Here is a 127,328-nt window from a genome sequence, read left to right on the forward strand (position 1 = left end):
ATATATATATATATATATATATATATATATGTGTGTGTGTGTGTGTGTGTGTGTGTGTGTGTGTATGTATATGTGTGTGTGTGTGTGTGTGTGTGTATGTGTGTATGCGGACCTCAGCTTCAGTTTGCACATGAAATTAGTTTGAATCATTGATGTGCTCTGATTTGGTGTGAATTGTGCATGACCCAATTAAAGTAAGAAAGTGCAGAGCAAGGGTGGGTCACACAATCATCACATAAGAATGTTTTGTGAGCATGGCCACATTAACATTTAAGACTGTCTCCATCAAGACTTAACTGCATGGGGGAATAAAACACAACAAATGCATAGTAATAATGAAGATGGTAACACTCCTGTTTCCTTTAGGCTATAAATCATCTATCCAATATTACTCGTGGCATATTAATTTAGTCAGTCAGTAGTATAATCTAACACTCAATCCAGTCCTAAAGGCCTACATTTTTTCCCGCCCTATACTAGCACACATAATATAAATGTCCTTGATAACTGAGAAATAATAATTAGTAGATAATTAGCTGATCAGTTGAATATGGTGTGTTTATGCAGAGCTACAATAGAAATGTGCAGGACCAGCGGGGCCTTCAGGAATGAATAGAGAAACACAGAAAATATATTTGATAAGATGTTTGACAAAAGAATGTGATAGTCTTCTTCAATATTTCTCCAGGAGGTGGGGATGTTGTCCTTGTCAGTTCAGATTTTCAGCACCATCAAGTCAAAAATTCTGTAATATATCAACACAGTTTATTCACAATGCATTCCGCTCTCTGTATTTTAAACTTTTCCAACGGGAAGTAAATTTCCTACGGTGGGTTTAAGTGTAAATAAATTTACAGAATATTTTCAGAAAATTCTCAAAGTTATCCCAATTGTAAAAGAAAATGAAAACACATTGAAATTAACAAATTTACGTAAGAAATTTGCAGAAAAAGCAAATGCTTCTGGAATAATAATTATAATAATAAACAACTAACAAGCAGTATTTTGTGAAAATGAATAAAATCCAAACTAACGCAATGCAGAAAAAAAAAACCCCAACAAAAAACAGGCTATTCACTATATCATTTAGACTTTTTCTTTTCATTCCCTGGGTTTGTGAATGACATGCTCAGTGTGTTAGTTTATTTGTGTGGTCTCTCCTCACCTCTCTTTAATGGCTCTGACTGAGTCTGCTAAGGGAAGGATTGCGGCAGACTGGAGTTTGGTGGTCAGAGGTGCAGTATAACCACTCTCTGTGTGAAGTGCTTCTGAAGCACGTCTCAAGGGCTAATTTACTAGCAGAGGAAAAACGTCAGTGCAAATAGATGCATAGATTTCAGCTTGTCTGAACAAACTTCCTCCTCTGTCATCCCTCGGCAGATTTAGCTCTTTTAAGCATGTAAATCACCTCTAACACACACTCCTGATTTGAATATCTGAAAATAATGTGCTTGTTTTAATGGCTCTTCAATATGTTCACAATATATCATAGGTCTGGAATTGAAGAAATAAATATATATATATTTTATTTTTTTTTAATATTTTTTGTCTGAAAATGTCTTGTATTGTGTAGAATAGACGGATGCAATTTATTTGCAGGATGTTACAGATCCAAAATGAATAAAACATTACTGATAAAAAGCAAACTTTTGAAAATGTATATTTGCTCTGATGAAATATGCTGTGTGGACTTGGTTTGAACTCTGAATGAGAGTATTTAGGAAATATATGAATGCAGTTTCTGTTCAAGTCATCATCATTGTACTCACTGGTGTGACCAGCCATTTGTAATCACTCAAAGATGTGGTTTCACTGTAATGATATGAACTGCAAAACAAAATTATTAACACAGCTGGGAAAAAAAAAAAACATAGTGTTATTCCGTCGCCTATTGGTTCCCCTGAGAATTTTCAATTTTCTCATTTGGCTTTGGTAATAGATTTTGAGGCTCCAGCCTGAGTAAATAGGTAGATATAAACAAGATAGTCTCTGACCACTGCAGTAGCGCGACATCACCATAGACTATTTAGAAATGTGGTGTGTGATTTATTGTTTCATATACTAAATTCTGCAGACATTGCTGCTCTTATAACACTTTATTCACACACTCACTGGTTGTATTTTGCGTGTTGTTTAGTAAAGTAAATAGTAAAGTAAATATGGATCACTAATTCAGCAGTACAGATGCTACGCATTCTTTACATGCAAACTATATTTTGTATAAACAGGACACTTTGTCTAACAAATACCCAAAATGATTTTAGCCTTCCAGTTCATTTTTTGTACTCTGCCATTTGTTTTTAATTCTTCAATATGTCATGATTGGGGGTGGTAATGATTTCAAAGAAGCTTCTGGAAATAACCAAACTAAGACACAGTGAGGGATCATCTGAGATCATCTTCAGCTAACGCCCTTGGAGATGCTGTGAACTGGGGATTGGCGAGGGTGTATTTTCTCCACTGGAGTGAATCACTCATACCAGAGCAAGCAGCCCTTTAATCTAAAGACCACTGAGGGGTCAAAATCCTTCATACTTTGCAGTACAGCCTGTTCAGATGAGAACCACTAAATCACTAAAATCTTATTTGAGCCCCCAGACATTCTACCTACAAACCGTCCACAAGCAAGAACATAAGTGTCATTTTCAGAAATTGGTGGTACTCGACCGGTGAACAGCCTTTTTGGAGTTGTTGTTGTTTTTGTGACTGTCTGTTATGTTCTCTCTGCTATGCTGAGTACAGTTTGGAAAGAACACCATCTGCCGTAAATTTACACTAATCACAATACACAAAACACAGGCCTTCTGCAACTCTGATGAACAAAATAGTGTTAACATATGTCATTCATTTCAGAAATTTGGGGGAACGATTGACAGGGCTCAGTCAGGCTGTATTGTTCAAAGCCCACCACCAAAATGCAATACAACTTAAAGATAAGTAAAACAGAGAGAGAGAAGAGAGAAAGAGAGAAAGAGAGAGAAGAGAGAGAGAGAGAGAGAGAGAGAGAGAGAGAGAGAGAGAGAGAGAGACATGTAAGCTCAGTCAGGTTAAACTTAACTCTAACACCTTAGCCTAAGATTCTTCCACACTGATCAAACAAATGTCAATAGTCATCAACAAATAGGAACATTACATTGACATGAACAGTCAGTTTGTGATGTTTGACATTTGTGTCTGTATGCTTTCCCTCACTTAACATGTTCGTTCACTGTGGAGTTCTCACTTTTCTAAACATCCAGAAGCCAACTGCCAACATTTCAGTATTGGAATTTATGCTTGTCCATATGGAAAGTCCTTTTACATGTCAATAGCTCCTCAATGCTAATCATAGCCAACTTTTAAAGACAGGGTTAGATCCATTCATGTCTCCCTGACATACTATGGCTGTGTGTTTGGGTGTGGCTGAGCTGTTCATTGTTATACTCCTTATCTTTACATGTGAAAACAGCTCTGTTGACCAATCAGTCTACCTATTTTAGCAGAAGGCTTCACAACATTAGTATAATTACTGCTAGCTTCAGGACCACCTGTTAAAAGAAACAGGGCTGTTGATTTTTTTTCTTTTTATTTAAAAAAGTGTGGCCTGTTTCTTGTCAAGTATCAAGACACCCAGGTGCTCACTGGTATATTTGTGCTCCTAGTCGTGGAAACCAGCTTCAGTTCTGTTTGCCAAACTACTTCGAAGAGGTGTCAAATATCGAGAAGCAGTTTCAAATGCCAAGCTAAGCAAAAAATATGTTTCCCCGTTTCTCTTGTGAAGAAAAGGTATGCTGTTCCATCTTGGCTGTTATTTTCATATAATTAGTGTGGCTGTGAATGATATCTTTTCGTAATACTCAGATGGATTGTTTTTTTTTTTAGAGAATGCTGTATGTTCATTAGACTGAGGAATGTAATCTATGTGTGTTCTACATTTGTTCTCTCCCTAATTAACCGTTTACTCATGTTTTACATATGAAGAGTCCATGTTCCTGTTCAAATCGCACTTTCGGGAGAAAAAAAAATATACCATATTCAAAACAGCAAGAGTCTATTTACTCTGAGGCCCGTGTGTTATAGGCCTAAAAGATGAAAAACTACGGTAAAAATATAAAGCATTTGTTTTGTTCTCAAAATCTTAAATTGGAAATATTTATTTTTACATGAAATTCGCCATATTATTATCTTGCCTTGTGCACAATTGTTTCATTACAAAGACAGGGGTTTGATTTATTTCACAGCAACTTTTATGAAAACATTTCATAAAAATGAAAAAAAAAGAAGAAAAAACCCTTTTGATCCACAATATCACAGCAGTAGAAGACTACACAAAACTGAGGTACACCAGAAGGGGAAAAAAACATGATTCATTTATTTTACTTCACACTGTTATACTCTCAATGAACACTCACTGAGATATGAACCTAATAACCATATCTAATGTAGGCTTTTTTTTCTATATGAGAAATGTCTGAATGCATCAAAATATTCCATGGAATTTCAGCTCTTCCAAAGACATACATAATGGGCAAGTGAAAATTTTTCTGATTGGAACCTAAAGCCAAGTATTTAAACAGACTTTTCTATGTTTTTTTACTCAGTGTTTATAACCTCTCTGTCAGCCCCTCTCCAAAATTTCTTATCAAAATCTATCAGACCTCTGTGAAAGTCTGACTTTATTCAATAACTTCTGTGTAAATTACTCCACTATCAGGCCCATCACTCCAAACAGAGAGAAAGCATTTTAAAACCCTGCTCTCATCTGGGATCCATTCAGTCTGCTGGACATGTTTATTAGACAGGTTATTTAGGCCTCACTCTCCCCCAACGTTAGTTCTGCCTGAAGAGTCCTCCAGAGAATCTCTCCCTCCCCGAGTTTCTCTCCCTCCACTGAGAAAGCCGAACCTTATTTTAACCGCACTCATGGGCTGATGTATTCTGGCAGTGGCTCCTTATCTAATGGCAAGTCATTTACAATTTAAAGAACGCAGCCTGCTCTAGTATGTCAAAAACATTACAAGCCTCTCACAGTATATTGCCAAATAGAACTTGATTCGATATACGACGAGGGTAGAGGACCTTGACTTGACTCATATCCTCCTAAAAAAAAGGACTGTTCACTCACTAGTGAACCCATTTGTAAAGCGATATTCATCACACAGTGTGTAAAATACGGAGCGAGTAGATGAATCATGTGTATTTTGTGTTACCACTGAAACATCCACAAGCCACTAGAAATTATACACACATGTATGTATATTTACATATACATTTGGGGATTTAAAACACAATTCACATTATCACGGTATGTCAAAGTTTACAAGAGAACTAGTTTTTACATTGTACCTTTTTTATCTGGCAAATCTGAAGGTGAAGTACATCTACTCGTTTAGCACACCCCCATGACACAATGACAAGTGTGTATGAGGGATGTGTGACAGCGTTATGTGCGATGACTGTCATGCTGCAGTGGAGTGCGCAGATTACAGGGCCAGCGGGGCACGGCATGCTAGACTTGTGAAAACACAGGCACCTGCTCAGCCGTTTTCTCCCTCCCTCAGGAGGCCAGACCCCACTGCCTGCCAGTCACACAAGCTGGATGATTTAGCCACTGAGGTGTGAAGCTCTGGCTGTCTCCGTCATTCAGAGGATTGCTATGTTCTTCTCTGTGACTCACTCATGGGAACTCACACCCACGATGGGAAAGGTGGCAGTCAGAAGCGTTTATACAGAGCAATGTGAGGGCAGAGGGGGGAAAAAAAGCCACCCCACGGTTCAACGAGTCGCACATTTTATGTGTTCATAATTAATGTCTCCACAGCTTTTCCCATGCTGCCTTTTCCGCCCCCTCTGAGACCGTATTAGTCAACGATTCCTCATGATTTATGGGTCTGCTGTAACAATTTCCTTTGTGCTTCAGAAATTAGTGTGAGAGAGCTTACTGTATGATGGCGTCATCTAGAGATGGGATAACAGTAGGAGATAAACTTCATTTCAGGGTCCAATGGAAATACTGGAGGCCAGAGTATCATTATTTCAGGGTAAAATATCCTGATGTATGAATATGCATTGTCGAATCCCGTCATCAATTTATATGAGTCAAGTTTTCCTAGCCGTCTCTCCATCACGTTAAAAACCTTACAACTATAGAGAAGAGAACGGTAATAGTGGCACAGAAGTAAATACACCTGAGTACACATATGTAATAAAATTATATATATGTAATTTTATTACATAGTAAAAATTACTATTGCATTGTCTATGCAACAACAACAACAGCAAAAATTCTCCAGTAATCCTTTTTGCGGCCTATGCTGGAATCACTCATACCCTTACTTGAAAAACCTATGATGTTATGCCAAACTGAGAACCATTAAGTCTGATTGTGCTCATTTTAAAGGACAAATCTCTCACAGCAAGGCAGTGGAGAGACCTGGTGTACTTCAGCAGACCCTAATAAAAGTTCTGAACAGGAAGTCCTACACTCATTACTCACTGCCTTTACTGGCTCCCAGGTGGATATCATCCAAAACTAGGATTTAAGCTTTTATCCCAACTCTGGAACCAACGATGATGGTTGGTTAAATACAAATATATATGTATCATGTACTTATCCATTATTTCCATTTTGGAAGTCCACACATTGTAAGTATTACAGAAATACAACAATTTTCTCTAGTTAATATTTTGAGTTAATATGCCGGATTAAACTGTTATTAGGCAAGAAACACTTTGTTAAAATTGCGCATTATGTATTATGTAGATCAAAGAAACAAACACAAGAAACTTCCCCAATCATAATGTTTCTCAGCAACAGGATGTTTATTTAAAAACAGGGATTAGACTGTCTCACTGGATGGCTGACTTGTGTCAATTAGAAGTGTTTGTGTAGGAATGCTAAAGGACACTGAAATATACACTGTCTGTCAGTGTGCGTGTGTGTGTGTGTGCGTGTGTGTTTGTGTGCGTTTGTGTTTGTGTTTGTGTGAGTTTGTGTTTGTGTTTGTGTGTGTGCATGTGTGTGTGTGTGCGTGTTGATGTTGCTGCAGGACACAGGGAACATTCCTCATTTTCCAATGACGGCTTGTAAATCATACGCCCAAATAGATGCAAACACCCCCATTCCTGTCCAAAAGAGAGACACTGTGCTGTGTTTGAGTCTCATCAAACTCTGGGCCCATTCTATGCCCTGAGATGACTGTCTCCATTTTTATTACTTGTGCTGTCTGAATTTGAAATACTGACGCTCAAAGATGGAGAGCTAGCTCCCCATACACAGTGTACTGTTCATTACAGGCCAGAAAACATCTCTAGGGCACTGCAAGACATTTAAGCTATGACAGGAATTCTATTACAAAATATCTGAAAGCTATCACTAAAATGTGATGATGCTGCAGCGAAGGGTTTGCTCAACACAAGGGAGAATTGACTCACGAGCTGGATCAGATCCCTGTACCATTCTCAGGAAAAAGAAAAATAAATAAATAAATAAATACATACATAAATAAATAAATGAGATGAAATCATCAGTAATGACAGATTTCTGCTAGCGCCCGGGATTCATTATAGCGATGTAATTAAAGCCAATAGAGTACACAGTTAAAAAAAAAAAAAAAGAAACTCAAATTAAAAATACAAATCCAAACCGTTACATGGTCCTTTTAAGATTAATCAGTTAAGGGGCAGGATTTCTTCTTAAGTGAAACCATGGTGAACATTGTGCTGCCTTTTTTTTTATAACAGGGTTAGGAACTAATTACAAGAAAAGAGAGAGAGAGAGAGAGAGAGAGAGAGAGAGAGAGACAGAGACCTTTTCATAGTGTCACAGCCCAACCACCATGAGAGTTAAAATTCTTAAACACTGGAAATTAAAGAAAATTGAGGGATGAAAAATTTTTAAAAAATAGAAAATTAGTGGAATCATCAATGAAAAATCAATTGCAATGTACTCAAAATCATGTTTCGCCTTCCAAGTCTATCTCTGTTTGCATATGGATCCATCAGACCACAAAACCCCTATTCTCTTATATCACATTCAATCGGTCCTGTGTTGGGCTTCTCCAGAAAGCTTACCACTGAATTTAATGTGTAAGCTAACACGCTTGACAAATTAGCCAGATATTCCTCCAAATTCAGACAGATCTTTGTTTAAGAATTTCAGAACACTTTCCTGCTAAAACCCAGACATGACCTTAATAGGATTAAAATCCTTCAGATCTACCTGAGGTTCTGCCAGCCTCGTAGGCCTTTACCTCTCTCAGTTTCAGCTGTTTATTTTCACAGTTCTACTGTGACACTCTCTCTCTGTCGTGCTTGCTCACAACTGTCAGCTCCCATTAGCGCTGAGCGTCAGACTCCAGACCACGGGGAGTCGATCGTGCTCAGCTCCTGCACTCTTGCTCACGTATGAAGACATGGAAAGGAAAGAGTAGTGTATGGAAATGAATGATTCTGAAAAGAGAGATTTTGTAAAAAAATGCCTTATTTTGTTTGTGTTTCTACACAACAACAACAACAACAACAACAACAACGATGACAACAACAACATGCATGCATAAATATAAGGAATCAGAGCTCAGATGTAGTAACACAAGTTGGAGACTAAAGGAAAAAAAGAGTAAAAGGAAAAGACATTGAACTCTTCCATGGTAAAAGAGCAGTCGTCCTCCAAAAGCAGTCATCTTCTTGGTGGTAATGTAAAATAATGTTATTTACAATAAACTTCTAACATTTGAGGAAGAACTGGGGCTATTTAGACGGTCATTTTACAGAAAGGTTAAAAATATTTGTACAGTTTGAAGAGGTGCACAGACATAAACTGTAGGAAGCAGTTTCCCTGAATGTCTCTGTGAATGAAAAATAATGTATCCTCTGGCAGAAAAAAAGAATAATAAACATTTGTTTAATTCACTCCACATTTGTAAATACACAGTAATTCTGAAGGCACAGGGCACCATGCTTTGCTGAGTTTAAATAAAGGGTATTACTTAATTTCACTTGCGGTTGATTTGTTAATGTTTCAGGTTTGGGATAAAAACAGTTGTGTTACTAGTTGGCACTAGATGGCTGAAAGGTTTAAAGACACGAAAAATAAAAAATAACTCGGGCATGAAAAAATGTTTTAATAAAACAGGTGTGGATGATTTAATTTCCATAAGCAATCATTATGCCACGTTTTCCTGCATATGATAACTTCAGCACAGTGAACTTTACTCAGGAGTAGAATAATGAAAATATAAAGCATCTCATTATGAAGAGGTTACTAATTAACTTTAGAAGATGAACCAGGCTTCAGGCATAGCTATTCCGTGTCTCACTGTTATTTTCTTCTTATTTTCAATTGTCATCCGATATCAGCCATCTTATCCATGCATCAGTTACACCGACATATATTTGTACCCTCGGTGCGTTAAAAAGTAATAGCTTCGATACTCAAATGATCTACCCAATTCCGCACTGGACGTAGTGGAAGATAAAATCGATAGGCAGCGATTCTAGAAAGGCGCTATCATGTTGTCTCCTCTGTAATCTGGAATGAGAATCAGCACAGAGCCACATTGCTTTTACAGATAACCAGAGGTACTTTTTTCCCTGCCAAACAGTGGTGGGCTATAACTCAGAACAGTGATGACCTGACAAGCTCAGCATCCTGGCTATGAAAGCACATAGGCTGTGACAAGGTGTGCTTGTGTAATGCCTCCCCTGACTGTTGCAAGGGAAGCCCAGGCAGTGTGTGGCCAATGAGCTGAAGCCAAGCCTCACATACACTGGATCTCTGCTCTGCCTCTCTCTGGGAGCAAGAGAGGAAAAGAGAGAACCTAGGCTGTCACACAATCATAGCATTTAAGTTTGACATCAATTCTATATAGAGCAGAAGCGATCGCATTGAAGATCAATTCAACGTCTAAGGTAGAGAGGTAAAGTTACTGCTACATATACGGATATCTGAGCAGATTTGTACAGAGCGTAAATTAATGAACACATATATTTTAGTGTATGCAAAGCCATACGCTCCACCCTGAGGTTTTTGGGGGTTTTTTGACACAGAAGGGAAGACAGTTTAGTTTCTGTTGACTAAATCTTCATAAATTAGTTTTTTCCATGAATCTGTTTCTCATGTCTGAAAACATGCTGTTGGTATGAAGACAAAATACTCTTTCCTACTCTTTTCTTGTTTGTTTTCAGAGAGCAGCACAACCTTCTGTGCAAAATGACACAAACAGCTTGTCATCTGGTGAAGTGGGCGGACTGAGTGCAACGACCCTAGAGAGCAAACAACAATGCCACAATTTTGAAATAATATATAACATATAATTTTACAGACAGCCCACGCTAGGGGGAAATTCTCAGCATGACGACATCCTGCTGAGGGCACTTTAAACAAACACATTAATATGTGTCATTAAATTCATCCCTGATTTTAAATGTCTTTTTCTAAACAGATCATGGCAATGTAGCATAATGGCCTTGGTCACGATGCTATGACATTTACTACACTTTCTGGGTCCCCACTGCATGACTTGGTTGAAGTGAAGAGTAACGATAACCCAGAGCGCAGGTTTGAGGGTGGAAATGGATGAGTGAAGACATGGCTTGAGCTATGAAAAGAACTAAAAGGCGGTATGTGAAATCTCTTTTAGTCTCATGCATCTTAATCTCAAAGAAATCAAAGATTCCTTGTGAAATTAGATATGTATTTATAATGATATGACAAAGTCACCGTATAAAATGATCAGGCCTGGTTTGTACAAAAAAAAACCTTCTGAGAGCTTTAGTGTGGGGATGAAAAGAAGTAACTATATTAGATTTTGCAATGGTTTGTATTACATAGTAATCAAACCACATTCGAAAGCCAGATTCTTCAGGTAAAGTAAAATTATCCACAGGTAACAGGCCCTCTGGGAAAATGAAATACTACTGTCAGCTGCAAATTTTCTATGTCATTTCCTCTGCAATAAGCCAGAGAGACATGTTTCTCTAACAGAAACCACACTTTCGTACACTGTGGTGGTACATAGGAACTATATCAAATCAGCCTTAAGAGAAGTTGACAATGCTGAGATAGGCAAGCCGCTCCCAATTGCTTGCATAATGCTTAGAGTAACACTCACTGCCATATGCAGCCTCAGGCATGACAGCACTAATCTCCCAGAGGGCATAACGATCAAACACGTGAGCAAGAGAAAACAGAATTATTTGATGTAAGTCCACACCTCAACATTTGACACGCCATTCATTTTCAAAACTCCTTGGTTGAATCTGACAAGAGCGGTTCGTGAAAACCTAAGACTAACCTGGAATACCAAACTAACCTTAATACCCCAATACCGACATTAAAGCAAGAACGCAGTCAAGACATACAGAGATATGACATTAAATGGAAATGCATGTTTGAATACAGTATTCCGAGTGTTTATTTGATACCTAAGCTTGGTAAACCTCAAAAAGTCACTGTGCCATACTTGAGGAGTTGAGAGCAAAAACGTAATTGTGGAAAATGAGGTAATGTTCTACTCACAATTTCACGGTTTATTTATACTGTGGTCCTCCTCTTAAGCTGAGTAAAGAACTCTGGAGCTGAAATGTTTTCTTAACCTGCATTGTTTTCATTATACAGTAAAAGGACGCATGTCAGTCTGATCAGAGGCGACTCGACTAAAATTCCTGTACCCAAACGGCACCTACTGAAGTTTGTGAAATATGAACATCAGCGCGTTTTAAATGAATGTTTAGAGGGTCATATTTTGTATATGAAGGAAAATTGCTGCTGTAATAGTGCCCTGAGGTGAGATTGACGAGGTCGCTATATTAAAGGGGGTGCAGACACATAATGGAGCCTCTAAATGCTGTCACTTCATTATCAGTGGGTAAGACAGGCCTCACAGAGAGGCATATGGTAATGTGGGTTTTATTGAAGCCAGACTTCAGCACTGCTATAGCGTGATATCTACTAATAAACAGCCTGGCTGGCTCCTAACTCTGTGTTAATGTGATGTGCACAGTTAAATTGGTATGCACACAGATTTCTCTCACTACTTTTTCTTCAGAGAGAACTTCAGACTTTATTTCTTTTCCAGTGTAGCTGCAAAATATCCATGTTAAAAACACAGAAAATAGAAAGTAATAAAAAAAAAAAAGAATATTACATTTTTGGTCATTTTGCAACAACATAGTTGGATGGTAGAACCTCTACTTAACAATAAAACTAAAACTAAAACGAAGAAAACTGACCTGGAAATGTTTTTGTAATTTGTGCATTTCAATCAAGAAATTGAAAATGTTGCTGGATGTTCATACGACCAACAGAATTGTTTACTGTTTAAAAAAAAAAACAAAACGCATTATTATTTACAATTTTGAGAAAAGCACTAACAAATTCAAGTGGAGTTAAACCATAAGAATTATTCATATAAGTTCTGCAGTTTTTAAGCACAGTCTGATTTTATTTTTTTAAAAAAAATACTGCTGGCTGCAAACAAAGCAAACTTGGAGGGAACACTTGAGCAGTCTCTGGAGCTACATCACTGTTTCCTGACCACTCCTCCTGCAGCAGTGGACATTACAGCCAAAGGACAGGGCACCCAGCCTTACAGATGACTTTCTGCCCTCCTCTGCCATATTACTCCGTTTTCTTCTCTTTCTGCTTCAGCAGGCCAGGAAAGTCATTCCGTTTCTGCGGTAGGCACTCTGAAGGAGAGAGAGAGGGAGAGAGAAAGGGGGGAGAGAGAGAGAGAGAGAGAGAGAGAGAGAGAGAGAGAGAGAGAGAGAGAGAGGAGGGAAGGAAATCTGTTAAGAATTAGCACTCCAGTTCCACAGAGGCAAGAGGCAGGCTCTTGTTTTCCGGTTTTGTAGACAACACTGGCTGGAATGTCAGTCCTTTTTCTTTCATGTTTAATTTAAGCATTTCTGGTTGTGTGGGATATAAGACACCGTCCTAGTCCACTGGAAACTGAGATTACAAAAAAAGTCCATTACAATGTGGTTAACAAGTGGTTTATGAATCTATTTAAGGAAACCTATGACCTATATGGAAATACAAGGTTTCCTAATTTCATTGAAAAAACATGTATCAAAAGCAAAGGTAAATGAAACATTACAAGTCATTGTAACCCAAGTATATATTTTTTTTAACTTGGTACATTAACACATCTCAAATGCAACCTTGAATAAACCCATATCAGAGATCCAGAATACTGCAATATATAATTACATAAAGCTGACTAAACACTGTTGAGTGAACACAAACAAATCTTACAGCATACGACAGGTTAAAACATCATTTTAAAACTTGTGAGATTTGTTTACGAACTTTTGACAGCCCAGTACTTGCTATCTCTGCCAGCCGTAGCAGGGTATGATAACAGCATGGCAGACTAAGTGTAGCTGAAATCAGACACAATTATACAATAGCAGCAATAGCATAATATTTTCACTCTGAAGCCTAAGAGACGGGGAAAGCATTATGTGGAATATTCAAGCTTCATTTTCATCACTTGATCCGATATTAATAAGTCGCCATGATATTTTCCAGTAGAGGAACTACTGGATTGCTCACTTCTGCCAGTTTAATATCTGGGACTCAGACTCAAATTAATCAAGCTACGAGTGTACTTTTGTCACCACAATCAACCATTTGAGTGATTTACAATGAGTGAAATAAAACACAAAAACAGTGTGAGAGACTGCTTGACAGCCTGTTATGGTGGTAACGTAGCACCCCCTAACAGTGCTTATTCAGCCAAAGGCAAATCTCTACCCCAAGGTTACACAGATTTTATTCTCTATCTATTCCATATTACATATAAATGAGGAGATTCTTATGCATGAATGAACAGAAAAAGAGGAGAATAGCTGCATAATCCATGTCCAAGTCCTCATGGGGTGGTAGATTGTTATATATGTCATTTAATTTCCTTGTCATAAAAGAATTTGAGAACTCAAACCATATGTGTTCTCCTTGGCAAGGTTCGCCAGGCGATACAATTTGTTTTTGATGCAAAGGGTTTTTTTTTTCCCTTCCTTTTTTTCACCCTCATTATGGCGTCTTCTCCCAGTTTGTCTGGCATTTTTGAGAATAAATAGAAAAATGGAGACAGGTCCCAGACAGTGAGGAGTTTGATTTAGGAAAACAGACGACTCAGGCTCCTTAAACAAGACACAGGCCCAGAAACATGAACTGGCTGGTACACTGGAAAACCAGAGAAGGAGAATGAGAGAGAGAGAGAGAGAGAGAGACAGAGAGAGAGAAAGAGGGAGGGAGAGAGAGATTGTGAAATTTCTTGTTCCACTGCAGTCAACCTGGAACTTATAAAGCAAAGATTGCCGCATTTGAATTCTCTGGGCTTGACTTCTTGATTTGTGAGAGACTTCTGTTTCACACTGTCATTATCTGTGAGCCAAATGATGGGATCAGCACACTGCACTAATCAGAAGGAGAGAGATCATATAGATCAGTAGAGCACGCTCTCTAAGATGTCTCATATCTCATCTCTCCATATTCTACCTGTATCCATGTCAGCTCAGGGCCACACAGCAGTAACTTGTTTTATTTTTTTATATCCCTTTTGTATCTAATTAAAATCTGTAAATAAATATTGTGTCTCGGTGCATACTGAGCTTTTGTGAAAAACAGTATAAAACAATGTCCTTTTAATATATTGTTCATATACAGTTTTCAACAAGACAATGGGGAAGATTAGATTACATAGGGTGAGCTGTGTATAGTGATTCAATTAATTTATGTCATTCAATCTGAAAAGGCAATTTTGTTTAAAATGAATTATCTAACTAACTAACAAATGGGTTTTTTTGTCCCTTTGCATATTCAAAAGACATTTTTTTTTTCTCTTTTGAATCCCCGTTTATGCACAGCTGATGTAAGTCAGGAGATAATTTTGAGAGAGCAAATAAAATGTTTAGGTGAAGGTTAAGTACATTAAAGCGATTTAAACGATGAATGAGATTTAATGCACAAATGTATAAAATATGAATATAATGGCTACTGCAATTAAAAAAACCATCAAGCCACAGCTCTCTAATCCTAATTCCTAAAGTTTCTGGTACATTTTGTTTTTTTTATGACTTAAGACCTGTTCTTGCAAAAATACACACGATAAAGGAAGTTATGAAAGGGCAGCTCTCAGCAGAACAAGAAAAATAAGCAGGCGAGACATTTGCCCTGATACATGTGTGTAACCTAGATATCCAATGGGAAGTCATTGAGATATATCTGAAGAAAGAGTTCCTTCCTGCACGGAATATATTTTAACTCCGACGGGCTCAGAGGAACACTTTTGGGACTCTCTAGAACATCCCCTCTCCTGATCCTTGTAGAACTAATTATTTATATTTTGTGAGAGGAAATGAATGAATGAAAAAAAAAAAAGTTCATTTTTTTTCTCTCTTTTTCAAAGTGGGCAGAAAATGTCTCTCAAAACTCTCTGTTGTGGAGCGCAGTTTCATACATCTGCTGTGATATGGCACTGTGCTAAAGAGAATGCCAAAAGCACAAGACACAGACCAGAGGAGATCCATCCTGCTGTGGACTAACACATATTGGTTCGGTTTCGACAGACTTTGACACACAGGAAAAATAAATAGCTATATGTGGTTTCCAAGCTGCAGAGAGTACGGATTAAAGCAGTTTGGCAATTTCAAAAACGCCAAAAAAAAAAAAAAAAAAAAAAGCTGAATGTAAATAAGAAGAGAAATGAAAAGGAGGCTAAAATAGAAGCACATTCCAATTCCTTTGAACTTTTCTTTGGTTTGCGTCGCCTTTCCTTAACGTGCATTAATAGCATAGTCAGAATGCATAAACAAAAGGCAAAATATGGGCATGGACCTCAAAAGATGAAAAATGACTTTCAGTGCTTAAAAGCAGCTAAGCAAGCTCTTCTGGGTGAAACCTTCACTTGGTCATTCATAAATCTCTGGGTTGCAGTTAAAAAGTGCAAAGTAAGGCCTTCTCTCTTGCCCTTATGGAAACACTCCATGGAGGTCCACAGGTTCAGTGCCTGCCAACCCCACACACACGCCCCAATCGTCCAGGCTGCTGGCCTTGGCAGTGGGTGGCAGGCCGCTGCCGCCATCCACAGCTATGCCGGGGCAAATTGTGTTGACAAGGTCCAAGAAAAACCATTGGAAAAAAAAAAAAAGTGCATTGCGAAGGGAAGCAGGCAGCTTGCGCATGGAGAGCGGCCGGAGAGCAGCTCTCTCTCTCTCTCTCGCTCTCTCTCTCTCTCTCTCTCTGATGAAATACCGCCTGCTGACAGGACAAGAATGAGGAGACCGTGTGGGTTCTTTTTTTTTTTTTTTTTTTTTTTTTTTTTTTTTTTTTTAGAGCCCCTCCACAGAAGCCTTGCTGTAAAAAAGAGAGCATTCCAGTAGCCCAGTTACTGACCCTTGCTGAGTTTATGACCCGTACATGTTACGAGCTTCGCTGAAATCCAGAGTGTATGGATCAGGAATTTGGGACGAGAGGATACACAATGACAGTAAAGTCCGGCAGTTCTGTGCCGTGCATGCGTTCCCATCTCCTACACCCACTGAGCATGGTCACCACATGCTAGACCTTATCTCTACCAGCTGCTGAATATGCTTCATTCATCAGATCTGAACACATATTCCAGTTTCACTCTGAAATATCATGCACAAGGCATATATTGATATGAAGTATTGTCACATGCTGAGCGACGGGTACAATTCGATTCTATAGGAAGTGAAGTTTAATGTTGCTAGAAAACACATTACCGAACAGATTTAAAAAAAAAAAAGAAAAAGAAAAAAAAAGCCTTATGACTTACGGCGATGAAGATTGATGACAGACGGAGTTTCTAAAGTAAAAATGATTCCGGTTGCATTCTGAGCTTTCAGAACCCTGAAGACCATATTCCAAAAATAAATCATGTAAAACCTGCCAATCTAATAAAACAGTCTGGCTTGGTAGTGCCCATACACCCCGCTAAGTCCTTGTCACAGGGCAGTAATTAAACCTCAATAGATCGTATTTCTCATCTCTTGCTGCAAGACTCCAGCCCCTGGCTTGAGAATGATACGTCTATTACTACTACTCCTAATAAAAGTAATAATTACAGTCTTCTGTAAAATATGGGATGTATGTTTATCCTTCACTATGCTTGTTAAAGATGTATCCATCAGTCACTCTTTGAAGCCCTATTTTGTTTTTCATAGCTTCCCGCTAAAGCAGACCATGTTTGGGTGGAATAAAGAACAAAATGTTGGAACAGTTTTTCAGATATTTTGTCTTATTTTGTCATCAACAGACACACACACACACACACACACACTCACACTCACACACACACACACACACACACACACACACACAGAGTAAAAGAAGAAAGGTTTAAAAGAGCTTTTTTTTTTTTTTTTTCTTCAAATGCTTGTGCTCTCCTCAGTTTGCACTCTTCTAGCTCGTTTGATTGCATCACTGCCAGGACGGGGTGAAAATGAAAGCCACCGAGGAGATGAATGACCCCCGCTAAGAAAAGCTTTATCTTTGATCAGCGCTGCCGTGTCCTCTCTCTGGCTGCTGAGGCCCAGGCAGCCGGTTGAACATCACAGACAAACTGTCTCCTCCGAACACAGAGATGACACTTCAATTACTCCAGTCTCATGCTGGAGGGAAACTCACACATGCAAAGCATTAACATACATATCCCTCCGTCCTCTTCCTCTGTTTCTCCTGCCTGGTAAACAATGGCTGTTTGCCACTGTTCATCTGGCAGGGTAAACAATGTGCCATGTATCGTCTGAGTTAAGATTTCTCGCTGTGTGTCCAGTCTATGGATAAGCTTTCTTCCGTGTCATTGTTTCATTACTTTTAACTGTATCTAGCCTTAGACCAGAGAGTATAATACTTTGTTGATGGCGATAAGCAGAGCAAAAAGTTATTCATGTGCTCTATAAAATGGAGCAGCTTTAATTTTTTCAAGACTGGCAACTGTAGTTGTCCTAACTTAAACACAAAGAGTCCAGGCCAGTAACACATTACACAAAGGGGTCAGATGCACAGCTAAACTCCTGAACTAAAAAAGAACATACAATACAGCCAGCGGGGGGAGGGGGTAAGCAGTAAACCGACTTCGGGCAAGAACACCATCTAAGAAAACAAAATAGAATAAATAAGTGGAGAGAGGGTGAGAGAAAGATTAAAAGCCTAGAAATACGCAGATGACAAGCATGAATACCAAATCGAGACAAGATAGTGGAAACTGGCGTGCACACGCAGTTCCCCAGCCATAATGAGCGCCTGCCGCAAGTACGGCCCCTGCTTGTGCATATTCATGATAGCAGACCAGCACATGTGTGTGCGAATGGGGGTGTGTAAGGCCATGTGTGTGTCGGCGCCCTGCAGCTCACCACGCAATGAAGAGGAGGAGGAGGAGGAGCAGAGGACAAAGATGAGAGGAAAAATGAAGAGACATCAACGGCCTGCCTGGAGCCTGCTGGAATGAATCAAAGCTATACCACACACAAGCTCTGACCAGGGACTTCCCCACTGACTGACTGCCAGTCTGCAAATCTACCTCCAAGTTCAGCTATATCAATACAACCATCACTGCTTCTGTTACTTCTCAGACACCTTGAACTATGAACTTAAAGGACTTAAAAGTGTAGTGCGGAGCAAATGCGGGTTCAGGTTTATTTGTAATAAAAATTACCGGCCAGCTGTATCAGTGTCTCTCTACTCATTCGGCACGGATTTACTGGATCATATTGGTGTACCAGAATATGACAAGCTGAAAGCTTTCACACCCACAGTGCAGCCTGTAAAAAGCACTCTGTGGTTTTCAAAAGGCTGTCAAATGAAAAGCACAGTCTCTCTTCTATCAGTTCAAAATCACACATGATCTCAAAAAACGCCAGTTACAACACAACCCCATAAATCCAAATGTTAAGAGTGCAATTTCGTACAGGAGGGAAACCCCCCCCCCCCCCCAAAAACGAAAGAACAGCAACAGTAAATTAAACAGGAATCAGATAAAACATATATTTATGTTATTAACGGGTTGCTTTCATATCAAAACGAGGTATCCACCAACTGAAACCACTGTACCTATAAGCGTGTACTGGAGACAAACTGCTGAAGTGCCATAACACCGGGGTGATTTACAACGAAGCAGCACCTCAGAGATTTCTGTGCAAAGGATTAGAGTTGTTATTGTGCTGTAGAGCTCCGTCTTCTGGGGAGGTGAAACCCAGCCAGGTCCAGCGGGCTCCAGCAGGGAAGTGCATCCCCAGAATCCCCAGCTTAATGGGCCGTATTGTACACCACCTCGCTATGAAGTGGGATTTGGGGGTCAGCTTTAGGAAAAACCCACCGTAAATCAGGAGCATCTTGTAGGTCGAGCGTGCGAGATGAGCAGCGCACAGCACACTCTTCTCTGTTAAGCTCTTACGATGAATCTTCATTTAAAAATAATAGCCAGTCTGTTTACTGCACCAGGAGATGGCTTTCATGGCACTGGAATAAATGCTTCCAGATGCAGCTCGGCAGAAATTATGCTGGAAAAAAAAAAAAGGTTCCATAAATCTAGAAGGAGAAATAGCATCGACTTTTTTTGGCTATAGACTTTTGGCTTCATCCATTCAGTGGCATAGTATTTTCATATCAATGTTTCAACAAATGAGAAAAGACTTGGACCGTCTCTGCCAACTTTTCTGGTTCAAAATAAAAACAAACACAGGAAGACCATCCAAAGACTGATCCAGTGAGAAGGAGACTGAAAGTACTACTATAATCTTACTTGTCTGAACTTATTTCATAATAAATATTACGCTTCATGGCAATGGCTCCAGCACTTACTGTTATAGTTCAGTCATGGACAACCACAGTATTACATGTATTTCCAAAAAAATATTTTGAGATTAATGCCTTACATCCTTACAGCAAGGCCTCTGGGGAGTCTTCAGTATTTACAGTTTATATTTAAAGAGATATAAAGTTAAGAGATCTCAGTGATAAAACTGTACTTTTGTCTACGACTGCATCCTTTTATTTTCAAAATGGCCCTTACACACACGTTTTTTGCCTGGTCAGCCTTTCACTTCATATCCAAAAGGGACAGTTATGTGGTTTAATAACCAAGTATTCAAACTCCAGATAGGAATGGCTCCGCTTGTAAAGGTGAAATTGTTTGGGATGAGTCTGAATAGCTATGGAGATGCCTAGCACAGAAGCCACTGCTTGGTGCCAGGGGCCAATGACTAATGGACCAAAGTAAAAAGGAAGAGACAGGAATGCAGAGGCATAAAAGCAGTCCAGTGAGGCATTCAGTGGGGCCTTTATGAGGCAGAGAGAAGGGCACAGCTTTGCAGAAACAGCGCGTTCTGTGGGTGTCAGCAGCCCAGCACGAGATGTCTGTCCTCATGCCGAGATACAGAGACGATGGGGCAATAAACACATGCCGGGACTGATCACTCCTCCGCCTGTTGTCTTTGGCACAGAGCAGCTTAGAGAGTGAGACTGGGAGAAACCACAGGTCATGTACAAAATACTGCAGCCACGGCAACTTCTAAACACACACGAAGGCCAACAAAGGTTAAACAGCTACATGAAGTATATTAACTGGATGATCCGATTTTTTTTTTTTTTTACATTTTCTATGTCAACTTCTTTGCATATATACTTGTTCCAGTAATTATTTCTCAGTGTTTTACTGGCAACACTCGACCTTTTGTGTTGAGCAACTCATCTTTAACGACACTTGTTAACATACCAAAGGCACAAACTACTGAACTGCCCTTTATTCAGTCTTTATTCATATTAAATGAACAGTTAACCGCTGTATTTAATCAATGACAAATATTATTTCTTTTCACTAGCTGTTCCTTTGGGTAAATTTGACACTTGCTATATTTACTATGTTTACTGACACCTTATGTTAGAATTCCTCATAAGGCGCCATATAAAACGAAACAGATAATGTAACAGAAGGTGTCATATTCACCGAAAGGAACACAGAATATTATTTTTTTCATTGATTAAGTGCGATTTTAATGTTGCTCATGTACAATATAGAGGTGTTATTTTACTTTAGGTACTCAACACAATTGTCTTTTAGAATTTACCTGACAAATGCTCTGGAGAATTGAATCGTGCTGCTTCAGAGTTTGAAAAATCTGGGATGGTCAGATTAATTGAAACTTTAGTTACTCTGTGCTTGTGTGACTTTTGCCTGGCCTCATCAAAAAGGAAGTCTGCCCACCAGGCCAGATGCAAGAAAAACAAACTATGATGACCACAAATCATGGAAAATTACAAAAGGAAAACTTAACACTCCAGAAAAAGATGGCTATTAAGATTTCATGCTTGCTTTCTGCCCCTGATACAGCCCCATGAAAACATACTAGAAAGCAGGGACTTGCTTCCTTCACTGATGTTGTGTGTGAACGTACGTGCACACGTGTGCACATGTATATGTGTGTGTGCCTGTGCCTGTGCATGTGCATGTGTATGTGTGTGTGCGTGTGCGTGTGCGTGTGCGTGTGCGTGTGCGTGTGCGTGCGCATGTGTGTGTGCGCACGCGCGTGTGCGTACAAGTCTGTGTTTTGGAGCGTAATCAAATGATTCTTGGATTACTTTACTTCTTGCATTGCCTCCTCAATTCAATTTCAAAAGTTAATAATCTTACAAAGACTTGATTGTGGTAATCTGAGGCCGATTAAGCCGCCAACATCGTCCAATCAGAGAGATGGACATTTAAATTACATACTACCGTAAGTCATGACGGTAGAATGCCCTTTGTAACCCGAGTTTCAAAAACTTTGCACTGAAGTATTTCCAGATTGGAAGTTTTTTTTTTTTTTTGTGCAGTCTACAGGAACACAACTGAAAATCTTACATTTATTATATAAAGCTATGCTCAGTTTTGGCCCTCATCTTCAAACATTACCACACAGAGAAAAGCGAAGGTCGTGTTTATGAAACAGTAGAAAATTAGTCCAGCTCTGTCACTAATCCACTGAAGACTTGGCAGAGACCATTGAACAAGCTCTTAATTTGATCTTCAAGGTTCCTCTAGCTAACCATGTGGTAAAAGGCCAGCGCACAAATGACTTATTGGTACAATTAATCATGGTTTGAAACTGGCTCCAGTTGTAATAAAACCAAACCAATTACATGACACATACATACTCGCACACAAGACACACACTCACACACATCCCAGTCTAATTATATCTGTGCCATTGCTGGTCAGGGACTGTTAGCTTCTCATCAAAAGCAAAAGTCAGCGCCACTCAAGAACATCTGGAAGTCTTCACTCATCGTCATAGATCATATAAAACCATATACTACCTGTTTTTATATTAAACATCACAGTGTATCCCAATTTACCTCAAAGTTTCCTACATTTAAACATGCCAACCTCATGTTTACTACGTAGCAATCAGTGAAATGGTTTACAGAGAACTGAAAGAGTGGATCTTTTTCAAATTCATTCAAAGATGCCACAGTCAGCAAGACGTTAGGTCCCGTAAATGATTCCTGGAAACAACTGGCCTTCATTGGACCACAGATCAATCCACATCATAGTACTCTTTGGCCACTTGCATACACAGCCGTGTTTGTGATTACATAGGTGAACTCAGTGTGTCGTTCCCTGAATCAGGCCAGTATACCAATACCCTGCACTGAATTTATTTTCCCTACACTTAACAGGCTTGACAATAAGAAAAACATAAAGATACAAAACAGAAGCCTATATGCTCATGCAAACACACCCATGCTCTTTCCCTCACATACACACAAATAATATCTATGCAAAAACAGTTCTCATAGGTTTAATGGGTTACATCATAATGAAAAGTACATGGCCCATGTAAAAAAAAAAACAAAAAAAACCCTTTAAACTGTTTATAAAGCCGTTAAATGGAGCTCTTGAGAAACTCCTCTTGTATAATGTACAGTGAGATTTTCAGCCCTTCTTGTGGTTGTTGGCTCAAAACCTATCAAGTAGCCTTGAATCTCTAGTAAATTGCTCATTACCTGTGAATTACTGATCGACCACAATAGCATAAGCCTCAGGATTGGCTGCAAAAACTCATAACACACTCCAAAAGCCATTCCTCAAACACAAGCTAGCACTTACGACACCCACAGTACTGCGCCCTATGGAAAATTATAACTTGCAGAAAAAAGTTGTGCTGCATCATACATACATGTGGACGATAAAAAGATATTTCTCAACAATAAACTAAACTAACAGAAATTAAAAAAAAATAAATAAAAAATAAACTGAAATGTCCTTTGTATTTCCAAAAAGGATTGAGATTACACTTATTTAATTCTCCAGTAGAATTATGCGATTTTTATGAGGAAAATTACACTAACCACAAATTGCTCTCAACAATTCCAATACTTCAGAGCTTCACCACTTTAAAATGGGGCTGTGCAGCGATTATAAATATAACTCTTTTACGGCTCTGTTATTACGTACTGAGAAGGGGGAGAGTGGGCCAATCTTGTGGCTGTAGCGTCTGATGGCTTCTCTGATGTGGGCGGGCTGGATGGCATTGCTTTGAGCCTCCACTCCACAGGCAGCAGCACTCTGCAATGGAGAGAGCGAGGGAGTGAGAGGGAAAAGGAGAAAAAAAAAAACACAGCCAATATTATTACTAAATCAAAAACACAGAGGGGAAACAGACCCTTTAAAGGCACAAACATAGACAGCCTGGGGATATCGTCAACCCAGACACGACACACACAGAATCTAAACCAAAAACCTGAATGAAAACCGGCAAAGGATAATATTAATGACCTTGTTTACTACCTGCAGGGTAATACAGAGTAAATTACCTAGACGATTGCTATATATTCAGTATAGATTGTGTGTCAGAGGGGCCCTCCTGATGGTAAATGTTGGTTAAAGACAAAGTGCGATGAGAGATTTTTTGTGATGGTGCACTGTCTCCAAAAATATTTGGCTCGCAACAGAGGGGAACGACCTGTCCCAATATCTCTCAGAGCAAGGAATAAAAGCGAGAAGAAGCCTCCCTTTTTCCCTTGTTTTGGATTTTGCAGTAAATTGGCTGTGGTACATAGTCATGGCAGATCTTATGAGATAGCGTAGTCCATATTCCTTGCTGATATTTCCACTGACACAGTGCAGGAACAGCAATCTATGATGACTTTGAAAAGATGACCACTGGCCTTTGTCATTTATCACAATTCATTCTGCCATATTTTTTGCCCAGGGAAAAACAACAAAGCAGCATTATTAATACAAACTGCCACCTGCAATAAGAGAAATTTGGCACAGATACATGTAAAAACCAAGCATAATGTAGGCACTATGTATTTGAATGAAATATCTAAAAACAAAATATTCTTCTAGTTTCCAACATATAAAGAATATTGCATCATCTTCAGTGATGGCTACAACTGCTTGACCACATTATGCAATTATTAGCTAATTAGGGTGTTTTTTTATTTTCTGAAAGTACTTAAGACAATGAAAACTAACATATAACAACTAACCGCCAAGACATTTCACACATGTTCACATTCTCTGTGGTTCAAAGTAGTCAAACTGTCTTGCTCATGATGATCTGTGACTATTATTTGTGTTTTATAATCGGTTAAAAAAATGATCAACTTCAGTAATAAGGTAAGTACAACTGGATATTGCTCAACAAGTTATAGCAACCTCTTGATGTCACAGCACACAATTATAGATCTAGAAAGACACCAAAAACTGGAGTATTGATGGGTCAGTGTTTTTCTCTTAACCTCTTGGATTTGTTCAGCTAATACCCGTAACTATTATAATGTAAATTCTCAAGTAAAAGCTGGGTCTAAAATAATGACCAAATTATAGCCGGGGGGGGGGGCCGCCTGTTTGGGCAAATAAAGGCCGGTTCCAAATACATGTTGGGTAAAAAATAAATAAATAAAACATAAATTACAGAAAGTCTCAAGTCGTAAATTCATATTTCCACAGCATTATTTACATCAGTGCAACAACGGTAATTATGCTCATCACTCTGTTGCTATTAGTTTAACTTTTTAACAGAAATACCATACCGATAGTGTTCTAACTCACATGGATTGTGGTCGCTGTAGGACTATGTGTGGTAATGGCCCATTATTAGTATTCAGGGACATCACTGCCAAAACTCTCTCCTTCCTATTTCCTATGTGTTATTTCTTTATTTCTATGAGTTATTTCATACAACAACACATCTTAACGGTGCTTGGAAAAAGTCACAGTAGGGAAAAAATGTCTGATTTTAGATGGCGCTGGTATGGTAGGGACATGTTGACCGGTGAGCTGGAAACAGAGGAACGGATTTTACCTTTAAACCTGTCATTATTTCAACCTGTTCCCATTTATCCTCCCTGAATAACAGTAAAACAAATAATTCACAGAATAGTCAACACTAATTGACGTAAATATGGTAAACAATTACCAGTTTCATTTTGTGATAGAATTACTGTTCTTTGCAAACTATTGCATCATTTGCTATATCCACAGATAGTTTTAATCTGTCGATAATTGTGCTCTTTGTTCTCTCTCATTATTCAGGTAATATTGGTGCATTAAAATGATCTGCGAAAATTATGCAGTTTGAATGCTCAAGAAACATGCTCATGCGGTCTGTGTTCTAAACTTTATTGTGCATTGTTATTATCAGCACCATATCATTGTAATCTGACACAAACTGCCTGCAGTATACCTAATATGTTTATTCTTTAAATGCAGTAAAGGTTATATTCAAGTAGTATGTATACCCATAAATCCTTATGGGATAAATTGGAAATTAAGCATTACTACAATATTACAAAATACACTACTAACAAAGGACAAATAATAAATAATGGATCTAATAATAGCCTGTCTCAAATAAAGGTCTGGTTCTTTCCTCAGCTGAGGTAAATAAAGACCTCGGCCACTATTTGAGAATTTACGATATCTGGACTTAAGTAACTGAACTGGAATTGCTGTGTCCTTGGAACTATCTGATGTAAGACTTGATATTTATCACAAACTGCAGTTCCTCAAAATATCTCCACTAACGTGATATAAAAATATTTTTGCAGCTTTTCAAATTGCAGGCTCAACAGTTTCACAAGGGCACTAGACCTGGCAACACATAACTGGTGACAGCAATAACACTGTAGGGTAAATAAAGTAGTTTTTTAGCTAAGGAAAATAAAGTCCAGATTTTTCCAGAAATCAATAGTCTTTCAAGTGGGCTGTTGTTATATTCAACCTCCCTGTGAGATCTTTAATTGGATGCAGTAAAGACCTTAATTGGAAAAATACTATAAGCGATGAAAATTTTGCTATACACACTAAAATGGATATCAAAGTCAGTCAACACAATAATAGAGGAAACACATTTAAGTAACATATCCTTCAACATAAGCAGTTTTGATGTTAACAAACAACATTAGCAATCAAACCCAGAAAAAAACAAAAAACAAAAACACTTGCCATTGCATTTGTTTATGCTCCCCAGTTTTCTCTATTAGTACAAAAGCTGTTTCAGTTTACAGCAGAATAACACAGATATTTCTGACAGGAGCTATTGTGCCATTTGAGAATGAAGGTTGTTATTGTTGTTTTTTTTACTCTTTAGGAGTTTTCAGTCCTTGGGTCCTGAACTCCAGGCCAGGATGCCTGATGTCCAGGTGGTTTTTGTCCACAACTCATAATTTAAAACTTATTTTTTTTTAAAACCATAAAACAGGTGTGTACACTCTTCATTTTATCAGAGAAAACAGAATTTGGTTGATACACCAGGACTCTGGGGCCCCAGGGCTAGTTTTCAGAATGTCTTCCCAAGTCCAAATATATGTAAGTATTATTAATACATCCAACTATGTCAGAACAAGCTACTGCAGTACACTGGGGTAATACATGAGATATATGGACATTCCGTGCTTTCTTCATCTGTGATCAAGTCATTATGCGATTCTGCCACAGATCTATGTAGAGATTTGAGTTGCACACCTTTTTGCGTTTCCTTTGCTTAACCTTGCTGCTACCATCCTGGGTAAGTCCCCCGTTGCCCTGGACCATGGAGTGAAGTTTGCTTTGGTGAGCAGCTGACCCAGGAGCACTGGGAGTGGATGGGGGAGTGTTCTCTGGAGACTCGACCTCTCTTTTAACAGATTGTCCCTGATGAAATACCAGATAAAATATCAACCTGCTAGAGTTACTGTAAATTGTGATCTACATAAACTTCTCTGCAGTCCACTGGGACATTCTGTCACAGGATCAGCTCCTTCACTGTCACTTTTAGGATTGCGCCTTGAGTGAAATTAGCTCAAGCATCATCTACACACCTCCAACCTGGAGCCATTGCTGACCTCCAGGGTTCAGGTGATCAATACAAAGTGAACCTTGGTTCAAACACCGCATGTCATTACAGGCTCAGAGTGGCCTTGGCTGGGTCCAAATGGTTGAAAAGGAAAGCAGAAGGGGAGGTTTCTGTGGTTTCAGTGACAGAAAAGCCCCTAAGTGGAACAGAGATCCTGCAGTACAAAACCACCTTGCACAAACTTGGCTGGTCTACTTGGCTGTAGGTCAAGCTCCAGTAGCAGGATAGCTTGTGTTTGACTTGAGTACATTGCCATTCTATATGGACAACCTCTCGAAGAAACATGAAAAAACATACATACAGATTCTGCACCACATAAATTCATCAGAGATCAGCTCTCTACTGGTTAAAAGAAAATGTACAGTATGGCCTTTGAGGATTCACACTTTTAAAGTACATTCAGTGACAAGTGATTATTAATATATGGTTAATGAAATAAACAGAAATGTAAGACAATCTGTCAGTATGGTTACAGGGTCTGTTTTTGTTTACCATTTCTAAGCAGCTTCATCTTATAAAAATCCTAGTGAGGGCTGCAGACAGTAGTCTATTTTGACTCCTTTCTTCCCACCAAGCAGCTAAAAATTCTTTATCTAAGAATTCTTTATCTAGGAACAACACAAATTACCTCCCGACCCCCTATACTACTGTGTTTTGCTTCAAGAGAAAGCATTTGCTTTGATTACTTCAGCAGAGGAGTTGTGGTACTGGATGAAGGTTGCTGATATGGCATGGCTGAAAGGGTCACCAGTTTTGGGGGTCATGTCTTGTTTTACTAGCAGGGCAAGGTCAACAATCTGGAACAGACAAACAAACCTGATTAATAACATTTCAATTTATATTTTAAGTTTTACTGCTAGAGTAAGGCTGTACTTTTAAACTGGAAGGCAATTCAACTTAATATTAACTTAAAGCATTGCATAGAAATACTTCTAAGAGTGCAGCTGTTTCAAAAAGGCTATTTTCAGAAGCTATTACAAGGTCTAATTTCATGTTGGTTTCTGGGTTTATTACAACGAAAAAGGAGATGCCCGGAAAGTAAGTGCCAATTTAGAACATGTCAAAATGATTTCCTGGAAATGAGACAGTTTGTCGTTTTTTGGTTTATCTGCGAAATACGAGTGGTCCTTGGTGATGTAATTTCATGCTCAAGGTTTCAGCGCAAGTGGGTGAAATAGGAGGAAAAATCTGGCTGTTCAGCTTTGCTCTGATTGGTTTATGACAGAAGAGCAATCAGTCTGTGGCTTACCTGGGCCACAGTCTCATAGGCCAAGTATGACAAGATCTCCATGGAAACAGCATTAGGCTTCACATCCAGACTGCTACAATCCAGCCACTCACGGAATTTGGAAGCCTTTTTAGCTAAATAGCAGACGATAGACACATTGGTTCAAATCTCATGTGAGCTGTAACATAGAACTGAGAATATGCCCACTTACAAGATCAAGTATACACCTTATTTTCATTTTTACACCAAATACATTCATAAGTTTCATCGTAAATATGCTACTTTACCCTTTTTTGAGGGTAAAAAAAAAATAGAGAAGAAAGAGGGAGATCAACAGAAAATCATAGGATCACCTCCTAAGCTATCCTTGAAACATAAATCCCCGCACTGAAAGAAGCGGCATTGCTGAATGCCAGTTTTATGAGCTTAATACCATGAAACAAAAGAAACAAAATAAAACTCTGAGTTACTGAAATGAAACGCCTGCCATTCCGCTATGTGATTTTAATAGAGGCTGTTTTATAAATATGTATTTTTCAACAAGCGAAATCAATGACTTGATCCCAGTGCATGTTTGTTCCCACTTAGCAGCTGGTGCGGTTGAGTGGTGCAGCAAGGACTACACTGGTGTATTTACAACGAATTGTCATCAGACGCCCCAGAGCCCCCCGGATAAGTGTCAGTGAGTGAACAAGCTTGTTGGTTAAACCTAATGCCTCAAGCCCGTCAACATGTTATTAGTGTAGGAATGTGGCCTTCATAAACCAGTGGTGTGTGTTTGGGGGGTGTGTTCACATCCCCAAAGCTGGCCACTTAGACCCTCTCTATGGCTGAAATGTTGATCTTAACAGTCAGTTGCACTCGTCATGTAAATGGTTCTTAGAGTGTACAATTACTGTAAACTTGAGACGTACCAAATTAACCAACCAGTAATGCTGCTATTCACAATCTGATTTTTGGGGGGATTTACTTGCAACTCCCCCCAATCAAAAGCCTATTCTAATGAAAACAGACTTCTGAATTTCATATAAGAACATATTCATGCATGTGTATACATAATTACATTTTTATACACAAATTAATGAATGAGGATGGGTCTAAAGCTTGAAAATTGACTGGGTAGTACATACAGAAGCTGAGCTGGCGGCTCTCACAGAATTCGCTGTACTGTGCTGCATCCATAGTTCTTGTTTGTCTTTCAAGTCTCTGAAAAAGTCAAAAAGTATCAAAGAATTATCACAGTTTTAAACAAAACAAACAGAAAGTACATATGATTAGAGTTTTTGCTCATTTCCTTAATACTACAATTGTTCTATGTTTATCCAGGCCCGCAAGCACCCAGAGACCGATGAGACCACCCGCTGGCCTCATTTCCAGATGAGGCATCCATTTGCAACATTACAACACCAGTTGCTAAACTTTTTTCATGTTGCTCTTGGGTTAAAAAATGCCATAATGAACTACATTTAATTATTTATAGAATTTTGACAAAAATAATTCAAAACTGCCTAAAGTGTGTGCATGCACATAATATTTACTATATGTACGACATTAAGTAACACTGATTCCAGACAATAAGGAGCAAATTTTGGTAAATTAGACAAATTCATATGTATAATAGACAGTTAACATACAGTTTTCATGAGCCTCATTCTGACTGCTATGGCTCATTTGATACTGAATCTTCATTTGACTTAAAGAGACTGGGGGATTATTTCTGTGCTTTGATGATTCTGGTATTTGGCCATTTCTCTAGCATAGTTTACATGCAAGTTTGGCTATGGAACCCTCTTATTGTCTTCTTTTTTGAGGATTTTTTTTGTCTGTGTTAACTGCAGTCAAGTCAAGGATATTGTAAAATACTGCAACACGTCAGAAATTATTACAAAATACACCTCCCTTGAATCATAACAGCTTTATATAAGTAATAGACTGTCCACTATCCCTCTGTCATGTCAATTTTGCACTATTCAGTTTCAAATAAGTTTGAAACAAGAGGGACATGATATCAAGTTGCCCCTAAATAAGAGTTTTGATGGGTCTCAAGGAGAAAAAGATCACGGTTCTTGACCAGGTACCAACCATGGCAATAAGGATTATTTCGTGTGAAAAATGTTTTTTTTCCCCTTACTGTTCCTTTTACATTGCAGACTGCGAAAACATTGACAACACATAAACACAGAAAAAGTTATCGAGGGCAAGAACGTAGCTTATACAGGGACATTTATAATTAATTCAAAATCACAATGCTATCAGGCATAAGCTCATAGCTATTCTAGAATTAAAACAAATTTATACAGCTTGACTGAGTATGAACAACAATGAAGTACTTCTAAAACACAAAAGCATCAAGCACATCAAGCATGAAATCCAAACTAATCAAAAAGCACTTTAAGCAAAGTGAAAATGACCTCATTCGCTTCAAAGGTACTAATACCAGTCTAGTGACATAATGTCCCATTGTTAAGCCAAATGTACCGCTCCTACCTCCAGTCTATCACACAATATACAGCTGCATTGGTTGCTATGAAATTTTGAAAAGTCAGATTCCGCTCTCAATTAGCCAAACTGTGTAAAAGTATGTCTACAGCTATCAAAGCTGCCTAAACTACAGCTCATCTCAATTAGAAACACTTATTCTCTACTGCGCTGGAAGATTACAAAGAAAACAGACAGTTACAGAATTTACCTTGTTAGGTAATAAAAACATAGCACACTCCAAACTTCAAACGAATTTATAATGAGTACTTGAGCAGACTAATGGCGCATCTCTGACATGCTGAGACATCTCCGTGACATGAAGGTTCTCTATCAGATTAAATGAAAGACTTCATTACCAGAAAGAGACAGTCTGCATTTATACAATCAGTATTCAAATTGTTTAACAATAATTTGGCCTTTCTGATGTATGTCTGTTTGAAGAACATACTCAAACAATTGTTTAAAGTGTGCTGTTCTACAAGAATGTCTTTCGTTATGTCAAGTCTGGCAAGAGGCCCTGGTGCGAAATTGAGAATTTGCACTGTAACAATAGATCAAAGTGAAAATACAATGCCCAAGCAGCGTAGAATACAGAGTAGTTCATTGGTCCACTGTCCTCTATACCCTGACAAGAAGAGTACTATTGGGAGGTGGGCATTGAGTTGAAATGCAACTGAATGGGTTCCATTCAGATTTATTGCTGAAAGTGTTAAGTTGCAGGTCAGAACCTGTAATTAGACATTTCCTAGTGCTGGCCTAAACTTCATACCTTTGTAGACTTCAGAAAACAGTAAATTTGCTCCCTCTATGAGGTTGTGTGTCGTAAAAAACAGCCTCCCGGTTTATGACTTTTCAAACCTGCATGCTGCTTATGTTTTTAATAGCCCAGAGAGTGCTATGTCTCGGCTGCTCTGAGGTTTGGTAACCGGGTTCGCTGGAGGGAGGCATCACACTCTATCTCCACCTCCGGCCCAGGGACAGTCTGACAAGCGAAGCAGGGCATGGTGCCCAGTGCTAGGCTGGCTGGATCACTTTCAGCCCACCCAAACCAACCGGAGCCTTTTTATTTAGTTAGCTGGCAGTCGTTGGAAATTCCATCTTTGAAAATACATATTAATGATGCCGAGTGCTGGCTCCCCTGGCTCTCTGCTACACGGCGCTGGAACTGTGATTTCTATTAGTGTCGTTAAAGAGCTGAGGGGGGAGGTTTCGTTTGCTGTGCAGAGGGGGAATTCGCAGCAGCCTTGGTGTCTGGGTTTGCCTCCAAATTGGGTTGAGAGTGATACGAGGCTGGAGCCGCCACTGAACTTAAATAACTCTCATCAACCGGAGAGCCAGAGACAGGAGAAATGTTTTGACTGTGGCTTATTGACTGAAAAAGAGAGGCAGGGGGATTTTTACATTTGAATACTATATTTGGGCATTGATTAAATCAAAACTTTGACCCACCTGCTAATGGCAAAATTTTGCCCACAACTGAAGCAAGGGCTATATAGGGGGACACTGGCAAATATTTGATTTGGCCTTAAAGAACTTTCATTACTTGCCAGTGTGGTCTGAATCTCAATTTGTACTACTGGTAGCTTCAAGAATTCCATCTTAGGCCACAAGCAGAAAATTCAAATATATTCTGAATATCTATTTGAATTACGCTAGGTGGCCTTAAAACCAGTTCAATATATTTTCAGATATTTATAATTAAAATTGCAAGCCAGACCACCATTATTTCAGTAGTACCTTGAAATGTAATCTTCCAATTTTGACAACTTCTAAAAAAACAAAAAAAAAAACAAAAACTGAATAACATTAAAAACATAACGAAAACCATGACAGAATATCATAAAATTATCTTTATGTCTTTCTGACAGTTAGAAATGATGTTTGGTTGAACTGGAGGAGGAGCTGCGATGCTGGGATTGCCGGCCACTTGGTCTGTTTCCAATGAAGCTTATCTAAACACTTCTGAAGAGAAAAGAACTGCATAAGACACTTAGTGCTACTGACAGCTTGGACGAGATCACAAAATAATATCATAAACTTTCCAGTAATAAGCTTAAAGCTTTCAGAGGGAACAAAAGAAACAGTTCCAATAATCTTCCTAAACCAATTATTTTAAGATATTAACTGTTGCTCTGAGATGAAAGCAATTTCTACCACGAGAGGTAATTTTACTATGTAAACAAAGACAAGTTAAAGCGGGTTACATCTCCCTGCTTCTATTTATAACTGTTCTGATGTTGGTTGAGGGTGAGACATAGAGAGGTGTTCTTTCTGAATCATTCACAGAGCTCTTATACTCACTGCTCTTGATGTGTGAAATTGTAAAATGAGTGTTTGGGATCAAGGGACTAAATGTGTTTTAAATTTTTTGACCTCTTCTTTCCACACAAGTTTATACAATGAAGAAAAATGAAATCATTTGGAGAGATTCTGGGGGGTGGAAAGGCACTTCTGGTGTACTTGCATAAAATAATTTCATCTGAGAAGCATGGACAGACATCTCTCCCTGTCCACATTTATGATTTTTGAGAGAATTTGCAATTTCAGTGTACCAGAATAGCATTCTCAGGAGACTGCTGTCATTGCGATATTACGGAAAAGTTATGTGGATCCCACACAACTTGACAAAGATACTTTTAAACTTTACCATCTGAATGTGGTAAAGAAAATAACACATTGTCAAGAGATCTTAGAGTGTCTGGGACAAGACTGATGGTCTGCCTAGGGAAATACAATTCACAAAGCTGACAAAAGAAAAGCTTTCCCCATCTGATCAAGAAAAATAAAAAAGAGCAGCAAAATTATAACTCACTGACCTGGAAACATAGCCATGCTGGCTGTTCAACCTTGCATTTAGCCAGTTGGACACTGACCAACATTTGTTGACCAATGTAGAAATCCAGTCATGTATTATTTTTGAGTACATGTCAGATTTATAATCGGTTTTAAAAACTAGATTGCCAGTAGAACACAGAACAATGACACTGCAGTGGTAAAAATGAATAACAATTGAACAAAGTGGTGAATTTCATACTGAACTGAAAAACGAACTTACATAAACGCAGATCATGCAAGTATATTATTCTTCCGTGACAGATAATATTTTATAGGTATTTTTAAATGAGTCAAGTGATTTCTACAGTGTGTCACTATGGTGCAATGTACCACACCAGTGCTGAGCAAGGAATATTCGGTTTTCATGAATGTGATCCTTACAAGCTCAACGCGAAGGTGAACTAAAATCCAAAGCTGTGTTCATGGCAATCTGTTGAAAAGCTGGTTCATTTACAGTGAAGGCAGAAAGGGCACTAGATAAAGTAGCGATGCAATGTGGGTAAGCCATAAAACCCCTCCAGAGGGCTTCCCAAGCAGAGCAAAGTGGGAGGCCCACAAGGATATAGTTCCTTATCCCCAAAAGATTGTCCTGATAGCTAAAACATACCCATTAAAATACTCAGTAGGAACAAAGTTTGGGGGAAACCACAGGCTTTCTGGGCCACAGCCAGATTGACTGAGGCTTGGTTTTAATTGAAACGAGACATATAAAGACTCATAGCGAAATGGTTTTTTCGAACATGTCCACGGTTCTTGCTTGCCTTAATTACATCTTTCAGCTACGAGTCTTTATTTCAGTTGGCAGAGAGAGGACAAAAGGATGTTATAGAACACTTTCATACATATTCCTCGGAGACCAAGTGCATATTGCTGGGCCAAGGGTGGAGTGAAGAGTGGGGAAATATAAAGGTTGAATACTGGTCACCAATCCCTATCACCATAATCCAGTTTTGCTAACTTTTTTTTTGTGGATTATCAGTGTGAGGTTTGCAATAAGTGATTCATCATTATGAAGGGCTGAAAACGTGTTATACTTCTTTATAATAATTTCCAACAATTCATGGCTGAAAATGTTCCTATTAAGCTTTATTTAAGTGCTTCATTTACGTGTCTGGTTTCTGTTTTAGAGAAAAACAGACATAACTAGCAGCATGCTGGAAGACATTTTAAGTTAGATCTACTTCACGCTTTCCCTGACAAGGGCTGTCAGGTCTAGCCATTGATCTACTGAAGGACTTGACTACATTTGCTATTCCAGGCAGGCTATCAGGTGCTACTGTGGCTAGCAAATGGATTTGAAGTGTTTAAACACCTTATTGAAGGCAAATTGTATTCCCAATGGACAACAGAGCGGAGAAACAGAGTCTAATCATGTAGGGTCAGTACAGAGTGCACACACACATACGCACATACACACTCAGACACATGCCTGCACACTCATTCTCTCTCTCTCTCTCTGCCTCACTGACCACATAAGCAAAGGGTAATGTCCATCTGTGCAGTAGCTGTGAGTAAGTGAAAACCATGCGGGTTTGGAGCGTAGGTTTGAGGGCTGTCAGCGCTCCACCTCCCACCTACCTCCATCCTCTCCTGTTTGACTTCATCCACCTCCTCCTCATCCAGCAGGGCCATGAATTCCCCCGTCTGGTCGATAGAGCTCAGGAAGTCTTGTGCCAGCCTCTGTCTTTTGTTGACACTGCTGCTGCTGCTGTATTTGTCTGTGAGTGGGTGGACACATGAGAGAGGGAACGAGACAAACATTTTTCTGACTCTCCTCTAAGCACATCTGCACGCCAGCTGGCCTTGTTTACACCTGGGTCGTGATGGGGTGTGCAGTAAGCAAAATCCACGGCTCCGTTCAATCTCCTTCCTCTACGTTCAGTCATTTTAGTTAACACCAACCTCTGGCCCAACAGTAGCTGCAGTCTTTACAGGCCTCTGTCATTATATCTGTTATTTGTTTGTTTGTTTGAATTTACTGCAATTTGCTTCTTTTCAATTACAGCTAAATGTTCTTAATGACTTTTAATTAGAGAGAGAGAGTAAGCAGGAAAGAGAGGAGAGATTGCAAAAACCACTGCAAAGCATCATTTAAACAATTCATACAGCTTTAGACAACTGAAACAAAATATTTGACTGAAAAAATAATCACATCTTAAATTTTTATCATTTCTAATCTATTTTTTTGTTGTTCACCCCCAGGACTTGGTTAAAATGTGTTTGAAATTGATGACTAGTCACAACGCACTTAATACAATTTAATAATTTCTAGTACTTCTGTCCTGACATAGTGCTCATTCATTTTCTATCACCAGTAATTGACTCACTGAAGCACGGAAAATAAAAAAGAAGGAACATGCTAATTAAATGAAAGGAAATACAATGATTAAATGTATTTCTGTGAAGTAATGTCTGGTTGTAAATGACATAAATAGCCTCAGAAAATGTTTAATCAAGGAGACAGAATTTATGACACCTTAATAAGAGCTAGTTTATGTGGCTCAAGTTCCCCAGCGCTGGCATGGCTTAACCTTGAACAGAGCTGTAATTGTGGACTTCCTATGTAAACGGGCCAATTCAATCAAAATGTTAAATAATGCCACTTTGTGTAAACTTGCCTTGAAAAGATACAAATATGTTGATGTACGTAATTAGTCCTATATTTTTGGCTTTAATGACTTCTAAATTTGTCATTTGATGCAGTGGGTGTTTATGCGAATAAAAGAGTTTGGAAAATCTTGGTTAGGGAGAACAGTAAACAACACTAATACGCAATGATGAAACAGTGCATTCAAATCTGACAGAATAAACAGGAGGAAAAAGACATTATCTTTGATCCAAGGACAGCAAGCTTCAAAAAAACAAAAAAAAAACCAAATGTGCATGAGAGTATTTTACATTTTATATTTTACTTTTTTTTTTCCTTTGGGGTAATCACATATACCATAAGTAAGATTTGATCCTTAGCTGTGGATATATGCAATACGTCTAAAAAATAACCCAAAGAAAACATTTACTGTTGGCAAAGACAAAATACTAGAAATGTTGTAACTTTGGGTAATTTATTTAATGCCTTTCCAAACAAATGCCTCTGCTACAACTACCCATGCTATTGATGCTCTAAAAAAAAAGTATTTAAAAAAAGATATAACAATGATCTCTCCTTTGGATTGGGTCACTTCAACTGTTTAGAGGCTGAGGGTAACAACAATGCAAGACGCAAAGCTCTTGAACTCATCTTTCTACCGACGGACTGACTGTGGTGGCAAACGCTGTAGGGTCATGGTGGCGCTGTGGTTAGGGTAAGTGTACTGTCTTTAGCTACTCTTCAGCTTCATCTCCACCAGTGTCACCGCACACACACACCACACCAGAGAAACCACACCCTGAGGACAACCATCTCACTTTCCCCAGTCCGCAGGACTCAACCAGATTCACCAGTTCTTCTCCAGTTTAAAAAAAGGCTCCATCCATATCGTATTCGGAGCTACGTTTGAACAATATGTAAGCTCTTTAAGAGTTAAATTTTCATCTCTACATATATTTCTAGCACTATCGGTTGCTCGTGCACATCAAAAAGACCAGTCACGGGAAACGTCAAACTTTTCAAGTCAATTTGAGCTCAAAACAAAATACTGTACAGTAAAACACTGAACAGAGCAAACCATTAAACCGTTCATGGAAACAGGGGGGGGGGAAAGTGGAATATCAGCACACAGACAAGCAGACTCCATTTCAATCGACTGAGGGACTGCTTGCTCTCAATGCTGTGCTTAACATGCTTCTATCTCTCAAGTTACACTGCGGATGAGGAGAAAACATCCAAATGACACTCATCATGCCGTGAGATGTTAATGTAACTTCTTTTGGGGATAACTTTTCTCTCTTGTCTCTACTTTGCCATAATATTGATGAGGATGGTTGAATCCTGGTGGAACACTATGAAAGCACAGCTATGCTTAAGCTTCCGTCTGCATTTTGGTAATGGCTCTTGCTGATTGACTGTGGCATACAAAATTACCTTGGCTGACTCCAGTCATTATGAATGCCTTCATCATTTAAAAGGTTGACTGAACGGTGAAATTCAATTTGAGGGGTAAAAAGATGACTTAAAGACCCTCAGCGAGGAGAAAGTCATTCAAAGTCTATGAGTTAGTGAAACCGTGAACAACACCTCAAAATATGTCCCATTCATAACTCAGAGTCAAAACAAAACAAAAAAAAAAATACCTGAATCCAGAGGATCATCGTCATCTATGGTTTTGAGAATCTTAGACTTGTAGTCTCGGAACTGCATGTACTTGAGTAGCCTCCGCAATTTTTTCTAAGGGGGGGGGGGGGGGGGGGGGGGGCACAAGAAAAGACAGAAGAGTAAGGAGAGACAGAAAGAATGACCATCCTGTTTCTGTGTTCTTAGAAGAAGCTCTCTGTCTTTTCTTAGTAGTGCAGAAACCAGAGAAAGTTTTTTTTTTCTTTTTCTAGTAATATTTGTTGGAACAGAACTCAGACACTGAGCATTTCAGGGTCCAGGTCCAGTGTCAGGCTGTAGAATCTTACAAATATAAACCAGTCCAAACAGTGACAGTATAAACTTTTAACTCCATGAACTTCATCACTTTAAACTCAAATACAACAAAAATGCATAATCCTGTAGTGAGAGTGCAATACATCGCTATCAGTGATTGTGTCCATAAAGGGCAGTGGTTAAATACTGTCCTGACTCATTTATGCGCGTGGTGTATTTACCTTGTCTTTCCTCATAAGGAAAATGATGTCCTCAGGGGAGATGACCCTGGCTCCTCTGAGAAGGGCCACTTCAGCAGCTTGGTGGAGCTGCAGATGGGAGAGGCAAGAGGAGAAAAGGAGAAGTTTCATTTGATTACTGAAATATGACTTTAGTCTTACAGCAATCAGCAAATTCACAATGCCATGTGTTTGGTTTGGTCAAAAATTTCCTACAGAGTGCATGTTGGGTAACTGACCAAAGCATCTGTTGTTTAAAAAACCTTGAGCAGACCGATAAGAGAGCGCATATTTTGAGTCAAGAAACTACTACTTTGTTGACGCCTGTAATAATCATGGAGAGCCACTTCTGATAACAGTTTAAATGTCTTAGCTGGTGCCATTCACCGTGAAGTCTGAAGGTATAATCTGATCCTGCCTTCCTTTTACTCATATCATTACAGACTGTCTAAGAGGGATATTTCAAGTTATACCACATCTCCAATCCACGCAAAAACAGTCCTCTACATTCCAGGTTATACCACATCTCCAATCTATACAAATAGCAGCCTACAGGCCAAAAAAGCCTATAACCCCTGGCCAGACAGAGTGTGAAACAAAGAAAAAAAAAGCTGGTCAAGGAATGGTCTGTTCTCAAAGTGCTAGACATGATCTCTTGAACTTGCAGGTTTACGTGTTCAGGTGTTTTATGTAAACATAAACAAACTGGTTCACAAATAGCCGGCTAGGAAATAGTACTGTACAGACAGGCCCTCTTCCGCTCATTAACTGGTGACCCGATGAAGCTCAGCACAGTTAGGCTCAGTGAGTGATTGGAACGACAGCCTCCAGGGACAATCAAGTTACCACTGTTGGAAATGCCAGCGGGCCACGAGAGGGCATAACTAAATGGTGACCGGCCGTTTCCTCGCTACATTCACATCATTAAGACATTAAAACCAACCAAGCCTTGTAAAAATAAAATTCAAAATATGTTTCGAAGGCTTTCAACTCATTTAGCAAAAAAAAATCACAGCATTAGTCAAAAGAAGGTTGTGAAATGTTTTCACCTGTTACTGAAGTGTGTATAAAAATGTTATTCGTAATACGCTGACATTCTTCATTACTGTATACTCAATGTAATACTCAGTGAAGGAGTCAGTGAGGGACACCCTCACTCACTGGAGAAAAACAAATCTACGCAAAACAGAGAGGGAAAAAGAAGGAAAAGCAATTATAAAGATGATATATTGACAGTGCATGAGTGGCAAGCTAACAAATTTAAAAGAGAATTTCAAAATTTTCCATCTTCTGCAATGTGCAAAGTTTGTCAACTAAGACACTACTGTTAGCCAGAGACTACAAAAAGCATTTTAAAGAATAAAATGACCTTATTCATATTTTTATTAGGTTACGGTAAAAAAAGGGGGGGGAGGGGGGGCACGGGGATGTTGCAATCATATGGAAACAATCTTTACAAGCTCGAGCAGAGAGGCAGACAGAAAAAGAGGGAATGAAGAATGCCCTTTCAGTTAAGCACTGAAATTTCTTTTTATTGCCAAAGAGTAAAAACACCTCATCTATCACTGTCACCTTCCTCACAAAATGATAGCTGTCCACATGTAAATCAGCCAATCAAACGAGTGCCCTGGAATTAAGGGACTTCTTATGTAAAGACTGCAGTGTCGACTTACTGATATTTTTAACTCTAACCTCACTGCAGAGAAAAAAAAAAATGACAGAGGTCCAAGCTAGACCACTCATTTAAATCAGTTTAAACCTGATTTTATGCATAACTTGATTATATACAAAATATCCCATGGTAAAGGTAAATGACCGTGATAATATGTGATCCAAAAACAGATAAAAGAGATATTGCCATCCGTTGAGATGGAAGTCTTCTCGTGAAAGAAATCTTTTCTTCCTTATTCCCTATTGGTTTGCAAACATGTAGGAACAGCGGCCCTGTACTAACATAGCTGGCCTTGTTGCTTCCACCTGATGAACATTTGTCAGTTTCAAATCTGATTAGAAACATCTGCATTGTACTCAAGTCACACAAACACCTTAGGACAAGCAATGCACGGCATTGCTCTGGCAGCAACAAATGTTATCTTAAAGTAGGTCTCTATCACACTTCATCAAGAGCTCCAATTACAGAGCCCTGCCTCACAGCGGTCCCACTGATCTAACATGAACGAAATGTGCATGCCCGCAAATTCATGTGAACATCAGACAAGCAAAAGACAGAAAAGTATGACAGACTTGTATTTCAATTCAAATATTTTCATCTGCGTTTTTATTTGTTTAGCTTTTGTTTTGTTTATATTTGTGTTTGCTAACATGTGTACCATCAAACTAATGTCATACTGCTCCAAAAGTGAAACATACCACTCATTCCTCTGAATACAGCTCTCTCTGTCCAAATGCAGAGATGGCAGATGTATTAATACCTCTGACTAATTCCATTCCTAAATGCAACCGATGAGAATCTTCATAAAAAGCAACATTTAATCAGTCGTCTTGGCAGACCAACCAAATCCAGAAATACATACAAGTAATTCTTAGGGGTCTGTCAACATTCTCTGGTCATAAATATGTTTGCCTGCAAATGTACATCTCAGCATGAGTTTTGGAGGGCAGACCAGGCCCCACACACAGCAACAGGGATAGCATTTAAAAAGGCACGGGGAAGCAGAGCTCCATTTAGATCTCTTTGGTCTGGCATTGCCCCAAGGCCGACAGACTGCCCGCCATGTCTGCCTCTCCGTTTAATGGGGGGAATGGTTTTTAATAGACAAAAATGGCTTTAAGTGTACATCTCATCCTGCATTCACCACACTGACTTAGGCCAAAATACTCAAGAATCCTGCAAATGGATGACATCTGCCTTTGTTACATTCAACGTAAAAAAACAAAAACAAAAACAAAACAAACAAACAAACAAAAAAAATCAGGAAAACAAAAATACGCAAGACAGGTTAGAAGCATGTCATCAAGGAAACTGACAAGGACATGATATAAAAACTGAAACAAAGTATCTTAAATTTATATGTAATGAATGAAATGTTGAATATACTGACCTGGAAATTACGTTTTTAGTCTTCCTCCGAATAAGGTATACATAAAGCTTATAAGCTTTGGGTTAATATCAAAATAATCTGAGGACGCTGAATAGATGAGGGTTCACTTTAAAAATATGTAAGAAACTGACTGAACCTTAAGGGGTATAGTTTTAAGGCAAAAACTTTTTATCGATGGATTTGAAAACTGCATTATTTCATTTAAAGTGTTTCCATTGCAATACTGTATTCAGACAGAGTCAAAGAACAGGCACATAGCCATTTGTGTAAGAGACATCTCTTTCAAAACACCCTGGCAACACAACAGTCTCATGATTTTAGTGGTCATAAAAGAAGAAAAGTTACCTGTCCCACAGACTGCCTCGATGACGTATGGAAAAAAAGAGAGATGAACCAGGTTTTAACACTTAATAGTCTAAAAAACTGACTTCACACATTTCATCTTTCCAACCATTTACAGGGAACTATTAGAATTCCCTGGCTTTAAATGTCACCCTGCAAAATATCAGATTAATTTTAGTAATTGCTCTAATTTTACACATTGATCAAAGCAGATTTCTGAGAGTTGACGCTGAATGCTGCTGCTTTGAGTTTTCCATGAGGGCTGGGTCAGAGTCTCTCTCTGAACAGAGGGATCACTGTGACTGTTCTCAGGAGCCGTGCAGCCAGACTCTGTTGATGGTTTATTTCAGCACTGAAGGACTGTTTTACCATTTCTGGGATGCTTCAGCTATCAGAGCTCTGAGGCGTTTATATAATGCGTGCTTTTCTCCATTTTGATATTGCAGTGTGTGGTTTTAAGTGATTAAACTAGTCCAAGCTGGAATACGGACAAGAAAGCACTAACAATGATCACCCACAATATTTTTTCTAACAAGTTCCCAATACGCTCTCTGCGCTCAGAGATTAAATAAAATATGTTTAATTCTTCATATGTAAAGATTTGAATTTAACAATATTGAAAGAAACACCTGTCGCACACCAAAACAGGCTGGATGTTTAATTAACAGAAAAGAGATCATCTAGATTACTGCTCACCGAGGAACAGAAACATACGCCTCTCTCAGATGAAACGCACAGATTTCTATCCAGCACAATGAAACATCAGATCCAGTCTGCACAGAGAGCAGGTCTCTGGGCCTTGGGTGAGATCTCACTAGCCTTGTGCTCTAATTACAGGGATCAATTTTAATTACAACACGTTTCCAAGCACCACTGGCCTAGGCAAGCTGGTTCATGTCTCGTTACAGTGAAGGTGGAAAAAGGACGGGCTTTCATGCAATAGCATGGCAGAAGTCAAATAAACAAAGCTGCTGTGCACAATTTCCTCTCTGCTGCTACCGCACCATTCTGAAATGTAATCCATTATTTGATTACACTGGAAAAGGTAACAGGAAGACAAGGGACTATTCCAGTCATAGCGTCCTTGTAAAGATCAATTACACCATTTCCTTTGAAAGGGGAGAAAACAAAGGCACTTCATGGTCTCAGGCCTCAATTCTTAGACAGATATATTTAAGGTTACATGAGTAAGTAACCTCACTGACTGGTAAATCACCTAAAACCCAAAATCTAGTTTTTTTTTTTTAAAAACTTGATTACATTGTCTGGTGTTCTGCTACAGCCCAGTATGCATTGTCTCCGACGCACCATTGGCTAAGTTTAGAAAACCTGCTTGGCTTAATGATATATCATTTTAGATAAGGTCTTAGTTAAATCACAGACTATATACTCTGTTGATCTGTGCAGCTTAGGAAATGAGTAAGGAATTGTGGTGCGAGCACTTGCTGTAAACACTTAAAAGTAAAAACACCAAATCATAATCGCTATCATGAGAACAGGAATTCCCAAGAGCGTTTGCACAGACTAAATGTTTTGCTTGTCTTTTGCGGTTTAATGATGATGTTTGCCTGGAGACATTATCAGTGTTTTCTGAGACTGAAAGTCCCTGAGAGTCATGCAGTTTGGTAAATAAAACAAATGTTTCCCCTTTATTCCAGTATCAATAAGATATAAAGAGACTAAAAGCAAAAGTACAAGAACTGCTTTGCTGCTCTCAAAAACACTGACAGACAGATTTCTGCTCAGTGTGTTCAAACAATGCACCTGCTGTTCCAAAGGCACTGTGTACAAAACATAAATTGCCTCACAAGCACTGACAGTTACCACTCTACAACCCCCCAAAGGTGTTGTTGCCAACCGTTTGATGCTAAAACGCCTGAAACATTGACTAATTTTACCCATGTGCCTCTAATATTAAAAATAAATAACCTCTTGTAAGAAAAGGCCAGAAAAGATTGTGACATCCACTGCCATTTTCAAAAGGACCCTCTGGATTTTCTATTTTATTTAACCTTTAACTGTAAGCAATGAGCTGTTGAAGTTTCAAACAGGCTCAGAACGAGACCATAACAAAATTTTGCCTGTACAGAGCAATCATTCAGGCCTAGCAGTAATAAGATATCAAATTTCAAATCCCTGATCCATTCGGGCAAACAATAACAGAGTTGTGTACTTAAACAAACTACTTTACGCGCATGTTTGTCCCTCTGGATGCAGGACACTAATTGATACAGGCATCCATACAACTCTGAAATATGTCAGTGAGAGTCGGTTGAAAAAGATATGACAGCCATGCCCTCGTTCCCCAAAGCGTTTCTAGCCCTAACATCCGCTGACTAATCCCTCACTGCACTGTGGGCTTTGCTTTCAGGTTGGTTTTTAATGCTGTATTTGAGTCTGGGTCTGGAAGCCCTCTGTTGACCAGGCCAACCACAGTACATGCTGTGGATGAATGGACTTCTATTTCATTAAACCCCCAAAGACGATGGGATCTGCCCCTTATACTTGCTAAAAAAAATCATAAAGTTAAATATAACTGGATCATCATTAGCTAAGACCACCCATCATGAGCTTAGGTGGAAACCAGTGTCCGCAAAGTACACAGAATCAACTGGATGTTAAAAAGGGAATCTGTGCAAACACCAATGAAAAACAAAAATAATGTCTGGATAATTTTGTTCAAGGCGTCTCTTTGGCCAAGAACTCTGATCAGGTCAAATTACATTTGCAATTTTCACAACTTACCACCAAGACGTAAGTAGTATCTTTCAAGTCAGTCAGCGAGGACTTATCTGAGATCGCACAAGGACAATGCTATAATGTCCACAAGCAACTGTGTCAAAACTATTTCAGGACATGAATGCTTAATTTTGGGGGCTTTTTAAAATCAACTCAAAAAGCCCAAGCAATACATGTTAAACATTACTCCAAAAAAGTTACTTAGATTTTCAGGCGACTTTATTAGTGCTGCATTCAACACATGTCTATTATACAAGTGCAAATAACTCTACACTGTTTTCTACACTGTAATGCATAATACTCAACGGGTGTTTAACAGGTTACGAAGAGATCTTAAATACCTCTGAATTGTGAGCTATGTACATGAACAGTGATCGCTCAGGTGAGCGAACGTCTGCTTAAGTACAGTACAAGAGGCCAAAAGTTTTTCTTTCCCTATACCACGAGAAGGACAGCATGTTATGCAACAACCTGAGCTTAATTTTACAAACTGACAACTAGGCATTAAATTGATAAGTACAATGGACTCATAAATATATTCAGTAGGAACACAGACACCGGTCATTATCACATGCACTAATCAAATTTACAACAGCAGCCAATGTTGAAAGAGTCATATAACCAAACTGCTGTCGTTGCAAAAGACAAGACCCCAGGGACTGATAGAAACACAGGAATAAGAAAAAAAAAAAGTCCTGGGGAATAACTGCCTATGAAAGCAGACCCGGCCAGTTTTTGCACCTGGTGTTTCAACAGCCAGCCAAGTGAACTCTGTTTCACATGCATAGTGTGTCAGGCCAGCCTGATGTCTTTTCACTGCCGTGTTTGGGTTTCTAAGAGAAGCAGACATTTACAGCTAGCCCCTACAACATATCAATCAAGTTTTGGTTCAGGCCAAAGCAGATGGAGAGAAAGGTCATTTCGCTACATATATTACAAAACATGAAGTGATCATTTCTACTCACTGTTCCTGAACAAGGATGCCAGTTCACAGAAGTCTGAGTTTAGAGGAAACAATATTTATCTTGAAAGCACAAAAGCATATTTCAGACTTTAAGCTAAATAATGTCTTTAGTCCATTCAATGTCCATGTAATTACCAACTTTTACAGGTTTGCTTTTGACACACACAAATTCCAAAAATCATAATAGACCTCACATAAATTCGAATGGCACTCTTTCATTTTTATAGTGTCTATTAATTTCAAGACTTTTTTAAACAGTATTTTTTTTTCAACTTGGTGAATGTACTCATTGTTCATGAATAAGTAAACATTTCTTAGCCTTTTGAAGCGACAAATGACAAGAAAATACTACATATTTTGCATTTAATGTGTGATGCAATAACAACATCTCACTGTCAGTCAGATGCAATGCAGAATATGTAAAGTCAGCAAAAAGTCAGGATAAAGATAAAGCCCTACACAGGAACTCCTGTGCTAATGCAGAAAAACATCACAGATACAGAAATGCAAGTGAGCACTAGAGGTCACTGTGAGGATCCCATTGCAAAACGTTGCGAAGAGACTTGAAAGCAGTCAGATGCTGATTATAAACGACAGAGGTGATACTGTATCAACTTTCACCCTACAAAATCTTCAGTAACTTTTAATCCTTCACAAAGTACAGGATAATTGTTTTTGGTTTTTGTTTTTTTTAATTTATTAAGTGACAGTCATCGCAAAGTACGTCCTGTAACCACCCATCCATCTATCAGTCATTTAATCTGTTGTTATAAAGTCACCTGCTACAATATTATACGCTGGCACAAAGTTATGAAAAACCTCTCCAAGGGTTAGGATGCCGCGTAATTAATTGCTCCGAGTGAACTGCACGTCCTCACTAAGTGATCTCAGCAGTTCTTAATCTCATAACGAAATTTCTGCCTGTGCCAGCTGTCTACCCGAACACAGGGGAGTGTTTTTAAAAACGTACAGGACAACAGAGTAAAATGACTCAGTTATACAGTACATATGGACTTGTGTGATTCACTCATAACAGGACACACCATTCCCAGAAGCCTTTCAAAAGCACAAGGACAGAACAGACTGGTTATCTGCTCTCTGCTGGGAACTTGACGGAGGGAGAGAGTAAAATCCAGGGAGAGCTGATGAGCTGTGCATGATTCATTTAGACTTCTTGTAAATACCGCTGAAAATATCATGCATGCACAACATTTTTTTAAGAGGAATGAACTGAGGAGTTTCAAGTTCTGGCTCACAACAAGCCACATATTCTTCAGGCCATCTTCTAACTCTTGGTGTTACACTATGAAAAAAAACTAAGTCATAAACTCATTTTAAATTCATATGGACATTTGACAAAACCCATCCCTGTGTTATGGAGACCGGAGGTCCCATTTTCATAATACCATATTAAGACTCTAATGATTTAATTGCAAATTGTAATGAGACCGTATGAGCATAGTCCCAAAAATGTCACGCGGCTCAATGCCCGTAATGACAATACGGCAGCGCACCATATGATACTGTGCTGTGCTGTATTCCTATGCTGCATTATATTTCTAAGTGGTGTTTACAATACTCACAACGTATAATGCTGGCTGATGCATTAACTATGTGTTAAAACACTGTCCGTGTATTAAAAGCATTATTAAGGAGAAATTCAGAGCAATGGGCCTTAATTAATAAAGAATAAAATAGCAAAGATATTTGTGGGTTACATGACAGAAAACACCTCACTGTTTTTCTGAAAGGAGCAAATCCGCTAAATAAATATCAATATTTGTGTTCAAATTAGATCTGAAAAATGCAGATTGTCATGTGTGGAATGAAGATTGTAGCTTTGACACTAGTGAGACTACAGCTCAAAATAAATAAATAAATATGAGAGGTTAACCAAGCACAATGTAGTATTTTTTGGCACCATAAATATATCTTGATGTCTACTGTGTTTGTCTAGGTATGAGTACGTCTCTGTGCCGGTTGGATATTTTATGTGTTGTGTGTGCATGTGTATGACTCCTTCAATGATTGTTCATGTTTGTGTGTGTGTGTGTGTCTCTCTGAGTTGGCACTCATAGTGGGTGTGCACTGAGACAGCAGTGTGAAATGTTTTGCGGGCCATCTGGGAAGAATTTATTGTGTAATTTGGTTTATTACCGCTGCGGTCTTCGTCTAAGTAGCATGCACACAATTCCAGTCCACTGGCCGAGGCTACACCTGGTCTCTCGTAAGAATAATAAATTCAGGAGAGAGGAAGCTGGGAATTAATTGAGGGATATCACCATTATACCCTGTTTAGTGCTTACTGTCAGGACTGGGGATTTATTTATAGTAGAGCAAAAAAACAAACATTTCAATAGAATTGTATTACATACACTGTCATAACAAACAGACAGTCTCTCCAGAAAAGAAGAGGCCAAAAAAGCAGATATCGAAGATAATATTGTCAAAGAGAGATGAAGAGGCAGCCAAATGAGAAAAATATGGCCTTGTTTCTCAGATCAGGATTAAGACCAGACCAGAACTAAACGTCATCCTAGATGAAGATTCTCCCTTTAATTTTATCCAGAAATAGTGTTTATCCTTGTCTGTAGAATGAGCCCTAAAGGTAGTCCTGAGATTGGAGAAGACATAAGCGTCTTCAAAAAGGAAAATACAAATTCCCTATTCAATATAGAGACCCATTTGATCTTACTGTGGATGAGACAGATGACATATTCTCTATGGTTGTGCATCAGGCACCCTTTGGATAGCTGACTGTTTTGAGAGCACACTGCAGCTTCATCATAGCTGCCTCAGAACACGCTGGGTTATATATGGCCTCGGACCTACAGAACAGAGTTACACATCCTCTGGGAGCAGGCGGTAAATTACTTTAGGCTGTCTGGGCTTTTATGTTTGGCAAGTGGGCTCCACAATGGTTTTTAGTGCTGGGATTTATAATATGTAGTGCTTTTTTGCTCATCTGATTGGAAGCCAAGGCTTCCATAAATCTGCCTGGAACCGGCCACTGTCAGAAAATATGGGGCGAGCAGATGACAGTTAACATTAATGCATTAAGTGAACAAGACATGATCGTGCACTTCCGGATGTGAGGTAAGGGAAGGCAGTTTCCGCCTTGGCCTGGGTGGCAGCTGTTAGCTCCAGAGATACAGGGAAACAGATGGAAGGGCAGCACTCTTCAGAACTTTAAATAGGCTCCATTGATCTCGTCAACAAAATGCAGAGGAAAGTACCATGGGGTCTTCAAACTCAAAGACCCCAAATCACAAGTCGAATTTTTCTTTTTTTTTTTTTTTTTTTACATTACTATCAATACCATAAAATTCAAGGACAGTTTTTTTTAAAAATCCAAACCGGTTTGGCTGTGGCAGAGAAGAAAAAAGAAATGCAAAAATGCTCGCACAAAAGCAACTGAGAAAATACTGTACTTTTAAAATGTATACTGTAAAAAATGAACTCAGATGAAAGCAGAGCCAGAGAACCAGGGGAAAAAGCTTCAGAGGAAAGGACAAAGCCACGCTATGCAATGCTGGCTCTCCACAGCAAATACTAACCACTAGCCAACTTGATTTAAGAGGTTTCAGACTCCACAGGCTAAAGGTCAAAACAATGAAAGTTAAAAGATACTTTCCCTCTCATTGTGACGGAGGGCACCATGGAGTGACGGGGGTAAAGGTTAAAACAACAGCACGTGTCCCAGCGTGCCGCTTGACCCCTGACAGATAACTCTCCCACAGCGCAGACAAACTAATGGCCCCACTGAAGAACACTCACGAAGCTCAGTCAACTAACACTTTCATATAATATATACTCAGACCCCTTAAACCATCTTAACCACACTACAGTGTGATGAAACTGACTGGGAGTTTATGGCAGGTTGAAGCACTCAATTAAGATAAAAGCAACTGATCCTGAATAAATGTTCCAAGCACTTGATTTGCAATTCTTAAAAACAAATCTTAAAAGTACATTGAAAAAAGTATTCTAAATGATCCTATCATCCTGAGTTATGTTTTTTTTTTTTTTTTTTTTGTTATTTGTGGAACACGAGTACATTTAGAAACTTTTCAGGGGAGAAACAAGAGCTTTAAAGATGTTTGCTAGATTTATGCACCTATCATAGCAAACACTTCAGTTATGTTACATTTCAGTTCCTCCCTGCCATGACAGGGGTTCTAGGCGCCAAGGACCATATTTTAATTTCTCTATTACGTATTCTTCACAATATCTATAATAGAATAGTTGCTTGAAGCATGTCTGTAAAGGGTAATTTCTCTCCCTTTAGCTACAGTCATTGTTTTCATTCGCCTGTGGTAAATGCATGACAAGGTGTAAGTAGAGGCAGAACAATGTTTTTCTAAGCAATGAAAGCAGTTTAGTTTGTAAGCACAGCTATTTACTTTGCTTTGTACATTTCTCATATCGCAGCAAAATGGCTAGGCTGAATATGAGATCAGTTTCAGAGGGCAGGGTTGCCGGGAAACTCTGGGAAGCATTTGAAGTTGGGTCCTCTGACTATTGCAGTGGTGAAATGAGGCCGGCAGCGATTGTTCTATTTTTATGTAATTACAGATCTCACTTAAACCATTTAACAGATGCAAACGCCTAAATATTTTGTTGTACAGTTCATTTGCTAAGGGCTTTTGCGTCAATTGTCCCTTTTCCATTGTTAGTTCTTAACCCTTTGTTACCAACTTATTCTTTAGCTTATTGTAAAAAAAAAAAAAAAATTGAGAGTGGCCAAGTATGCAAATGATGAAATACAGTGAACCAGCTTCATACTTAAGTTCATGCTTTCGTGCTAAGATAAGCAATACTCATGAGCTAAAAAAAAAACACCCAGATATTCACAGCAACAACAACTACAAAAAAATCTATAGGTCGATTACACGTTGTGATGTGGTATTTTTAACACTGTCAACTAAAATGTTGCTATCATACTGCTCTTGTCATTTAGACTAACTTACCAAATTAATGAGCTGAGTGTGAACTATGTCTTCAACTAGAGCTGCAGTCTCATGCAGGGGCCGTCTGGAATCTCCCAAGGCAAACCTGAAAAGAACCACACAAAACTCAAAAACTGCAGAGGAGAAGCACTACTCTTGCAACAGAATGTGTTATGTGTCTTCACTCTTTAAGGACCTGTAAGAATATATGCAGATGAAGTTGATCTACCTTTGGCAGGCCTGTTATAAGTATCAAGCAGGTGAAGGAAATTCAAGACATCCCCCAATATGTATTCCTATATACTGCATATATATATATATATATATATATATATATATATATATACACACACACACACACACACATATATACATATATACATACATACATATATATATATATATATATATATATATATATATGTATGTATGTATGTATGTATGTATATATATGTATGTGTATATATATATATATATATATATATATATATGTATGTATGTATATTTAGATATATTATTTTACATTATGACAGATGGTGTGGCAACATCATGAAACTATCCCAAAAGCCCTTCTAAACAAAGCACTTCTACAAAGTAAAATGAAAGAAAAAAAAAATTTGATTGGAGTAGTTAGGTGTGAAAAAATTCCTTTCTTTAGCCTACGCAAACAAAACCTTTCTAGATATAACTTAAGAGTTTGTTTTTCTTTTCATTACACAAAATTAAAAACAGTTTAAACAAATTCACAAACAGCCTGTGTAAACCGGTCTGACTTGAATTTTTTATTCTGTATATGAGCCTGTATCGCCAGAGAGCTGTTTACAAATTCTACAGCTTTTTATTCCCAGTTTTTCCCACACTGCAGCTGCCAAACGTTCCCACATCCAGTGTGCTTAATATCGACACAGTGGTTTCATCCAATAGGAGTGCAAACCACTGCATGGCCACAGACACTCTTCCTTTAACAGAGGAGAGGATGGAATCAACCATGGGAAGCTAGCATGCTACAAACTCAACATTTAAAAGTCAATGATACTATTACTCAATGAATTTCACACATCACATTGGATGATCTACTTTCATTTCCCTGAAATACAAAGTCGTTAAGCTTTGATTTGCCATTTAGAGTACAATTACATATAATACCCTCCATGAGATTGGCCATTAAAAAAAAAACTACCCTAATTAAAGCAGTTTTAATGTCAATACCATGACATCATTGGCGGCTCCTGCTTGTCAGTAATAATCTAAGGGCGTCTTAGAAGGAATCTGTTCAATCCAGTGAGCAGCTCATGATGACTCTGGTATTTATACAAAAGTGATTGATGAGTGTGTTCCAGGAGACAGCAGTACTGTATGTGACTAATAATTTTTTACAAAGGATGGCAAATCATACATAGTCCAAAAAAACAATGTTAGTAAAGAAAGATTCAATTTTTATGACAATTCATCACAGCTGTTGTCATTAGGAAGCAAAACTGTGTAAAATATCTGTCTGAAGTATTTCTTTGATCTTTCAAATTCTATTATATTACTGCTTTCTACAGAGCAGCATAATTCCCTATAAGGACATCACCAAAATTGTTAATATACAGTAAGATCACAAGGAAAAGGTAAAATTTAAGAGACAAACATAAGAATTAGTCAAAATATGCTCAGGCTCTTTTGCGCAAAAATACATACAGACCAAAGTCATTTTTCCTACCTACAATAGCTCAAAGACAAGAATGCTTATAGAATCACCTGTCACTGAATATGATGAATTCTCTGTACATCGGAATATTAGATAATTCATAACCCTCTCAATGAACTTTTATTACATCTATGCTTCATCTTCTTTTCATCACACAAATACATTTTTAATCAAAATGACTTCCAGAAGAAAGTTTGTAATTTGCTCCAGTTGCATAATGTATTCCATTTGTTTGGTTATAAAGCATTTCAGTTCAGACCAGGAAACAATCGAGACAACAGACCATCTAGGAGCATGAAGACTGGACAATGATCAATCATTTTCATTTCCACAAAAGGGGAAAAATTTTCCTGTTGTCTCAACATACTGTCCAAAATAAAATTGGCTTTATGGGGTCAGGCACAGTTTTCTTTCTCTAGAAGATCAAAAGACTTTGATACGAAGCAATTCAGAGACTGAAATATAAAGAAAAAATGTACACATACCTAGAAAGATGCATTAGATTATGTGTATCTTTCTATGTATGTGTACATTTTCTTTCATTTTTCAGTATCCAAATTGCTTCATATCAAAATCCTTTGAGTGTGTGTGTGTGTGTGAGAGAGAGAGAGAGAGAGAGAGAGAGAGAGAGAGAGAGAGAGATGTAGATATATACATATATTAAGAGGTCATATATATTAAGAGGTCACCAAAAAGATCTATATAGAGCAATGCTGAGATTATAAAACTCAGATTTTTTGGTGACGGCTGTACACTCTTTTTGATTTCCCCGCAAATCTGACAATTGCTTCCTCCACAGTAGTAGGAAAACCAAGTCCTGCACTGAAGGATACTATCATCAGCATGTTGATATGAGCTAAGCAGAATCAGTGATTTGTTTTTTGCATCTGTTTGCTTTCAGAAGTCAAGCTGGCCAGACTGCACATAAGAGGCTAAACAAAAGGCTGCCAGAGTTCCAGTGGCTGGCTAAAAAGAGCCGAGTGTTTGGGCTCAGCGTCAGGGTTCAAAGTGCATACCACACAGTGGATGCTGTTGTTTATTTGCTTGCGGTGCAATAACAGCCTGCCCCTGCCTCTCTCACTGACACCAGCCGCCCAATATTTGCTTAGAAACAGGGAGGCGACTGCAGCTGATGTAAACACATGCATTTGACAGTCCTGATGTCTGAAAACAATTGTACTATTCCATACCCCCAAAAAATCAACGGTGGTTAAATGATCATTTTTTCTGAGCTGCATGATGATGATGAGGGGGAGGAGGAGGAGGAGGAGGATGAGGAAGATGACTGAATCTTTATAAGAATGATAGTTTAAACAAACCATCAGGTTGGAATTTGTATTGTGTAAGTGAAGAAACATCGTCTTACCTTAATTAATAATTCATGTCTAACCATGAAAACGATTCCACATATGAATTTTGAGTGGCCAAATTCCAACTTACCAGTTAAGTGGCCCAGAGAGAGGCTTGTCATTATTTATGTTTTTTTTTTTTTTTTAGAACTTTAACCTTGAATCTTTGAAAATATTCCAAATGGGAAGGACTGCATGCCGTGGACAGTCAGGGAAAAAAAAAGCAATAAACCACAAGCCAAGGGCGTTCATTCTCTTGTCTGAAATGCCCATTTGCACCACTAGCAGGGCAAGTTGGGTTTCTGTTAATTTACCACATTCATTTTCATAACAAAATGATGAATGGAAATGGTTAATTACAGAAAATAACTATTTAGTTGTACTTACTGTGTAGCCACAATAACTTTGGTCCTTAATTTTTAAAAGCTCTTGAATCCTCAAGGTTATTGTTTTAGGGTTAACCAAAATGAAATTATGATTCAGTTCATTTAGCAGACTCCCAGATGTAATACAATTAGTGGTATAGCGCTAGAAGAATGGCAGCATCTTTTGTTAAAACAATTTATTGTATATTGTCAAAAAATGAGATTTTTATGCCTAAGCACTACCACTATGGAATCACTAACGTGGGCATGGTTTAAAAGATAATATTTTAGTTTGAGGCAGAGTAGCATTTAAGTATATGAGGGGCTTAAATCATGCTTAGGTAGATAAAGGGTGTTGCTTTATGCCTGTTCCATCAGCAACTACTATTATCCAAATGTAAGCACAGAAACTAGTCAATGAAGCAGTTTCAAACCCAAGATAAACTACAGTAAAGCAAGGGCTGTTTATTTTATGGACACTTCTGCAGGATAGCGAGTTGAGTGCAGAGCTCTGCTGGCACATGGAGAAGTGTGGGGGAAGCAGGAAGGATTTCCAGACCGTAACACAATGTCCCTGAACACGGTCATGCAGTCTGGGCACTTCACCTGGACTCTGACATCAGAAGCTAGGGATAATAACTTCAAAGTCACTAGGAAACAGTTTTAAAGTTAGGCACCCAAACTTCAAATGTAGTCAGTGGACTATGGTTGTTCCATGCTGTAATGGCAATGTCTGCTTATTAAACCCACTGAGTAAAAACAAAGGTCTGTGTGCTTTGGAAATCATAGAGCTGCAAAGTCTCATCCTGGTCATTCAGTTATACAATAATGGAGTGTGACATTAGCAAAAGATCACTTATTGTGCCCAGTATCCCAATTTTATGGAGTCAGTTTTCCATATGCCATACACCAGTACGTTAAAGGTACAGTACCAACCGGAAAATCTGAATATTTCCTGTGCATCTAATTTCAGACTTTGGGAAACCTTTGAGAAGGCTTTAGACCAGGCCTCAACACTTTGTCCAGGATTTTTCCATTCTGAAATGTATTTACAGCGTGTGTCTCTGACTGAGACTGCTGTGGAGTTTTCCAGGCTAAAAGGCGTTTATAGTGATAGGGTGGGGTTAGGTTGGGTTGGACCTAGGGCTATTTTGGGACAGTGGGGAACTTGCCTCCAGACAGGACAGCAAAACAGTCTTGAATTTTGATAGGAGGAAATTAGCATGTAGAGACATTAGCCAGCACTTACAAGCCTAAATGAAAGTTACGGTAAAATCTCAAGAAAATAAAATATCTAAGCAGCAATTTAAATACAGATCCTTGCTATCAAAAAGATAAACAGGAAAGACTTATCCTAATAGCTCGCTCCTAAGAACAGTGCTGCATAAAAATCGAGATAACATCAAAATGGACACACGTTCATGCATACTGTTTTTCCTTCTGTTAAAAGGCACAAATGCCTTAAATCTGTCTGTTTAAAAATCTGTAATGTTATTGGCAGAGGCTATCCAGCAAAATAAACGGTTATAGCAGCTCCAGTCATAACTGTAGGCAAAGTTTGTTATTCCGTTCAATGCACTGGCAAGTCTTATTCAGAACTTCAGCACTTATTACCGACCGCTTATTTGACTTTGTCCGCTCAAACATGGCAGTTTCATGTAAGACCTGCAAGACCTGAGAGCGCCACTACTCCTGGGTCTTGAAAACATAGAGAAAATGTTCTGGCACGTGTAAGATATACTAGAGTTAATTCTGATTTGCTGAAGCTTGTCTGTGTCACTTATATTAGAGTCTAAATGATTCATAAATTATTTTAACAATAAATGATAGTTAAAAGAGAATAACAGGAGGAGTGTGTGTGTGTGTGTGCATATATATATGTGTGTGTGTGTGTGTGTGTGTGTGTGTGTGTGTGTGTGTGTTTTGGGGGGGAGGGTTATTGAACTATATATGTAATAGCGATTTACAGGCTGACAATTACTGCCATTAAAATATTTATATTACATACTTATATTTATACTTTATACCTTATATTACACACTTACATACTTCTTTGTAATCTGCAAAAATGAATGGTTCTCAAAGTATTTTTAATAAAGGGTCAAAGAAAAACAAAATTGCCATTCCTGCAATGATGAATCAAAACATAAGTTGAATTTGACCTGTGGGGACAAATGACTGACCGATGAACGCAGACCATTTATTTAGGGAACCAGGAGTTAAAACAAAACATGTTGGATCCTTTTCATTCAGAGCATAAGCACTGCAAGGAACCACCTGGAGCTGAGTGCCTGACAACATGTGAACCCAGCTCCACTTTCCAGAAAGCCCTCGAGGACTGCTTTATCATAACCACATGCTACCTGCAAATCATTGTTTCTCTTACCACCACATAATGAATATAAGTGGGTGATTACTGATGTGTGCTTTCTCCCTCACCCCTAATCACATTAAAGCCTCTTGTGTTTGCAGAGAGATAAAGAATCAAAGAACCACTAGGGACTAGAGGGTTTTTCGCAAAACCTAGGAGTCTATCAGGGCTTTATCCCTTCAAGACTGGGTTAGCGTATTGTGCTCCAGAAAGCTGGGCACACACAGTCTCTTTGGCTCTCAGTTAAGCTGAAATATGGGTCCATGTCCCTTCAGTACTTATGCTGAATCTGTTGGTCTAGTCAACCGTTAATACTAGTAATTTGTTTAGTGTTGCCCCATGACATAACTTTCTATGGATGATAAAAGACCAAACGACAGCCTGGATAAACTGATATAAGAAATCATGAAGCATGGGCAAAAGGCAGCAATGAGGTGGCACCGACATCTCATCATTTAAAAACAGATCATGGATCTGCTCTGTTCCACTGGAGGTATAGGGTAATAATGAGAGGTGTTTGTAGAACTAGAGCAATCAGTCAAGTCTTTACATCATTTGTCATGTCATCTTTTAGGGCATGGGCTTACAGCAAGTTCAGAGTGACATGGTGAAGACGGACCATGCCAGTCTTCAGTTCTGATCTATTTGGTTCCTGTTTCTCTGAACTTCTTGGCTCCTTTTTCAGGCAGTATGACTGCTGAGAGTCAACATTTACATTAGAGCATCTGGGCATAGTTGGTTCAGAGGCAATGTGCATTTAGAGCTTAGCAAGTTGCCAAGAATTGCAAACAACCCTGCAGTGTGTTGGTCTATTCAAAAAATAGCATAGCAATATCCAAACCATTATATAAGCAGAATTACACCAACACAAGACCACAGCAAATGGTAAAATTAGGGTGCAAGCCACACCCACACGACCACTATGTCAAAATGTGATACCACTAATAAGGTGACACAGCTGTCCGTTGCCTGGAAGCATGTCCAATCATGTTTTTAAACAATACATACATATTTTGACTCAGGTCAGGGAGAGGAAATCTGCATTTCAGTTGTATCACTCACAATGCAATAAAGATACCATTACTTCAATAACAGGATATGGTTGGTATTGGTAATTTAGAAAATACGTAGAAACAGTGCTTAAAATCAACCACAGCTTCTGTTGGTAAAACATTTTCAAGAGTCTGGTTAAACCGCCCAGTTCTTTGGGAATTTTCTGACTTTTTTTCTCCTTGCTCAACTATATTTTTCCTGTTATGAAGCTTGGTTTTCTAAAATTGTCCTCGTAAATCTCAGGAATGTGCTTAGGTAAATGAATGAAACTTAGAAATAGGCAAACAAGGGTACATAAAACAATTTTCACATGAAATTGTCCCCAGCAAGAGCGACACAATGAGCACTGTAGTATTTGCATCAGTCATTAGAGGTTTAACAAGTGAATTAAAAAACACTGCCAGGCAACCACACCCCTTCATGGCAAGAACATGCTGCAGCCATCTGTTGAACTGGATGGCACAGTCTGAGAACCGTCTGTATCAGTAAGTGCACGCTCGAAAAACGTGCGTTCAGCAGGGTTGAGATTTCATGCAATCATAGAAACTCAGAACTAATCTGAGTGAGAGGAAAATTCTTCCAGTAACTAGGAACGAATTGAGATGCATAACTGAGATGCATATGAGGAGACTTGATTAATTGGCTTAGAAATCCTTGGATACCCCACAGGATTAGAGCAAGGGTAACTCCTACGTTTCAGAAGATCGTCAGTTCAGCTCTGAGGTAAACAAATGAACGAAAACATAAATATACTTTTCCAATATGCATTAAAGTTCATACGCTGCACATTCTGTCTCGATGTTATTGACTGAAAGGGAGAACGCTGTCAGAGGACAATGAGAAGTGGCTCAACCACAGAGGGGAAAAAGAAGACCAGCTTGTCAGAGTGGACCTTTTTTTAAACTCTCCTAGTGACAGCATAATGCCTGCTTTTATTTTCATGAATGACCTGCTTCTCTTGTCTGTGACAATTGGTCCAGCATAAAACCACATCCTGAGGTGGATCTATCTGAGCACCTGCACTGCCCTTTGCTTGGGTGTTGAGCCACACATTTACCATGGTCATATCCTTTTGATTTGAGTACTCTGTTTTACCTAACAAAGATGAGGCCTGTGTGCAAATACCATGGATGCTGGTGGTATAGAAAAACCTAATCCAAAAGACAGCACAGACAGAGATCACTGATCTTGACAAATCTTCTGATAAGCCTGTGTTTGGACCCTCTGTCTTTAGGCAAGCATAATAACGATATTGCAACAGTCAAAAAGGCTAAATATGTCACTTATTAGTTTTTTGATAATGTGCAGGTCAAAGAAAACATTTTTTAGCCCGTTTAAAGCAACGTAATAAACTTGCATGAGTTATCAATGTCTCTTATCTTGAGCAGATAACTTTAATTAAGCGAATCATAGAATTAAGGCTGTTTCAAACGGTTACTTCAAATGTACTCTTTCATAATTTCAAACTGCATCAGAAAGCCGTCTCCTAATGCCACCCCAACTGTGTTTACTGAGGCAGTGTCTTAGGCTGGCAGTCTGCAGCCACTCTATCTCCAGACTGTTCCCATATGTGTGAAACCTACGGTGAGTTAGCCTACATGATTCACTCCAATCAGAGCCTGTGGGCAACAGGACTTCTGTACACACTCAAACATATTACATGTCCCACACACTCTCCCTGCCATCCCAATACACCACAAACTGCAGTGGACAGGCATCACAACCAGCAAGGAAGCTGAATCACGACAAAATTAGAAGATTAAGCAAGTCAAGCCATTCTGAGCAATGCCTGGGAATTTATACCAAAGAGAGATTATGAAAGAGCTCCTATGAAGACGTAGGGGGAAAAAAAAACAAAACTTACAGATCAAAGCAAAGATACACATCGAAAATTCATGTATTCAGTTTCAGGGTATTATCTGTTTTTCACAATGTCATGATTCAGTCAAATGTAACCTGTAATTACTCTTAAAAGTCAAAATGGAGATTACACTGTGAGAGCCTAACCTCTGAAATCTTACGTCTACTTCCCCAGCCCAAGTCCGACAAAATAACTATCTTGCTGTGCCTAAAAGCACATCTAAAAATAATAGGGCACAGCTGTTTGACATTTATTTTCTCAACCATGGCAACGCTGTTTGGTTGCTTCCAATTTCTAAAAACCGCAAATAGTAAAATGTACTCAGAATATGGCAAATGTAAATAGCCAATGCACGCTTCAGCACTTTTGAAAGGATATGGAGGCAAGAAGTGAAATCCATGTCAGAAGAGAATAAACCACCCTCAAGATATACCAGCCCAGAAGGTTACCCATCTAGGGAAACGTGCCAGCAATATGTATGGATCTATGCAGGCAGAATCACTGAAGCATAAATGACAATTTTAATTCTACAGTGTCATACAGAAATCACAAACTACTAATATGTGATTATTGACAAGTCAATTTGTTCAGTTTTGATCAGTTAGAGCAGGGGTACCGAAACCCAAACTTGGATGGTTTTGGTTCTGCTGTTTTTTGCCTTTATTATTTAATTAGATGCTGTTTGTCAACTGTACTTTGTAGTTTTTATGTTTGTACTGTAGTTTGTATGTGCAGTATTCAGTGAATCAGAGACTGAACTGGTTAGCTGATATTAAAACTTGCAGGACCAAATTCAGCCACCTCTGAGACACTGATTAAAATCAAGATGATGTGTCTGCAAAGATACTACAGGTACAATACATTTGCCTCGATATATGTTTCTTGCACTGCTCATTTTGGACTATTTCACACCTACAACAGATGCACAAAGTGACTAATGTTGCTAATGAAAGCCAAACAAACAAACAAATGAAAAACTGTTTGTTAACTTCAGTTCTTACCACCTGGCCTGAACAGCTCTGAACTCTAAATTTGAGTTAAAAAAAAAACAGTAACAAACAATGTGAAAAATAAGTCCACATGCCTTTAGCTATTCTTTGTACTGTTTAATTTATTGAAATAAAACCAGATACATTCTGAACTTTCATGAAAGATCCAAAAGCCCATGCTGGTCAAAGAAATGAAACACTCCCAGAGTTACGAACTGAAAAAAAAAAAAAAAAAAAAAAAGAAAGAAAAAAACATTTTGTCAATGACATGTTGCTCTACGTTATATTGCAGTTGAAAATTAGTTTTAGAGAAGGAAAAAAAGCTCTACATTTACCCCCGTTTGTGTGATTGAACACTGGGGCCACTGTAAAAATACACATAAGAGGCCATGTTTACGATTCTGACTCCAAATTCACCCGCTCTGCATCCATCTGCGTGTGAATGAACACCACATGCAAAGGCCTGCAAAGTACTTTACATAACATGGAAGTGGAATTCCATGAGAAATTCAAATTCAGAACTTCACAGATTGAAGGATGGAGATGTTTACAAAATCTCTGTACTCCACAACAGGAAAATTTTAGGCGCTTACAATGTAATAAAAGACAGGTTTAAACAGAGGGCAAAATACAGAAAACTCTTTGAAAGCGACAGCCGGTGCAGACATTCTATATAAACAGACAATATATATTATGGCGAGACAGGCACAGATCAGTACAGGAAACAGTTGTGATATCAATGATGGTACGGGATAAAACGGAGTCTCTGAGTGACCACTTCAGGGTGAGTGTGAGGGGGGAGTTTTGCTCAGGAAGATCACAGAAACCCACAAGCCCACAGACCTGGCCAGAGAAACCGGTTTCTTTTCGCTCGGAAGAACTCCCTGACCTCCGAGTCCAAGGACCAATTATTACAATTATCCGCTGTCTTTAAGCTTTTGCTCTTACATGGCTTCTTTTCATCAGTGAAGGGGCACGTGTCGCACCTCTCTGTTGCTCAGCTTGTCATCATATGCGTGCTGAAATACATGTGGGACAACTCATGGTAACGGGAGCATCTCATCTCAGGAACACACTCCTCTAGACCACAAGCCATTTGCTGATATCTGTATTGAACACTAACTTAATGGTGTGTAGAGTAATGGTCCTACCATGACAGGGTTTGCATTAATGTATCCGTACAATGGGTGATGACAGTATATTCCTGATAGAATGAAGAACTGCCAAGGGGGGTGTAGATTTTTGATTACCATTAGAAGTGGCAAGAGCCATCATTAGGTTCATCCAGTCACTGGGGAACCGCCTGGCTAGTTATAATAACCTATGCTAAAGGTTATGGCTTACTCTTTGCAGCTTTAGAACATTTTAGTTAAACAAGACTGTGCCCTGAAAGTATGACAACAGTAAAAGAGCCTGTTTGAATATGAATATTCAGTTCACTCATAAGCTTTCTTTACAATCCTCACACATATCATAACCCATTCTACCCAAATATCATACTTATTATACCAGACAAATTAGGGCTCAAAAAAAGCAGGACAAACCAGACTGTGCCAGGAACTTCTATATTTTAAAAAGTAGAATTTCAAAGGCTCCACTGTCCTAACATCTTAAGATGAGGTTTTGATTTTAAATGACAAAAATCTGTTGTAAGGGATTCTTGGCGTACTTTAATGTCACTAAATGTTATACTTCCAGCATTACTTTACAGAGAGGGGGAAATAAGCACAGCCGTGGCCTGTTCATTACATACTTTTAACTTGAAATAAATCTGAGTAGTTGGTCATAGAAACAAATAGGTGCTTACAAGGGCTGATAACATTTGGGTACAAAGCAAAGTAGGTGGGTTTCAAGAAATATTATATGAAATCAACACAAATTAGTAATACTTTTAGAAATATTTTCACTGTCTCAAGTAATAGACTTCCAAAGTTCCTGATATAGAGATTTGGTTACGCTGATTAAACCTTCTTTAGTTAACTTTGGAGCTGGATCCTTCCAACCACATCCCTCATCTAACCACTGCTTCAAATCTACAGATAAATATTACCAGACTCAATTCATTATGACCTGTATACATTACTGCCCCTTTGAAATCTTAACTAGTTGCAATCATGCAAGGATTTGGCTTCTGCTCCTTACTTGAGCTTCTGTGTCAGTGTAGAGTGGGGGGGGGGGGGGGGGTAAATGTCCAAGCCACTTATTTTGACAGCGATTATTATCCTAAGGTTGTAAAAATAAACATGTGCTATCCAGCGGGCACTTAAGACTTTGACAAGCTATATACTGTAGTCCTTATAGAATGTAGTTTGGCAGAAGAGTGCCTCATGCCACAAATGATGAGCCATCTCCGTGAGCCGATGACACAATACGCACAAGTACATTGTAAATGAGGAGAAGAAGCAGCACATAAACAGTTAAAATAACATGTCAATTGTGTCATATCTGTAGCATTTCTTTAGTGTACTTAAATCAGCTCTATCTGGCAGGATACTAATGAACACAGCCTGTCCTTTACAAGACAATGACGCTCTCACACTTAACATGCAAGCAATACTTGAGAGAAGTCAAAATGGCCTTCATTTTTACAGGTACTGAGGAATTCGTGACAAGCTTTCTTAGGATAACCATTTGTTTAATTGTCATGAAAAGAATATACAGATTTGATTATTGGGGTAAAATATCAACAATTTTAAACAAGGTACAAGACAAAACAAAAACGTAGCTAATATGCAAACTACACAGATAAAATAATATTTATCAATAGTATAGGAGTAGCATTGCTTATTAATAACAAGCAGAGTAAGACATAAATGTTCCAGCTGGTGAAAGACAATGTAAAGACCAGCGTGTCACAAGAGAATGTCTAGTGTAGGCAAGCCAAGAGTCCTCAATCACCATTCTGCACTTCAAGATCACATTCCCTGGCATGCACTTTTACATGCCAGCACTATAGATTTATATAAACTACAAATTTATTTTCATGTGATTAATTTGATTCTTTTTAAAATCAAAAAGGAGGTTGAGTTATGTGGTTTTTGTCTTTCAGCAGTTTAAAACAACACCAGTGGTATTGCTCTGTGTGTCTTACAAAGGACCACCATATTTGCAGCATTAAAAAAATGGAGTGATGCCCAATATTCATTAAATATGCTCAAATTACTCCAAATGCAATAAACCCCTTGTCGTTAAGTAGCTTTAACAGAGCGGTGGGGTCAGCACTGTGGATTTTCCCCAAAAAATGAATAATAAATATTATCTGACCCTAACACCACCTGACCGTTGCCATCAAAGGAGATGTAGGAGAGACGTTACAGAGGCAACGATAGTTAGTCCATCGCACAGGATTTGACCACAGTTTGGTATATGACGAGATAGACAGAGACTAGTGAGTATCTGAAAGCTTTTCAAAGCTTTGACATTAAGCTTTGATGTTCACACCATGAAGAACTCGTGTTTTTTGTTGTTGTTGTTTTTGTTTTGTTTTGTTTTACATCTTCCATGTTTTACATTCTGTGCTTTAACAATAGTATCAGGTTACAAATAGTTTGAATATGTGTTTGACTACAATTTATGTAGAACACTGACATGAAAGGTGGCTAGTTGCACCCCTGATTTGAATTCTGTTAACCACTCGAAATATGCAAAAAACGGCTCACAAGAAAAGGCTTTACTCCCTCACTCTGACATCGCAAGGCACTCCATCCAACTAGCAATTTTCTACATAACAACAGTAGAACAAAAACTCCTACATTACCTAGTCGTTCAGAGGTGCTCTTAGTATCACAGCAGCACATTTGAAAGCAATGTTTCTATTTCAAATGAATGTGCTACAAAAAAACAAAACAAAAAGTGTGATAACTATTATTTACTATACCTACTTCCCCACACTGGGTTCAAAACAAACGGAAAAAAGGAAGAGCTTTTAAGGAGTGACAGTAATACCACGTCCACTGCAGTACCTGGTTGTTATTGGTGCCTCGTATTTACAAGGCCACTATCAACTTTCATTTAAAGCGAACGTTTTTGGCACTACGCGTTTGGAGGGGGTTGCCAGAAATGTAGCTTCTGAAAACGATGAGAGACCTGCCAAAACCTCGAAGTGCTCCCAGACCCTGCAGTAAGGAGGAACGGAGTCCCGAATTACACTGGAGTGTGGTCCCTCTGAATGCAAACACATGTTCACACAGGCCTCTGCATCATATTAGCCACCGCAGCCACTGGTACAGAGACATAGAGAACAGCGCAGAGCTAACACTGAACTTAGCCCCAATACTTAAAAAAAAAAAAAAAACTGTTCAAAAGTTCTCTGACCTTTCTTTAAAACACCTCAAATACTGGATAACAACAGCACATATCACAGCACATATCACAGAATGTCACGGTATACAAGTTCAGTTTTGTTTTACGTTCGTTTCAACACGGACCAGATTATTTAAGTGCTGGGTGGGGGTAATTTACTCTACTTTGAATCAAATGAAATGAAATCTAAAATTACACCATGAAGCACATAAACTTTTACTCTGTAATTTTCAAGTGAAAGAGGAGAGGAAAACAACAACAACAAAAATTAAGGAAACAAACACAGAATAATAGTAATGATAATAAACACCTTTGAAACGGTCAACAGCTCCTATCCAGCACAAAATGCTCTGACCACAGTCGAATCACTGGCTTCAGTCATTCCCCCACACAGCAAATAAACACGTCCACATATATGTGGGCAAACTCATTTAAAAACAAAGAAGCCAAGTAGATTTGTGAAAGGCAACACCAATATTTGTAAGGAATCAGTCATGCACTGAAAAACAGTGAGTCCTGGTTATCTGTGTTTCATTATAACATTACTGTAAGTGTTGATGCATTTCTCATCCCAAGCTTAATATGCAATAGCATGCAGTTACAAAGCATTTCAAAGCAAGATTTTTTATTTCTTTTTTGTTTTGTTTTGCTTTTTTTTTTAAATGGTTGAGATTTTTTTTAGCCTTAACTAAAAGGTCCTTTCAATGATATTTATGTGAGAAAACAACATCTGTGGGTTGCACAATTCTTTTGTGGTTGCACAACATGTCCTCACTGTGTGAACTAGAGGGAGAACTGTCTGAAAATGCCATCAAAGATTTTACAAAGACACAACATATGGCCAGTCCGAGCAAAAATAGGGCCAAGAGCGCAAACAGCAGAGGTGTCAAAATATCACAATCTTTGAAAACATGTTGATGGAGAAATAAACCAAAAAGGTCTACACGTAGAATGTTCATTTTACATTCACATATCCAGTGTATTTAGAATACTTAACACTGATCATATCAACATAATATTTCATTAATATTATATGCTAACATATATAAAACATTTTAGTATCACTGCAAATTGACACTAGGTTTGTCATCATTTATCACAAAAACTTCTTTAGTCAGATCAGTGACATTATGATTCGCTGATAGGAACAAAGAAAAAGAGAAGCTGGGGCTCATATCCAGTGAGTAGCAATTTATGTACTCAAATTACTTACAAATGTTTATCGCTAAGATATGCAACCTCAGGCTAGGAATATACGAAGCTCTTCGTTGAATGCACAGAGCCAACAACTGAATCCACTTTTAGCAGCATAAACACCAGGAGGTCTCCTTAAATATTTTTTCAGTTTGATGTGCTTTGCATCATTTCCTTTCATCCTTTTCAAGCTCTTGACCACAACTAAGCAGAGGAAAGAATGGGAAAGGCGAGCAATTAAACGTTAAAAACAAAAGCTTTAATTCAGCTAACCATGTATTTGTTCCTACAGTAATTACAGAATGAGTGTCACAAATGGGAAATGCCATACATATGTCTTGCATTAACACAAGGTGACAGTGGCATGGCAGTCTATAAAACTATGGTCTACAATCTGAGAAAGCGAAAAGGTTTTCAATTTTCCACCACAGAGGTAAGTAAGGTATTGCTTCGTGTGAAATTCAGATAAAAAAAATGCCATTTATAACAAATACGCTGAAAATATCACCCTAAAGACACATATCAACTATAACCTAAAACATCCCATTACATAATAATACATGAGCATTTTTCAAGCATTTACCCGATTCTGCTGCAAGTTACTTCAGCTTTAAGAGACTTGTGGTTCATGGCATCTGACAGGGAAAACGAGACCCACAGGAAAGACAGAAAAATAAAGTTCTAAGTGAGAGTTGGAGGCTATTTTGTCTATGAACCACATGTGTGTGGACAATTTAAAACTAGATGAGGGTAGAGATTTTGTGCCAAAATTACAGATTCTACTTCTAAAAGCTTTATTGTATTCCCAAGGACTGAAAGATGAAGAGGCCCATAGGCTTTTGAAAAATTATCCAAGTCAACCAAGGCATGACAAAGTTACCATTGTTTCCTTTATTTTGAATGGCAATCAGTTAGTCTCAGGTTTATCTCAACTTAAAATCTGCAATATGTATCTTAGTTCACCATAGAGATTATTGCTCTCGGGTATTTGGAGATCTTCTGGAAAATAATTTCGGGGTATATTCGTTATCTAAGTAGATCGTTCCCTAGTTTTACAGCTGTGCATTCAACTCCATTTCTAAAATTGCCTAAATCCAGAGCAGGGCCATCAAAAGATTTAACATCAAACTTCGCGTTTTCAGGGGTAGATTTTAAAGAATCCTCACATATCTCGCATATGATGAGTCATGAGCTTTTGCCAATCTCTCTAAACCTCATTCAGCAGTATGAAGGCCAGTTTGCAAAGCGAGCAGACTTGTGATAATTGTCACAAATGACAGGCTCTTCCCCTTTAATTGCCATTCTTGAGATGTACCCATGCCGCAAGCTAAAGCCACTAGGGTTGACAAGCCTTGCCAAGCGTGATCGAGTGTTTAGGACCAGCAGAGAGGCTGAAACAAGCCTGGCTCCTGTCACTGCTGATAGTCCTCTGACATGCAGCGTGCGCATGCTCTTAATTCAGATCACAGCTGTGGCTAAACCTGTCTTCACCTTTGCCAACACAGCCTTTTCAACATTAATGACACCAGGTCGAGAGTGAGAGCTAAAACAGAGAGGGGTTGGGTAACACTCTACTTTTAAAGAGCCATATGTACTTTATTATGGGACAATGGTAATGCACTATAATGTGTGTAACAAACACGAATGTGTACTTTACAGTGTCTTCAAAGAAATTCAGAAACAGCTTGTGTCATTATAAGGACATTGTGGCTGTTGATGAGGGCTACAGAATGTTTTAGCTTTACTTTCACATTATGAGAAACTTATATATATATATTTATATGCATGTTTAAACTACACAATAACAAACTGTAATTTCAAAAGTTTAAGAAAAAAGAAAGTTTTCATGCCTCTAGACCACAGCTTCATCAGTGAAATGCTATTCTATGACTGAACCAAGATATCGACAGAAGGCAAATCAATAGCCGAGCCGAGCCTAGCTAATACTGGTATGACATGAAAGTTGTAGGAGAAATTAAGTAAAAACCCAAGAAAACGCAACACTTTACAAATCACTGCATGCAACCCCAAGCCTCACTGTATTTGAACTTCTATGTGGGTGGTTGTTGTATGCTTACCCTGGACAATATCCGTGATTAACAACAGAGCGTACATGGGGCTTATATTAATTTTATGTATTGAGGCACCAACATAAATAAAAAAAATAGTGAGGTAAGTTATGTCAATGTACTCTTGTCCAATAATCTAATTCTACAATTGGATGTAATTTCATATGTTTGGCCTATTTATAATGCTGGTTTGACTTGTAAAGACGCCACGGTATTAAACATTTCCCTTAGTATGAAAAGTTCAGTATTACTTTTCTTCACAAAAAAAAAAAAAAAAAAAAAGCTGCAACTGTGGTAAAAGTACCACAAGAAAGAAAATGGTAGTCATAGAAAGAAAATATGCAAGCTGTTCTGTGTCAGTTGCACAAGGAAAGATCTATATTTTCTTTCAGATTATGATGCACCAAATTAGCTGCACACCACTAAGAGAAACATCCTAGGGAGTTTCCAAGACTGGTCTTTGGAGGCGTTAAAATTACGAAATCAAAATATCTTACTAACATTTCAGTATGTTAGGTCATAAATGTTCTGTACATGTTTCATAAAAGTAAGGCAGTAGCTATGGATTGTAGGATGTGGAAAACAAATCAATTACAGACACATGTCACAGTAACACACTACACTGTATGAATGCTAGAAAATACACATACACCCAGATTTGTTTGCATAATGTACATACATATTTATACATGTAAAGTCATTCCCTCATTTGATTCATGGTCTATGACAGTATATCAACAATAATATTCACAAGAGTTATTAATTTTCCTGATACGGTGACTATTATGAAGCCAAATGGGGAGTAGGCCTAACGTCTCAAGGTGGCATTAACGCACACTCTCCACGCTGCCAGGAAAAATGTTCCGACTTCTAATGCGCCGTTTATGCCTGTGTGGTCCGCAAAGAAAGCAGGCCAATCCAAAGCCAGGGCTAAGCAGGACACACTCTCCAGGTTCTCTTTTTCACCTTGGCCATGAAAGAGCCATGCCTGCTACAGGACCACCAGGGCTCGCCTGACACACTGCAGATACAGCTGTGCTCAACAGAGAGTACGGGGATCATTAATATGAGTAAAAATATTCCATCCCTTACAGATCTAACCATGAGTGTATTATAATAAAAGGGCAGTGAAGAGCACGGAAGGAATAACATGAACTTGAATAATGTGCATTAATGTGAAAAAAATACCCATTTAAAAATAGACAAAAATGTGGCGTAAAGTAGGTTTGATATTAGTAATGTTTAATTGAAACTGATGGTACGATACAATCAAACTTACAACTCAGGGACCAAATACCTTAAAAGGTGCCACAACTACGTAACATTCGAAAATTAAATTACAATAAATAAATACGTTATTAAATATTATGTGTACCCTCTGATGTCAGTATTAATAAAACAAAAATAAAAAGGTAAACTGTTTCCAGTGAGGGTTTCAGATTTCAGTCATGTTCACTTCGTGGTAGTTCAGAGAGAGCTCTGCGATTTTCTGTGACTTAGTATTTTTATGTTTACCAAAAAAGGACCGCTCCAAACAGCTATTTCTCTCTCTCTCTCTCCCTCTCTCTCTCTCTCTCTCCCTCCCTCCCTCCCTCCCCTCTGCATGTGTGCGTGTGTGCAAGTCAAAACAGGTTTTGGAGGCATGTAAAGGTTAATTTAAAAATTCAAAATAAACACATTTTAACCCTCTAAACTTAATCCATATATTGGGTAAGTTCCAACATTACAATTATAAACAGAGGGGGAAAGTGTAATACAGTTATATTTGTAATTCTGCTCAGCGATTCTTGGAGATCAAAAGATTAATTTCTCACGTTATCCTAAGCAGGACTTGGTCTTACTTAAGAAAAAAAAAAAGAAAGAAAAAAAACACAAGAGAAACTATTTCTACCAGACAGAAGACAAACATAATAAATATCAGCTGCAATATGACAATGTTTCAATTAAAGAACATGTCACACAAACAAACCAATATCAGTGAAAATGACAGATTATCACATTATTACCTACCGAAACAATCATCAAAAGTCAAAGTGCTAAGACACAGAATTTGATGGACTGCCAGAGCACTAGTTTCTGAGGTGTCTGAATGACATGGGTGACTCAAGACTCCTAACTGTGTTACACCAGGTGTGAGAAACACAGCGCTAAAGGGAGAGATAGACATGGTTTAAGCCTGATCTTAAGGACTTAAAAACTGATCTTAATTGGCCTCTAAAGCACCAATTACAGAGCAAACTGCATGACATAAATACATTAATACACACTCACAACAACGAACAGCAGCAACAAGAGCACAGAGCCATCCAGACATGAATGAAACAGACAGTGTGACACTGAACAGCAGCTGAAATTGACAGTTAATCATCATTGTCCAGAATTTCACACTACATCTGTGCCAGTCACCTCTCCAATGATACAATAACGATGCAAAGGGCCTGAAACTGCTTAAAAAACTATTTAAACTGAAGAGAGAGAGAGAGAGAGAGAGAGAGAGAGAGAGAGAGAGGAGGAATGAATGAAGGGGGACAGAAGGAGCAAAAGAGAGAGAGCAAGAGAGGAGAGGGGGTGAGGGAGAAAAAGAGCTCCGCTTTCCATCCACACAGTCTGCCAATGAGATGGAGCTGTGGTGAACATTTGAACACTCCTTCCTGTGACTCAGAGAGCCAAAGTTACATCTCTCTGAATGTCAGGAGCATAGACTGTACCACTGTCAGAAAAAAAAAGAAGGAAAAAAGAAGAGAGAGGGAGAGAGAAAAGGAAGACGAGAGGCTGTCCCTCTTCACATTTGAGCTCTGATGTCACCAAACACATGACCCAACCTCTCCAGTAACAGCCCACGCGGAGGTGGAAAAAAAAATACAGTGTTTTAAAGCTTACACGTTTTTGGATTGTGAGAATGTTTCATTCCCCTCACAAACAACCACAGAACCACAAGTGCGGTGCGCGAGTTTTCCCCAGAACGACCGGAGGGAGCCACTGGGGCATAAATGGTTAATCAACGAGGGTCAAGCCCATTCACAGAGACCCAACGAGTCTGTAAGTACACTCTAACCACACTCGTATATGCTGCAATTTTGCTCCATCCCAATATCTGAGCCTGCACTCTCTTCCTCAGCGACAGTCTGCTCCTCACATGGGGCCATGAACAAATTGTCTGCATAAATATTGCATTAATTATATTTAGCGTGTGGTTAGTTTGTTTTCCATATGCCCTGATATGGTGCGTGTTCTCAGTTTAGGACTTCAAGGGTCAGGACGGCCTCAGAAGGAGAAATATCCCCCCTGGATAACCAAGTGTTGCTATGGCGTCTAATAGTCTTTTCAGTTCTGTGACTCCATGTCAGCAAAACTTCTTCTGGGGTAAGTGCTGTGAAAACTTATTTTCATTTCAGTGTGTTCTGCGGTTCAGGGTAGGGTCATTCAGGAGCTCTCTCTGATAGAGGCACCGGCTCTAGGTCAATAGCCAGTCACACATACACATACCCACACCCACACACACACACACACACACACACACACACACACACACACACACACGCAAATGCACACACACATCTGATGCTATCTGGTGTGGAGCACAAAAACAAAAAGCCACCAGAGAAATGGTAATAGTTAAAGTATTTATATCTGCAAACATGTTAAAAAGCAGACATGTTTGTATAGCTTAAATTTCATTTGTGAAATAAGTAGAAAAATATATACATTTTCTTTTTTTGCTTTTTCTACGGATAAGCGTTTGCGCTGTTTCAGTTTAAAGATTTACATTAGAACAAGATGTGGCAAAATTCTGACAGGAGAAAATGTGGGAATAGCTGCATATTATTTTCTTTCTATAGAACTTGGCATGTTTAAAGTTGGTTAAATGGACCACTGATGAGTGGAACAAAATAAATGAACTCAGATACTTATCCATGTTAAGTAATCACTCTTACATTCACGTGCACAGCTGACTCTGTGCGTGTGTGTGTGCGCGCGTGTGTGTGTGTGTGTGTGTGTGCGCATGTTTTCTTTCTTTTTTTTTTTTAAACAAAATACGTTTTTTAAGCTTTTACAAACAGGCCCAGGAAGCAGGCATGGGAAATCAAATTCTACTTGAATGGGTCTTTTTATCAAATGTTTAGGAAAAATATTTTTGAAACATTTTTGCAGACCCCGATTTCAGATTTTAATTGAACGTACACAGGAGCAGACAGAGAGGCTAGCACTGACAAAAAGAGAAAGAGAAAAAGAGAGAAAGAGAGGGAGAGATGGAGAGAAAGAAAGGGAAAGTGAGGCAGAGCAAATCATGAGATATAACAGGAGACCACATGAAAATCAAAACACATGCAAAATACATTTGAATACCACAAATATTCAAACATCTCAGACAGGGCCAAATGAAGTCAAATAATTCAAGCAGCTCAAAACATTTCAGCTTCATGACACCAAATACTGACTGTTAAGTCATCTCACACAGTCTTAACACAACTGTAAAAAACAACAACAACAACAAAAACAAAAAAAAAACAAAAACAAAAAGTGTCTTAAATTACAGTGAAAAACGAAGTACATTTTCTCTCTGAGTTGCAGAACTTAATTTAAAAATTCCAGCAAGCCAGCCAGCCAGCCACACACACACACAGAGACACACAGACACATGCACAAACACACACACTCACAGATATACACATAAACATCTTCATGCAAATACCTTGATGCAATGATAGATAAGTAGAGACTGCAACTTACAATAGCTTTGCAATGAGGGATATCATCTTGATGAAATCAGGCAAATTCGTCATTCAGGGAAAAAAAACAAAACAAAAACAGTCCTATCACTGGGACTTGTAGCACAGGCTGAGTGGTTTTCTCACCCCTGACCGTGCATATCAAGGCGTAAAATGCGGTGTCACATTAACGTGAAACCAACCACATAACCTTGAATAGCCAACGTTGCCACGCAGTGACAGCATAGTTCTCTCCTCTCAAAAAAGTCTTTTTTGAACTCTAATATTACAAACTAATCTTAAGAGGAAGAAAGATTCGTTTAAAAGAACATTGCGAAACGTCTTTTGCCTTTTTTGTAATCAAAACTCTTGGCAATATACAAAAAACACACTGTAGGTACAAAAAAACAAAACGTACATTTCAAAATCAGGACAAAATGTAACTCACTTAACAGGTTTTATTCATGTAACCCCACTTAACATCTCTAACAGCATTTTCAACTTATGGTTTCTACAACCGACTGATTCTGAAATGATAGTGACCGAGACACAAACTACCACAATGTCAATAATATGACAAAATAGCTTCCCCTTACAATATGATGAATGAAAGATTGTCAAGACAGGGAGCAAGTTTAAAGGGTTTAACTGGAATTACATGTGCTCAAGCCAGACCTCAAAACTATTCATATGCCAAAGCTTGCAAATCAGTATGGCGCTAGTAACTAGCACACTCACAGCCTTTAGGGTGTCGCAAAAGGCAGCTTTATCACACAAAAACTGCAGATGTTAAACAAACTCTGGGCACATTCTTCAACCATCGCTAATCAATTACAAGCGTGTTCTACAGCTCTGAGGGTCCATGTGCTTCTCATTTGGTGACAGTGGTGGTCTGAACAAGGGTGATCGGGCTGGGTTAATGCAACTAATTGGCTATCTCAACTCTCCTCAGGACTAGAAAAACAATGGTAATAGCAGGAATTGCGAGCTGAGTAGCCTGGTTTTCTGAGAGTGAGCCAGGTCTACGTGTCCTTAGAGATGTAGTCTGCCTTATTAGAGAAAGCTAGAGGTTAATGAAACACAACATTTAGGGTAATTGTGGCAGAGACCTCGACATTTGTTTTTGTTTTCTGTCTTAAATGAGGTCCTCCTCACTGAGTGAGGATGGAAATGTTCATTTACTCATTTCCATCATTTGATTATGATGCAACGCTGATTAGCAAGACTAGTCTACCAGTCTGATGCAATGTCCAAGGAATGATTAGAGGCATTTAACAGAAAGCTATTAATTATCTTTGTATTCAATTCATGCTGACGTATTTTCTAAACATAGCGCTTTAGTCTTTGAGTTTCGTGTGTGCACCTACTGTGCTTTTTATCAACAAACTTTAATTTGTGATGGTGTGGACAAATACTTAATTACATGCAGTTTACCTTGGCAATAACATCAAGCAAAGGAGCTGTGCGTATACATTTTTATATCATTGAATATTGGCAGTGCAGGGCTTAAATAATATTCACCATGTGTGACAAGTAGGTACTAAATCACAGAGTCTTTCTGACCATCTGCATTTCCCTAAACCTACTCTGACATTAATAAAACATGCACATGATATCCTTTCTCCTAAACAAGTAATCATCTATGTATAATTACACTGTGTCCAGAAATCAGAATCAAAGATAATTACAAGACTAAAAATTTGTGTCAGTGCATGTGTGTTTGTGTGTGTCTGTGTGTGTGTGTATGTCTGTGTATGTGTGCGCTACAAAAATGTAATTAGACAGATTGCAAACCACACGGTAAATACAAAGGCTCAGTGAAAAATGACCCAGAACCCCTCAAAGGATAAGAACGTAACTTGATAGGGAAGACACTGTTGCATATGTTTGCTTTTTTTTAGAGCATCTGATATGGCCAGACAACTTCAAAGTCTAGTCCTCTCTTTAACTCACAACCAAGAAGACAGATGCAGTAATGGGGCATTTGAATTCCACTGACAGTGACATGGGAGACAATGTGAAAATACAAAGATTAATATCTCCAAATTACGCCTATTCAAATTTTTAAATATTCAGCTAAAGTTATATGGATAGAATACAGAAGCAAAGACACACAGACATCAGATACATACATACTTACATACATGCAATCATACATACATACATACATACATATATGCACACAGAATTAGACGGACTGTGAGCAAACAAGCAAATGACATCTTTCCGCTTGACATAAAAGCTTTTGTCTTGCAAAGATTTGCAGGTGTTGCTATATCTGTTGATTTTTTTATATTAACAAAGTTTATCATGTGTAAAAATATGTAATTACCATAATATAAAAAACACAAAGATTTTCACATAACTTTTTAAGGTATTTACACACAGACGAATGTTTCACAGTGTTTAACATGTTTGTCTTGCAAGGCAATCTTTAACTAATGCCATTAACTTTACTAGTGACAAGGGGATATTAATGACAAAGTTCAAGCCGAGAGAGTCCCTGAAAATAAGACACAGCCTTCCATGATGTTAACACATGATTAAGAAATATTTCTTGCCTAGAAACCCTCAACCACAGAGAATATCAAACACGTTTCTGAGGATGACAAAGAGGGGCATTGATGTCTCGCATAAACTTGGAGAGAGCTTCTTAAAAAATAATCAAACACTTAACCATGGAGTCCCATTCAGCCAAACACAACATTAAAACTGGGAAACAATAAATAGCCCCATAACACTAAGAAACCCGACTTCTGTAACATAGAAACCCAGTCAACAAACCTTCAGAGTGGCCACAAACCAGCCCTAAATCACATCCAGCCAACTATTTCCCTATGATATATCGCCGTTTAAAGGGGACACTGACGTAAATAAGTACCGGCAGTTGAGAATTCATAGAAAATGGATCTTAGGAAAAAGCAGTGACTCTTTTCAGAAACTCAGAAGCTCAGCATTCTGTTAGTTAACATAATTTGTACGTACTAGATGAAGACGGTGCCATATCAGGGTTGTATCAGTTGGTAGCTCAGGCGTCGTGTCTTCAGGGTGCCCTCTGATTTTCTGACCGCACTTACAGAGTTTTTTCACTCAGGCATGACTTAACCACCGGTTAGGCACCGTTCGTACTGAAAGCTGAGGTGTTGTTTAACTGATACGCTGAACGATATTCCAGTATTTTTTTCTTTTTTTTTTCCTGTGCTTTCTGGATGGTGAAGATGATAGGGTGACTAAAGAAATATAAACCATATTAGGGGATACACAAGTTTGTGAAATGTAACAACTTTAAAAAAAAAAAAAAAAAAAGAGACATTAACCAGTCATTTTAGGATTTTGTAACGATACGCCGGCGGCGTTTTGTGAAGGGAAAATATTTCATGCTAAGATAAGTCGAGCTGAATTTCAGTTGGCTGTTTTGATTTTACCATAATGAGGTGATTCCAAGAGTGGACTGACTATATATTTAACAAGGCTTTACCTGTTCTGCCCGACATCAGCCTACAGCCAAAGAGGTCCTCGCATATTGATTTAACCTTTGCTGGTATGCAGAATTTTCATAGACTCGGGGCATTGCTTTAAAATATTTATAACATGATCCACACAGGGGCTACAATGAAAAAACTAAATCTAAAAATGTGAAGAATGAGGTCGACAGAAAAATGGATGCATTGCATTGGCAGCCCCCTCATCCTTGGCTTCACTTTCCAACTGTGGCTCCACACACCACCACAGGGGAAATGGGCTGTTTTGAAACGGGCCACTGCAATGCTTTATTTCCTCTGAAAAATGTACATCCTTGAAATCTAAACTTTCAGATCAAAATTGGCTATCAAGGTTATACAATCTATGTTGTACCCAGTAACATGTCTGGACCTTTTAATGACACACACATACGCAACTTTTTTTTTCTCTAGACAAATACACAGTTGTTAAAATACCATCCATACAACCATGGTCTTTACTACTGTAGCGCTTGTGTAAAACACAACTTCAGCAAAAATAACAATTTTTAGACAAAACCTTCCACACCCCATGTAACATTTGCAGAATTTAATGAACGACTGAATGCGTTGACCGGAATCAGAGTAGTCAACAAACAACAGAACTTCAACAGGAGCATTTTTTGATAGAGCAACTTATCATGTGCCCTCAGCAATGATAATTATAATAATTGCTAAAATGTAGGCTACACATGTAATTCAAAAGTGTAATTAAAGCCGTCTCCAAACTATCAATGACTGGTACTATTTTTATTAAATAGGCCGCAGAATTTTCAGTTGATCTGAATTAGAACTACAAGCTAATGCTGAAACAGTAATGCAGAAATCTGTCAACTATGTTGATCTCTTTTCTGGCTTCAAAGAAGGGGATGCACAGAGGGAGAGAGGGAGAGACAGACAGACAGAGAGTGAGAAAGAGAGAGAGAGAGAGAGAGAGAGAGAGAGAGAGGTCACATGAGAGAAGGTGATGGACACTGATATGTTGATGAATCACCTGCTAATTTGGTCATCTTACATGCCAACCTACCACACACTGCCCAGAGACACAAGGCAGCAAGTGTGTATATGCGAGTGTGAGAGTGTGTGTGTGTGTGTGTGTGTGTGAGCAGCAGCAAGCAGCAGGGAAACACAGCTTTACTGCAGTTTGCCACGTGCCCCTTCAAACAGTAGCATTTCAGGACAAAAAAAACTCATCTAAACCAAGCGTGGTAATCTGACCACAGTCATGACTCCCAGTTGCCAGAACAGAGACAGCAATGCACAGACCTAAGGCTATCACATTACTGTTCTGAGAGAAATACACAGGAGGGGGCAGTGCATTGAGTGTCTAATCAGAGGTGTCCAGTTCTCTTCTTCTGTTCCCAGTGTTTTGAAACCACAATAGAAGCACTTTGTCATCTCAGAGAGTGGAATCACAGTCTTTCTCAGGCCCCAGTCGCATAAATATTACCAGTAAGGACTGGCTTGAGACTTATTTAACTGTAACACATGGGGAGGCTTGTTTTAAGGTCGTTTAAAACTGATGCATTTTATTACATTTCCTTGCTTTTTAGCATCATAAGAAAACAGCTTGACTCAGTTGGCTACTTTACTGTCATTCCGGGATGAATACATGATGTTTTCGTGAGGTGTGCCTGTCTGTGACTCTGTGTTATAAAAACAATATAAGACTTAATCAACCAAATAATTGGTAAATGTCACTAATGAACTATTCATGTATTTGCTTTCCTTTGTGCACTGCGAGTTCCAAAAATATGAATTCAATAAATTCAGTTTGAGATTATCGAATTATCATCAATTCAACGCAGCGGCGGGGTAGGGAGACAGATAGATTTAGTGTGTAATAAGACTTAATTACGACAGGGACTGGTAGAAAAAGTGGAAGCGGCTGTGTCATTAAGTATTAATTCAGTTGTCTGACTCTGTGGTCAACAACACTGTTTTCCTCATTCAAATGGCAGTTGACTCACCCTGTGACGGCATTTGTGAGCATGCTATAGTTTCCGTGCCCTGAATTCTGGCTCCTGTTTCAGTGTTTTTTTGTGTGTTCCCTGTGAGCTAGAGCTACATGTAAAGGTGTTGCAAGATTTCACAGTGAATCCTTTGGGGAAATGACAATAAATCGTTAGAATATAAAGTCTTAGGTTTAATGTAATATTTATCATGTAGACCTCCTACCAAGGTTGACACTGTCTATTAAAAGGATCACGCTCGGTTTTAAATATGCATCAGGCACCGAAACGGCAAATGCTTTCGAAAGTTGTTTTTGTCAGAAAATTGAGGGGTAGGATTTGAGTTTGATTCACTTGGAGAGATAATTTGGGAGAAAAACAATAGGAGAAAGGTTTGTGCTTGCAGAGGACTTCACAGTTTAAGCCGAGTAACTGTCATTTTGCTGACAAAAGCAACATAATGCTCTCTTGACTACACGTTTCGCCCTAAATATTAACTATGTGACCTATTAATAAACATGATTCCTCTCACTAACAGATGAAAAAAATACAGAGCAAAAATTGGAAATAAGCAAACTTGTACTAAAGGAATAGGGAAGACAGACAACGGCTCACAACAAACAGTTGGGGAAAAAAAAAAAAAAAAAAAACAATGTGCTGTGTTGTGTCTTCCGTTAAAAAAGAAAAGGAACTTTGAAATACCAATGTGCAAAACACTGTGAACTTAACATTAGGAACGAAGTTAAGAGTTTTGAAATACTTTCTCTGCGACACTGACAGCTTTCCTTGTGAACTAGTGCTGCTTTGAAAGTACAGAGTCGCAGTTTTCTGACTGGAAACACATTTTGAAGAATTGTTTCTTATAAAGGAAATCTGAAGGATTTTTTTTCTTATTATTAAAGAAGATAAGTTTACAAAACATCCCAGTTTAGGTAAGTTGGAAATACGCCTCGATAAGTTTCAGAGCAGTATTTCAGCAAGTCCATCTCACCTGATCCACACCTAATCCATCTTTTAAAAAGAGAAAAGGAGACATGCCTACACGTTAAAGTGGAGCTGACCATTCAGCTCAATTATTAGGTGTGATTTAAAAGGAAGAATAAAGACAGAAGCCTAAATCAAGCATTGTGAACAGAGTTCCATTTTAGGCATCCATACAATTTACAGAATACTGTTTACTGTTCATTAAAAATGAGCAGGAAAGTAAATGTCTCCACTTAATTTGACATGCGCTTGGATAGTTTATGCCATGAAATTTAACTCACACATGTTTGACATTCAATGCCAATGTAACTGAATCATACTGGATATGCTGAACTACTATAACAGAATTAATATAATAGTGATAGAGATGGCAACCCGGGCTGACTGACTGCTAGACTACTGACACAGCTTAAAGTCGTAAGAGTGATGTTTCACATCATACTGATACCACCGATAACGAAATCAAGTAGAAACCATCTTGGAGAGCCATAAGGGTTAACTGGGCCAAACTCTGGACTAGGCGTTCTGAGATTTGGAAAAAAAAAAATCAACATCGGTAAACAAATACTCAATAGTGATGAGAGGTTCTTTTCGGTCCCCCAAATTACAGTCTGGTTAACCAGAGAGTCTGTGAGCCAGCTCATTACTGCTGTTTGTTTCCAATGCGACTTGTCTCCATCCAAGTTCACAAAAACATTCAAGGGGCCTCGAGAGTAAACGACAGCTTAAAAAAAAAAAGTAAAAAAAAAAAAAAAAAGGCTGCAGCCCTGGAGACAGTAGCCTAAATTAGACAAAGACCCACAGGGTGCTAAACAACACTGTGAGTACACCAACGTCCTCCGCTACACACCGCAGATTACAGTAAATGAGTCTGGTCTACATGCAGTAATGACATGAGAGAATCGTAAGCAGCCTGGTCTGAAAACTAGATGTTCCCTCCAAACAACAAGCCTTAATTTTAATGCTGTCTTTAATTACAGAGAGTGGCAGGCGATTACCTAATTGTTCTGGTAAATTAAAGTGATACATTTACTGAGAGTCAGTTCCCACGAAAGCACAGAAGTGTTTTTGGTTTTTTTTGTTTTTTTTGGCTTTTTCCTCAAGTAATATCAGACTATATTATAAATGATTTTTCTCAGAACCGCAGTCGTGTTTGTGAGACTAATGTCCGTCACCATTTTACCCATGCATTTTCAACCAAATAACAACAGCAGGCCAAGAACTGAGTCAGCGCCAGCTTTGTCTTTTACAGTGGCTATATTGCAAAGTTGAACAATGCACAAAAATTACTTATGATAATCATTACTTGCTCTTGGTTTAGTGTAGGTGAATTGAGCATTTTTTAAGAGTTGGACAGGTTACAGAATGTGTAAGTCCTGAAAAAGACAAATCAGCGAGAAAGTTAATAAAATAGGTCAACATAACGACATAGGAAAAAAATAGTCGATGATTGTGTGTGTGCGTGTGTGTGTGTGTGTGTGTGTGTGTGCGTGTGTGTTAATGTTAAAATAGTGGTGAAAACAATGAAACTGAACCATCTGTTCTGACAGAGGGGTGGGACGCTGGGCTGATTTGATGGACAGACTTTATAAACAGCCTGTGGCTGTAGAGGCAGCTGGGGCTCTCAGCTCGGCCATAGCCACTAATTACAGATTCATCAGCAGGAACATTTCTGTCTTTCACTTAACATAGCAACACTAAACACAGGGGATTCTACCTCATATATGGGAGCCTAGGCATTAGTTGATAATCCCGTAGAAACACAAAGAATAGGCTCTGACACAGACTTTTTCAGTTTACAAGTTCTCTACAGATTCAGTTAAACCACTGCTGAATTTCATAAAGGAACATGTATTTTAGGATAAAAAATATATCTTTAACTGAGGCCCAAATGTGTCTGTAACATATGCAACACACCACAGTGTTTCTAAACAGATTTCAACATTTATTTATCTCTTGTTTTCAAAGATGTATTTTCTCATCTCTTGGACATTGAAAGAGTATCTCATTGGTACACCAGAAATAATGAGCCCTGGAAACTACAAGAGGCTTCCCTTAGATACAGAAATAAACTCTGATTATGTTACAACCACAGGGGATAATGTCTTTGATGCAGGCTGTGGTTTAAAGCCACTGAAAAAAAAAGGCTTAGGCAAAGATTCAATATCAAAACATATAAATAGTATCTCAAATAGTTCTCTGGGAATATAATCTATCTTCAGTCAGACTGATTGGTATGACAAACCAATGACCTGACCAATCAATTACACTCAATGCCCTCACCTAGACAGGCAGGTTACAGCAAAGCATGTCAGCCCATCAGACTACTTTTAGTTACTACTTTTTGTTATCAGAAACCTAGGAGTCTATGACAATTCACAAATATGATACGAGTACTTCTTAGTATATAGCTTATAATACCTCCCACACACAATTCACTCATATGGGAAGCGGCAGCATTGAAAACTATGACTACGAAGAAGCTGAAATCAAACAGAATGTGCCTGATCCACAGCGGTTTTTGATGCTGTCTGCGGATTGTATACACAGTCAGTCTCTTAAATATTTTAACTGATGAAGAGTGAGTAAACACACCTTCTCAAAGTAAAATGGGACACTACCTTGTCCTGGTGTACCACAAAGTACTCTTTGAATTGCACCGTGCAATAAAACTTGATTGAACTACCCAGAGGCATCACCAGAGAGAACGTTATACCCAGACAAGAGACAGAAGAGAGAAATCCAACCTCACAGATACGGAGCATGTCATGTACATCCGCCATCTCATAAATCTGATGGGATCATAAATCATACCTGACACTACACGTTTCAATAGCACTGCTTGCCTTACATATGCACTATAAATATTTTTCAACTGGTGGAGTAATTCAGAGAGAGGATGTAAGCTAGTCAAACCTACTGAGAAAGCAGAAACGGAATGTCGGTCATGTCCAAGTGTCTATATTATCTTTTGCACCTTATGTGTGGAGTGGAGACTTTCCAGGGCCAAAGTAAGCACTTTTTCGGAGCATGACAGGGTATTACATATCACCAGCATTGGAAGCCCATTCAAAGCACCTTTTTTATCATTCTATACTGCTTAAACAAATCATGCACGGGATGACGTGCAGGAATCTCCAGAGTCTAGCCTTTGGTGTGGGAGTGACATGTTCCACCGGCCGTTCAGTCACAGAGCTGAGCTGGGAGAGGACTGAGGTACCTGAGGAGAGGCCTGACAGCTTAGAGTAATTTCATACATGGGTGACAGAGGCAATCACTGGCAGTCGGCCTGAGAAAACCCAGCTAAGCTCTGTACTCCTTTGTCTCATGTCAAATTAGCAGCACGCAACAGTACTTAATCTCATGTTCCAGATTCTGCTGTTGTCATTACTGTTGCTATTGGTGTACAGGATTACCATAAAAAATCAAGTCAGAGGTAAAATTAAGACCCATACAATCTCTCTAGACACTGTGTAAAGATACTTCTACTCTAAATCATTATATTATCCCTCATAGGAAAGTGTTTGAGACAGCGAAACTGGATTTTGCCTGTTCCCATGCTCTAAAATTGTACTGAACTTCAGCGATATTAAGCCAAGGCTTGACTGTGGCAGTTACCATGGAAGCTCAGCTCACATCCTTTACTAATCAATACTGAGATTATGCTGACAGGCCAATACAGAAATGCAAAAAAATAAAATAAAATAAAGTAAAAAACTTCAGTGTCTCAATTAGATCATTAGAAATGTAAAACAGTAGCCCTCCTTTTTTATTTTAAGAGGCATATACTACAGTTCCATTTCTTTTCCCATCAACCACAGAACTTCCTGCTATTTATAAGTACAAGTGATCTCAATTAGGGACCTCCATGAAGGCTAGAGGCGGCAGACAGTCACGGCAGTAGGAGCCAGAGGAAACTGTCTTTACATTTTCCTCTCTCTCTTTCCCAGACAGCCGCGCCATGCCCCGCACAGACGGCATCAAAAACACGTTCTCAGAAAAAAGCCCCCTGCTTTATTGTATGCCGAAAAAACGTAAATGTCACATTTGTGTGCTTTATTAGCGTCATCTAGACTTTTTTCTCCCTCTAAGAGCCTTTGGTTCAGCTTGTGACAATATCAGCTGGATCTGTGAGAGCACTTCTTAAGGCATAATGAGGAACAAACAAATTAAGTAAGAAGAGGGGTTCCAGACACTGTCAGTCCAAGTCAAACACAGACTGATGCAATAGAGGCACAAAACTGCATAAAGTGAGGAATATTTCTCTTTATCATCGTTCTGCATGGTACAAAGCCTGCCAAAGATGGAATGTAATCTCCTCAATTGGAGGCCATTTAGACTCCATCAAAAATGCTTCTCACAGAAAGCTGTAATTAAATGTCTTGCAAAATATAGGACTGCAAAATGGAGCTCTTTCCGGAATTGTGTGTTTACACACTTTTCCTTTCAACAAAGGGGAGTTTGAGGGGATAAGACAAAAAGTGTTTGTAGAGTTTGTCACACAATCTCTTGCTTAAAAATAAATACACAACTTAAATGAATCCAGTTTGGCTGAGACAAATCTAAGGTATTATTTTGAGCTGCTTCACATCACGGAATTCTTAAATGTTTTCAACTTTGAACTGACTGAGGAGAACTTAGACATTTGCCCAAGACCGCAGCGTGGGATTTTGTCATCCAATACAATTTGGATTCTCTTTACCTAATATATTTTGATATTTTATTCTCAAACTCTAAAATTATTGCAGACATATAAAACGTTAGGACTGAATTGGGTTTAAAAAAAGAAAAAAACACGTTATTACGGAAACGAGCGGCACATGGCTTGTCAAAAATAAGTGAACTAAATATTTCTTGTTTTAAACGAAAAGAAGTGATAGTTAATATAAGGCACCATGTGACTCGAGGGTGAAACGTGAAAGAACGCAAAAGAACAATAAGTCTTCATTTACAGTGGGTGAAGTTTATTTCAATTAGCTACAAGTTAGTCATTCTCCCCTGGTTTGCATTACTCTAAGAGAATGTGTTTTGTTCTGTGGAGCTGCATAATGGCGAAGCAGTGCGGGATTAATGAGGAAAACCCAAGGATGAATTTCACTGGGGCTTTCCTAAAACAGAGCTTTTGCGAGTTCAAACCACAAATGCTCCATCAGACCAAGGTTTATGGATTTATGGATATTTAGTTCATGACTCCTCTGTGTATTCCCTTATCCAGTTTTGTAGATTTGGATATCTGCTACACAGTATTTTCATAATATTATCATATCCAAATTCAACTATACTGAAAGTTCTTGCAGAGGAAGCTTTGGGTTGCGATTCGAGTAGACTTGTAAACCGAAGCTGTTCAGTCCAGTGACTATTGCTTTAATAACATTCCTAACAATCTTCAGTAGGCCAAAAGAGGGCAGTGAGGTGGAGGTATCAAAACCTCAAAGGGGCAAAATGTCAATTCCCTCATTACCCCTTAGCTTAGTGTGCTAGGGGTTAATGGGAACTCTGCTGAAGGAGTTCAGATGTATCCTAATAACCAGTAACTTCAAGAGAAGTGTGCGAACTTTTAACCTCAAATGTGGTTCAAATCTGTCTCCCCTTGAGAGAAAACCACTGGCTTCACACTCTCTGATCATTGTAATGACTGTTTCCCCTACTGTATACACTAATAGGACAGTGTGTCTGTACATATATACATATGTGTGTGTGTGTGTGTGTGTGTGTGTGTGTGTGTGTGTGTGTGTGTGTGTGCGCGTGTGCGTGCGAATATGTGCGAATATGTGTATGTGTTTGACAAAAGATGCTAAAAATAAGTTTTTTGTAGATCTATATTATATCTCTCAGAGGCTTCAGACATTTACCCGTTTTCAGAAATTGAAAAAAAAAATAATAATAATACACTTGATATAATTGCCTCAAGGAATGTTAAAGGGTAAATTAAATGTATGTATTGAAAGTGCAAGAGTAGCCCAAATGTGACATGTACTCACATCATACTCTGAAGCTCAGGAATAAAACTGGTGGCTTTTCCGGATCCTCTCCCTGACATTCCGGTGGTGCCAGTCGCCATAGGGCTGGGAGCACTGCTACTCATCTGTTTAACACAAAACACCATGCGTTCATAAAGTAGTCATTCAAGCCGATGAGCTCCCTCAAAGCCAGAGCAATAAGAAAGCCACTTCACAAAGAGAGTGCTTCCTGATGCCTCAACTGAGGAGGGAGGAGGGTAGCACACCACATGTTAAGAGAGCATATTAACTTAACCTGAATGTATGACGAAGAGCTCTACAGCGATGTAGTCACTAGACGTCAGAGAGATTTTACAGCATACGGTGCAATTTAACCTCATTAGTGGAAATGTTACATTCAAGTGGCTATGTTTCATTTATGTCTCAGCATGTGAGGCAAAAATTAAGCAATGGAAAAAAAACTTCTTATAGCAGAAAGTAAATCTGACGATATTTGGAAATAAGTACTGATAAATTTCTGGAAAATTCTGGGATTGGTATATTTAGATAAATCATTCCAGTATTTAGCAGTGAGTCGTTTGAAAATGAAACTCATATTCGGGCAAACTGTTAAATGAATGACGTTTAATGGTTGAATATTTCTACCATCTGGACTCACAACATTAATACTATATGAGACTGGACTTATTTAATTGCACAGACACAGACCATCAAACATAAATCAAGATACTGCTACTGACCCAGTCATTCAACTTACATACAATTTAATTATTTGCATTTTTAAGAAGGAAGCCAATGACAACTAAACATGAGCTCTACGCTCTTTCAAAGAACTACAATTCAATCCTTTTGTCCTTGGCGAAGCCGTTAGCATTCATCACACAGCTATCCATACATTTAGCAGTTAGCCCCCCTCCTGCTTCAGGCTCTGTTTAAGAAAACAAATTAACAGGATGCTGAGATTTATGTGCAAATGGACCCAGTCAGATACAAATGCAGTAAATGTCGCGTGATGAGACATTTACATCTTAGAAGCATAGCACAGGTGAGTTTTCACGCTCCAGTGAATGCATTTGAACACAATGACCCGATGCACAGCTGTAAGCTAAGCCTTCCATTCGGGTGGCCAAAGTATCAGACTACCAAATCAAACAGGTGTATGATGAGCAGTGAAATCAGCCAGAGACCACAGACCTAATAAAGTCATAAGTTTCTTCTTCACAAAACAAAAAGAGCAACCTCTGTTCCCTTTAGATCACTGATGTTCTCAATACATCAAAGAGGAAAGCATGCTATGCTGTTTCCATTCTCAGGTTCATAAAAACAAAATGTTTTCACAAACATAGAAACACAGACATGACCATTTTCTCCTATAAATATGTCTGAACATAAAATTGCAAGTCCTGCTGTTTTCGCCCCTTCTGTTGGATAAAAGCTTTAGCCGTTGCTTTGACTTGTGAGGACAGATGGTCACCATACTAAGCAAAATGAATTCAGATGTGGCAAATGAATCCAGATTACTTCAACATGCACGGGTCTAAAACGGTGCTTGACTGAATGAGTAGAATAAGAAAGCTCATTCTATTTATTACATTTTCCTCTCTGTAATTAAATAGACTTTTATGTAGCGTTGCTTCTACGTTTCTCTTTCGACAGACGCCTAGTTAATTTGCAGATTTAATCTCAGACTGGAACCAAGCATTCAGGAGCTGAGTGAATGTTTTCGTAGCTGCTTAAGCCAAAAAATGTATAATTCATAAACAGATAGATAGATAGACAGACAGACAGACAGACAGACAGACAGACAGATAGCCAGACAGGTTGACTGACAGTAAGAAAGAGAGAGAGAGAGAGAGAGAGAAAGAAAGAAAGAAAGAAAGAAAGAAAGAAAGAAAGAAAGAAAGAAAGAAAGAAAGAAAGAAAGAAAGAACTGCACGTTTCAGCACAGATTTCTAATATCAAATGAATCCATGAGGCTACAGACCTTACCATACTGTTTCAATATATCAGCTATACTTTGCATTAATTACAATTACTCCAATTCAGCAGTCACATAAATTTACAGTCCATCACCATAAGTTTGGGAAATCAGAAACATATTTGGCGTTTGGAACAGCCGAGAGAGGAAATGTAACTTAATAGCGTTTCTTTTTTGAGGCCGTAATGAAGTGGCAAGTACGAGTCAGAGCTATTCAAAGCTTTATTTCACTCCCACATCCTCAGAGAACCACCACACACAGCTCTCCGAGCCTGCCACCACCTCTCCCTTTGCATAAGAAGTGAAATCATGCAAAATCCATTTCCCTCCATCCAAAAGTGTGGATTAAGGGCTCTTGGACATCTATTCAGACAGGAAGTAGGTGGGATAACTCCTAAGTGAAACAAGCAAGGATATTAAAATCTCTCCTGCCCTCTCTGTGCCTCGTTTCCTATAGATTCTCTCAGTAAATTTAGTCAATACGTCAACGCGGTCCCTTTTCAGCTCAAATACACTCACCTCACAGGTAAAATAAAAAGACACTCTGCATTCAGGAGGTGAAAACAAATGTACTGACAACTATCAGTGTTTTTCTCTAGCTCATGGATCAAAAACAGATCAGTGGCCAGTTTACGTAAAAATAGTCCACGAAACACACAAGCAAACAAACAAACACACACACACACACACAATGTATTTTAAACTACTTAAATAGAAGATGTATCACAACATGTTTCTCACTCCAATGGCATTCAGGCAACTAACTCTCTGAATTACTAAACATGTCTTTCATTAAACCGCAAGTATAATCACCCAACATGAAAAATGCATAAAATGAAATCCCTCCATCTAACAAACTCAGACATTAAACATATGTCAAGGATCGTAGGTTACTACTTATATCTCTGTCTTAAACTAACTACGAAAAAAAGGTTTCCTAATTATGCAGACCAGTACAGAACAGTAAACAAAACTCACATTTTCAGTTTATGACGAATGGGTATTCTGTTCACTTGTCCAGAGAGTATGAACTTGTTTTTCAGAGCGGAGCAAACATGTTAGTTTAAAGTGGATGTAAGGTGAGTTTTATTTAAATTGTCTGTAGTTTAAAAATTGTCCATAATTCGGGTATGAAATACTCATGTCAAGCCTCATGTCAAGTTCCATCATGCAGCTACAGTTCAACCTGACATTGTTTCCTCATCGAATATGGATTCTTTAAGGAAGTGCTGGCGGTTAGTGAAAAATAAATGTCCGCAGCATAACAAGGAGTCATTGGGCCTTTACCTCTTTTTGTTAGAAAAATTCTCGTCCTGTTATCATTTGTTCAATGGTCTTAGGTTTACAGAGATACCGTCTTTCTCAAACACTGCAGCACTGGGCGACTGTATTTGACGTCACCAGCTGCCATGTTGCAAAGGTTTATGGGGGTTGTAGTTTTGAGTCATTATATAATGCGAAGACTCTCGTTCACACGAGAACACCTTTTGTAGTTTAAGGTCGCATCCAAAAAGACGAAATCATGTGTGAACGAGCGCCACCCAAAGGGCTTTCCATATTTCATCAAAGTCGTACCAGTGATATTTAAAAAGAAGGATATTTTCCCATTTCATGGCCGAAGAATAGAACAGGCCAAGGCAGATAAAAGTTGCCCAGCTGTAGACTTTATACACAAAACATGAGGATAACAATGGTATGTCTCACTGAAATACTCTTTTGTTTATCGATAAATTGCATAAACTGAAATTGATTAGGTTGTCTTAACTTTGTGAGACTGATAGACAGTTGTCTTATTACATACGTGTGGATCTTGCACAAAGCAATAAGAACAACAGTAGTAGTAGTAGTAGTAGTAGTAGTACCACTACTATAATCATTACCACTGCTACTACCACCCAGGGGCGCCGTAAGTGGGGGACGACTCCAAGGGTCCTGCACTGACAGGGAGCCCTCATAGAACATTAGTAATAGTAGTAGTAGTAGTAGTAGTAGTAGTAGTATATTATATTCTATCATCGGGCCCAAAATTTCTAGCGCGCCCCTGCTACCACCCCAACTGTCATTGTCATCATCACCATTAACAACAACAACAACAATGAAAATAATAATAATAATAATAATAATAATAATAAATAATGCATCACGGGTCAAGTTCTCTTTTTCACTTTACATTTCCAGTCTAAATAAAAGGGAAGTGACTCACTTCTCCTGTTTAACACATTACAAATAACTCAACGTCACAGTTTGGTAAGCCATTTGGAAAACTAGACATTCTGTACGTTCACTTTAGACAGTATGATCTGTATTCGTTTCGAATTCACCATTTCTGCCTCGTTCATATATCGTTCAACAATTATAAGTTTGATTTATACTCTGTGGCGAATGCATGAGTTGTTGTTACTTCTTGCTGTTTATTCTCTGTCCCTCTAAAATTACTTTACCGAAAAATATTTGTATGATGTATGTCAGTAGTTTTCAGTTTAAGGTGCGTATTTGAAGGTGCAGGTTATTAGATGCAGACCGAATAAATTAAGCGTGCGCATAGATCTTGGTTTGCGGGGGAAACTCCAGTCTGTTCAAAAACTGGCACCAATCAAACGAGCTGACAACAATTTTATCAGAACCACAGTCATACTTTCATTTATTTTGATGCAATAAGACGACCGGCCTTACACACCACGTGCTCAAGACTCATCAGCATAATAATCGTCCTGGTTCTGCATATATATAAACCACAAAAACCTGAGCTCGCGAAGTCCCTGCCTCCAAAGACAAACCACACGAGACAAAAAACTGCGGCTTTTCATCTCCTTCATCTTTCTAACCGCAACTTTTGGAATCACCTTTTTAACCCTTGACAAAGAGCGTGATGGTTTTGAACGGAGAAGTTTGAGTCTTGAGGAGATTTCTTGAAAGGATCGGTGTTGTGACACGTAACTTTTTAAAGTTTGAAACATCTGTATTTTGATTGAGGCATCTTTTTTCCTGTCGGGTTTGTGACTCGAGTTGTTCTTTGACAAATGGTGACGATTTGAAGAGCATTTTCAACGTCTCATGGATGCGCAAAGACAAGTAATGGGGACGTTCAAACAGTACTTCTAAATTTCTTCGTCACAGGACAAGTGTTCTAAATTTATAGCTAAATATTATTTGAAGGGGATTATTCACTTTATTTCTCTTGTTTTGACTCTTTTCCCCGCGGAGCGCAAATTCATTTCCAGTTTCAAGACCTGGTTCGCTATAGATCGGTTAAGAGAAGGCAGCAAAACTTTTTTAGGCTTTCCGCAGTACAAGCGACGAGTTTCAACTGTTCGGTGCAGTGAACGTTTTTCAATGGCAGCTTAGTGGACTTTTGAAAGAGACTCATTCAAAGAGACAACTAAGTTGGTCTGAAAGTCTTACCTTTCCTCACATTTGGTGTTGTGATGCGCATTCCAATAGATCCCAGCACAAGCCGGAGGTTCAGTCCGCCGTCCAGTAGTCTACAGCCGGTCCCCGGGAAAATGAACGATGTGAGCTCCGCTACTGCGCAACAAGAGGGGAATTCAACAGTACCAAGACTGCGGCCACACGATAACCGAACGATGGTTGAAATCATCGCGGATCACCCTGCAGAGCTGGTTCGGACTGACAGTCCAAATTTCCTATGCTCCGTTCTGCCATCTCACTGGAGGTGTAACAAAACTTTACCAGTTGCTTTCAAGGTAAGGATAATGCATTATAACTTTTTTTCTTTCTTCGACATAAGTCAGAAGTAGTGTTTTAAGCTTGCGGGTAGGCATTTTGAAAGTGTTCGTGGTATGCAGAACCACAAGGGAATGTTTATGGGGGTTTTGCGTCTAATGCATAATATGTGCTTAATTTTCCACAGACTAACCAGCAATTAGGTTACGAGTTTCTGAAAGTTTTTTATAATGTCAAATTCGTTGATTCCTTATGTCAAATTTATAGTTAATTATGTTTGAACACCTCACCAATATCACACTCTAGATGGGTCAGACTAATAGCTTTAATCCAGGTACAAGCGCAACCGGTGTTTAAAAATAGAAATACCGCTGCGTGCCTCACCGCAATGATGGAAACAACTGAAATCTGAGAAAGCCATGCTATTCATAGCGGCGAACACATACATCTTTGATAATACGCACACGTGTGGCTAAATAATAGAGAAAGGTATTAATTCTGTTGTTAAAATAGTCTTTTTAACAAAATACTTTTTTTCTGATAGAACTCCATGATTCCACTGATCATACTATTTTTAACTGTAATATAATTTAATAGCAAAAGTGAAATTAAACTTCTTAATATGTACTTTCAAATTAATATCAATCATTTGTTATGTATGTTAAATTGTCTTTTAATTGAAGCTTGAAGGTCAATGAAGTGACATGACCACTTCGAGCTCATCTCATATGCTTGTATATGCTCTTTCTCAGCAGAAAATATTGGAGTTAGCATAAAACGTCAAAACCCCTCATTTAATTTTAACTAAAAGAAATATTGACTCGCAGGGAATTTTTTTAAAGGGTCTCCATTATATATTCTAAACGACACGTGATGTGCAAAGGAAATTCATAGGCAGCAATACAGCCATTGCAACATACATGAAGACTCTCCATAAGTAAACCTATGTATTGTTCAGATTCAGTTCCAAAGAAAACACTACGTACTGTGGAAATTGCCTTCATTTCATTCACAGTGTACAGTTTTATATCTTCCAGTTAATGTGAATAGCTGAGATACTCTATTAACGTGGTAGGTAATAGTTTATGACAAAAATACAGTATTTTACACTGTTTACAATGTGAAAAGTTGGAGGAAAGGCCTCAGCGAAGCTGGAGTGATTACGCTGCGCGAAAAATACAACTAACATAGGTGTAATAACTAAAATTGTCGTAATAAAGGGCGTGTATTTAAATTTACTAGCGTAAATCTTAGATTTGTATTCGAATTCTGAATGATGGTGTTTTTCTATTTATCAAACCAAAATGTTTTATTTGGTTGTAACTTAATTCCTGAGATACTGTACAACCCGTACTGTAGCCACCATTTCCACCGTATAATTACTACAAAAATAATTTTCATAAATCTAATCCATATGTTTTAACACTGTAAGGGGGCAACTATTGCCCAAGACAGTACGGTCAAACAGAAATAATCCTCGATAGCTCTCACACATGGCATTACAGTATGTCCATCAATTGTTCAGGTTGTTGCATTAGGAGATGTGCCTGATGGGACGGTTGTCACCGTGATGGCAGGGAATGACGAAAACTACTCTGCGGAGCTCCGGAATGCCTCTGCAGTCATGAAGAACCAAGTCGCTCGTTTTAATGACCTGAGATTCGTCGGCAGGAGCGGACGAGGTCAGCACCATCATTACCTTTCGCTAATTACTCATCACAGTTTGAGTAGCTTGTAAGCAGCAATAGCGCAGTGAATCACGTGGTAGAATAAAACGCAGAACTGCTTGTTTGGAAGGCACGGAATGGGGCGTATTTTTTAAAACTTGTGAGTGAGGTAGATGAAGTACAGAGATACAAAACCACATACTAACAACTAACACACATTATCAGATTTTGCTTGACACGTTATCTTATCGGTTGATGTCCTTTTAATGCTCTCAACCGTCAAGTGTGTTTTCAAACAAATGATTTGTTATGGATCCTTTTTACGCATGTGCATGGGTTAAGTGCCTCTTGAGCGCTTTTACAAACTGGACGGCAAGTTGGACAAGCTAACAAGTGCCACAATAAAGAAATACTGTCAGAATTGTTGCAGCATAAAAAAAGGTGCTTCATATTTTACAGAGGATCCCTTTGGGTATCTCACCATTTAAAGTTAGAAAAAGAGAGTGTAGGTGTGTCCAGGTTTTAAGCATAATTATGAGGAGTTGCGAAGTCTATATATGGCTAACATATATGGCTAAATTCAAAGAACGTAGCCTATTCAAATGACTTCATTTTAAATCCAGGAATGCCATCTGAGTTTCTTTTATGCACAAAGTGGGCCCAGAGTCGCTATCAAGTTTGTGAGCGTAGATGAATGCAGCTTTTGATATGAGAGCAGTTACACCCAAAAAGAAATCCAGTCTTTGTGATCATGATAGAAGACCATGTTCAAAAGCTGGCCTTTGAAGAAGACTCAAAAAGCCGATGTATCAGAGGACCAGGCGGTTTGATGCTAAAGGCAGGATAGACATGGGGCATTCAGTCTAGACATGCCTCCTTATCTCAGCAAAAGGGCCCTAAAAGTAGGCCCTAAAAGCTCTAAAGTGTGTCATAGGGGATCTGTAGACTGACCTCCTGAATACAGTTTAGCAAAAAAAAAAATGCCCTCTGTTTGTATTCTTTGAAATATTCAGTCTAGTACAGTATGATCTGATATGTAATGAAACCAGAGTTTCATGGCACTGATCATGGAATGTAAAACAATAATTACTAAGGTGTTTATATTTCTGTAGGAGCAAAGTAAATACATCAGTCAACTTGGAGTGGACACGGTCATGCAATAAGTGTTTGCTGTAGCAACACTGACAGACATTTAACTTATCTCCAGTTACTGGTCTCAGCACATTCTCTGCACATTGCTTGTCTCCACACACAGCCCTGGCACCCTTAAAGTGTATGTGTGTGTGTGTGTGTGTATGTGTGTGTGTGTGTATGTGTGTGTGTCTCCATGTTATCTCCTCACAGCTGTCACAGAGTAGAGAGTCTTGGCCCACATAGAGATCCACACCTCTGCAGGCTTGGGTTTCTGCTATCTGACATATAAGATCTGTGGAAGGAAGTCGCTTAGGAGATAGTAGAAGCTAAGGAAATCAAATATGGAAAATGATACTGAATGAAACAAGGGAGATTTGAAAAGGATATCAATGAACAAAGTCAAAGTGCACTACAAGTCTCTTTGCTTAATCTGTAGCCCTTCTTGAGTTAGTACATTTTGTTGAAATGCACTAGCTGAAGATGTTAGCTTTCTGGCGGTTGCCCTGGGCTGTGGTATGGTGGGTTTAACACATGATTTATGAGGTAGACTAATTTGGACTCTCAGAATGACACAGATGAGTATTCAGACAAATACTGAAAGTAGAGCAGTCGTCTAGAAATGCTCTTGGGAAAAAAAAACTACAGAGGTATAACTGAGATTCAGAGGCCAACAGTTTTTTACATTAGACTTAACAGTCATTCTGTACCCACAGGAAATGCAGTAGAATACAGAACATGAAAAACAAAGGATCTAGTTCTGAGCCCTGGGGAACACCATAACCAATTTTATTGTATCTTCTTGGCTGGTCATTTTCACAATAAAACCTTCCATTTATTTCCTTGTTTTTTAGCATTGACAGCAACATTGAGTTTTATCAATAAGTTGGAATAGGTAGATAAAACCTGACCAGAGTATTACGCAGTGGGTCTGCTTTTGGTTGCTGTTTTCATTTTTGTCTGGGAAATTTGCCAGATTATATCAAAGAGGGCTTAGAAATTAAAACGAAGAGACAAGTCACAGACACTGAGCTCATGTTTAATTCAAGAAAATTTGAAAATAAAATCCAATTACATGTAAAATGCAGATTATTAGAAGTGTTTTACCTGTTCAACTTTACCTGAGATTAATTCCACATAGATTTTATCAGAGGAACTTGTTTTTACACAGGCCTATAAATATACATATGTTTATATTGTTTTTTTGTTATTAGTCTTGTGACGAAATAGTGTCGTTTTTCAGGTATAGGACTATTAAATACTGGTGCTAGAGTAAAGTACACCACTCATGAGGGGCCCTCTTATCAACATCGTGATAGGGGAGACATGCATCCTGACATAAAAACATAAGAAAAGTTTAGCAGGCTGCTTTATTGAGTCACCCCATTTTTCCGCCCACCTCTTCCTGTGTCTACAGCAGTTTGCTGTTCACAGAATGTGTTATGCCTGACTTCATAGCATATTTCACACATTAGTCTTGCTGCTGAGTCTGTCTTTTTTTTTTTTTTTAACTCTCAGAATTTCCTGTGCATTGGTGACGATTTCAAACAGACAATGTCATCTTATTCTTTCTCTTGTTTGGTCACATGAACGACCATTTAGTGTCCATTTAGCAGGCCTGACAAACAAAAGGAGGAGCTGTCCAATCCGGTTTGCATCAGAGACTAGAGTGCAAGAGTTTTTTGGGGGTTTTTTTGGAACTCTTTTTAGTTGTTGGGAATAATTTTACCATTGTTTTGCTTGAGTGAAAGGTGAGAAGACATTGCTCGTGGATTTAAAGCCATACTAGAAGGGAGAGGAGTCACCTCTTGGGCATTTGTCTTCTCGCTCCACCCCCTGAATGTTACACTGTCAGGCCATTGGCAGGAAGGCAGCCTGGGTAGTTCCATGCCAGACAATACACACATTCTAATGCATGCACTGACACATTCACACACATACACATGCACACATGCAATAACCCATATATGCACAAACTGACACAATGACCCAAAGCAACCCATTACTGACACACTCAGATCCACACACATATGCAAACACAAACACATACATACTCACACTGGTGCACTCACACATACATATATACGCATGCACACACACACTCATGCAATGACAAACACCCACACGAATAGCATGGTATCACATACTTTACCGTTTGTGCTTGTGTTGTTTTGATATGATCTGTTTCTTTCAGAGTTCAACATGGAACGCTCTGTAGCTTAGTCACCCATTTATGAGATGTCACCTTTGCCTACTGAATTTTAAATAGAGGTTCATGTGCACACAGAGCTCGAATAATTACAATGTGTTAACTGTACGAGTGTCATTTTTTCGGCTTTTAATCACCATTGTCTATTGTTGGACTGTCTTTCATATCTATTAACTCCTAGGGCAGTTGAAATCCCACAGTCAGCAGCATCCCCAGCAGAGAAAATGCAAATGGGTGGCAAAAACTCAATGTGGGACATTGTGCAGAGGACTAATGGGTTGTGAACCTTTTTTTGTGTCTTTGCAGGAAAAAGCTTCACACTGACAATCACAGTATTCACAAACCCACCCCAAGTGGCTACTTACCACCGAGCCATAAAGGTCACCGTGGATGGGCCACGAGAGCCAAGAAGTGAGTACCCCCTCTCCCAAATATGAACCATCATGTGATAATGATTAACAAAGTACAAAGATGTGCATGTGTCTTAACCCGTTCCAGTGAAACGAATGATGCTGTCTGACTGTGTGTCACACGTACTGGCATAGCTCCCTTCGTATCTCAGACCAGAGGTGGACTGAGGGGGCTTCAAGTTGCCATTCGGGTCTAGAGAGATGATGGATGACTGGATGGATGCATGGATTGTGTTAGGGTACTGTTTTAAAAAAATGGATTCAGCATGGCTGAATTCACAAAGCTGCCCTTTGTGCTGCATTCTCTGTGCACGGCAAATACAAACACATGCCCTCAAGCCACTCGCCTTGTGAAAATGTTTTGTGGATCAGGGTTTTGTGTCTGTCCCCATCAACGTGTGCTAGGGTGTGACTGCCATGCCAACTCCACTGACCCCTGCTCTGAAGTGATCTCTTCAGCACACCTACAGGTTTTGTTAGCACTTCTCCAAGCATGATAATTGCACTTCATCTGAAGTATCTGAATGGACTCACTGTCTTAATTTATATTAATACTTACTTGTCTGAGATACCCACTTTCAGACAAGTCCACCAAAGCAAAATGCTTAACTGAAAATGTATTCACCTGATTTGAACCTCTGGGAATTTATCAACATTGAAATAGCAAAGTTTAAAGGCAACTCTCTGCAGCTGTAATTTTGCTGCATTTGCTGCTAACATTGGAAGTCAGCAAATATCCCCTCTCTGAGAAATGTAATCTAGCCATCCTTTAATTATAAAAAAGTTGTCTTCATGAACATTAGTGCCTGGACTTGCAGAGACAGAGGGGCTCCATGTGTTTTTCTGAACTGTAGTAGAACTAGTTCAAGTTATACTCAAAACTCTTTCAATACTCTACCTGATGAAAAAAACAGAAACTCGAAGGGCAAGAAGATACAGCCAAATTTCAGTTTTCATACTAGGCCCCAGGACCTGTAAATACACACAAGCTGTGAGAATAGCTTTCATGTGGCAGAGAGGAGAACAAAGACCATACAGAAATCAGTTGCCAACAGTCAATGTTTATACTTATAACACAGTGACAATACAGCAAAGAGTCTGCAAAATGCAAACTTCTTGTGGCAGACAAATCACATGAAACCAGATTGGATTCAGTTTCATGGTAATCCAGACCGACAGAAATATTAAGACTCTGTTTTTTTTACTTCCTATTGTTTGACCTTTGCTAAGGTTTTTAGAGGCTAAATGAAGCTGGCATTTGAACATAGTTAGGTCTGGTGTTGCTGCGATATGATTGGTCTGCAAAAGACTATCTGTCCTCTCAATTAAGCCAGTGTATTCTGGTTTGGTAGTAATGATATTCAGCAATTCAGATCTGACATCTAGTTAATCTTTGATACATTTCTTTTTTTGAAGGAAATGCATGGTTGGATTTCAGAGCATGTGTCATGTCATGATACAGACCGTTGCGTTTTAAAGGAAAATGGACAACTTGCTGTCTGTCCATTCAAAGTGTAAAGTCTCTTCTGTGAAGCCTCTGTGGTTTCCTGCATGTCTATTTTGACCCTATCCTCTTCCATACCATCAATCAGCATTTTACCACCCACAATAACTTTACTATCACCTAATGCAAGCTGTTTGAAAGAACTGAGTATAGCTGAGATTCAGTATGAGCTGACTTATTTGGGGCTTTCATTGAGGATGGAACTGACAATATTCATGCCTGTCAGTATGACATGCAGCTGTTCCCAGAGGGCCCCTTCAAATTCTAAATAAGACAGAGTTTTGGCCTCTATTTTCTTTTTTTGGCTACAATATCAGTGCTATCATTTCACAGACATTTTTTAACACTCTTCTCCCTCTCGATTAACACATCTGGCAATAGACATTTGGAGTCACTTCATACCAGTGTCTGATCATCATTCATTACTGGATTAGCCATGCCCTATGGCATCACAGTGATGAACCTTTGATCTCTCTCTCTCTCTCTCTCTCTCTCTCTCTCTCTCTCTCTCTCTCTCTCTCTCCCTCTCTCTCTCACTCTCCCTCTCTCTGTGGCTCTGTCTCTCTCTTTGTTTACCCCCCCTCTCTCTTTCTCTCTCCCTCTCTCTCACTCTTCCTCTCTCTCACTTACTCTCTCTCTCTCCTGATTCATCTGTCTCTTTTCAAGCTAGTATGTTTTTTTAAGGGAAATACCAGTAGATGACTTCCAAACAAGACTTCCTGTAGCGTAAACAGTAAGGTTTTAGTGTGGAGTGTGTTTGTGCATTGTATGTTTGTGTCTGCCTGGTGAGGAAAGTTATTGATGAAGTAATTGTGACTTATTTGTCTCTTGGAGACTAGTTAAGACCTGATATCCAATTCCAGTTTATGTCCCAATACGATCCAGCTCATATTTTATTCCAAATAGCTTGCAGTTTTTTTCCTTCCAAAGAATAGTTGCTGTTATTGGTGGGAACTAAGGCTGTCATCAGTCAGAGACCTATCAGTGTAGATTAGGATTTCAGTGGAAGTACTTATTTTGTCTGAAGAAGTTTTTGCATCATGAATGGATTGAGATGATGGCCATTGAGAGGAGAAACTATTCCATGTTTAAATACCTTCTGCTCTTCATCCATATTGTGGACAGAATGTGAAACACAGCAAAAGAAACTCGTTTCCTCAAATTTGCACAGTTGGCCTCTTAAGGTACCCCCCCGCCCCCAAAAAAAAAGAGTGTTGTTGCTAGGAGTCAGGCAGGTGGCCAAGCAGGAAATGACACATGCAGAGGCATCTAATGTTGTGCAACCTCCAGTGAATCTGTTGTGAAGCTGCCTCTGCCTGCCTGTTTATGCATTCCTCCAGTCTGTAGAAGGGGTGGGGGTGGGGGCGTGTTTAGACAGTCAGACAGACAGACAGACAGACAGAGAGACACAGAGAGACAGAGAGAGACTTGTCATATTTAGCATTCATTCTGAATGGAGGGCTGATTCCTTGTGGAATTCATCTGTACATTTGGAGCCCTTGGTTAATGTTTCTCAATCATGGAAGCTTTTGATATACAAAACTGTCAAACTGTTATTCAGACTCAGTTACATGATAAATAGCCATGTGGACGCCCAGTTAAAATGGAATGCATTAGAAAGAATGATTATGTGTACAAGTCGCATATACGGTATGTGTTGTCACGTTCATTTTGTTTTTCTTTGTACTCAGATTACCCCTTGAGTACGTAAAGAATTACTTATGGTAGTGAAAAATTCAACATGGAGTCCCCTATCAAATAGGTTTTTAATTCCATTGACCTATGTAAGTACTCACATACACTCAGAGAGATGTATGTGAGAAAAAGAAACAGACAGAGAAAGGAAGAAAGTGCACAGTTGGATGACATTTACTTAGGGGTAAAATTCTATATGAGATTTTAACCAGGTATCTGTTTGAAGATGCCACTGCTGTCCAAAACAATCATATTTGATCAGTGAATGCTAGGATACACTAAAGGAAACACAGGTCCCAATTAATTGCCTGTCTTATATTTCACATATGGGCCTTTCAGACCCCTTAGTTCTGCTTTGGGCAGAGACACAAGCTAGTAGTCTGGTGCTTCAGAGTAACCATGGTGATCTTTGTTTCAAAGAAATGTTTTGATCTTGACTACATCAGCTCTGATTAGGGTAGAGGGGATGCCAAGTAAACCACTGAACTCTAATTAGTGCAGATTGATTGACTTGGCTGTTACTGGCATCATAGCTGATTTTACAACTGAAATTAAATGTTTGTACAGGACTACTCATTTAAAATGTTACAGTCTGATAAGGTATCACAGATACAGTATGATGCATTGCTTGTTTTCTATGATGACTCCATTGTGTACGCATATGGCAGCTCTTGGTTACATTGTGGTTCTCCACAGCCTAGTGTGGCTAGCCAGTAGCTAGCATTTGAGTGTTAGTGACAATGTGTTGTTATTATTTTATGGGTACTAGCCTGAACAGTTATTATTTGAAGTAATTTTTACTAATGGACTGAGAAAGGTTTGCAACTCTACATATAGAATTGTGTGTGTTACTTTGAGCATTATGTGTGACTGCATGCTTGCTAATAGTAGTATTTTTAAATGAACTACATGCTTAGATAATATCGGATATCTCTAGCCCGATTTGTTGGCAACATTTGAAGGACACCAGTCAACACAATGGGGGTGTGGGAGTGGGGATGGTATTTAACATCAGAATCAATACCCAATCATTGTAAATGTTTTCATAAACGTCAAATGAAATGAAATCCTTTCATAATAAAAGGATTTGATCTTGAAACGAGGGCTTTTTATGACTGCACTAGAAGATATTGTCAATTAGTCTCTGCAGAGACATATGGACTCAATCTATAAAACGTTTATGGAATTTTGGCTTTACTCATTGGGTTTCAAATTTGGAGGGTCTAACACAAGAGCAAGGGCTGACAAGGCACTGACAGTTTTTGTTTGCCTTTCTGAGTGTAAGATGCTTCATTCTGGGTTATCATTGACTAATGTCAGTATTTTAGAGACACTGGAAGCGTCCTGTCAAATTTTCATTCCCAATCTTAATACATTGCAGGACAAAGTCATAATACATAATGCAGTATCATTCACTTAGCAAATCAAAGATTGATGTGTTTTGGTGTTAAATTTTATTACTAATAATTCTGAGCTGTGATTAGCTAGAGAGGAACATTTTGACTACTGAGCAGTAGTGAGCTGTTAGTCTTAATGGCGCATTGTATCTGCTGGGAGATGAGAAATGCATATAGCCTTTCCCTGGCTTGTGTTTTGACACCCATGAGGAGAGCTGGAAAAGCACTGTTGTCTTCTACAGGAGCCCTGTAGCCAGACAGCCTTTAAAGCTTCACTATGTTTGTCAGTTTTAGGAGTATGGTAAATGATGTCACAGCTCCTCCTTTAAAGACAGTTCACTGTCTTCTTTCTCCCTCCCTCCCTCCCTCTCTCACTCTCTTTCTCTCTCTCTCTCTCTCTCTCTCGCTCTCTCTTTCTCTCCACTACTCTCTTTCAAAGTGTACTAACATGCTTCAGAGTATTTTTTTGCATAACAGCTTTGGCACCCATTGCTGATTAAACTGTTTACATTGCCAAGCAGCTCTAATTTCCCATGTGAGAAATGAATATTAGTTGAAAACTTGTATAGCGTCTCCTGCCTTTGAACATTCAATGCATGTCCCAACAGGTAGGCATAAACACACACACACACACACAGTCAGACTCCAAGACAAAAGAAAGCACAGGGCATTTGAAAATAAACCGCCTTTCAGGAAAGCTAGCATAAAATATTCAGTTGTACTTTCCTTGTACACATTTCCAAGTAAGAACTGAGTTTAAGAAAAGTATGTTACTGTTACTGTTGGCAAAGAGGCAACTGTGAGCTCTGTATCATCGACAGCAAGCTGACAGCTTGGACTAAGCCATACAGTAGGGTAAAATCACCTTGTTTTTTTCCTTCACAGAGCTGTATTGTGCTACTCTGCTAGAGACTAACCCCCTCAGATGAGAAAAGGACAGCCTTAAGACGTTGAGCTGACATTTCTAAGCCCAAATTTTCCATTTGTTACAATGTCAGAATTGTGAAATACATATTCATGTTAAATAGACCTCAGTAGACCTCACAGTGAATCAAAAGCCTTTACAAGTAATCTTGATAAAATTTCAAACTCAGTTTGTATCCCAACCATTTTCTTATGCACTTTTCATTGTAGGCTATAAGCTAATTGATGTTTTGGCTATTTGGCTATCTACTGTCTTTCTAACTAATATGAGTCGAAATTCTGGAGAACTTATTTGTGTTGTGATGTCTGATTCTTGTCTGATTCTTGAATGCAGTCCATCGACTTATGACACTCTGGTAGCACATATGTGCCCTTTCTTGGCTTGCATTGCTTCCTGAAAACTGGAACACACAGACCACACAAGCTACTGGCAAGAATCCAGTGCTGCTTGGCTGGCTTCATCTCTCTAATTCTCTCTACTCTCTCTCTCTCTCTCTCTCTCTCTCTCTCTCTCTGTTTTTCTCGTCCTCACTCCCTCATTTCCCTCCCTGTTCTTCGTGTTGCCATCTCTTCATATTCTCCGGGTGGGCAAGCGTTTGGCCCGGTTCGCCTTTTCTCTCTTTTTTTTCGCGCTTGCTGATTTAACAGGCTCCTTGTGCAAAGCAGCCATATGAAATAATCCATTGTTTCATTCTTCAGAGGAGTCAACCCTCCCCACAGCACAGCAATTAAAGAAATGAAATCTAGACGCATGTATGTTTCCCTTTCTTCTTCCATGCGTTTTATTCCTGGTGTCGCCACGGCATGATTGATGCTCTCTGACGGCCAGAGCTGATATTTGATGTTGAAAGCGTGCTAGTGTTTAACGAGATGGGCTTATTATTGCAGGTCATAGTGCTATCACATGACAAATTTCACATTCAAGGCAGGAGCGACTGCCAGAAATACAGCCTTGCACTGTTTATGTGTCAATATTATTTACTGTGTCTTCTACATGAAAAGACAAAGCTTTCACAGTTTTTTTTTTTTTTTTTCAACCGAAAGAATTTCAGTGTCCTGTCTTTACTGCCCTGAGTCATTTTATTGGCCTGTGTTTTTTTTTTCACCAGAGGAGAATTTGTCTGCTGTCTCAAAACTGTTGTGAGCACAGAGGAACTTTGCTAGATCATTGCTCAGGTTTTAATCAGCTGCACAGTCAATGGGAGTGTGTCCTCTCCAGACTCTACGATCCTTGATTCATTCTGCTCGTTTTTGGCACAGTTGTAAAACATTTTTGCGCCTTTGTTCCACATCTAATGGAGACCACAAAGGAATTTGTTTAAAAGCGCCAGATCACTTAAATTAATGCTCTCGCTTGTTATGCCCTCTGGATGTGTAGGTTGGTAATATTGACCACAGAATTTTACTTTAAAATTGGTGAAGATTTTGAGAAACTTGTGATTGAACAGTTAAGTTTTTTGTTTTGTTTTTTTTTAAACTGCAATCTGCTTTGAAGTCTTCTCAACACACTTTTCAATGTTCCGTTATTATCATACTTTTGTCTATCATGTATGAACACTTTGATGGTGTTTAGGTTCATAATGAACTTTGATCAGTGCTGTTTTTCCATGCGTTTGAAGTGCTGACAGTGTGGATGATCACAGTCATCAAAAGAATAAATACTCCAATTGCTCTGATTGTAGGTAGAACCAAGGAAGGTTCAACCTACAAGTGTCACTGTACAACACACAATTGCACATTCATATATATATATATATATATATATATATATATATATATATATATATATATTATGTGTGTGCTACAAAACACACACACACACGCACACACAAAAACAATCCTTATGCTTTAGCATGTTTGTTAACTTCTGTTCCTCATACTTTAACATGTTAACTTCCACACATCCATGAAGACCCTGAGGTGTAATTGTAAAACCATTACGTTTAGTAAAATGAGATTAAACTGATTCTCCTTTTCAGCTGTCATGGAAGTAGGGTGTTTCTCCCTCTCTCTCTCTCTCTCTCTCTCTCTCTCTCTGTGTGCATGTGTGTTTGTGTGTGTGTGTGTGTGTTATGTATTCCCTTTTGCTTTTCATATGTAGGGAATGCCCAAAGGGATTGCACTCACAGAAAGCCCAAAACTGCTCCTAGTTGTTCATACAGCAGACATCCTTTTCAATGAGGACTCCTTCTCACAAAGTGCTGTTTGCTCAGCTAAGCACTCAGCACAATCAGGTTTTGCAAGATTGGAGGTAGCTGACTTTGGCTTTGCCAGCTGGAGCTTTGCCAAGCTTCAGCAGGAGGTTCACTTCTCTTCTGTTTGATATTTACTTTACTGCCATTCAGGAGAGCCAGCCGGGCTCGGACAGACAGGCACACTCTGAGAGAGGAGATGAGAGGAGAGAGGGAAGAAAGAAAAATATAAAAAACAGAAGGATTTGACTGTACAGAGTCCTTCTTTTTAGCTTGTATTCTTCTTCTGTATTGGCTCGAATGTTTGTTTTCCAGTGAGTGTGAGACTCTTTGGTGCTTTATTGCAGGAGTCGTTGTTCCATGAATGGCTCCCAGTGCTATGTTGGTCCACTCACACACTCTCTCAGAGGAAACAGTGAGTGGCCTGAGCCCACGGGGAGGTGGGCATGGCGTGACTAGCTCTCTTTAACAAGAGGATGAGTTTCTCCATTTTAAGAGGGAATGAATGAATAAGAATTAACACTTCATTTTTTTACCCGTGACGTGTGTTCTTATTCTCAGGAAGTGTTGGAGATTATCAGATGGTTTTAAGACCATTTAGAATTTCTGCAAGTCATTTGTGATTGTGTGTGTGTGTGTGTGTGTGTGTGTGTGTGGTCATGTGGCTGAATGTTCCAGAGATAAACAACACATTTGGACCAAGCATGACAGTTTCTTTATTTTATTTATTTTTTAATTGATGATTGCAAGATTTGCAAATGATTAAAGATGAGTGTTCAGATTTGTTCTGCAGTCTTTGGGCACCAACAGATCTCAAAAGCTTTATTTCATACCCTGTGGTACTGGGTTAACACCCTTGTTGTGTCGATTCTCTAACTGCATTCGTACCATGGAAAGTGACTCATTTTAACCATGGGACTTTAACTTCAGATATTCTGTTCTTCATTGTGTGTGTTCTGTTTTACAGGGAAAGAGGACCAACCAAATTAGTTTCAATATTAGTTCACCAAAGGAAATATTGAATACTAACACAATTTTGCAGCTCAGTTGTCATGAATATCATTTAAGTGTCTGTGTCTGTGTCTGTGTGCGCTTGTGTGTGTGTGTGTGTGTGTGTGATTGCTCAGGACACAGACAGAAGCTGGAAGATTCCCCAAAACCAGGCCTGTTCTCTGAGCGCCTAAGTGAATTAGAACGCCTCAGACAGACCACAATGAGGGTTGCCGTGCCAACACAGAGCCCCCGCCCATCCCTTAACAGTGCTTCAAACTCTTTCAACCCGCAGGGACAAACTCAAATCTCAGGTAAAAGTGAAGAGGAAAATTTCTTCTGACAAATCCTCTCACTTCCCAAATTCTTTTCTTTACGATGCCTAGAAATTACTCTCAGATCAAACTTTTGACCTTAAGAGAGAAATGGTGAGTTGAGGTTTCACACTTTGCTCTATTTGCTAAGCTCACACTGGTGTGTAGAGAGGTTGAGCTAACATCAGTTTGAATCACTGAATGTCTGGGATTTTGATAAAACAAAGATAATGGAGCGAGTTTCAAGAGAAGGAAATGAGATAAATGTGTATAAAGAGCAACGCAAGCTCTCTTGAGATTGCCCAGCTACACTAGAAATATTCTGGAAATACTCTAGAAAAGCTCTGAAAAGGAGAGGCTCATTCCGACAGGAGTGACGGAAGACTGAGACCGGCTTTCACGGCGGCCTAATAGCCATGTATCCAATTTCAGAAGTGCGTGTGTAATTTCTGATGCGTCTATAATTTGACACAATTTGGTTTTGGTGTGTGTGAATGGCAAGAGATGAAATGAAATGCCAGACTGACTGAAAGACTGGAAGTTAGTCAGAGCTGACTGGAGACACACAATTCTGAGGCAATTTGACAACTAAAACATGAAGAGCACAATGTGACCATTTCACAAGCTGTGACTGACTTTACGTAATGTTTGTGTTTCTGTAACTATCTGCTGGTACATGTTCTTAGAGATATGGTGAGCATAGTGTGCATAGAACAAATCTAGAAACTTTCCTTTTATGTAATGGATCTGGGCTGCAATCTTATTACATTTGCATCTTGTTTAGCTGATGAAATCACGTTTATTTTGCTTTGTTTGCCTGAACATTTTTGGTAGTTGTTATATTTACAGCTGTTATTTTCACTATGGGCGCACTGTTGATCTGATTTCTATCAAACACAATTTACCTCTGTGGTAAATATAAATGTTTACCGTTTTCTTGGACACACTCCAGTTCTTCTGTCTCTGTGTTGATGGTGCATTTACTGAGTCAACCTAAAAACTAGCAGGGAGATATTCCTGGCTTATTCTGTACACTGTTTTAATGAATCCATGTGCACATGGAGGACTCTTCAGCCAAACAATACCCAGTCATGTCTGAACAATTAAAGAATGTGATGACATTTGCGATGCAAATGTGACTGGCATTCCCAACCACCACAGGTGATTACATGGAACAGATGCACTGAAAACACTGAAGCATATAAAGCATATTTGAATTCTCCCTTTTTCTCTATTCAGTATTGAGGTACTGTTATTTTTCCTGTTTGAGAAACTCAGCCTGCAGAACAGTATCATGTTTCGTTTTGTTCAGATATAAAAAAGTAACGCTGTTAAAATATGAAAGGGTTTTTGAAGCCCCCGCCCCTTCATAGCGGTGCGAATTCTGTTTTTTACTGGGATCCTCTTGTCTTTTGTCTTTCTCTCAGTCTCTTTCTCCATCTCGTTTATAAATTCAGATCCCCGGCAGGCGCAGTCATCTCCTCCCTGGTCGTATGAACAGCCCTACACTCCTTACCTGAGCCAGATGCCGTCCCCATCAATCCACTCCACCACTCCGCTCTCCTCCACCCGAGCTACGGGTCTCCCAGCCATCAGCGATGTGCCAAGACGCCTCTCAGGTACACACATCCACACCCAGATAGCATCACACCTGCAAACCCAGGGCTGCTTTTCAGTTTTAAGAAATATTTTTTGTTTTTGTTCTAAGTATAAACACACACACACACACACACACACACATATATATGTATATATATATACATATATGTTTGTGTGTGTTTATTTCTAGTATGTGGCCAAACTCTAATGACACAGAGTTTGGCCACATACTAACTGAAGTGAAATCTGATTCCAATAGCTGTGAACATTAATAAAAACTTTTGTCCAAATCTCTTGACTGGACTACACTAAGGCTACATCAAAACAGATTTTTCCCACTCTTCAGTTTTTGCTTTTTGGCTTTGTAAGCGTTTGTGCTTGGAAAGCACGCCCAAGGGCAAATGTCTTCCAACCAATAGCACCTTTTAAAAATAGAGAGAAAATGAAAGAATATCTCTCCTTCCCCCCGCCCCATCACTAACATTCGGGGCTTTGAACTTGAGAGAGAAGCTCCCTTTGAAACAAGCTTGAAAAGGAACAATAAAAAAGAATAGAGTTTCTGACTCACGCAGCCCAGTAGACTGTTTGACTGCAAAAACATCAGCTGAAAGAGTGGAAAAGGGCCCTCACAATTATGCCTTTGCTAAATGAATAAGCACTCTCTTTTGTGTCGTCCCCCCCACCCCCCCACTCCTTTTTTTGAAACAAACATGCAGTCGAGTTTCTCGTCAATACACCTGTTTGACTCTCTGCCAGGATGTTTTTGAACTCCCTCTCTCTCATAACCCCCCTCCCCTCTTTCTACTCTCCACCCTAACTATTTTCTTTGAGCCTGGAGCGAATGTGAAAGTTTAAATGACTCCACGGTGTGGCTGCTCATTGCCTGCCTTTTTGAACCCCGGCCAACTGCCTTGTTGGGTTTGATTAGTTTAGATTTCACCCCGCTTTCATCTTGGACATGTCAGCCTTTGTTCTTTCCTCAAAGAGACACACGCACCTCTTGGTCCTAACGCCCCCTATTCTTCCTTTCTGAATGCTTGTGAATGTGCCTTCGACTAGCAGAAATGTCCCATTACAATGCATTGGGAGCAGCTGCTAAGCTGTCCAGCTTTGCGTTCTTCCATTCCTCTTAAACCCCAGGGTCATATTACACTGAACCTCTTTGACTCTTTCACCCAATCAAAAGCAGCCCAGACACTCTTGACTGATGAGGGTACTGATGAAGGCATGTGCAAGAATATGTTGGAGAAAATGAATTATTAAAGCTGCCTGTATTGTTCTATATGTCCATAAATTTCCCTCCCTCTTTACATCAGAAGAGCTTTGCTGAACTAAACTGAACAAAGCCATTTCTTTTGTCTCCTTGCGCATTTATAACATTCACGTCAAACCTTTGAAGCTATGGCTTTTTTTTTTTTAAATGACTTTGCTGTGACTTTGGAGGAATTATATTTACGTTTCTTTTTTTTTTCACCAGAGCTTTGATAAAGGTGTTTGTGTTCAAATGCCTCCACATCTTCAGCACACATGTAAGATTCTGTTTAGGTTCCTTTCAGTTAAGTAGTAATGAAGTAGTAATGTCACAATAATCATGCCGATGAAAAGTGGGTAGGTTGGCAAATTCTAAATTTGTATCTTACACTGCTTACTCTCGCCCCTCCTACATGACTTGAGAGTTCTCAGGGTAGAGAAATTGTGGATGTTCGTTTACACAATGGTTTTGGCCAAAGAACGTGTCAAACGGTGCCTCTGATAGTATTTCCTGTTTGATTTGAAACAGCAGGCATCTGATACTGTGAGGAGACAGTATGCTCCTGATTGGCCACACATGCTCTCAAAAGTGTGCAAAGCTGTCACTCAAGGCCTCGTAAACAGACACACCAACACGTAGACACAAAGGATGCTCGAGCATTGTATCTCAGCAAGAGAGGAGAAAAGAGGGAGTTTCACTCATTCTCACCTCTTTGGTTGAGTGTTCTGGTAGCCACAGGTTATTAGTGGTTTCTAATTTTTTGGAAAAGCCAGCAGAGGGTCTGAGAGAGCAGATCTGCCTCTTCTTTCTCTGGCTAATCGCAGACATGTAACCACATCTGAGGAGCCTCATTATGCATCGCATGGAAACTGTTTTTTCCTGAGAGCGTTTCCATATGTGCTCCCGGTTTATCCTCAACATTTTTTTGTTACTTTGATATTCATTCAGTTACATTTGTAGACACACACTAGAACCTTACACACTAAAACAATTCACTGTTTTTTTTTCTATTACGATAATGCGCACACACCAAACCACGCACAAACACACACACACGCACACGCAGCCACACTCACACACAGACACACACACACAAAATCACAAAATAAAAAATGATTAATACCTTTCTTCTTATCTGATCTAGTTTGGAAGTGTGTGTGCATGGGTGTGTATGTGGGAAGCGTGGGTGTGGGTTAGTGACAGATAGATGAAGTAAAAGTCACTGAGACTAAAAGGTTGTTAGAGATACACATGAAGAGTCCTTAATATGCAAATAGTTGAATCACAGCAATGTACAGAGTAAGCCAAGAATGCCTTCCTGTTTGTTTTTCACACTGATCCGGCAAGTACACAGTCAGCACAGTGGGAGAGGAACTGGAGTGTGTCCAAGAAAATGGCAAGCATTTATATTAACCACAGAAGTAAATTGTGTTTGATAGAAATCAGATCAACAGTGCACCAAAAGTGAAAATAACAGCTGTAAAAATAACAACTTTTGAAAATATTTGGACAAACACAATAAAATTAAGGTGATTTCATCAACTAAACGAGTTGCAAATCTAATAAAAGAAGAATTCAGATTTGTTACATAAAAGCAAAAAGTTAAGAGTATTCTAGATTCATTTTAGAGGCTCACTGATTTTAATATGTACATGGATGCTAAAAAAAAAGTTCACTGAACCATATATTGAACCACATTTAGTGAGTTGAGTTTGGTTTGGTGAAAAGGCATCAGTCCTATCCAAGCATAGCATCTCTTGTGGTAGTATTAAGGCTCAATCAAAATTATATGACATAAATGTGAGCCAGATTTTACTATTAAGATATAATACTGCTGTCACTATTACAGCAAAACCAGTATTGTTCTACATAGATGGTAGCTAGACAAACTATTGTCGAACAAGTGCAAATTGTGTATGAATGATATTTACTGGTTTATTATTTTACTGTAAGACCTGAAGATGAACGCCCAAAGAATGTTATTTTGAAAGTGTGTGAGACTGCCCCCTTTTGTTAAAGGTGCTAAATACACTGTCATTAATATTTGTTCATATTTTAGCCTGATTTCAGCTTACTTCAAATTTCAGCTTACTTCAACTAGAGTAGAGGTGTTACTTGCACAAGAATTACCATCCACCTTTTAATATGGTACTTCCTTCTGGTCATTTTTTTTTCTTTTTTTCCACCTCAGGTACATCTGATCTGAGCCCATTCTCTGCTGATCCTCGCCAGTTTGAACGGCAGTTTGCGGGCCTTTCCTCTCTCACTGAGAGTCGTTTCTCCAGTCCTAGAATGCACTACCCAGCCACGTTCACTTACACACCCACACCGGTGACTTCGGGAATGTCTCTCGGCATGTCCACCACGACCCACTATCACACCTACCTGCCTCCACCCTATCCTGGCTCCACCCAAAACCAAAGTGGGCCCTTCCAGACCAGCAGCACTCCTTATCTTTACTATGGTGCTTCGTCCGGGTCGTACCAATTTTCCATGGTACCCGGGGGTGATAGATCGCCCACCAGAATGCTGCCACCGTGCACTAGTGCCTCCACTGGCAGCTCTCTCATTAACCCCAACCTACCCAATCAGACGGAGGGGACGGAGGCAGACGGCAGCCACAGCAGCTCCCCTACAGTGCTTAACTCCAGTGGACGACTGGATGAAGCTGTATGGCGACCATATTAAGAAGGCACTATGGTAGCCATGTTGAGAAGGGAAAATCCGGGAGGGAAATGAGATCTGGGTGCGTCAGCTCTAACTGTCATGATCAATCATTTTTTTTGAAGCACAAACTCTTATGAGAAATAATGATAACTATAGTAATATTTTGGCTTGCAAAATCGCTTTACACTGACTTTTTGTTTTTCTTTTGTAACTTAAAAAGAGCCCTAACTGGGAATAATACAAGGCATTATTTGAATATACCTGACATTCCACTGCTCAATGAGTGATAGCTGTACAATTCAGTCAGTCATTGCATTTAACTAACTGACATAAAGAAGAAGTTTCATCGTCACATTTATGCGTCCTCCAGGCAGGCTACCTTTTTTGTACTAACTCAACATAGTTAAGCCTTTTTTAACACTGAATGCGTGTTTCTTTGGTATTTATATGTGTGAAAGTCAGTTACGTTCAACAGTACCAGCAAGAAGTGACTACATTATTACCTTTGATTTATTTTAATTTATGTGTAAACAGATATGGTACTGATTGAGAAGCAATATAAGCCATAGAAAATTTAAATTATGCATTGTGTTTGGATGATAACAGTTTCTGAGTACTATTTTTGGAACATCTCATAATAATTTAATAAGATATTTACTCGTTTGTAATTTAAAATGTTCTTTTATTCTAAAGGAACCAAATATTCAAAGGTACTTAAGTAATGAAGGAAAGAGATCTAGAGGTCATGTTCTATTTACAAATAAAATATTTTCTAAACAGATTTTGTATAATCTCAGATCCATAAATTAGTGCTGTAGAACACCATAGAATAACAAAGACAGATCTCGTCTGGAGCATCTCATGTCAAAATGAGTGGAATGCCTCTTCTAAAGATATTGAGACTGCAGTATGTTGAACTCAATAAAACAATCAATTGAGGATGATAATATTTATGTATAAAATTATGTAAAATGAGATGACAGTCTACTTTTTTGTTATGTGTATCTTATACATTATCTGTATCAAATTAATTTATTTTAGGTTTCATTATAGTTCAAGCTCTTAATTGATAACAAATCCATGACCAAAAAAGCCCAATTCATCTGTCGGCTCAACCTCTCTCGGTACAACCATCAAAATATGGTTTAACGTTCATACATCCATTCAGTTCATCTCAAGCATGCATTTTTCATGAAAACTCCGTGCTGACAAACTCATCTCTGTCATCTATGGCGTACTCTTAACCCTGTGCAAAATGATTATCTTTTGATTCTGAAACTGGAATACTGATGTCAGATTCTCAAGATCAGTTATATGCAACCTCAAAATATACAAAGATTGCAAAAATGTTTCTTACCGAGTCTGTCGGGTGGTTTGACCATTTATTACATGTTGTTTGAGATTAAGAAATGAAAGTGAATCAATGCCCAAAGTTGGCAGAAGAAATATATTTTTAAAATAAACCCTCTGCATTGTAAGTGTTTGGACTAGAGAGTTAAAGGACACAGTGAATCCCCTGAGGTTGACGTTTAATGACTCACAGGTGTCTAATGTAGTAATAATAATACAGCTCTCATCTCCTACTGACCTTCAAATGGCACAAGGGCGTTTTTGCAGTGAATTGTGGTGTAATCGGAGGGACTGAATAGGTTTTAGAACTATTTTTCACAACCCGTTTGGCCTGGGACGTAAGAGTAGTGTGTCTGAAATACGATCTGGAGAATTTCTGAATGAAAGCTTTGAGTGGAAACTGGCAGGGCAGATAATTTCCTCACTTTTTCATTTGGCAGAAAATAAACTGAAAGTCAGACAAATGGCTAACTAGGGGAATCAATAGGCTAATTCTGAATTTCTTGCCAACATGATGCTAATTTATTTCAGTTAGTACATTGAGTAGACAGTTACCAGAATTTTTTATTGTTTTACTCCAAGTTTGTTATCTCTGACACCAGACACTTTGTGCTAGTGTTACTAATTTGGAATTAATTATTTATTGTTTGGGTATTCCTCCTGACCATAAACCACAAATAATATGAGTTTATTTGTCAATGAAGTTCCACTCAAATTCAGCAATTTTCAAGAACATATCGAATATATTTGTAAAAATATCAAATTTGTACACTCTGTAGTTGATGGCTTTTGGAGTTTTGTAGGCTACATGTATTTTGTTTGTTTTTCTTTTTTAAGGCAACATGTAGAACTTTATAAGATATTTGGTAAATTGTAATTTAAAAGGCTGCAGGCAGCAACCTGGGAGACTAATTAAAGTTACTTTGTATGTTTGCTTAGAGCAAAGCACTTGTTTCTTTCTCATTAAATGAATGAAACTGAGCATATCGGCATAAAAAGGGAAGAGTATCATGCTCAAAACTGCACATCTCTGTGAGTCAAAGGTGAGGGCAGCAGACACAACACCATTTTGGTGCATTACATTACCATCCCCACTAGCAGTTTCACATTCATTTCAAATCTTACCCTTCATTGATGTGTCTAGGGCAATAGCAAGCCTACCCAAAAGACATACAGAGGAGCTCCTTGGAAATTTAAAGCCTTCCCGTTTATTGAAGCCTGTGTTCTCATCTTCATTGTAGAGAGTCTTTATTACAGTCCAATAGCAATAATGACAAAAATAGTGTAAGCACAAAGACATGAGTGACCCTCACTGCTGTGCAAGATCTGGAGCTCTGTGTCCAGTTTTTTTTTTGTTTTTATATATATATATATAAATATATATATATATATAAAATGATGTCTTTTGGCTGTGAGAAGTATGTACCTTGTTTACAAAATGTTTACAGAAAAAAAACTGCAAGCAGACATCTGCAAATTTAAAGAGCCTGTGCACTGCTTTACCTGTTTGTTTTGATTCCATTACGTACTAAATTTGAATATAACGAGGTTAAATATTATTGGAGAATTTGAGGGGGTACATCGCTTCCATATTTCCTAAATCTGTGTTCTAAATGAAAACAAATGCCTTATAGCCAGAGTTTGGGTTAAATGGAAGGTAGTTATAAGGCGTGTCCCCAGTAAGACTGTGCTTTATAAAAGGCCTGAGAGAAATGTTCAATAAGAGCAAAAAGACTAATTTTGATTCTGCTCTTTCATTTGCATTGAATTTTCTGTCCCCTCACATGATGTGGGGGAATCTGTTTTTACGGTTAGAAGCAGCTAAAGTTTTCAAGGGTCAACATATTTCCCTTTTTTCCCCACAGTTGAACAAGAGAGACCATTCTTTTTGCATTCAAAAGAATGATCAGGTTCAGTGAGTAAATGAAACTAAAACATTTCATACTGAAAATGTGGAGGATGTCATCTGTATTGGTACAGTGTTAATCTGATTCCTCTGAGAGGAGCTAGTGAAGCCTGTGACAGAGTGAAAACTGTACTGAACGCTCACACTGGGCCGTTATGAATTTGTTTCTGGGGATATTCCATGAGTTCATTTGTGGGTTGTGAGGGGTGAAAAGAGGTACTTATGACATTAACAACATTTTTTGCCACTCAAAATGTACCGTTGATCTCTGAATTTAAAATATCGATATAAGTAAAGAAATAGTAATGATTTATTCACTTCAAAAATTCTTTTTATTGGAATAAATCATTCAATTGGCGAAGCCTTTTTTTGGGTTTTTTTTTTGTTGGAAAAGAATGTTTTTTGGCACAGCTTCTTTAACTTTGCTCTCTAAAGTTATGTCAGAAGATTTCTCTCGGATACAGTGTTTGATTTATAATCCAGGAAATCAGTCTTCACAATATTGTATAGCAATACTCAGAGTCCTGACTCAGTTTTATAATGTTTATTCTGTAGATTGCTGCAGAACAAAAGGACCTATTATTTACAATAATGTTTTTTTTAATTGCTTTTCATGCACATATTGTACAGATCTCTTTGTTTCTATGGTCAGTCACCCTCTCTTGCTGTCTATCAATGTTCATTACAAAAAAAGGCCTTCCTTTCCTGTACCAGTTTTCTATGGGATTAATAATCCTGCAAAAATGGTGAGATTATTCAGCATTTCTAATGATTGTATCGTTGCTCTTTGAGAATAAAAAATGCCTTTTGTTATAACATGACTGTTCATTATTTATCATTTAGTCGGAAAATAAGAAAATTTTGTCTTATTGTAGAGGGGCCCAAATACTTTGACCTTGTCTTTGGTTCCAGTCAAAATGAGCAGACCTCTGTTCAGGTGCTCCCTAGTCACAAAGTAACACCAAGCACGCAAAGGGAGAGACTGCAAAAAGTATTGAAACTAAACTAAGCGATAGTCCTTCTCTATATTTTGAGCAGAGAAACTACTGGTGGCTATTTTTATCTTAATTGGAACTCTATCGCAGGTGCTTCCTAAGAAACATGAACTTCTGCTAGAGGTAGAAAGGGGACCAAAATAAGCCATTTTGTTGTCGTTTTCAGCTAACATCACATTAAAATAATGAATGATTTTGTGCACTCTAATGCATTAATATATCAGCATATTAGCATAGAGAGCAACTCTGAGATGTGCATCGAATTGGCTGTGTTGTCTTGTCTTGTCTTGTCAATTCTTTCAACTAATTCATGGCAAGCCTAGCAAAGGCTTACATACTCAAAAAGTCTTTGTTATAATGTGGAACGACATTTTGAAGCAAACTCAGTTGAATACCGTTGAACTGTTCTGCTGATTTAGTGATATTTTTTGAGGGCCTGGTGTAGTTTTACAGAAGCCTTTCTTGGGATTTGAAGAACAACTGGTCTGCTTTTAACATTAAAATTCCCAGTCAAATGTGTGGCAAAACACGAATGAAGGTTTTCACACAGTGCTGATGTACACTGAAGTCTAGAATAACAATGCAATTTTTCACCAGTCATTCAGGATGAGTGTGAAATACATTGTTTGTCATGAAGTCTCTTTTATTTGTTAGGAATATAGTGTTTCTTTGTTTCTACCCACTTGAGTAATTACAGAGGAGTAACTACTGCCATGAGTTATTTGCCATTCGTCGCTGAATCGTATTTTCTCTCTTAGAAAAGAGGAGACCGACTGTTCCTGTCCTTCTCATTTTGGTAGATGAGATTCGTCTGTACATGTCGGTGTAAATTTAACTTTAGGAGTGTTCATATTGCTCCCTGCTGATTCAGAGTAGAATGATGTAAACACTCTCAGGGTCAATCTAACTTTGGTCATCTGCTATGTAGGACAGCCCAAATTACTACAGATTTTTTGAGTTTTGATATTGATTATCAATGCATGTTCGACTGTACTGGAAATGTTCACTTGGGACTGTGACAGAATATTCACGTTTCTCTAAAATGTCATGACAGAAATAAGGAGAATGAAAACTCTCTTTCAGATCATGTGACAAACAACAAATTTTGATTTTTTTTTTTTTTTAAGATGAAATATATATGGGGTTTAGGCTAGAGGCTGCAGGAATATACCATAAATTGTTTGTCTTCACGTTCTCATATTAGTGAACTTGTGTTTAGTTTGGATTAATCCAGGTGGGAAAGCAGATTTCCTTTTAGACTACAGTTGCATTGCTTCAGAAAAGATGGGCTGTGTCTACTTAAGGGGACAACATGACCAGTGAAAAGGTTACTTCTGTCTGAGGGCACTGACAGAGGGAAACCAGCTGTTTCCTGTGACAGTTAAAATATTCTTCCTATTTTATGCATAGTATACAATGATGAGAATCTTTCTAATCACAGCAAAGAAATACGTTTCGCTGTATGTGCGTGAAGATGACTCAAAGGGTGCGCAGAATCTAAGAACAATTTCATCATCTTGGGGCAGCCGTAGAAGTGTGAGTGAAAAGTACCTCATCAGTCAGGAGAAAGTGAAAAAAAAAAAAATCCAGTTGCCACAGACTCCAAATCAGCCCCCAGTTTCTGTATTTCTTGCTCACCTCTCTGTGTCTTTATTTAAGGTACATTGATTTACGCATCATTTCCCATATTTCTCTTCAGCTGAAATACGAGGGTTTGAGTTTCACAGCATGTCAGGGGGGTCAGTCATTTCTCATATAGTTTAAGCCCAACACTCTCTCCAAATCACTGCATAAGTAGTCATATTCTGTGTGTTATGCTGTCTCAGCCCTGTTGGCACATGGCCAAGGACAATGCCCCAACGCCTTTTACAGGGGGGGTGTGCCGGAGAGTTACCGGCTTGCCTTTTCGGGGGACATCTGAAAATAGAGACCCTCAGTGTCCCCTGGCTGTCTGGGGGCTGTAGACGGGTTCAGCAACATGGTGATTTATGCTGGCAGCACGGAGACCGATGCTGGTGAAATATTTGCTGCCACAGGGAGGGATCTGGACAAATGAAGTGTGAAGCTCACGGGAATGGTGGGGTGGCGGCTGAGCAGTCACTAAAACACTTACAGCGCTGGTGGTGTGCAAAGGCTGGGCTCTTACTCAAACACAGCACAACTGATGTACAACAGACTGCTGATCACTTTTCACTACAGCTCCATTCACAACAACTTACGCACCTAAGATCTGATCTATGTAATGATTCAAACAACACAGTAGTCATTTTTAAGAGTATGGTTCTCTCTCTCTCTCTCTCTCTCTCTCTCTCTCAATCAGTCAGCCACTCTTTCCCTCTGTCTTTCCGTGTGTGTGTGTGTGTGTGTGTGTGTGTGTTTGTGTGTGTGTGTGTGTGCCTTTGAAAACAATCTAACCTACCAATTGTTGTGAAATGCTGTCCTCAGGTGGCTAGGAACTGATATTACATCTAACAAAATGCCAAAAAAGTGCAGTATTGAATTGTCTCTCCAAGTTAAAGAAACACCCTTGCGTACTGTTATAGGGTATATTCATTCGGCAGAGATATTATTATCAAATGTTTGCTGTGTCAGCTAGAACAAGACCTTTAAAAGTAGCCCAAGATTTCCATCAGTCTGTGATTTTGACGCCATGATTTTATTTACAAAACAGTCCCTGCATCACCAAAGGAAAATGGGGAAAGCATAATGGTACTGAATTCAAACAAACAGATGAGACATAATGCATATACAAATCAGTAAAATTTGACAGGAGCTTTTGATAGAGGGACAGATACTGTTTTTGGCAGTAGGTTCCAAAGATCACTGCCTTGTCTTGATGCTATTTCCATCTTAGGGTTGTTTATGTGAATTAGGGGCTTCCTTAAACAGCTAGATGAGCGGTGTCTGGTGCACATTCCCCCAAAGGAGAGGGAAAAAGTGACTGGTAGCAGGGCAGAATGGGTGAGGGAGACTGATGCATGACCTTTCAGAGGAAAAGTAAACTTTACTGTCCCTGCCAACAAGAGTACTCCTTCAAAAAAAAAGAGACGATGAAGATGAAGAGAAGAGAAGAGAAGAGAAGAGAAGAGAAGAGAAGAGAAGAGAAGAGAAGAGAAGAGAAGAGAAGAGAAGAGAAGAGAAGAGAAGAGAAGAGAAGAGAAGAGAAGAAAGGTGTATCTTGTGTGTGGCAATACCTGGGAATATCTCTGTTATAAATCCCTGTGGAGTGCTGACAGCCTGTTGGGACTATCATGGTATAGGATATAGATGTATAGGTAGACAGTACTGTCTGTTCCCAGTTCAGTCAATCACTCTAAACAGTATCTATGTCTGTACAAGTTCACTGTAGATTCAAGGAATGCTGCCTTTCTCATTCAGCATTCCTATTCAGGGAAAGAGGACAACCCTTATTTTAAAGTCAGACAGAACCAGGCAGGTATATGGATTTAGTAATAGGGTTTGTGTTGGGCCCAGCCAATATATAGCTATAGCAATACAGTCACAGATGGAGCAGTGTTCATATTTCATCACAATTTCATCTGTTTGATCAATGTGAACCATAATTCTGCATGCAGATCGTAATGATTCGATATAAGGATGTACAGAACCATACTGTGTATTACTTTTACAAGAAACCAGAGGGACATATGTGTGAAAGAGTACCAGAGCCCTGTTCTAGCACCTCAGTGGAAACCATGCAGTGCCAAACGTTAAATAAACACATGTGTCTTTGAGTGACAGTGCTATGGCCTATCAGACTCACTCTCTCAATCTAGCACGGCTGACGCTTTTTGAAACCTTGTTCTTGGACTCGTGTTTGTCTAAAGCTAAGAATGGCCCATTTCTCGTTTTGTTAAATGGAACTGCAATTCACAGATGAGTCTGAGGTGTTTGAACTCAGTAACATTTCCTCCACATACATTTCAGAATTGTCAGTCGCAGTTTTATCACGTTGACTAAAATAACTCCAGATATCAGTCACACATTGAAGTTTAAGTTTCTGCCGTAAACAGATGCTTAGGAAACTAAAATCTTATCAAGATGGAGTCTCGCTTAAGTGACGCTGGTACATTCATGTCATGTCAAACAGAGGCATGCAGTGAATCAAAATGAGTAAAGCATTTAAATTACAGTCAGAGGATTGCAAACTCTATTTGTTGGAGTTTTCCAACAAAATCACCCGAGTTGGCTTAACCAGTGACAAAAGTTGTTTTTGTTTTTTTTGTTTGTTTGTTTGTTTTTACCAAAGCAAACAATAATGAATGCCAAAACATCCATTCAGAGCGCGAGGACATCTAATTTTCCACTGTAAATTATGATACTTGTTGGGACTTTTCATGAGGTGCAGATGGACAGAACTGAAGTCTAAATCGGGTCCTGACCAACCCCGTATCCACAATTACCCTGCTGTTTGAAAGGGGGGGTAAATTAAAACATTTGGTATTATTTAGAGATCATGCACTGTCACTGATTCACAACCCACACTAGGGAACAAATCCAACAAGATCTCAGAGGATATGGCCGAAAAGCAGCACTCAGATCCAGCTCCCTGTGTATTAACCCATAATTATAAGATGCAGCAAAAGCCCTTTTGGAAAAAGAGAGAGAGAGTGAGAGAGAGAGGGAGAGAGAGAGAGAGAGAGAGAGAGAGAGAGATCCATCTGAAGTACAGGTTGCCTAACACAAGGGTAGACTTGACTGCCCATAAAGTCTCTGATGTCAGTGATTTGAGCTAGCTTGTGGTGAAATAGCATGGCTCATGCCTGGTTCTTTGGCACTGTCCGTAGTGCAGACTCTGTTTCACATTAGCATGCATGTGGACTGTGTTTAGATTTATGAAAATGGAATTGCCACTTCGGTGTAAATGAAATCATATGGGAAGTGGGAACTGCTAGCCAGTGGCCTTGGTCATTCTGACACAATTCCAGGTGTTTAAAGATAAAGCATATAACAACAGACTGCAAGTGCAGCAGACCACAAATGAATATTAATTCACGTTTTTGATAAAGAGATACCCCCCCCCCCCCCCCGTGTCAGTATCACATACAGAGCACAGAAGTGTGTGTTGAATAGACAGCTTATAAAAACATTAGGTGTCATACCAGTGAATGAAAACGAAGCATTGACGATGAAAGTCTTCTTCCTGCCATCATCATACGTGTCATCATCAGAGTTCAGGGAAAATCGGTGACTAGTTCAGCTAAAAGCTCTTTCATCCACTGTGCTGAAAATCCTAAATAGTCAACTTTCTTTGAATATATTCATGAAACTTACTGTCTTGACTGAATGAAGTAAATGTCATTTGTTTCACATTTATCTCACGTTCAAGGTCACGTCAAATTTATCATGAATTAAGCAAGTAAAATTTGCACAATTCAGTCACGTCAGTGGATTTGCAAAATGTTTGGAAGTACATAAGTTTTTCTAGCATATTCAAATAAACCCCTTCATCTGCAGACAGATACTTTGGAAGCCAACAGTTGCATTCCAATGAAGGCTGCAGTATTACTCAGTCTGGTTCACTGTTCCTTTTTGGTAGCTCTGTGAAGGTAAGTTTTACCATCTGCAGTTTTGGTTTCAGTGGTTTTAGGGGCAGCTGCAAAGCTGTCTTCAGATCTAGAAAAAAAAAATTGCAGCTTATGTTTTCTCCCCAGTCTTGTAGAATAGTTCCAACGTTTCAGTGTGTTGAATGTTTGAGGTGGAAGGACAAAGAAAGTTTAATCCTTTTCTTTTCAACGGTGAACTCATTCAGACTTGTCTGTTGGAAGAGCAATTTAATTTTCTGTCCTTTTCTTTGACGTGTGGATTACTTAGAATTCAATTTATGCCAACTGATCTACAAAACAAATAGATCAAAAATTGAATTTTCAGTGTGATATTAAGAAAATGTTGAAATACTTCTTTTTGATGGAAACACATTTCTATCACTGGCACGTCACATTCTTCTCTCAATAAAAACCGAAGCCAACCTAATTTTCCTTCATTACAGCAACATTTGATTTATACATATTCAGGTAACATAAAACAAGGCATTGTTTTGAAAATTCAGTTCAGAAATCGTTTCAATATGAGAAGCTGTTCAGGCATACTGATGTGTGGGGTGTGACTTGACTGGACCCTGGTTTAAGCAACATTTCTATCAAACTGAATGGTAAGAAACTTGCTTAAGTAATCAAGGAAGGAGCCAAGTGCATGTTTGACAGGCCCCCTGCCCCCACTGCCCAAATAAAGATTGCAGACATGGATGCAGATGGTTTGAATTTCCCAATGAAAGAAATGTGTTGGAGCGGCCTTAGCTGGTGAAAGGGCTTCCTCTGCAGGAACTGCAGTAATTAAAACCCAGGAGGCTGTAGAGCCCTAAGCAACGAGGCTACAGCTGAAGAAAGCCTCTCGTGTTTCACCGTGAACTCCGCCGATGGGATCTCTCAACTCACATAACCGCGCAGGAATATTTTTCTGCTGTCTACTGAACATGACGGCCATACATCAACTGGACAGGAAACCTGGAATCTGATTAAAGGCTTGATGGTTGTGGCCTAGCTTTCTAAATTGGATTTAGATTAATGTCTGTCAGACACATGTCTATCTATCTCTTATATTTTCTATCATTGTTACTATTATTATCGTTGTTACTGTTATTATCGTTGTTGTTGTTGTTGTTGTTGTTGTTGTCGTCATATGATATAGTACTATTTTATTAATAGTGATGATGATAATGTTTCTGATCGCTGTATTTGAGAAGAACAACATCAGCACATAACTGCAAAAATATATATATCTTTATTCATACAAGAGCAAAACATGAATGCAATTAAAATATCCTTTGGGCATTGAAAAAAAAACACTGAGAGGGACACTGAGAGAACGGCCAAATTCAACCCATAAAAAAAGATGAATAATGATCAGGTAATCAACAGGAATAGATGAAATTGCAAAAGCAAAACATGTCTGAAAGGGTTTTTATAATTAGTATTCATGAAATAAAGCCAAACTGTTTAATTTACATTTTGTGAGACAGCACAAAGAAAACATATAACATGTGGCAGATTATGTTTTCTGAGAATCTGGTTTAACCACTAGATGGCGAGGTATATCAAGTCAAATCATGAATGCCTCAACACAGCTGACACACTCAGAGTCTCAAACTGCTACAGCACAATACGCTTTCGGTATGAACTGATAATAAAGCCTGCTCATTTTTTTATTAAAGAAGAAATAATACATGCCCTCTTTACAAGAATATGAAAGCAACAGAAAAGAGGATATGTACAGTGGCAAATCTTTTTTTTTTTTTTTTTTTTGAGGCCTCTTATTCTCAGTGTTGAATAAATGATTTTATGTCACTTTCACTCAGGAGAGAAAATGGCAACAGCATGCAAAGTGTACATAGGCAGTGTTAGACTAGGCAATCTGAGCATTTACAAGGACGAATCCAATATGGAGTCCTGCGGGCATTTGTTTATACAGCACAGTGTTGATATTCATTAATCTCTACTGCGACCCAAGAGCAGTTCCCTGTGGCATATAATACATATACACACACACTTTTGTAAATAGCATCATTATTTGTTTCTTTCAAAAGTTTACAGACCAGAGTAGTTGAGTTTGATCTTAAAACAATAAGTCTCTTCACTGCCTCACTTAGCAAGCCTCTTGGCCACATCCTGATAGGCCAGTTCTATCTCCTTATTTGCAGCACAGGTATTGGTGAACTCATCTCGGGCATAGGCATTCTGTAAATATCTCCATACTCCAGTCATTTCAGCAGGTATCTCAAAGTTACGATATTTCTTTGCAACTACCTGTGGATATGATAAAAAAAATTTGACATGATTTGTGAATCTGTCAAATATGACAACAAAAAAGACAGATTTTTTTTTTTTTTTAACTGGTACTAGAAGATGGTGCATAGAAGAAGTGTGCCTCCTATCTTGCTGTTACAGCTATGCCTGAAAGATAGTTCATAGAGAATGGTGCACAAGAGGCAAAAATTGCCTACCTTGACAACATGCAGCTTGGGTAGAAGGTTGCAGTCAGTCAGTGTCAGTTCATTTCCATCCAGGTACTTGCGAGTGGAACACTTCACTTCCTCCATGCTATCTGCATCAATTTCATCAGGGAGAGGAGTGTTTAAGAAGTCATCCAGTTTCTTTAAGGCTTTGAGCAGTCCCCTCTCCAGACCTGTAGGATAAGAGAACTTTATGGATGGAGAAGATACAGCCATTTGTAAAGCAAGGCTAAAAAAGCAACATTTTAAAGATCTTTAATCTATTTCAAATAGTCCAATAAATACTAAAAGTAACATTTGAAACCTGTCAAAAACAGCTGATGTACAGAACTGAGCAGTATAACTTACTTGCATTGGCCTCTGGTTTTGTATTTTTAACATATGCTGAGAACTTAGCAAAAATGTCATTCCCTGCTGTATTTGACTCCCTGTTCTTTGCAGCCAGTTTGGGATACCTTTTGGACAGATGAATCATGTGATACAATCACTAAACAATTAAACTAAACTGGAAGAAAACACAATGAATGGAAGTACAATATAAAGAGGAGACACTCCTCTCCTGAGGTCTGCTTACTTTGGAGGTGCAAGCATTTCTTCCAGGAACTCCTCAATCTTATTGACGTCAGTTCTAACTTCCCCATTAAAGGTTAGGAAAGGTGGATGCGTCCCTGGGGCCAAGTTATGGAGGTCTGCTGGTTTCCTGCACAGGAAACAATGGAGGCAATACAGACTGCTCAGTTTGAATAATATTGCACATTTTTGTCTGTGTTAAGCTATTGTAGTTAATACCCTAAAGTCCTGTGCAAGGCACAACGCACAGTTTATGAAAATGTGGTTTGATGTGAACAATGCAATGACCAATACATGTCCCCAACCTCAACCCAGTACAACAAGCTAAAATGACCTGAATGAGAGCTAATCGTGTCTCACCTGGAGAAATAATACCTAATATTAACTTCAACAAAACCAAGCTGATATTCTTCCACGGCACCTCACAGCAGACATTTAGGCCATCATTATTCTAGCACAACATTATCCTCTATTAAAAACACATTTAGTGCATTACTACCTGTGTTTTTGACTAAAGACAAGATTGCGGGTGATATAATAACTCTTACTCTCATAATAGGAAATAGCAGAAGATACTGGACCCTTTGGTGCCATAAAACGGCTAAGGAATTTGTTATAGTCATTCCCTCCTAAATTTATTCAGAACATTCAATGAGTAGGGCCCATACCAGATAATACGGCTCTTGTGGTCTTCTGTAGAAAGAAATATGGTAACCTCAGGTAACCTTCCCTCAACAAACCACATATACACCCTTGACGTTTTCTCCTTCGTTGCAAACGTATGCCATGCCTTGAGGCTACTGTTCTAAATTACCTTTTCAGGTCCACAGTGGTGACATTAAAGACAACACCTTTCAGCCAAAGGATCATGAAGAGTCTCTGAGAAAAGGGACAGTTTCCAATGCTCTCTCCATCACTGCCTGCCTAAGGATGAACAAAGTATTAAAGGCCAATCACTAACTGCCTGTACAAAGCTGTTTGTCACTGATCTTTTACTGCAATATATGATTTGTATACTGTCCTTTAATATACTGATACTTCATTTCCAGATTTGAGTTTGGGTCTATGTAATAACCTGATGCATAGTGTTTGAATTTTTTGGTATCATTGTGTCACGTATAGTTATTTTAGTCTGTAAAGCACCAAATGAAGTATTAATATCATTAGAAATTATACATGACCCTTCAGTAATCATGAGAACATGAGCAGCACCAATACAATAAGAGCATGTGAGACCTTTTTTACTGGGATTATCTGTAAATTATTACATTCAGTGAAGGTCTACATTCCCTGGTGGATAATTTGAAATCTTTTGTACTGAGGTCTGTTTTAAATGCAAAGCAATTAGTGAAGTCAACCAGCAGAAACAAATGAAGTAAAAAGAATCACTGCCAAATTTCCATATCAGAAACAGAGAGATCATGTTATCCAGCAGTGTCATTAAACTGGGCCAGAAAGCTGATCATGTCACAGGATACCAGCCTACTTTGAATTATACATGGATATTCCATTACTTGCCTCATTAATCTCCGGCCAAGAAGGTTTGAGTCTAGCTAGTCAACAACAGACTACCTTCAAATGTAGGGCACATGTTAGTATGAACAAATAATGTTATATCATTCGATCTACATAAGGTTTCATATTTGAAAAGCTGACTTCTGGAAATTAGTTCAGAATATCGAGTGATGAATTATCTGCTGGAAACATTCAGACATGTCACACCATAGGACATGAGGGATCTTTCATGCCTACAGCACATCCACTCATTTCCATCACCTTCGAAGTATTTTGCTTGAGAGATCACTTACATCACATCAAAGTGAAGATAGTGTCTCACTTACAGATTTCTTAGTGAGTGCATCACCGGTTTTGTAATTGGTGAGGAATGGTCAATACTATGTGACTCATAGCTAGTGAGTTACATCAATGAGAGTGAACATGAAGACACGTCAATCATTTGGTTACTCTCACTTTCAAAATCCAGAGGGAGCACTTTTCAGTAAACTTATTGTAAAACAGTTGTAAACACTGGGCCTATAATTTTGTACTTACACAACTTTTTCATATTACAATTACAGTGTAAACTACAGTAAAATCTTTTATTAATTTAAATATTCCTCAGGAATGAGATTTTACAGTGTAAGGTTTAGCCAGTGATATTTTTGCATATTTTTCCTTGTTTGAGATACTTCTTTCTTTGAGATATAATGTGTCATCAATTTGCTGTTTGAGGATAAAACAATTTAGGGACTGGTTCCTACTGTCCAAATTTTCACCAAAGCCACCAGTTATAACCAACATGACCTATAAATCATCAATTGTGTAAGTACTACTCATGATGTGAGCATACCACATATCATTATAATCATATTTATTATTAGTTTTATCTTTGTAAAGTATGATTATATTTATAAATGGCAGCACCTGCTTTATTACTCACAGAGTGTAATCATTTTAATTATAAACCTGGTGATTAATTCATACTTTTTCTAATTTCATTATCATGACAACCATCCCATGATCACATACAGCTTGTCCTTAAATGAATTTCTGTCAGATTTTACAGAGCTCAGATGGAAATTATTATTACTGAATTTTCTCAATTTTCAGTCCAACATAACAAATGTTTATGTGCTTAGTGCTGAATGAAAAGAGAAATATTTCAGTGTGCCGTCCGTGGGACAGCTAATAAGATACTTGTATTTGTTGCTCCCCTGATCTACAGTCTCCAAAAATTATACCACAAACTGTCAACTAACCCCATCCAAGAAATAGATGTCATTATTCAGAGAACACAGCCCCCTGAGTCATCTAAACAAGGCAGATGAAAACTGCAGTTAAAACAGTTAGTGCAGTCACTCAGATTGCTATAATATCACAACAACTTTGCAATATCTTTTTCTACCCCTGATAAATACATTTTTGAACAAGGGTACTTACAAACAGTCAGCATCCTTACCCTTACAAAAAGTTCAATGTCAGGATCTTTGTCCTCTTCATTTGTTGAAGCTAAGTCAGTCATGTTGGTGGAATTTGTCTTGTTGCAGATTGACTCTGTGCTGTGTTTGTAGATGAATGACAAGCTTTAGATGACAAGTTATCTTCCTCTTTGTGTTAGAGAAGGTGACTATTCTGACCCAACTGCTGGCAGGTAATCCCGTTCTCTTCTTCGCTGGCCTCCCTTCGGGTCCGCGCTGATGGTCGGAGCACTGCAACAAGTGTGTGAGGTGCAGGCTTGTTTTGATTTGGCCCCCGTTGGCCAGCTGTCAAAGGAAGCAGGCTGGGGCTGTCAGAGTCAAGCCAAAAATAGCCACTAGGCTGAATGGGAGGAGCTCTCAGCTCCTGCTTGTGTGTCACCTATGCTGCTGCTTCAGCTATGCCTCACAGACTGTTATAGCCCACATTACCGTCCACAGTGAGCAGTTACCTTTCACATGGCTCTGCCAATACGCGCGCGCGCGCACACACACACACACACACACACACACACACACACACACACACACACACACCTGAGGGATTCTAAGAGTACTGACTAATACAGATGGGAAAATATCTTATGAAAAGCTACAAGAATGAAAGTGGTTGATACAATTTTAATTTTGGGTTACTCAGTCTGTCAGGAGTCTGTCACTTTGACAAGGCCCATAGGTAGTTAAAGAAGCAATTAAATGGGAGAACAATGAATTGAACGAGAGGTGAGAGCAAACTCAAAGACCAAAATGTCTGTGGAAAGAAATATTTTCACAGTATCATTGCTGTGCTGCACCAGTGCAACAGTAGTGTTGTCACATGCTTAAGTCATTTCAAAAGGTTAAGATATCTGAGTGTCATATTTATATTTAGAATATATTTAGAGACT

The 127,328-nt window shown here is 38.7% G+C and overlaps 3 protein-coding genes across 5 annotated transcripts; 1 reads left to right on the top strand and 2 right to left on the bottom strand.

Annotated features, from left to right (window-relative positions):
• Positions 1-12,587: 12,587 nt before the first annotated feature.
• Positions 12,588-85,122, bottom strand: supt3h (SPT3 homolog, SAGA and STAGA complex component). Its single transcript, XM_030768244.1, has 10 exons — positions 85,046-85,122; positions 50,695-50,779; positions 38,621-38,707; positions 38,105-38,198; positions 35,453-35,592; positions 29,689-29,764; positions 28,580-28,692; positions 28,017-28,127; positions 23,442-23,552; positions 12,588-12,666 (listed from the first exon to the last, which is right to left on the bottom strand). The coding sequence occupies exons 1-10, from the start codon at positions 85,102-85,104 to the stop codon at positions 12,625-12,627; spliced, it is 918 nt and encodes a 305-aa protein (XP_030624104.1). The 5' UTR covers positions 85,105-85,122; the 3' UTR covers positions 12,588-12,624.
• runx2a (RUNX family transcription factor 2a) lies at positions 71,225-110,658 on the top strand. 3 transcript variants are annotated; one of them, XM_030768215.1, is made up of 7 exons: positions 71,225-71,282; positions 90,444-90,706; positions 92,212-92,368; positions 96,000-96,104; positions 104,943-105,119; positions 106,577-106,763; positions 110,157-110,658. In XM_030768215.1, exons 1-7 carry the CDS (start codon positions 71,225-71,227, stop codon positions 110,656-110,658), a joined length of 1,449 nt encoding a protein of 482 aa, XP_030624075.1. The 3 variants fall into 3 exon arrangements, with proteins under 3 accessions (XP_030624075.1, XP_030624082.1, XP_030624091.1); XM_030768222.1 differs by having other exon boundaries at positions 106,577-106,738; positions 110,162-110,658; XM_030768231.1 differs by lacking the exon at positions 71,225-71,282 and having other exon boundaries at positions 90,428-90,706; positions 106,577-106,619; positions 110,397-110,658.
• Positions 110,659-122,525: 11,867 nt separating this feature from the next.
• Positions 122,526-126,488, bottom strand: clic5a (chloride intracellular channel 5a). The gene is made up of 6 exons (XM_030775944.1): positions 126,426-126,488; positions 124,281-124,390; positions 123,471-123,596; positions 123,245-123,351; positions 122,888-123,069; positions 122,526-122,690 (listed from the first exon to the last, which is right to left on the bottom strand). Exons 1-6 carry the CDS (start codon positions 126,486-126,488, stop codon positions 122,526-122,528), a joined length of 753 nt encoding a protein of 250 aa, XP_030631804.1.
• Positions 126,489-127,328: the final 840 nt, after the last annotated feature.

The sequence above is a fragment of the Chanos chanos genome, chromosome 1 (genome assembly GCF_902362185.1).
Source record: "Chanos chanos chromosome 1, fChaCha1.1, whole genome shotgun sequence".
NCBI lineage: Eukaryota > Metazoa > Chordata > Actinopteri > Gonorynchiformes > Chanidae > Chanos > Chanos chanos.

Coding starts and splice junctions, on each gene's coding strand:
- runx2a (XM_030768215.1), top strand. CDS start 71,225: ATGGCGTCTAATAGTCTTTTCAGTTCTGTGACTCCATGTCAGCAAAAC. Junction 90,707..92,211: donor CTTTACCAGTTGCTTTCAAG/GTAAGGATAATG, acceptor TCAATTGTTCAG/GTTGTTGCATTAGGAGATGT. Junction 92,369..95,999: donor CGTCGGCAGGAGCGGACGAG/GTCAGCACCATC, acceptor GTGTCTTTGCAG/GAAAAAGCTTCACACTGACA.
- supt3h (XM_030768244.1), bottom strand. CDS start 85,104: ATGTCAGGGAGAGGATCCGGAAAAGCCACCAGTTTTATTCCTGAGCTT. Junction 38,199..38,620: donor TCCTTATGAGGAAAGACAAG/GTAAATACACCA, acceptor CCCCCCCCTTAG/AAAAAATTGCGGAGGCTACT. Junction 35,593..38,104: donor CGATGATCCTCTGGATTCAG/GTATTTTTTTTT, acceptor ACCCACTCACAG/ACAAATACAGCAGCAGCAGC.
- clic5a (XM_030775944.1), bottom strand. CDS start 126,488: ATGACTGACTTAGCTTCAACAAATGAAGAGGACAAAGATCCTGACATT. Junction 123,597..124,280: donor ACCACTGTGGACCTGAAAAG/GTAATTTAGAAC, acceptor TTTCCTGTGCAG/GAAACCAGCAGACCTCCATA. Junction 123,352..123,470: donor GAAATGCTTGCACCTCCAAA/GTAAGCAGACCT, acceptor TCTGTCCAAAAG/GTATCCCAAACTGGCTGCAA.